General features: G+C 46.8%; 1 protein-coding gene across 2 annotated transcripts; it reads right to left on the bottom strand.

The window, feature by feature from the left end:
* Nucleotides 1-39765: 39765 nt before the first annotated feature.
* Suv3 (Suv3 RNA helicase) lies at nucleotides 39766-143454 on the bottom strand. Of its 2 annotated transcripts, XM_077643055.1 has the most exons (14): nucleotides 142998-143454; nucleotides 142700-142777; nucleotides 142529-142636; nucleotides 142348-142462; nucleotides 141415-141583; nucleotides 121338-121449; nucleotides 112603-112772; nucleotides 110293-110344; nucleotides 109275-109588; nucleotides 91013-91222; nucleotides 60045-60224; nucleotides 54990-55138; nucleotides 50395-50534; nucleotides 39766-40425 (listed from the first exon to the last, which is right to left on the bottom strand). In XM_077643055.1, exons 1-14 carry the CDS (start codon nucleotides 143293-143295, stop codon nucleotides 40268-40270), a joined length of 2253 nt encoding a protein of 750 aa, XP_077499181.1. In that variant the 5' UTR covers nucleotides 143296-143454; the 3' UTR covers nucleotides 39766-40267. The 2 variants fall into 2 exon arrangements, with proteins under 2 accessions (XP_077499181.1, XP_077499187.1); XM_077643061.1 differs by lacking the exons at nucleotides 39766-40425; nucleotides 50395-50534 and having other exon boundaries at nucleotides 55132-55239; nucleotides 142998-143452.
* Between the last annotated feature and the right edge of the window lie 725 nt (nucleotides 143455-144179).

The following is a 144179-nucleotide window of genomic DNA, read 5'->3' as shown; positions in this document are numbered from 1 at the left end:
TGTATTTCTTTAGATGACAGTGATACCGATTGGTTGCTTACGCAAGGCTGTCGTTCTATGTGAATGAGGGATGCTTCCAGTATTTCGCGTTGTTTTTGATCTGAGCTTACAAAAATGACCCTGGTCTGATTAAATGTCGGAGAACATTTATCCTTACATCGTTTGCAATGTGCCGCCAAGTGTCCCGGACCTGATAATGCCTCGACAGCCAGCTTGTGCTCCATAAGCCGAACATTGATACAACGGCCAGTTTGGCCGATGTAGCAATTCCCGCATGACAGGGGAATTCTGTATACCACATTAGTCCTGCAGGCCACAATTGGCCTTTGATGTTTTATCGGGCAAAGGGGCTTCTTCAGAATTGAGGCACTTGCACTTGCACAGGAGATTCCGAGTTCGCTTGTAAAATGTTTGTTAGCGAGCCTCTTCGATAGCTAGGAAGTATTTTCACTGGGCACGGTTATTTTATCACGTCGGTATAAGAGTTTGAGTCGGGCTGGCTTGATTTTTTTTTTATAACACTGCATACATCCCGCTCCCGTTCTTGCTATCACGCAGCAAAGACATGCTCATGCAGCGTTCACCATGCTAAGATCTTCGACAAGTGTGCTCATAAATCTGCGTGAAACGGAGCGAACTTAGGCCTTTTACGGAATAATTAGAAAGGCGCTTGATCGTCACCTGTCGTGTCGGGCCCGTGCACACGTATCCCAGCGACGTTCTTTTCTTTCAAGTGCGCTCAGCGCCCTGGTCTTTTGGTTTGCGTTGCTGCTCATGATGCAACATTCCTCAGCGTGCTGATTCATGATATGCTCGTCACTGTAGCATTGGGCAAGATACCTTCGTTTGAATGCGAAAATTACTCATGAAGGATCGCACCTCCTATGCGGGACAAACGCAAAGACCAAAAGTAAGCGTCACCACGCAAACACGATAATGTTAAAAATCACAATAAGACTACTACAATTTTAAGTAAGCATTTATATATATATATATATATATATATATATATATATATATATATATATATATATATATATATATATATATATCTTACTAATTTATACTGTCGACCTGCTGAGAGATAGTCATATGTCGCTCTTTTTGTTCACCAGATGGCGTTAGGCTGTCGCAGCCTTGCTCTGATGCAACCAAACATCCTTAAGACGCTCTCACTGCACGGACTTTTTTGTTATTTTTTGCCACCCTTTTTTGCCGAGAAAGAAACTGCATGCGTGTCACCAATTAAAAAAAATAAACCAACTGTGCTGTAAATTCATCTGAATGTTGCGGACAGCTGATCGAAAAGTGAGGCTCGATCGCTACTCACGAAGATAAACACAGCCTCTCCTTTCCGTTTCATATAAAATACAACTTCCCGAGGATCAGGCTCCGGTTCTAAAAGCGACCTCAAAGTAGTTCGACCTGGGAAGATTTTCTAATTTTGAGGAAGTCACAGGGAAGCACCATCTTCGATAATAGACGTGAGATAAGCGCTATCCAAATAATTTTGTGCCTCAGCTGTTTTTAACATAACTCTAAAGATACTGACTGCGTGTTGCTGAACTCCATCCATCCTCTTCGGCGATCGCCACTTTTTGAAGGTTAGCGACCGATGGCTATAGGCAGGATCCAATCGATCGGAAATCGCATCAGTACGGCTTTTTTCTTATATGCGGATGCACCCTTGTTGATCTCCACGGCGCCACCGTTAACGATGTCTCTGCGTTTATAGGATAAGTGCTTGCTTGAAACGAAGTCCCATATATTGCGTGTTTTCTCGAGCAGCCTGTCCGTGCAGGGAATGTAATTTTTCCACCTTTTGAGGAGCGAAGGCCATTGCGGCCATTCTTATCACTTTAGCCGCTAGTGCAACCGCGCATTAAGCAGGTCGTTATACTTCTTCAATGTCAGCTCATCGTAGAGGTTAAAGCATTCCACAACGCTCAAACGCTTGGAAGTTCAAAAAGAATTTAACACTTCCTGACAGGAAGCGACAGCATGAGCAGTAGTGCTTAAGCTTGCTGTTCATGACACCTTTCAAACTTCTCCTTGATGGATACCAAACAGCGAAGGAGAACAACTAACCGTTACTGAAAAGCCACGAATGGGATGACATATTAAGGAAATAAAACCCGGGTGCACGGCAATATTTCTACCGCCATATCCAACTAAATGTACACTGTCGCCCGCAGAACCGTTTGAGAGCAGGTAGGCTAGAAACGCCGATTGGTCGATGGGATGTTTTTTTCACCTCGCCCTCGTTCTCAGCCGGATGTTAGGGTGCCTCGAGGCACCCTATCGGATGTGGGGTCGCCGCGCCTCTCTCGGCCTGTCCCTAGGGGATCGCTAGGTCCGGCCGTCCGCCGCGCGTGCGTGGTCCGCGGGCATTCCCTTCGTGAGCCTAGGCGGCGGCGCGTGTTTCGGGAGCTGTCCAGGCATGGCTTTTTTTGCGTGGTGCGCTCTTCGGCGACAGCCAGCTGAAATTTCTGTACAGTTCTCACTTCCACGACACTACGACGACCCACATGAGGCGCTGACCCGATGGAAATCACATAAAGGTACGCATTTTATCCCAAATTTCGCTTCATGAAGTGCTGTACTGCTTACATGCCTTGCGCATTCCAGGACCTCGTTTTGCTGCTGCAGGAGCGAGCACGTGGCTGGTGTCGTGCTGGTGTTGAAAATTTTGCCACGACATTACGACGACCCACATAAGGCGCGATTTGAGGACAGCCGGCGTCGCCAGCTGAACCGCCGTCTGATAGCCACGCTGAAGCGCTTTTGTCGGGCGTGCGCATTCTCAACCCCGAGGTAAGGGTTGAACAACGTTTTCGCAAGTTTTCTCGTGCAGAACTCACCAAATTGCGGCGCTTGTAGCGTAACTTTTTTTTGCAGCATCGTTTCCTGGATGCTTCTGGCAAGCCGATGCTGTCCTTATTTGCCGCGGACATCTAGATACCACTTGTCGAGAGACCGGGGCATCGACCAGATGTCAAAGATTATCGTCGCGGCCCTCGTCAAGATCTACGGACCAGGGATCGCGTCGGCTTCAAGGGCAAGTCCAGGAGAGGTGTACGTCGTGCACCGGTGTCGTTGGTGCGGAGCAAAAGGGCACAAGACGGACCACTGCTGGGCCTACTGCTCACCGCTCCGCCACGCCGCTACAGGTCGATTAACGCTGCCGGGGCGGCAGTGAGCTAGTTGTTCGGTGTGGTTCTGTCGCAGTCAGTCATTCTTGTCAGCGCCATGACAGACAAGCACCAGCATAAGAGCTTGTGAGACACCGATCTGGAAATGATCAGAACGATCTGGTGTTGAAACATTTCGCGACGCAGCAGCAGCAGCACGTGTTACCTGTCCCTTGTGGCCGTCAGAGGCTCATGCCCGGTTGTTTCCGATGTGATGTCTTGGTTGTATTTCATTTAATCGGTGCAATTTCTGCATTAATACTGCAGCGACAATTGTAGACGAGCCACTATGCTGGCGAAGCACCTTCGTGCGAGCGACGCACCTTCGGGCGAGCGGGCCGTGTTGACCGCCAGCACGTCTCGAGTTACTCAGCGCAGCGGTGTGCGCTTCGCACCTTCACGTGCGCTCCGAGGCCTGCGCTTTTATTTGGATATAAATAAAGCACTTGTGATACGCCTGCCATGCCGGCTGGTCGTCCCTCCTCGTGGTCCATGCGAGGCAGCACGCTGAATGCCCTTGTTTTTCTTCTCTTGGCCGCCCCGCACCAAAGCGGGTCTGTTCAAACTTCGAAAGCGAACACGATCTCGTTTATTGCAATCCATCCGCCGAATGTCACGCAATATCTTCTTTAGCTCCAGTCCTAAAAATGCACGACAGAGAACGACAGCAAACTGAAGTTATCTGGTCATAAGTGTCCTGCCATTACAGGTACCGTGTTCTGCGGTGCAGAGGCGTTAAAACACGATGCAACTTGCGACGCGAGAGCTTAACTTCAAAAATTCTTTTCTCGCTTTAAACAAAAATTCCCTCCATAAAAATTTCTAAAATGAAAGACAATCATTTGTGCTACGTAACTCGTTATTGTTTTCATTTTTACTTGGACCATCTCAGGGTGAAATTAACGAGTGTTCTTCGCTCAAAACGGACTTTTGCAACTAGTATTTTTTTTTTTACTTCGATGTACGCAGTTTCATCACCTGTAAAAATTGTTATATATGCTAGACATCTAGGGAAACAAAACGGCTATTTCCGAATTTCCGAGAGCAACTTGATATTTAAAGCAAAAAACGACAAAAATGGTACATTTTCATAGTTTTTTTTTGTTTTTTAAATATATTTGTGCCGTATAAAGCTGCATGCTTCGCATTAAATCGACAGCCAGAATCTGCGTTAATGGCAATGAAAAAAGTTGTGAAGTGTTTTGTAAAAATTTGAATTTTTAATTAGTTATTGAGCAGTGCCTTGTTTCTCGCCTTTTCAAACTGCCCTCACCTCACGAATAAATTTTTTTTCGGGAAAAATATTTCAGGCTTTTATTACGCACATTAGGATAAATTTGCATGAATTTTTTTAAACAAATTGGAGATGGTCGAGCGCAACGTCTGGGGCGCTTGGCGTGGAGTGACCCTAATAACAGAGACTTTTACCATCTGCAATGCGACATAAAACTTGTGTAAAAGTGGTACGCCAACTGGCTAATGTCATTAAACGTTAATAGAACAACTCTAATATCATTTCATCGTCGGCAATCGTATCCTGCTCCTTACTACACGCTTCGCAGTTCCACGATATCCCACGCATCTTCATATAAATTTTTAGAAATCAGCCTAACACAGGATTTCTCTTGGACCACCCACATAATGAGCATAACCAGCGAAGCTAACCGTGTTCTTGGTTATCTACAACGTAACTTGCGTTTGGCACCTGCTTCCGTAAAACTTTCCGCCTATTTAACTCTTGTCGGTCCTGAACATGAATATTCATGTTCAACTTGGGACCCCCAACGAATTAACCTTACCAAAACCCTTGAGTCACTCCAAAGCCGCGCGATAAGATTCGTATATTCCAATCATACGAGCGTAACAGCATTGAAAACAAAAGCTGCAGAGCGTCATCGTCTGCAGAGCGCGCCGTCGCGCGGTGCGGGTCCCTCGGACTCCTCTTGCGGCGCAGCGTACACCTTCAAGCGTGGACAACCTGGAAGCGCACGAGTGGGGAAGTCATCCAGCACTCGCAGCGTGTCCCCGGATGTCCACCGTGTTCTCTGCGGACGAGGTCACCACCTTCGAGACTGCCCTGGCACCTCTGCCTTTGCACCAGACCAAGAACGCCACTGTCAGTTCCCTGCGCTTGTGCCCTCGTCACGTCGGCCGCTCTCGTCGCTTTCGCGTCCCTGTGCTGTGCCTTACGTATTTGAAGACGTTGCTCTACTCGGCCAGTATGTTAATGCCCTATAACTGACACGGGGACTACTGTCAGTGTATTAGACAATCCGCGGTCAGCGCGCGCCAGTTACTTCCCGCGACCGCTGAAACCGAGCTTTTTAACTTTCAGCGGTGCCTTGGTCAATCAACTCGGACGTGTCGTCGTGAATGTGCGTGCTTTCGGCACGGCCTTCTTAGCCGAGTTTGTAGTCACCAACAGCCCATTTTGGCCGGTGGTCCTCGGGTGCGGCTGGTGCCAGCAAGCGGGGTCGCTGTCGACTTTGAGACCCCGCGATAGCGGGCGTACCGACCTCCCTGTAGCCAAGGCTGGATTAGTCGGTTTTTTCACGTCGGTGCCGGCCTATATGCCTACCCTTGGTGTCGGCGGCTAACCGTGCCTCCGCATTTCTGCGCGATGTCCTCCCGAAGTTTCGACGTCACATCCCGCTGTCTGACGTGTGCAATGTCGACAGCTTCTGACGTGACCCTACCACCGGGAGCGGCAACTTGGGTACGGGCTCAGCTGGGCGTCCAGGAAACCGCCGATCTGCCCCTGTATTAACGCGACAGCGCTAAGGAGCTTTTGTCGCAGGAAAGCCGGTGTCGTCGGCGTCGGCGTCTTTGGTCGTGAGCGAAAAATGGCGCATCTCGATGGACACCTGAACCGCGCCGTAAGGAAAGGGATTTTAACGCGACAGCGTTAAGGATTGATTGATTGATGGATGGATTGATGGATCGATTGACTGATTGATTGATTGATTTATCGTCGATCGATTGATTGATTGATCAATCGATTTTTCCTTCCCTTACGGCGCGATCCGGGTGTCCAGAGAGAAATGTGAGACAGGCGTCATTTCCTTTCCTTAAAAGCAATTGTTAATTTCATTTTTGACCCGCCGCGGTGGCTCAGTGGTTAGGGCGCTCGGCTGCTGATCCGGAGTTCCCGGGCTCGAACCCGACCGCGGCGGCTGCATTTTTACGGAGGAAAAACGCTAAGGCGCCCGTGTTCTGTGCGATGTCAGTGCACTTTAAAGATCCCCAGGTGGTCGAAATTATTCCGGAGCCCTCCACTACGGCACCTCCTTCCTCTCTTCTTTCACTCCCTCCCTTATCCCTTCCCTTACGGCACGGTTCAGGTGTCCAAAGATATTTGAAACAGATACTGCGCCATTTCCTCCCCCCCCCCCCCAAAAAAAACAATTATTTCATTTTCCTTCCCTTACGGCCCGGTTCGGGTGCCCACCGAGATGTGTGAGGCAGGCGTCGTTTCCTTAAATTCTCCAACTGGCCACGCGTCGCGCCGAACAGGCGATGACGTTCCGTGTACTCCTCGGCAACGCTGCGACACGCTGTCGCGACTCACTCTTGAAGACGAAGCTAAAGCGTCCACCAATTTTTAACCGCCCCTTTATTATCCGGAGAACCACAAGGTTCTGTACTTGGGCCTCTTCTTTTTCTTATCTGTTTAAATGACCTGTCCTTGGATTGCTCTGTACAATGGCGGTTCTTCGCCGATGACTGCATCGTGTACCAGAACATCGAATCTGTACAAGATCAGACTGTTCTATGTGATTACCTCTCTGCAATTAACAGTTGGTGCCAATCCTGGCGTATGAACCTAAATGTCTGAAAATTTGCCCATATGATGGTCACAAGAAAGAAAAAAACAGTTAATATACACTTACAAAATTAACAATGCAGATATCAAACGGGTTGACTACTTCAAATATCTTGGCGTTATAATTTACTCCAAATTAACGTGGAACGCACAAGTTGATTATGTTGCTTCGGCGTCCCTAAAAAGCTGTGGTTATTGAAGCACCGCATGAGGCACTGCACTAGTGCGACAAAACTTTCAGCATTCAAGACACTCGTTAGGCCAATGCTTGATTACGCTGGCACTGTTTAGGACCCTCATACTGTGAAAAACATTAAACACATTGAAGAGTGCAAAAGAAAGCGCTTAGATTCATTTACAACGCTTACCATACAACCTTTGTCCATAAAGTTCCGATACTGAGTCCATTTAAGAAAATGCGTTTAACACTGAAATCATTTGTACAGCACCCCATCGAAATAGTCTCCCTTGCAGTCTGTACACTGCTTCCAACGCTTCTTGAGGTCTTGGAAACAAGTTGGAAAACGCTTCTTTTGGCAGGGCTGTCAGCTCATTTGTCGTGGCGGCTTGAATGGCCTCCTGCGCTCCCCATCCAGCGACCTTTTAGGGCTCTCTTCACACGAGGAAACAGGAAAAAATCGCATGAACAGAGGTCGCGAGTGTGGCGGATGGGGAAGTACATACAGTGATGCTGTGCTTGGCGAGAAACTTTGTCACGCTAAGAGCAGTGTGTGGCCTTGCGTTATCGTGGAGAAGGCTCCATTGTCCAGATGCCCATAAGTCGGGGTGACGGCGTCGCAGTGCATCACACATGTGTTGAAGCACGCGGATATAAAACGCCTGATTCACCGTCTGCCCTTGTGGGACGAACTCGTGGTGTATGACACCTCTGGCATCGAAAAAAACTATCAGCGTTGTCTTTGTTTCGGTCTTCTGTCGCCGCACCTTTCTCGACGCCGGAGAGCTTGTGGACCGCCATTCGGCGCTCTGCCTCTTTGAGGATCGTATTGAAAACACCATGTTCCGTCTTCAGCAATGATGTTGTCGACGAATGCAGCATCCTTCTCTGCCTCGGAGAGCAAATCAGCGCTCACTGATGCCGGCGTGTCCTTCTGGTCATGTGTGAGGGAGTGCGGCACAAGTCGCATTCAGCTTTCGTTTCCCCAAGTCCTCGCACAAAATTTGGTGGCATGTTGTCTTACTAATGTCGAGAGCATCTGATAGCATGCGGACTGTAATGGTGCGGTCTTGCTGTATGATTTCCCTTATCCGAGCCACGTTGTTTTCGTTCCGTGAGATTGAAGGGCACCCCTGTTCGAGGTGGACGCCCATCTCTCCACATTCACTCACAGTAGAATGCGCAGACGACTAGTGACAACGTATTTTTCTACATGCAGTGCCATCTGGCGGCTTCCACAGCAATTGACATAAATAGCTCAGATTAGCCCGAAAAGACGGCCCTGCACGTACTTACCAACATTTGTTTTGGGGAATCATTTCTAGAGAAGAAACTAAATCAGCCTCGAAATTTACGCACAAAGGTTGTAAAAGTATCTGTTTCAGACCTGAGAACACGAGCTGGGCTCCTGTCGCTAGAAATGCGTTGTAAACTACACCGCCTACAAATGATGTACAATATTGTCAACAAACATGTCAAAATCAATTTTCATACTTACATGCATTTTAACCAATCCAGGAAAACGAGAGGCAAGCACAGCAAGACAATTGTAATGCCGCAGGTTAAAAATAACGCCTACCGTTCATCATTCTTTCCTCGAACCATAGCCGAGTGGAACGCCTTACCTTATGAGATTGCTGACATGCCCTCTGTTGAATCTTTTGTAACGGCCGCGTCACCTTATCTATGATGCAGCAAGTATTTCTTTACAATGGCTCTTGCTTTGCCGCCCGCCTTTCGAAGTGTATTCCTTCTTTCTATTTTTCTATTTGTTGATTGTGCACATTCCGTCGTGGCTGATTGTCAATCGCACGTTTTCTCTCCTTGCTGCTGTTAAACTCAACTTGGCAGTTGTTCAAGAACAATGTATCCACTCCTGCTTTGACTGCCAAGAGGCAGTTGGCAGTATTGATAAATAAAAAAATGTGCTCTTCGAACCCGTCCGGTGTGCAGCGACCGCCCACGAGACGACCTCAACACAGAGCCTTTTATCGGTGACGAAAGGAAAAGCTCACGTGCTCGTACTTAACTTCGGTGGTCACCCTCTCGTTCTGCGTCACGGGTCACTCCTGGGCATGCCGCACGTTTTGTGCCCAGGCTCACCGGTTGCCTCACTGCAGCCTGCGGCTCCGATGCCTTCCCCCCATCACCAGAAGCCCTACCGTGGGAGTCCTTCAATTTTGGCTCCAATCCGACCTCCGCGGAGCTCGCCGCACTGAAGGCCCTACTGCAACAACACCGCGATTGTCTCGCTCTTCGTGCCGAAGAACTCGGGTGTACTCCTGGACAAAACCTAGTTGTGTCGCCCCAGCCGAACGGCGGGTTATCCAGCAGTACGTGGCTGACATGCTAGACCAGAGCATCATTTCCCCTTCGTGCAGCCCGTGGTCCTCTCCCGTCGTCCTTGTGCGGAAGAAGGATGGGGCGCTCCGTTTTTGCGTGGATTACCGCAAACTCAACGTCGTCACCCGTCTCGACGTCTATCCGCTACAACGCCTTGACGACGCACTCAACCGACTGAGGGGCTCCCAATACTTCTCCACCCTGGCCATCATTTCGGGCTACTGGCAGGTACCACTTCATCCCGAAGACGCGGAAAAAACGGCTTTTGTGACCCCCGACGGCCTCTACCAGTTTAACCGAATGCCCTTCGGCCTCTCCAATGCCCCAGCCACGTTTCAGCGCCTTATGGACCGCGTGTTGGGCCACATGAAGTGGACCATGGCGCTGGTATACTTAAACAATGTGATTGTCTACGCGGCCACTTTTCAAGACGATCAGCGGCGCCTCGCGCTTCTTGTCGAGGCACTTACAGCCGCGGGGCTTACACCCACTTCGCCTTTCCGACTGGCCGGGCTAGACCGTTGGGGTCAGTTTCCCAAGACATGCGCCGGCAACAGGTATGTCCTGGTTGCCATCGACCAGTTCTCCAAGCAGCCCTACCCGTCCCCGACACATCATCCTGTCACGCCGTCTTGTTTGTGGAGCGGCATCTCGTTTTCCAGCACGACGTGCCGGGACGTATCATCACGGACCGTGCGAGCTGCTTCATGTCGCGAGAATTTGCGACAGCCCTCCGCTCTTTTGGAATTCGGCACTCTACCCCGTCCGTCAACCACCTCCAGTGTAACGAACTCATGGCACGTGTCAACCGTACCCTGACTGATGTACGTACTTGCGGCCTATATATACGCAGCTCCTACACACACAAACTAGGACCGCTTTGTTTCTGCCGCAACTTTCGCCGTCAACACCCACTTCTGCTGAACGGGCCCGTGAGCCCGTAACAATTTATGAAATAAATTATATCATTTCTCGGATCCGGTCTCTGATCGAGCATGACTCCTCTCTCGGTGTGCCGACTAAAGAGGCCTGTCTTCTTTCCAGGTACGGTGGTTATGAAAAATGCAGTTATTTTGCGTGGAATGTTGTGGAGGATGGGAGAGTAACGCCGGGGATATTTAAAGAAAACAAGGCAACAGATTGTTTTATTATTTGTGATGATGCGTAAGGCATTATCACAGATGGATTACCACGTGTTTTCTCCCACAACCGCTAAATCATTTATAATTCAATTTCTTTCTCGTGCTGTTTGCGTTTAAACAGTCGTACTATGACTGCGACGTCAGCATGTGCTTAGAGGTCACGTGAGGCATGAAAAAAGCTGCAATATAATCGCTGCTTCTACCAGGGGGAGGAAAACGCCAGCCACTTCCTACCCGGCTAATTGAAAAAACCTTCGCTGTAGCCGTAACTCCGTATGCCATCCGTTGTGAACGTAACTGAAAGAACTGGCGCTAGCGTTTCTAGTAAAGGACAAGATCTAAGAGCGAGAAGGGTCTGAAAGGAGAAATGGCCTCTCGCTCTCTCTCTCTCTCTCTCTCTCTCTCTCTCTCTCTATCCCTTTTGAATTTCTGACCTGCGCAGCTGCTGCAACCGCCACGCATCTTTTCCGTGTGTTTCGCGAACTCTGTCAGTAGCGCGTTACTTCGAGCGCTGTCGCCTGCTTTGCGGCGCCGGTCACAGACACATTGGCGTCGTGCTCCTTCATGCGTTAGTGATGTCGGTGCTGCGACAACTACGGTGGTGTTTCGTTTTGTGCTAGTGACCCTCGAAACTGCGAAGAGTACAGCGAGACCCGCACGGATACGACAAGAACCGCAACCTCCGCTCGCTTTCTCGGGAGCCACCGCTCATTTCGGCGCCGTGGATCATGAACCATGATTTAGTCTCTCCTGTTGACGAAGCAGTCATCGGGTTTGGTCCGCAATTCGGCATATCGTAGGAACCAATTATGCAATTGTATGTTAACTGAATTTTATTGGTGTCTCGTATATCAGCATGGACAGTGAAGGCCATTGCGTGATAGTGGTTTGCTTTCACGCGTGTAAGTAAACACTAAACAATTTTTTTTGCAATTACCTACGATTGTAAGATATGTCATGCATGCATTAAATTGCTTACACTCATTGTGCACAGAGTGCGTGAAAATTATTGCGTGAAAACTGTACTGCGTGAATTATGCACGAAATGATGTACTTGAAAATGTCAGTTGCGCCGTTTGAGGTAACACCTGTGGTGCGTCAGCACACATTACCTGTATTGTACGGATTGTTGTAACTTAGAAATGTAGTGTATTTTGAGCAATATCTCTGTTTCACTAAAAGTAACGGGAAGGATATATGTGTCAATACCGCCATCGAAAACATGTTCTCTGTTCTTCGCACATTGGTCCAGCGCTGCGGTTACCATTGCTGACCAGCAGCGCAACTATTTTTAACATGCCACAACAGCAAAGAATGGGTGTACGAAAACCCATGTAAAGCGCGGCGCGCGACCGCGCGCAGCAAGCAGACGACGATACAACCACCCACCTCCCCTAGTGGGCCCTACTGTGGACCAGTCCGCGCGCGAAGCAGATGTCGTGCGAACACCCCCCGCGCCCGCGTGTTTCGGTCGTCCGTTGTCATGGAGACAACTCGTACACCACTCGATATGAACGTAACTGAAGGAGGAATTGGCACTACTGTCTGCAATTCGTGGCTTTAGCACTGCAGTGAATGAATTAAAACGAGGAAGCAGCGATTATATTGCATTTTTTCATGCCTCACGTGACCTATAAGTAGACGTTGGCGTCACAGTCATCGTTAAACTGTTGACACCGAAATATATGACAGAAAAATTCTATTGTAATTTTTAGCGATCGTAGGCGAACACCATGCCGTGATTCATGTATGGCGATGTCCTCCGCATCGTTGTAAAGAAGTCATGCCACCAAAATTAGGTGTCTATACCCAACAAACACAAAACCTCCTCAAAATCTCCCAGAAATATCCCATCAGGACATTTGATATGTCCCCAGGAGGTTCTCATTTTTCCTGGAGACGTCCAAAAAACGTTCCCACAACTAGCCGTGTCCAAAAAGCTGTACGTCCCAGGGACTGCCCCAAAAGGTTAATGCTAGATAGATTTCTCGTCTCTGATTCAATAAAATTATTTTTTTTCTTTTTCATGCAGACTTCAGACATCTAAGCGCACAAATGTGCCAAATTTCAGGCATATGCGTACGTTACAGGTGCTGTAATACATCTGTCAACTCGCGTGAATGCTTGCTGGCTAGGCCATTCAGACTTACCTGTTTACATGAAATGTGCTTTAACAAGGTGAAAATTTGGGCTGGTTGGTGCATGATCTTGTGACGGGAGCAGAGCAGCACGAGACAAAGAGAGAGGCGGGACACGACGCTGAATAACAACCAGATTTTTAATGCACGTTCGTCGAATATATACATCTCGCTCGTATAAGAAGGAAAAGAAAGAAGCATGAAAAACGCATACTTCATGCGTCAGCATACTTTCGATAGCGTTTCGTGACAGCGAAATTGATTATTTGCGTGCGTTGTCCTAATCTTTTACCATGCGTACATCTTATTCGTTTGTCATGCTTCTTTCCTTTCCTTATTGCACGAGCGAGATGTATATATTCGATCGAACGTGGATTAAAAATCTGGTTGTTAGTCACCGTTGATTCCCGCCTCTCTCTTTATTTCGTGCTGCGCTGCTCCCGCCACATGAATATGAAATGTGCTAGAATTTTACACACAAAGGAAATATTAATTCAAAAAGTCGCCCAATCCCGCCCATATAACAGGAAATAGCAGCGCAATACAGATGTAATTTGTTTATTAGATGTGCTCTTCGCATTTAAATGAATACAAACAGGAGACGCATATGTATGCACCATTTAACGCACAATGTACGGAGCACTACGACACCAGCAAATAATAATGGCCAAAATTTTCTCTAGCTCTGAGAAATCTGAACAAAAATGGAGCAATAAAAACATAATACAGGCTGAAAGTTCATACATTCTAAAGGGTACAAAAGCATATATGCACACGCAAAAGCAAACGCATGTAAAGAGCAACCTGGGTGCCAAAAGAAAAGACGATATGAACGTACGATACAGATACGCGGTTTCAGGTTACAGATATTCTGCAGGGTGAAACCTCCCTCTCGCTTTGCCTCTCGCACGAGCTTCGGAGTAATCATGAGCGTGTTATCAAAACCGGAAAAAAAAATAATTATACGAGGCGAAAATAAAAAACGAGCATAAACCACATACCTTGACGACGTTCCCAACCGAAACCCGGGGATGAAATAAAATGCTGCAACTATATATATGAGTTCAACGCAGCCTTCTGTCCTGCGCCTTCTCACGGCACAGCGAACGCTCAAACATACGCGTTACATCCTCGTTACACCCCCGTTTTATTTTTTTGTGACTAAGTGTGAAGATAAGACTGCTTGGAGCCGGATGGAAAGGGGGGACGTCTTGAGGTAGGAGCCCTGGCTCGCCGCACCCATGGTACAGCAGACCACGCGTGCGGCACAATTCGGTGTGGGAGGCGAGGTCAAGGTGATCAAGGCACAAGTAATCCGGTGGGGGTGGGTTGGGAGTCAGCGACGCGAACACAACGCAAACTATACCGCTGCGACAGGACGGCAATGTAGGAAGAGCAGGTTAATCCATGGGCACATGCAGCAAGAGTCTGGTGGGCTTCCGAAGATCTATCCCGCCTATGACCGCAGTGGACGCCACGCTGCCACCAACAACACGCCACAGTCGTCGGAGGCGCTGAGGGATGCAGAGTGCGCGCTAGGAGTCGCCCATTGCCTTGAAATCCGCTGCCGCGAACGACGCCTGTAAGAGCGCCATTATGGTGTAGGGCCGTGAAGCTGTACAAAAGACTTGCGATGCGCCGCGCGCCGCTGCACCGGTTCCAAAAGGAACTATGTGGGCACGCCGAGGTGCGCGGGAAAGCTGCCATGAATCCGCAGCTACGAAGTTCACGACAGCCCAGTGGTGAGAGCAAGAGCTGCTGCGCGCTGGGGCTTACGCGCGAGCGGCTACGGGCTGCGCGAATACGTGTGCGCAAGATGGCTTCCTTCCAGCGAGGAAGCCGGGCGAGCGACGGGAGGCCTATTACTGCGCCTCTGCTAGACAGCGGCGCAACGAGGACTGCTGGTAGTTGGAGATGCCTGCAGAGACCGCCGCATCGTGCTGAAGTTGCAAACACTATTGAAGACGGGCACGTTGGTGACCGCCGCTCCCGGCGATGCGATGAAAAGGCAGACCGCCGTCGCCTGCCTGCCTGCAGCATGGAGCCGACGGCCCACGAGAGAGATGCGGGGTGAACTGCGCTTCCTTCGGCTGTTCGAACAAAACTGTCTGATCTCTCAAGACGGCGAGTGCAAGCGCAAAACCTTCTCTCCCCGTAGCTTTTGGCGCGCGCGAGAGAGAAAAGGGAGCGAGGGGTCAATTTGTATTTTTTGTTGAAAAGCATTGGTCCCAAAAACGTTCTCCCAGTTACCTTTCTGGGACCAAAATGCTATGATTTGTTTTTGTTTCTGCTTAACACCCTCGTAAAAATGTTTCTAGGAAATTTGTGGGCGCACTTCCCTTTTGCTTGTGTTTCTATGTCCTGCCTCTACGGCCTGGAAATGTTCGATAAATGTTGTACTGGGACAGGGACATTCCATCCTTTCTGGGCGCTCCTGGGGAGGTACGTTGTTTGCTGGGTACTCCTTTATTGACCATTAAGCGTAAATTACATAGGCTGTAAATATAAGTAAAGTAGCCTACCTAAAAGAAAACACATAATCCCGTTTTACGAGGTTCAGTGAACTTTCTACATATGATGTGATCTCGTCTTCCGCACACGCTTAATAAGTTTAAACTGCACTTGTTATCAAAGAATTCGTTACATGCCACGCTCAGTTATGTAAAAGGCTGTTTTACTCAGTTATCAGTATAGCCCCCATTCAGAAAAAAATGTGGATACCGCCCCCTCCCCTTTTCAGGGCCTCCACTAGAGACGGGAAGGCTCGGGCAAAAAAATAATTCTAAAAAAACCTTTTTTTTCCCCAAGGCATGGAAAGCGAGAAGAATAATCAGTCTGGTGCTGAACCGCAGAAATCTTGGAAAATTTATGAGCTGAACAATAAAACCGTGATAAACGGCTGCGCCAAAAGAAAAATAGAGTCACAGCGTGCCCTTCTCCATTTATTGCGATCAGTTTTCGTTGACAACGGCAATGCAAGGTTAGCCGCGACACTGCGTCATAAGAGAGCCTTAAATTACTGATACACTTTAATATGCTGGAATGCTGTTTTCTTGTATTTTACATGATCTTTGATTATACTTCGCTTCTGAAATTACTTCTGAAACACACGAGGGAAACAACACATAACACCTGATGAAGCAGCCTCAATGAGCAGACAAAAAGTATGGTGGGGCAGCCAGAAAAAGGATGTAAACCAATATGCCCCTGCCTGTGCCACTCAATGAGCAGACAGAAAGACTGAAAACAGCTGGGTACACGACACCACTGTTTGTTTCGGTAGCCGAGAAAGTGCTTAAAAGATCACTTAAAGCAAGGGGCCAAGGCAAAGCAAAAGAAGAGACCAGTGGTAACTCTATACATTCATGCACTTTCGCATAAACTGAAAAAAAAAAAGTTGCTGAAGGGCTGTCAGGATACTGTGGGCGGCATTGCTGGCGCCGAAATTATAATTAATCGGACCAACTCCCCCCCCCCCCCCCCCCCCCCCCCACTGCACTCTCCGTAAGTGTTGGAGGGGGAGGAGCGACAAACCTCTTCACCCCGCGCGCGGAAGACAAACTTCGTGACGTAGTGCCAACCTTTGAAGTGTGCCGCCCCCTTCCGTCTTTTATTCCCCCCCCCCCCCCCCCCCCGCCGTGCTGCGCCATCCCGGGCATGCGTTAGACGCCATTTTTGATGCATGAATGGACGTTTCTGCATCAAAACGAGAGGAGAAAGTGTAGAAAGGTGAGGGAAGGTGCTGATACTCGACGAAGTTTGAGGGGATTTAGCGATAGGGGCCACGCCTGATTAATCGCTGACCGGAGGCAGTTCCGTAACCTTACTTGAAAAAGGTCATTAACAAAACATTCCAGACCCGAGTCTAACAGAAGACCGTCAGTTGATCAGGCGCGAGAAAATCAGTAAACACACTACGAACAAACGCATTATTATAGGGAAGGAAACGCAAGGGTAATTACGCAACAATGCTACACGACTGAACAAATACTATACAAAACATTAGGACGAAAAACGTAGCCAGCGACGAGACAAAGAAAAATTACAGGATTGCACTTAAGTCTAAGAGCGCAAATGCGAAAGCCTTTCCCTGTCCTCATTCTACCTTAATTTTTCGTTTTCTGTTCTTTTCTGTAATTTTTTTAATACGCGACAGCGTATACAGCTCGTTGGGTCGAAAAGCCGTCGGCGTCGTAGCAGTAGTAGTAGTTGCAGTAGTTGTCGGCACCTGGTCGGAAATATTCCTTCCTTCACGGCGCGGTCCGGGTGTCCACCGATATATGTGAGACAGGCCTCATTTCCTTTCCTTAAACCAAATTTTCATTTCATTTTCGTTCCCTTACAGCGCGGTTCGGGTGTACACCTAGATATGTGAGACAGGCCTCATTTCCTTTCCTTAAGCCAAATTTTCACTTCATTTTCCTTCCCTTACACCGCGGTTCTGATGTACACCCACATGTGAGACAGGCGTCATTTCCTTTCCTTAAATTGTCCAACGGACAAAGCGTCGCGCCCGATGTCGTTCCGTGGACCCCTTGGCAACGCTGCGACACGCTATCGCGTCCCACTTTTAAAAACAAAGCTTAAGCGTCCTCGAATCTTTTTTATTTTTTATTTATTTTTGTTACTTTGTTTTTATTTCTGGTTTATTTCATTGCATATACGTTGCTTAAGAACTGTTGCTTAATCAACTTTTACATTATTGTTTTACCCCACACCTTATGATTGACAGTTCGTGCGGAAGTTTCGTCTACAACTTCCGTCCACCGCTTCCGTGCACGCCACTCGTGAGCCAAGAAAGGCTTTCACCTTGAAAGAGTTCAGGAGAGTGGGGAGAAACGGTGGCTTAGCTGCGGGGTAGCAAGGTCCGGTCGCAAAGAGCGCCGTGCTGCGGATGCTCGTTGCGGGACTGATGGGGTGTTACGGATATGGGCGAATTTCGGCCACTTGTCTCCTGGGCCGCCGTCACCGCGCTTCTACGCGTTAGACCCACGCCTAGGTTCGCTTGCCGACCACTTCCCTGGCTGACCTCACTCACGTCCGCGCGCACCGATTTCTCCAGGCCAGCTCCCCGGCCCGCGGTTTTCCCGCCGCCGCGTCCTCGTGGAAAACAAAGAAACAAAAAAACACTTTCTGGCGTCTCGCGCAATAAAAAAAAACAGAGAAATGGCTAAGGAACGCGAAAGAAAGCCTCAATTCTAACGAGGAGCGTATGCAAACGGTGCCGTGGCGTTCAACCCGAAGCGGCTGGCCGCCACCGTTGAGTCGCGTGTGTGCTTCCGACCGGCTGACGTTGTACAAGTGCCCCCTACCAGGCGACAATAAGGGGAGGTGCTGAATGGCCTTCAGTGACCTTTCGCTCCCACTGTCCACGCGGGAGGTCAAAATCCGCCTTTTTCACGACGCGACTGCGCATGCGCCCATCCCCTGGCGGCGGTGTCGCGAAACACATTGGAAGGGTCGCTCGCTCCACTCGAGACCGGTCGTGGAAGTGTAAACAAACCGGCTTCCTACACGGGGTGCGTTGCTGCAGCCGTCGGGCGTTCAGCGCGACGCATTTGGCGATACCTACGAAATGTGTTGCATACGGCAGCAATGCCCAATATGTAAAGAGAAGTAAACACGGATTTTTTCGCTTTCCGAGCGCTTCCCGGGACAGCCTTCGACGCGAAGCGTGGATAAAAGCAGTTCGCCGGCTCGACGATCGTGCCGCCCTTGGGCACCGTCAAGCGCGTCAAGACTGTGCGGGAATTACTTTGTGACAGGTACGGATGAGGCACTGCGTTTAAATGCGTGTGCAGTCTATCGCGGAGTGTTATATTCATGGGCAGGAAGGCCTCGAATGTCACCGCGGCACCCAGACTTCGTTCCGACGCTTTTTGCTTTCTCAAGCAAGAAGGCCCAATGGGCAAGTGCTGTGAGCCGCTTTCAACGCGCGATGGAGCGGGTAACGAAAAAGAAGCTACGAGAGCATTCACGCATGGTGCTAAAATTTTGTCATAATCTCCTATGGAAATTTCCTTGTTTATGCCACTACACCGTGGCCAATCCCCCCGTGTGGGCATGTGCCATGTATTAAGAGGCAGAAGAAGAAGAAGGTGCGTTATGCGTGTGTTTGAATCATATCCATGATGAAGAGCTCTGCGTGATATCGCCGGAATGGATTAATGTGCGCCTCTCGCGCTCGTCTTTATGGACGCGCATGCTTGTTTAACCTATGCAGCGGTGTGTTGTGGGAAAACACAGTGAAATGCTAGCAGAGCTGCTTTGTTGCGAGTACGCTTGTGCATTTATAGCTCGTGTAGCTATTCTGCAGCGCTTGAGCACAACGATTGCTTGTGAAAACTGTTGTCCCCAGTCGTTTTCTGTACTACGGCGTGCACGATGTAGTATCCACCTTTCATGAATGGCAGGCATATACAGCGGAAAATGCCAACCTCACTGATCGGGGATATTTCATTGAACATTATGTTCCGCATGTAGCCTTCATCTCTGAAGCGGCGGCCCTTGCTAGCTGGTGTTCGCATCGCATGCCGGATGATCGGCGATACTGAAGAATTTGCTTTTCAGTGGGCACTACAGCCTGCCTCGGACTTCGCACCAAGCCATCAGTCAACCCTAGAAATCCTCCAGGTACCAGGTGCTGCCCAGGACACGCTATCGTTGACAGATTCCAACAAAACGTGCTCCGCAGCGGCACTCATTCCGGCCGGGTTGGGCGCGCAGTACCCTACCAGTGAGCTTCCAGCGTTGTACGCGAGGTGGCAGCACAGGAAAATGAAAAAGGCGGATTATCGCCGCCGCGCCGGGACACGTTCCCGAAGTACAGAGGCGGCCTTTGGTGGGGGAGTTGCTCAATGCAACTGGGGGGAGGGGGGGGGGGGGGGTGCACTGCGCAAGTGAGCACACGTCTGCAACCCACTGGTCGTTTTATACTCAGTTCCAACCCTCAGTGCCTTTTTCATCATCTTGCAGACAATGACCTGTTTGAAAGCAATTTATCGACATTTGTGGGCTTGACCACACAGTAACAGCACTGAAAACAAACACAAATATATACAGGAATCTGGATAGTATTGGCAACAAACATGAACACAAGTGGGAATTAGCAAAATTATAGTCACAGCATTAACCAGCATACACTGATTTTTTCATTTACCCTAAACGCCCTACTGAACTTTGCACAGGAAAGGAGAGTAACACCCATTAAACACTATGAGTTATGGACAATAAGTAAACTCTGGAAGAACAAATGTCAAAAACAGAAAGAAGTAAAACAACTACAACGGCATACACAAAACATACAAAGTTACATACAAAAACACAAAACTATATCAGAATAAGCGACCATCTTAACCTACGAAGACACGAGAATTGAAAAGCAACACATGCAACAAAAAAGACTATATGTATGCAAGGTCACAGATGCCCATTTTCCATAAAAAAATGTTCACAAGTATGTTATAAAATCATTAGAGTTGGTGTGTTCTGCAATTAACCTTGGAAAAACCCAACCTATGGAAGCTACTTCGATCACAAACTCTATAACTGCGCTATCTTTGGTTAGAAGCCACTCAATAACTTTTCTCGTGTCAATGATAATGTCTCTATGAGTACACAACAATGCCACTCCATTCAAGCGCCCTTCGCTCATTTAACAACGCATTCAAGCCCATTTCATCCTCTTGAATTCGACTAGGATGTCATTAACCCGCGTTTGTTCCCTCACCCATTCTACCCGCTTCCAGTCTCAACGTTACACCTAACATTTTTCTTTCCATGGCTCGCTGCGTTGTCCTTAACTTGAGCTGAACCCTTTTCGTTAGCCCCCACGTTTCTGCCCCATAGGTGAGTACCGGTACGATACAGCTGTTGCACAATTTTATCTTGAGGGATATTGGTAAACTGCCAATCATGATCTGAGAGAACCTGCCATATGCGCTCCACCTCATTCTTATTCTAGCTATTCCACTCTCATAATCTGGATCAGCGGTCACTACCTGCCCTAAGTAGACAGATTGTAGATGGCAGTGACTATCTAACGATTGCCGCATTTAGAGAGAGGAAACGGGACATACAAGTCGATGTCACCGACGCCGAATGGCACGACGGGGCATGGTAGAGGCTGCAGATGTCCGGCGGGAGGTGAAGTCGGCCTTTTCAGATGCTGGCAGAACGGGCAAGAGGCAACGTATTTAGCCACGCTTGAGGAAATGCCACGCCAGAAGAAATGGCTTTTCAGTCATAGGTTTTGTGAAAACCTAAGTGACCGGCCATAGCGTCATCGTGGAAGGCCTCCAAAATACGGGAGCGAAGCGAATGTTGCACCACAGGAACCCAGCGGCACAGTTAAACACTCTCTAGTTTGAACCTGTGAAGCTGCCTAAGTAGCCTGGTGTTAGGAGGGTCGGAAGCGCCCATGAGGCGGTCGATTGGGGAGCAACAATATGCGTCAGCGCACTGATGTGATAGAAGGGCATCGAAATCTTCAGAAGCAATATAGGGCGGCGATGGCGGGAGGGCGGCAATGTGCAGAACAGCTGACGACGATGCCGCATAGCAGTGGCAGGAAGAAGGTGGTGTAGAAGAGTGACACGAAGACTCCGGATGCGGGCAACGAGAAGGGGCACCGGCGTCTTGGCACATGCAACCCGACTTGTAGATGACGTTGAAAGTGTATTACTGGAGACGAAACAGCCAAGGCGTCTAGTCAATTTTTTTAAGCTTGACGACCAGCATAAAGCATGGTGATCTGTGACGACCGTGAAGTGGCGGCCGTAAAGGTAGGGGCGGAATTTATGAACTCCCCAAACGACGGCAAGACAGTCTTGCTCAGAGATGGTGTAGTTAAGCTCCGCAGGTGACAGAGTGTAGCCGGTGAACGCAATTACTTTCTCGCGAGAAGTACAACCACACTGCAGAACAGTGCCAAGGCCATGGCCGCTAGCGTCAGTGTGTAGAATTGTGGGAGTAGCATCATCGAAGAGGCCAAGGGCAGGGTCTGAGGTGAGCGCTTTTTTGAGGGTTTCAAAAGCACTTCATATTGCTCAGACCAGATAAAAGCCCTGCAAGCGGCGAGAAGCTGAAGCAGTGGCGTGGCAATGATAGCTAAATTTCTGATAAACCGACAAAAATAGGAGCACAGATCAAGGGAACTGCGTAGTTCTTTAGTCCGCCGAGGACTAGCGAAGTTCAGGACAGCGGCAAGCTTGTCAGGGTCGGGTCGCATGCCGTCTCTGCTGACGAAGTGGCCCAGGATCTTGATTTCCTTCCTGGCGAAATGCCACTTTTTTGTACTGAAATGAAGGCCAGTGTAACCAAAGTACGTGAGCATTTCATCGAGGCGAAGTGGTCACGAAAAGTCGAAGAGAATTTAACAATGTCGTCTAGGTAGCATAAGCAACTTTTCCATTTCAGGTGGTGGAGAACTGTATCAATAATGCATTCAAAAGTAACGGGAGCATTAAAGAGTCCAAACGGCATAACAGTGAATTCATAAAGCCCGTCGGGAGTAGCGAACACGTTTTTTTTTTCCTTGCCTGCTTCATGCATGGGAATCTGCTAGTAAGCAGAAGAAAAATCCAGGGTGGAGAAGTATTCAGCTCCCTAAAGAGAGTCGAGGAAGTCATCAATCCTTGCAATTGACTTTGTTGAGGGCACAGTAATCAACACAAAAGCGCGTTGACCCACCCTTCTTTACCAAGACCACCGGGGAGGACCAAGGACTGGCAGAGGGGCGAACAATGTCGCGGCGGAGCATATTACTAGCATTGTCCTCGATGACTTTCCATTCGGACAAAGAAATACTGTATGAGCGGCGGCTAACAACAGAGGTACCTTCAGAGACGATGCGGCGCTTGGCAACAGAAGTCTTTCCCAGGGTAGCGGAAGTCACATCAAAAGAGCCTTGGTGCTTAAGGAGCAAGTCCAATACCTCTTTGCGTTGTGAAGCAGGGAGGTCCGGATTGATGGTGGTGGAGAGGACAGATAAACGTTAGCTAAAGGGGGCGGCTGTGAGGAGGGCGCTGTAAGCACGACGAGAAGACCTGGTGAATGTCCAACACGCATGAAAAAAAAGGCTCCTTTGGGCAGCACAAGGAGTTCACGGGAGGTGTTCAAGGCAGACGATGGCTGACCCATTTTCGAACCGAACAAGACTAGAAAGAAAGGCAAGTCCCCTGGTTAGGTGCCGATCAGAAGGCGTGATGAGCACATCCCCATTAACAATTGCATCAGAAGTAACCGTGATGAGTTCTTGACACCCTCCGGGCAAAACCAAAACAGCAACGGCAATGAGGCGACGGCACGGTTCAGGAACATCACAGGACGGGTCACTCTCGGTCATATGGACGATGCGGTCGTGGCAAGAAATAAAAGCACTTGTGGAAGACAAGAAATTCCAGCCAAAATGAGAAGGTGAGCGCAAGGAGAGAGACAGCAAGTTGTACATGGTGACGGATGCCTTCAAAAGAAACCGGCACAGTGCACTTTGCTGACAGGCGAATGGCGACGTCGCTAGCTCCACGCAGGGTGGGTCCTCGTACGGTGTTTTCACCTTCCGCAGGCGAGAACACAAGTCAGCGTGAATTACAGCAACAGCAGCACGCGTGTCAATCAAAGCCTCAGTTCGTAAACATTCAAACCACACAAAAATCATAGCGGACGAGCATTCTGGAGGAATTCGTCTGTGCCCGAAGCATGCAGCTTTCCCTCTAAAAACTGCACCAGCTAGTTTTCCGAGCGGAGATCAGCCGCCAGAGAAGCTGGCCGAAGCGGAGAGGAATAGTGGCGGTACAATGAAGGGGACCGGTCTCTGGTGGGCCAATAACCACGAGGAGCAGTGTAGAACTGTCGGGAGGCGAAGAAGAACGCCGCGAAGTGTCTGAAGGAACGGCGTTGGTAGGAAGGAGAACTACGACTGGTTTCGAAGGCTTCATAGCCGTGACATTCACCTTGGAGGCACCGGCAATAGAAGCAAGAAATATGGCCCCTGAAGCCACAACAGTAACAAATCAGGCGGCTTGGGCGCCAGGGCAAGTAGAATGGTGGCGTAGGGGCTGGCGGTGCCAAAGCTCTTTCACGGACACGTGGGGGCGCTGGCACTGGAGGCAAACCAGACCGATGGCAGGGCAGCGACCAGGGCGTACGTGGGTTTAGGATGAGAGCAGGAGGTCTGGCGTCAGAGGGCAGGTCATCAAGGCCAACTCTTCTTTCATGATGCTTCGAAGGCCAGGACGAGCAGATGACGGTGCAAGAGTCGCAAGCCCGCTGAGGCACAAAGAACCGTGGGCGAGAAGCTCCTCACAAATGAGCACACAAATTAATGCGCACAGGTCGGAGTCAGCGGGCAAAAGGGAGGCAGGACAAACAGCAAGTACATCCTCAATGTAGGAAGTATAGGAATCAGTAGGGCGCTGAATGCGGTCGTCAAGCTTCTTCTTCGCTACTTCAGACCAAACAGCCAGCAAACAAAAATCTGTCGTAACTGCTGCTTGAAACTTAAGACAGTCCGAAATATCCGTCGCGCGATTAAGGAACGATGTGCGTGCGACGTCAGTCAGATAGAAGGACACATTCAGGAGCTTGAGGGAGTCGTCCCATCGGTTTAAAGAACTCACGCAGTCATAGTGGTCAAGCCAGTCGTCGGCGTCGGCGCCACGGAGGCCAGCAGACATCCGAGGGTTGCGTTGACGGATGCTCACAGTCCAAGTGTATCAAAGTGGGGGCAGCACAGGCCGAGCGGGAGGAACCCGGGCCGTCAAAGCTCTCCTCTTGGGACATGACAGAGGGAGCACACAAGCGGCGACGGGAACGCAGCTCCAGGGAGAAGCAGGGAAAGATGCAACGGAGGTACCAAGGCGCACCTCTATCATATTTAAAGGTGCGGACTTCGCCGACCAGGTTTATTCCAACCCGCAGCTTAAGACGTGCCCCAAAGCGTATAGCCCAAGTTTGGTTTGGTTTATGGGAGTTTAACGTCCCAAAGCGACTCAAGCTATGAGAGACGCCGTAGTGAAGGGCTCCGGAAATTTCGACCACCTGGGGTTCTTTAACGTGCACTGACATCGCACAGTACACGGGCCTCTAGAATTTCGCCTCCATCGAAATTCGACCGCTGCGGCTGGGATCGAACCCGCATCTTTCGGGCCAGCAGCCGAGCGCCGTAACCACTCAGCAACCGCGGCGGCTCGTACAGCCCATGTGATGACGATCAGTATACACAGATGAGAAAGATGAAGTGGCATATACATAAATGAAAAGGATGAAGCCACTGTCAGTGCTCACAATATTTATGCTTCTCGTGTTATGCAAGTGTTCATTCAAAATAAATACAAATATGGAAAGAAAAGATTTTGCTGGCCGTGGCATCTGCAATCATTAGCCTGAAGCACCGAGCTGCAGCCAGCAGAAATAAAAGGGACTGCGAGAAGATATGTAGAAGAAAATATAGGGGGGGGGGGGGAGAAAGGACAGTGTATAGGGAATTATAAAATATAGTACACTGGAGCACCGGCACGCTGGAGCACCGGCACGCTGGAGCACCGGAGTACGCTGGAGGGCACGGCACGCGCCTGAGGGACAGCATGGCTGAAAAGCTTCTGCTCGTTTTGCAGGTCGTATCGTGGTTTTCGGATGCAACGATCACTTGGGATGGATTGCCATTCTGCCTGTCAAGTCATCTGGACAACGACATGCTATCGGATGCGACAACATGCAAACCACGTGGGCCGTCATTCCTACTTGGCCGCATGGGGCGGATTTACGGCGGATTCACGATTCGCCGACAAGCTTCTTTCGAGAATTACGTCATCAGCGGAACTTCTACAAAGGCAGCACCTCGACTCCCACGGCCTCAGAGGGCATGGCACGCGCCTGAGGGACAGCATGGCTGAAAAGCTTCTGCTCGTTTTGCAGGTTGGTTTGTGGTCTAATTCTCTTTCCTATCGCAGTGACGATAGATTTCTCATAGTTCTGCCGTGCCCTCGCAGGTGTCGCGCCATTTTGGTTGACTGCTGGTCAGTGATGCTGTTGTTGTTGACATTGGGAGATATCAAGGAGAATCCAGGGCCCCCGACGGAAGAGTATTTGAAGACCACCCTAAAAAACCAGGCAGAAACTGACCGAAAACTTAATTCAATTCAAGATCAAATTGGTGTTCTCTCAGCAAGGACAGAAAAGCTGTCAGATTACCTAGTGGTAATCCAGGAGATGACCACAAAAATAGATAAGCTCGAGGATACTGTCAGGCAACAGGCCAAAAAATTAGTTGAGTTTGAAAACCGTGGGCGGCGCAACAACCTTTTAGTGTTTGGTGTCCCTGAAGAGGCGAGCGAAACAGAGTCAGATCTCAGGGCAGCTGTTGCAGATAACATTTTTAAAAAAGAGCTAGGTGTCCATGTCACCACAATAGAAAGAATTCACCGCATTGGAAGGAAGAAGTCAGAAAAACATAGACCTATCATAATGAAATTCCATGACAGCAGGGAAAAGGATAGCATTCTCAAGAATTGCAAGAAACTTAAGAGAAAATCTGTTCACGTCAGCAATGATTATGCAAAAGAAACTGCAGACGTTCGAAAGAAATTATGGGAATCTGCCATTGTAGAAAGGGACAAGCAAAAGGTGTCTCTGGTTCATGGTAGGCTTAAGACTGATGACCGTCTATATGCCTGGGATCCCAGTCGGAACGAGTGTGTTCTTTGCCAAGAACGCCGTGATAAGGGCTGCCATAGCAATCGCAAAGTGTCAGGGGAAGCTTGCGATGACAAGGAGGGCATGCCTTCCAGCAGTGCAAATACAGCACAGCTCAGAATCGTTTCGCTAAATGCCCGCAGTATTCTTAACAAGGTTTCTGAATTAGAATGTCTGTTGCTATCTGAGCGACCGCTCATCGTTTGCATTACAGAAACATGGCTCAAAAGTCCTATTTCTTGCGACTGCATTATCCCTCCTGGTTACACAATGTGCAGGTGGGATCGGCACTCTCGTGGTGGTGGTGTGGCCATTATTGTCAAATCATCGCTGACAGCCTGTACGGTTACGTGTGACATGTCGGAATCTGTGTGGTGTAAAATTATGTTTTCTGGCATGTCGTACCTCATAGGAGTCGTTTATAGGCCGCCAACTACTTCACCTGATTTTCTAGGTGTGTTAAATACGTTTCTTTGCTCACGTGTAAATAGGAACACCCGGCTAATAATGACTGGCGATTTTAACTTGCCACATATTGATTGGGAACTTATTTCGCCTGGAAATACAGAAATTTCTAATGCGGAAAAATTATTGGATATCACATTTTTTCATAATTTAAGGCAAATAGTGAAGGAAAACACGCGTATAACGTCTCAATCGCAGTCATTGCTTGACTTGGTGTTCCTTTCCCATAAAGTAGGCGATTATGAAATGGCAGTCACAGATGGTATATCCGATCACAAAATGATTTTGCTGAATGTGCTTACTTGTACACCACCACCTACAAAACCTGCTGTACGTGTTGAAATCAAAAACTACGCTAAGGCCGATGATACATCTATTCCAGATTATTTAGAAAAGTGTCTCGACAAATTTGAAAATGTCTCCTAGGTCGAAACAGTTGAAGAGTTGTGGCAGAGCTTTAAAACCATTATTAAAGTCTGCATAGATCAGTTTGTTCCAACCCGACTCAAGAAAACGAAGTGGAGTAATCCATGGATAATGAGGGATATTGTTCACGCGAAATGCAAATTAAAAAGGCTGCGCAGAGGAAAAGCAGATCCTAGGGACATACAGACAGTACGTCAGATAATAAAAGCTTTGTTACTCAGTTCGAAGCAAACATTTTTAACCGCACTCTAAGTGACTTTCTTAAGACTTCCCCAGAAAAATTTTGGCATTATTTAGACCACAGAAAGGAAACAATAAAGAAAATGACAGTAGGAAATGTTCTAGTAGAAGAAAAATGTGTTATCGCTGATGGATTCAATAAGCATTTTCAAGCAGTATTCACGCGAAGTGATCGACCATTTCCGGTAGATGATGGGGCATCTTTCAGCGCAAGTTATATGGGCGCTATCAACTTTACTCAGAGAGGCGTATTCCAGCAGTTGCTACAGTTAGATGACAAGAAGGCTACAGGGCCAGACGGGATACCTACTGGCTTTTTGAAAAGGTGTGCCGAGTGGATATCATTTTATTTGGTAATTATTTTTCAGAAATCACTAGGCACCCATTCCGTACCACAGGACTGGCGTTGTGCTGTAGTTATCCCCATATTTAAAAGTGGCAATCGTACTCTAATGAACAACTACCATCCTGTATCCCTTACGTCAGTTTGCTACAAGGTTATCGAACACGTCATAGCGAAAAATATCATTATTTTCCTAGAATCAAATGGCCTCCTTTGCGCATGCCAGCATGGGTTCCGACGGGGACTTTCCACAGTGGCACAGCTCATTGAGACATTACACGATTTTTCCAAAACTATAGACAATCGTGAAAAGATGGATGTTATATGCGTTGATTTTGACAAAGCCTTCGATAAGGTTCCCCATCGTAAATTACTTTTGAAACTGTACAAAGCTGGTATAAATGGCGACGTTCGAAAATGGAATGAAGACTAGTTAACTAATCGCAAGCAGGCAGTTCGCGTTGATGGTTCAGAGTCTGGTTTTCTAGATGCATACTCAGGAGTACTACAGGGGTCCGTGTTAGGGCCAGCACTTTTTCTGCTTTACATCAATGATGTAGTAACCGCTTTAGATAGTTCTGCTAAAATAAAACTCTTTGCAGATGACTGCTTGATTTTTGCACCGGTAACTTGTTCAGAGGATCAGATTAAACTCAACCGAAACCTTCAGGCGTTTGGGAGTTGGTGTGATAAGCGGGAAATGCGAATTAATTTTGATAAGGCCACATACACGCATATCACTGCAAAAAAGAATATTGCTACTTTTCAGTACGATACTCAAGGCTACAATCTAGTTAATGTTTCTTGTTTCAAATATCTTGGTGTTTCTATTTCGCATGATTTAAAATGGCACAATTATGTAGAAAAAGTGTGCTCAGTGGCACAGAAGAAACTGGGTTTTTTAAGAGCAAAACTGGGGAGGGCAACAAAAGATGTTGAACTGCTGGCTTACAGATGTCTTAGTCGACCATCCCTAGAATATGGTTTTAGTAGCATGGGCGCCCCATCAAAAGGTAATGTGGGCCAAAATAGAGAAGGTGCAACGCCGGGCGGCGCGCTTTATTTGTTCGAAATATAGAAGGACAGACTCAGTTTCGGCGATGTTAAAGTCTTGCGGTCTTGAATTATTGGAAGATCGGTGCAAGAAGCAGAGACTAAAAACGTTATTTCAAATAATTCACGGCGAACTAAAAATTAATAAAGATTTGTACTTAAAACCTCCAGGCAGACCGAGCTCCCGCTTAAATCATAGTGAAGCAATTCGACCGTACTTGTCCCGAACCAATGCCTTTCGTTGTTCGTTCTTCCCAGAGGCAATAGAGCTGTGGAACAAGCTGCCTGCAGAAATTGTTCACAGTTTTGATACCGCATTGTTTGCAAATGCAATCAAGGTCTCTTAATAAAATCTGTACCATATGGATATTGCATAGTTTTTTTTGTGTGTGTGCATGCGGCAGATGGCTGAACATTTGAATACGTGTCTTATAGTCTGTATATCCTATGCTGTGTTGTATCCGTAGGCCACTGTGTTGTATGTACATATTTCTTTTTGTATCTGGCTGCTTATTCTTGTATGAACGTGTTATGTGTAACATCCCTCCATGTAATGGCCCTCAACTGAGGGTTGACAGTATTCCTGAATAAATGAATAAATAATATAGTACACTGGAGCACCATGCCTGCCGCTATTTTAAATACCATGGAAGGATGAGCTCTGCCGGTGTCCATGGGATGTTTGCGTAGGCCCCGTGCACATTGTAAATCAAGCTTTGGAATGCAGCTGTCCATGGCATCCACTGTCCATGACATAGGGACAAAAGCTTGTGTCCTATCCTTTCCTGCCTGTGCTGCTTTTCCAAAACAGCTGTTCCCAAGTATAGTTAACTAGCCAGATACAGAAGAGGGTCTATGTGAAGCTCATTTTGCTTGTATTTTTCTTCTCTTGCATTTAAGGTGACTCCTAGCAGTGCAGGGCAACGTTTTTAGATAAGGACAGCTAGAAAACTTGCCTCCCGGGAATCGGCCCCACTTCCATTGCCGCTTTCATCACAAAGAGATGCGAGCACCATCTCTAGGGTTTTGACAGTACCAAGTTAGTTTTCTTTGTTTTATAAAACGCTACCTAAAAACCTTTTTAGATAAGGGCAGTCGGGTGCAGAGCGGACCCAAAACGGGTGCCGCCTAGGCGGTGGCGCAGCGGTCGCTTTGGGTTGGGCGCGTCGTCTGCTACTTCCAGCTTGAGAAGCGTCAGCAGACGGTGACTCGCGTGCGTACAGAAACGTAAGTTGCGCCTTCGTCTCTTTTGTATTAATGAAACAAGATGGCTTTGTAGCATTTATAACCATAACCTTAGCCGGGCACGTTGAAGACGCGCTGGCAAACAGCTCACCGCATGCGTATTAGATACACATTCAAGTAAAGCTACCGTGCTCCCAGTATCGACCACTTTACTTATAAAAAATGCCTCAACCACCAAGATGATTAATATTTTCATCAAGACTCATTAAAACAGGGAATTTGGCTGAAGAAAAAATTAAAAGTGCGTATGCAGCAAGAAAAAAGAAAGAAAAATCATTTAGTGTCTTCCTAAGATTTTGCCAGGTTTTATTTACAGGCACTCAACTTTTAGTGACCTAATCAATAGAGGGAAGTTTACAGTCCACTTTGCACAACTGCATATTACAACCGGGAGAAACCCACACCGCGATGGGGTAAGCGGCACGTCGCGTTTCTCTGATTTTTCCCGCGTGGAACCGCGGAAAGAAGGGCTTCAAGTTTCAGCCGAGATCTACAGCCAAAAGCTCAACTCCGAGCATCCTGGCCTCTCGTACCACAGGCATAGAGTGCGAACTCTGCAATACGTGGACGAGCGCGGCTTGAAGCAGCCGTGCCCAGCGCAGGCGATGCGAGGCGCAAGCCAGCGTAGACCAGTTGTAGAGCAAACTCTCCACGTGGCCAAGCGTAGCCAATGGCCGTAGCGGCGACGAAGATAAAACCAAGAAAACCGTCGCCGCTACTCGAGCCCGGTCATAGCCTCCTATATTTTGGCCCGGCTGTGAGAAAACTAATGTGGTACTGTCAAAACCCTAGAGATGGCACTCGCATCTCTTTGAGATGAAAGCGGCAACGGAAGTGGGGCCGATTGCCGGGGCAAGTTTTCCGTCTGTCCTTATCTAAAAACGTTGGTGTAGAGTAAGGGCACACATGTCTCTGTGTAAAGGAGAGAGAAGGAAAGGCTCCCTCCTCGCTTATATCAAAGAACTTCTGCTCCCTGAAAAGGCAAAATGGGGGTGAGGAGGAAGTGGTGAGCTCGCTTCCATGAAGGCGGTGCCTGCTTGAGCCACCAGTTTTGGCACCTAACAAAAACGTAGAAGTAAGGGGGTGCCTTGCTCGCCGCTGACAGCGCCTGTTGCGCAGGAGCCTAGGAAATTCCACGAGCTGAAAAAGCTCCCTCGAAGAGAGGGGAGAAGAGGATTCATATAACTTATGTGGGGAAGGGGGGCAATGGCACTTTTGAGACAAGAAAAGGACATCTTGGAAGGGAAGAGAAAATAGACCAGTTGCAACAGTAATGCACGAAACGCTGGTAATTAATATTATAGATAATGAAACCTTTGCTGGAAATTTGTGATGATTCTTGCTTTGATTGTTGCTCATGGACACTGTATAGTATTTTCTTGTATTTTTTACTCCTTCACCCCCCTCCCCCCTCTGTAATGCCAGACAATGGCACTGTGGGTAAATAAATGCACAAAACAGATTGTGCTTGTCGATATAACACAGATGGTGCCTTAACTGTGTTCGGAATTTTGTTTTCCCTTGAGATGCCTATATATGCATGTACTCCGGAATAAAATTTCAGTTGACAGTTTGTGCATCCGTGTTATTGTTGTTTCTCTCTTGTGTTTAAGTGTTCTCAAAAGCACAATAATGAGACCCAATTATGACAAAAATCCATAGATCAAAAAATCCGAGAAATAAACCCTTTGTGGGACAATGGGATACATACCAGGTGTGACGCAAAAGAAACGAGACTAAGTGTATAGCTTGAAAAAAGAGTGGAGTTAGCAACAACTGTTCTGCTGATGTCATCCCACACACCTCATTTATTCATGCGGCCAGTTTCGACGGAACCAATCACGCCAGTTGGGAGTGCTGCACGATTGAGTGAACACGTGCAACTGTATTCTGCCGGAAAAATGTCTGATGTAAAAACCAAAGAGCGAATCAACATCAAGTTTCTTGTGAAACTTAAGAAATCAACCACGGAAACATTTCAAATCTTAACCGAGGCTTATAGAGATGAAACTTTGTCTTGTGTACGTGTGTTTGAATGGCATAAGCGGTTTTCAGGGCGAAGGGACCGTGCGGAAGATGACGAAGGTGCTGGGCACCTAAGGTCAGCGATTACAAACCAAAACATTGCCAAAGTTCGTGATGTGATCCGTGGTGACCAAAGATGAAGTGTTCGTGCAGTGGCGGAGTTGGTTAACTTGAATAGGGAAGCTGTTCGACGCATTTGAACGGACGAATTACATATGAGGAGGATTTGTGAGAAGGTTCTTCCAAAAGTTCTGCCCGATGACCAAAAACAGTGCCGTAAAGACGTGTGTGTGTGTGGACATGCTAGAACGCATTGCAAACGAGCCAAATTTGTTGGAATTTGTTGCAACATGTGATGAGACATGGATATTTACCTATGACCCAGAAAGTAAGCGACAGTCAATGCTGTGGAAGTCTCCAGGATCCCCAAGACCCAAAAAAGCACGCATGTCAAAATGAAAACTCAAGGCAATGTTAATTGTATTTTTCGACATTAATGGAATTGTAATGATTGAGTGGGTTCCCAGTGGTCAGACTGTTAATGAACACTACCAAATTCAAGTACTAAAAAGACTTCATGAAAAAATTAGGAAAAAAAGGTCACAGTTGTGGAGTGATGGATGGCTGTTGCACCAGGACAATGCACCCACTAACATGGACCTATCTGTCAAGCAGTTTCTGACCAGCAAAAAACATTACTCTGATGGGGCATCCTCCTTATTCACCTGATTTGGCTCCATGCGACTTTTTTTATTTCCTAAAGTTAAATCTTGCTTAAAGGGAACCCACTTCACCTCAGTTGAAGAGGCTCAGACAAAAACGGAGAATCTCCTGAAGGGCCTTCCAAAAACCTCGTTCCAGAACTGTTACCAGCAATGGCAGCACCGAATGCAGAAGTGTGTGAATGCTGAAGGCAACTACTTTGTAGGTGATAACGTCACAGGGAACTGATTCTGTAAGCACAATAATTTATTGGACCAGTCTCGTTTTTGTTTTGTCACACCTCGTATGTCCCACTTTGTTTCCCATACTAAAGGGCTCGCAACAGGCAGTGGGATGCAGCAGTCCCAATTATGCTGCGCTCACCACTCTTAAGGTTTCAATTATTTGTTTAAAAATGATTTCAGCCACGTTCACTAGATGAGGTAGCAAGTCAAGACTTAGAAACTTCCTTCTTTTTTTCGAGCGCGTTGCAAGTTTTTTACTATATTTGATCTGGCAAAAATAAAAACAAAATGCCCGGTGAATGATCCCTTTTTTCTGCACAGAGAGGAACAACCGTAGATCACAACGTGTACTTGTTCCGAAGATTTGAGATGACAAGTAATAACAGGAAAGCATCCTTTTTTTTTTTACCATGCTGAAATAGTTGAACATGTAATGACTGAATATTGAGTGCTAATTCTCAAACATCATATGTAAAGTTTGTTCTTGGGTGCCAAATCATCAATAGCCAAACATTCAGAACCGCCAGCAGCAAGAAGCCCTTCCGAATGAACATGCAGGGTAAAAAAAATGGACAAATATAGTTGGCGTCAAGGTTGAAGTTCAGCTCATCAGCAAAGAACACAACCCCGTGAAAGTCGAACAAAGGCGTAGACGCCGTTGGTGTTCCATGACAGGAGAAATAGTTTGGTTTGGTTTCATGAGGTTTAACGTCCCAAAGCAGCTCGGGCTATGAGGGATGCCTTAGTAGAGGGCTCCGGAAATTTCGACCACCTGGGGTTCTTTAACGTGCACTGACATCGCATAGCACGTGGACCTCCAGAATTTCGCCTCCATCGAAATGTGACCGCCACGGCCAGGATCGAACCTACGTCTTTCGGGTCAGCAGTCGAACACTATAACCACTGAGCCACCGCAGGAGCTTGAAGGTAGAAGTAGTGCGAACAAGTTCAACAACCAGCAAACCAGTGCGAACAAGTTCATGAAGTGGTAAGATGAAACTACTGACTCAGTAAAGAAACCCATGTAGGTTAATGGGACAAATGTGTCTCATTTTCTTTATCCTCATTTAGAGCCAACGGGACAAATACCGTATAAACGCGTGTAAGAGCCGCACCCCGTATTCCCAAAGGAAATATTTGAAAAAAAAAAAATCCGTGTAAGGGCCGCACCCAAACTTTCCAGGAAACACGCAAGAATAGCCTTCGAAATACATGCGCACAGGAGCTTCGAGGTGCCGCCCATGGATGGCGCCTGAGGCCGCGGGTCATCATCATCATCTTTTCTTCTGCCGCGAGCTTCTGCTACTGTACTTCCGCTATCCGTATCGGCATCGGTATCGCCAGGTCTAACTTTGTTCTGTTCTGGCTGTCAAAGCATGCGTTTTTTGGTGGTTGTGTTAGCGTGGTCGCTCGGCATAGTTGTTGCTCTCGTGCGCTGTCGTTCTTCACTTTTTCATGAACTGCCTTCGAGCATTGTCACTGTTGCACGATGGGCAAGCACCTCAACAGCTACACGGCGGGCTTTAAACTGAAAGTAGTGGAGTTCGCTCTCGAACACGGCAAGCGTGCCGCGGGCAGAAAATTTGACGTGGACGAGAAGTGTGTCCGACGGTGGTGCGGACAAAGGGATGCGTTGAAGAATACCAGCTCCAAAAAGCGCGCTTTCCGAGGCAAGCCATGCAAATTTCCTGAGCTAGAAGAAGAGCTGCTATGCTATTCAATGGAAATGCGGAACAACGGCTATGCGTTGACAACGGACATGCTGCGCGTGAGGGCACAAGCCTTGGCGCGTGCTAAAAGCATACAGCACGAGGACTTCAAGGCTAGTGCCGGCTGGGCACGACGATTTCTGAAGAGGAAGGGCCTATCATTTCGGCGAAGGACCACGCTGTGCCAGCGGCTGCCCCCCCGACTACACCGACAAGGTGCTCAGCTTTCAGAAGTATGTCATCGGTCTGCGTCGTGAGCACAACTATATATTTTCGCAGATAGCGAACGCCGACCCGACCCCCGTGTGGTTCGACTGTCCCGAGAGCTGCACAGTTGAACTGAAAGGAAAGAAGAGTTTTCGTGCGGACAACCGGCGCGGAGCGCCAACCGCGTACCGTTATGCTGTGCGTCACCGCGGACGGGCGGAAGCTGCCCCCCTATGTCATCCTGAAAAGAAAAACGATTCCTAAAGGTGTTTTCCCCAAGGGAATTGTAGTTCGCGCCCAAGAAAAGGGCTGGATGGACGATGAGCTTGTGCTCGACTGGGTAAAAAGCGTTTGGGAGAAGCGCCCAGGCGCCATGCTGGCCCGACGATCGCTCCTCGTCTTGGACAGCTTCTGCGGTCACTTGACGGGTAGGGTTAAGGAACGCCTGCGCGGTATCCGCACAGACATGGCCGTGATACCGGGCGGCCTCACCGGCATGCTGCAACCCCTGGATGTAAGCGTCAATCGGCCTTTTAAGGTTGAATTTCGAAGGCAGTATTCGGAATGGATGGCCAATGGCAATCACGACGAGACGCCGACAGGGCGGCTTAAGAGGGCACCGCTCGTGACTGTGCTTGGATGGATTTTGTCCGCGTGGAATTCCGTGTCGACCGACATTGTAACCCGGAGTTTCAAAGTGACCGGAATTTCAAACAGTTTAGATGGGACCGAAGACGACTTTCTGTGGGCTGAACATTTACCTGAACACAGCACCAGCTCGGAGTCTGAAGACTCCGTGAGTGATGCCTGAACGGTAAATAAATGCCGCGCATTCCAGATTGGTTTGCTTTCACTTGAAAAAAAAAAAAATTTTTTTCGAAAATCGCGTGTATGGGCCGCACCCCGAAATTTGCCCCCCGAATCTGGGGAAAAAAGTGCGGCCCTTACACGCGTTTATACGGTATTTCCCACTTTTTTCCACTTAACTACTCGTATTTAAACTGTGAAATTTGTTGAGAACAGTTTCTGTGCACCTCATCTGCTTGTACAAGCAAAAATTTTTCATCAATTTTGCAAAAAATATATGCTGTCCTACAAAAGGTTAAGAGGTAAAAGGTAAAAAAAAGAAAGCATGGCGACATATAGTAACAGCTTTTATTAGCTGCTTCTGGAAGGCGCCACCATCCATAAGCACCCGGAAAGTGGCTACTGGGTTTGGTCGCTTTTTGAAGTGGATTTTCCCCAACTGGTATGACCTAAAAGCTCTAACCGTTACCCGGTGGTGCCATTTGCAAGCACTGCTGCCAGATAAACAGCAATAAATGAGCTAAAATCATGAAAAGTGCCGGTCAGACATTTTAAACCAAGAAAATGGTGCAGTATGGGAAGGAAGAACTGGGAAGTCCGAAAAAAACTCTTGGCTGTTGAAAATCTAGTTGTATGTACCGTTATACGCTTCTTTCTAGTATTTTTCAAATGTTTCCAATAGTTCCGAAAAAAACCTTGATGAAGCCAAAACCGAAACAGCATGAGAGAAGAAATTCAATTATAAATTATTTGGCGGTCGTAGACGAATACCTCACCATGATCCATGTATTCTAATGTATAACGCATTATTTGAAAGATGAAAACACGCAAATAAAATTAGGCGTCTATAGTGGTTTAAGACTAATACGTGCTATGAACACGAAAGCATGCGCCTCATCGTGGGCTACTAGTTAAGTATATTTGTTTAATAGTACTAGTCAGTAACCAGTACAAATGTCTCACCCTATAAGCCATTGGCCTAAAGGCCACTGGGTGTCTATGTATGCATTGGGTCCTCTGTTGACTCTCTTATGGTTGGTATGGCAGCTGTGCTGATGACATCATTGGAGTTTTCGGACTCTCATCAGGACAACAATGCCAGGTTTCGCTGCTGATGAGCCATAGAAGCAAGCATAGAAGCATAGCACTTGGGTGGTGTGCTTTCCACTGCATAATCAGCATTGCCAGCGACCGCTTAATGTCGCATATTTAAACCTTCATTGTTTTGTTGTTGTTTTGCTGTCCACTAAAGAAAGGCAAAATCAACTTTTACATCAAACCCAACATTGGTCAGTAAACAACGCTTTTGCAGCATAAGGGGCACATCGGGGACGCTGAAACATAGCACATGATGCCGCGCGAGCCTCACACAGGAGCTATGCTATTGTAACAATTGGCGGCGTGAAAATACAAGACAAGCATCACTAAACAGCAAAACATTCTGAACAGCTTTTCATGCATCTGTATAGAAATGATCACTGCAGATGAGGACGTGTTTTGACGGCTCCCACGCTGCGCTGCCCAGGTTAATCTGTGCACTGCAACAATCTACCTTTTTCGCCAAAGCGGATAATAATGCTCCAACGGAAAATGCTCACACCGTCCTTTCTGCAACAATTCATGCAGCCCACAGATGCACTAGTGTTAGGCATCACTCAGTGGCTCGGTCAGAAAACGCCAACTGCGCCATGGCAAAATTGGCTAGCGATGTAGCAGTGCAGGAAGACAACTAGGTGAAAAATGTGCGCAACACTACAGAATAGCACAACAGTTCACACACAGGCGCAATTTGCTACGCCGATGCACTCCAGAATGGCGATGCGACTGAGAGGCTGCTGGGGGCACGCACCGTGTGGCTACTTGAAAAATGCCCATTGATGTCAAGGGAAGCGAGAAAACTATACTCCGTTTCATACATCAGGTGCAACGCTGCGAAAGGCACAGAAGTAGTCCGCATGGGAAAATAAAGGGAGGCATATTACTCCGTGCTTGCTCTGTGACAAAGTGGCCAACGGCTTGAGAAAGCGACAGTGTGTCGTCAGCAATAAGAGTGCATTTAATCAAGCTCACGACAAATGTGTTCTTTAGTAAGGCTGCAGGCAAAGCATTTACTATGTTTCGCTCACTACAAGGAACGCACTACTTTTTGGTCGCGGAAGCAGGCAGCGCAAGCAAGAATGCTAGCTTTGACAGCTTGCACCTGATGTACGAAACGGGCTATAATTGATCGCTGCATCCTCTTTGGGACATGAGGTGCAATGTTCAGAAGAGAAGAAAAATACACGCTCCGCACAGCGGAAACTTGCATGCCAAGAGAGAGAGTATCATTTTACTGGTGTCTCCCTCATCTGCTGTTTTGTGCTGAACAAATGGTTAGGCAGCCGTGCACCATATTCCACTGATCAGCTAGTACTGCGTAATATGATGACAAGTACATAAAAATGACAGCAGGTCCACTCTACTTAAGCCCGCTGATGCAGAAATGCATTGTGGCGCAACGTTTAGAGATATGCTGCGCTACTTTCCTTTATCTTAGCCTTGAGAACGTTTTCCATGCTGATGCCACCTGCACAGTGCTGGTAATAAGTTCAGGAACGCGACCTTGCCGTTTACAACATTTTTCTTGCAGCCCAACGCCGCTGCCACGCATATAGCTATGCTACAGCATCGTAACTGCAATTCATTATTTCCTTCGGTAGCGATGGGCTGCATCATCATTATACAATTTTTCAACTTCCAAGAAAGTAACCCCACTAAAATTATTCTGAAGAAAATAACTGAAATGCGTTTTTTTAAACTTGCCCTACAACTTTTGCATTAAAAATTGCACTCTAAATTTAAGATAAAAATTCATTATTTATCTTTGTTACAAAAGGCAAATTATGAATGTTTCAAAAATATTCTGACTTGGTCAAGATTGCCTATCACCTTGTATTAGTCTAATTTTCACACAACCCATTGTCAATTTTTCAAGCTTGGCGGAGGTTAGCTGAAACGCTGCTTACAAACTGTAGCTGTCTGAAGCACCTATCTTGTGAGATTTCAGATTATCTCATTTTTACTTTGTTACAAATAATTAGAGGTACAGATTTTTTAACTGACCAGACTTTCTCGTTAATTCTTAAGCAGGACAGCTGGCACCTCTGCACACTTGAGTGGTAGAGTGTATGCGGCGTTATTTATTAACGAAAAGTTGACCATTCCTGCATATTGCTTGCGTGCAGTGCAAAATCCAAGAAATTGTGCTTTTAGTTGTATCATCCAGTTGTTGTACAAGCGTCTTCCTCATTGTTATCATTGATTTGAAGCTCTCCAAAGTGCACGTCAATGACCATGCCGGCCATTTTCAAACGCCAGAGAGAAATTTCTTCCTTACCTCTTGTTTGTTCCTTTTGCAGCCTCGAGAAAAAAAACTGTCTGGATCACACCAGGTGCAACCGTCAACACACAACCACGAATTTAATGTGAATTTTTACACCAATGATTTTACCTAGGCTGACTCCAGAAGCACCATTAACTGAGGCATCCCCTCTGGGTTGTGAAAATTGCCAACGGGACGATGTGGACTGCATCTGCGTGTCGAAGGCATTTCAAACTCTCTGCAGTGCTCCATCGACCCGGATGACATTTGAACCGAATGCCACTGGAAAACTGCGTAGCAGCACAAAACCAGCAGTCAAGTCGAATGACATTTGGTTTGAGGAATTTGAAAGCCCATGCAGCATGTATTACTTTTTTATAGTGTAATTCAGCAGAGCTTGTTTATGTGGTGCACAAGAAGAAATATAAAATGAAAGGCAATTTACTAAATTTATTTTAGAATTCTATGAAAAAAAAAAGTGCAGACTGGTTCCTATGACAGCTTCTGCTCTCATGCAGCAATGGACAAACAAGAAAAATCATTTTCTTGTAATTTTTCTGCAGTGCTTAGAACAACAGTGCCGCCTCCAAATAGAGCCGTAAGCTGTCTGTAGAAAGAGGGTGACAGCCCAAGAAGCAAAGGGGTACAATGAGTCAAACTGTTCCATTGTCTTCAAGACACGCCTTCTGCATTTGGAGCCGCACTACCAAGTGTTGAGCAAAAAAGAACTGTTTCCTAAGAGTTCAGCTTTCAAGTCCACATGATGATGCTTCACTTGAGTCCTTGGAAGAGAGGTCACTCACACACACAACATAGAAAGCTGAGCTTTTGTGGTGACCCTACACAGGCAAGGATTGGCACACTAAGCACAGCAGCACCAAGAGGGGACTGAAGGCACATCACCAGCATTGCCTAAGCAATCAGCAAGGATGCTACTTGGGCTTCTTGCTGCGGCGATCCTTGGGGCTAGTACGTTGCCATTCACGTTGTAGCTCCAAGAGCTGCTCCTTGGTGAGCAGGCCTTGCGCAAGCAGCCGGTCAGCCAGCTTGCCTTGTAGCTTGGGGGCCGAGGTAGGCCTGTCGTCTCGCTCTGCAAGAAGCAGTCACCCCCATTTCACATTCATCATCCGTTCCAGCGCAATATGTGTCGTACCGTGGGGAAGTAGCCAAAGCAGAAATGTCTACAATGTTTTCTGCAGGCTGCCATTGCGGTGTGTGTGTAGCACAAAGAAACAGACACGTAAAGGTGCAGTCGCAATGTAATCAGTCAGAGGCAAATGGTGACAAAAGGCAATGAAATGGTGCACCTTCCTGCCTTAAGCACTCACGTGTGGCCCAACTGGCTAGCTAGCCAGATAACTGCCAACGGATTACAGCGTGATAGACGCTTCAGAGGTTACTGGAAGTCTGCTCTTGCACTATCTACCACTAGCTTGAGAAAGCGGCCACTAGCGCGAGAGAGCTGGGTAAATGGCACGCAGTTCGAATTTTCGTAAACGGAACCGACTTGCATGTGAATTAACGACTTTTTATGCGTATAGGTCAACCTCTAATTTCAGTTGGTTCTTTCTGTAAAAAAACAGACTGATACATGGCAATTCATGGTGCACTCTGTACGTGCCTGTTGCAAGGCACAATCCCAAGTTGTGTACCATGTCTAACTGGTATACATGTGAGGATCTAGCTGACCCATAAATACACACCCACAATCCAAAGTGCAGTGCAGCAGAAAGTGAAAAAGTGCAAATTATGAGTCCTCTCAAAAATATTCATAGTTCAGGGCTTTTTATGCGTGACTAGATATCAATTTTTTTGTCGATCAAAGAATTTGTGCCTTGATTTTATAGGTACAGCAGCCCCTCTATAGTAAATTGCTTGGACCAGCAAAAATATTTACTATATCAGCTGGTGGTGATGGCATGGCTCTTGAGATGTTGTCCGGTAAATTAGCTGCTTACTAACAAATATGGTCGGTTTAGAAAAGAAACATTCAGAAATACCTTCCACCCTGCTCTTATCATTCATTATATGCTAATTTTTTGTTTTCAGCTTCACATTTTCAGATGTTGCATTTTTTGATTTCATTCTTGTAGAAGTTGCACGATTATGATGCGAGGAGGAGGGGATTGATTTCATATGAAAACCAATCCTTTTCATGAACACTGCATCATGTTCAGAGACCTTAGTACCATTTAGGAGGCAATGGTTAAGAAATGTGTGAAACAAAAGAGTGCAGCAAAACCACACATGCAGTGCCCTCGTGGCTCCGCTTCTTGCCTCTGCTGCTTCGTCTTTCGTGCTGCAACGAATGTTCACCCCCTTTTCTTCTTACCCTACTCCTCACTGCCTTGCCTTCCTCAGCAGCCTGCACTGCCTTTTTTCCATGTTCATAACCGGGTTTTCTCTCTTTTTTTTTTCTTTCGCGCACTCCAAGCGATTTGCCTCACAGCCCCAAGACCTTTGTAAAATTGGCTTCTTCTTGCGGCTTTACGAGTGGGATGCTGAGCTCTGTTTTATTGTTTTAGAGTGCAGCTCTTAAAGAGACACAGGAGAAATTGAAGTTGGCTTGTACTGATAGAATACCAGCTCCTAATCGCAAAAACATCACTCTCACTGCACACAAAGCTCTTGTAAGGTAGAAAAGAGCAAAAACCAAAACACAGGTATCACCGCCACAACAGAATTTCGGAAGCAAAATATGACGAAATTAAGTATGATTAAGTAAGTAATGTATGATGATGAAATACCCGAAAAACACCACGGATCTCTTGAGGCTGACAAACACAAGGTTGGAGTCTTGAAGTAAGTTTTGTTCTGAAACCGCTAGTGCACTTTTGTCACACAAAGACGACCAAAAAAAGACAACCTGAATGTTCGAAGCCAAGGAAAACTACATTTGGTGACCAGTTCTGTTTCAGTATGTTTTGGTGCTTTGCAGCATTTGCGGCTGCGTGCTTTGCATGCCCGCATGGTTTCGTTTTTGACGTGCCTCGATTTACGAGTGCAGAGCAACAGAGAAATCCAAGTGCCCCTCTAAGTGCTTGAAGTTCATGCTTCAGCACACACCTGTGATGCTTTTTTTTTTGGCTTCTACCACAGTTTGCCCTGCGCTATCGAGCAGCGCGTGCTATTTCAGGCCTCCATGCGCACCACTCACAGCCAAGGTACTATGCGGACTTATGCGGATATACTTTGATCGACAGCAATCTTTGGCAATTCACTGCCATGCTACCACGAATTCTTTCAGTAGCAATGCTAACATGATTACTCGTGAGGGAAGCATTAAGCCGGTAAATGAGTACGAGGATTTATTATCACAGCCACTATTAAGATAGCACCTCTACCATTCAATGACATAGCCACTACCAGGTTTTAAACATTGCTTTTGTGCACCTTGTAGTCACGCTTTGGAGAAGGCAGACGAAGACGCCTATGGCTAGCTAATGTTGCACGAGCCTCCACATCAGCAAACACACCACTCAGTGTGTTAGCTTTGTGAACATACCAAGACGACGGGCTGCATAACCACTGCTACGAGTACTATTACAGAATTTCAATAAAATTGTGCGCGCCAGTCTCTGCTCATCAGTCACGCCGGTGGCTCGAAGATGACAGTTGCAGCAATGGTAGCTTGGCTTGCTGCCGACACTGCCGGCTCCTCAGAACTTGGACATTCTTGGTATCTAGTCAGTCCCGCCAGCTCAGCCCTCAAAAGTATTGCATGCTCTGTGGGGGTGAGGTCACTTAAGTACCGACTGGAGTTTTTTACGATAACTTCGTTGTCGGGATCGGGATCCATCTTAACGCTGGTGTAAACATAAACCAACGGTTTTAGATAAGGATAGTTGGAAAAATTGCCTATAACTGGCCCCCAGGAATCGGCCCCACTTCCGTTGCTGCTTTCATCCCAAAAAGACGCGAGCACCATCTCTAGGGTTTTGACAGTACCACGTTAGTTTTCTTTGTTTTATCCAACGTTATCTAAAAACGTTAAGCAACATTTTTAGATAAGGGCAGTTGGAAAACTACGGACACAAAACGGTTGCCGCCTAGGCGGTGGCGCTGCGGTCGCTTTGGGATGGGCGCGTCGTCTGCTACTTACACCTTGAGGAGTGCCAGCAGACGGTGACTCGCGTGCATACAGAAACGTATTGATAATGAATACAAACGTAAGTTGCACCTTCGTCTCTTTTGTGTTAATGAAACAAAACGGTTTAGTAGCATTTGGAACCATAACCTTAGCTGGGCACGTTGAAGACGCGTTGGCAAACAGCTTATCACATGCGTATTAGATACACATTCAAAAAGTAATACCCCTGTCACACGGGCACTTTCGATCCTCATTGAGCTCGATCTGCATCGAGATTTTCGAGCACGCTCGAAACATCCGGTGCTACACGGGCATTTTCAATGCTCATTGAGAAGTTTCCCTCATGTGTGTTAGGTGGCGCCAAATGTTCCGCCGACAGCCATAACATGGCGATGTCCGGCAACACTGTGCAGTCGGGGGCAGCGGCCGCCAAATCCGTAGCCAAATCGGTACATTGCGTATCTGCGCCAGGTTTTTGTGGCGCACCTCTGCTGCTGTGCGATGCAACCCAAGGGCCCGCAACGCCTCCGCGATTTCTGCATAGACTGCGGCGTTTCTCTTCTGGCGCCGCAAATCATTTAGGCGGTCCTGCCAGCAGTCGATGAGAGCAGCTGTCTCGCGCTCGCTCCACAGTTTCCGCGCCGACGAGCAGGAGGACTCCATCTTTGTTTACACTGACGGCGAAGCTTGGAGCGTGGTGTAGAGATTATTTTCAAATGTTTGCATATAAGCAGGCATAGTACCTGAAAAATGTTCTGTATTACATTTTAATCAATTACAACAACAACAATTGTGGTTTGGTTTTGTTAACTAGTGTTTATTTTTATAGCTTCATGAGAGCGAGTGTTTTCTCGATTGTGCTTGGAACCTCAAACACTCTTGAGGAATCGGCATCGAGTCAAGCAGGATCGAGCTCGATTGCGCTTGAAAGTGGCCGTGTGACAACCGTCGATCTGCATTGAGTTCGATGAGCATTGACTCAATGAGGATCAAAAGTGCCCGTGTGACAGGGGTATAAAGCTACCATGCTCCCAGTATTGATCATTTTACTTATAGAAAATGCCTCAACCACCAGGACTACCATATTTTCATCATGACTCATTAAAACAGGGAAAGTGGCTGAAGAAAAAATTAAAAGTGCGTATGCCGCAAGAAAAAAAAAGAAAAATCATTTAGTGTCTTCTTAAGCTTTTGCCAGGTCTTATTTACAGGCACTCAACTTTTAGTGATCTAATCAATACAGGGAAGTTTACAGTCCACTTTGCACAACCGCATATTACAACCGGGAGAAACCCACACCGCGAGGGGGTAAGCGGCACGTCATGTTTCTCTGATTTTCCCGCGTGGAACCGCGGAAAGAAGGGCTTCAAGTTTCAGCCGAGATCTACAGCCAAAAGCTCGACCCCGCGCATCCTGGCATCTCGTACCGCAGGCATAGAGTGCGAACTCTGCAATACGTGGACGAGCGCGGCTTGAAGCAGCCGCACCCGGAGCACAAGATGCGAGGCGCGAGCCAGCGTAGACCAGTTATGCAGCAAATTCTCCACGTGACCAAGCACAGCCAATGGGCGTAGTTGGTGGCTAAGATAAAATCAAGAAAACTAACGTGGTACTGTCAAAACCCTACAGATGGCGCTCGTGTCTCTTTGAGATGAAACTGGCAACAGAAGTGGGGCCGATTCCCGGGGGCAAGTTTTCCAACTGTCTTTATATAAAAACGTTGACATAAACAAAGCGACGGTATAGATAGACGATGTCTTAAATGTTTGCCCGATGGTAACTTTAATTTTAGCAGCTGCTAGGCCACACCACCCATCGTCAGCAATCACGGAGTCTGCGTTTATGTTAGTTCATGTCACTTTTCGGGTATTACATCATCAGAGAGTGCCTAGTTTGAATCAAAGCTGTGAGAAAAACTTCCTCAACTTGGAATCCAACACTCTTAGCAATAAATGCGTCTTTTGGACAAGCAGCAAAAAAGCCACGAAAATGCCAAACCATCGAACAATCCTACCATAAAATTTCATAGAGTTGTCCTCAGTGTCTCTTTAAGCACCTGTTTCTGCATTGAGCGGTGTCGCAATTGTCCGTCGGCGTAATTCCAAGTGAACGAGGAGCATGAAAGACGGGGACAGCGAAGAGAGTGGAAAAAGGAAAGCGGAGGAGGAGGGTACTGCGGCAGTGTGAAAACAGGTTCCACGGCGCCAGAGTAGCTCGCGCCACCATCCATGAGGCTAAGTGATGGGACTGCTGTGCGTACTGTCCAAGACAAAACCCAGAGCCACCTCCATTCGACATACGTGTTCGCAGCAGCTCCACTCAAAAATCACATTACTGAGAAGCGTAATTGTCGGCCATTTTTTTTTATCCATTTGCCTCCGAATGTTGGCTTTGCGATTATGACGTTACAGGTCTGTTGCTCTGAGGTGTCCTAGACTGCGCATGTGCCGCGATATCATCATTCCGTAGGAATTATGTCACCATGGCCAAACCACTTCTTTATTAAAGAGTTTTTACAAAAAAGAAAAAAATGTACAGTTGTGCATTTCGACTTCCATAGACAACTGTTTTTTTTTTTTGTTTTATGGGAGTTTAGCCTGAGATGCTTTGGGACGTTAAACCCCCATAAAACCAAAAAAAAAGAACAGTTGTCTATGGAAGCTGTAAAGGGTCCCAATTCATACTCTTTTTTTAGTGAACAAAGGGAAGCAACTGTTCTTTGCAGTGAAAATTAAAAGCCATTTTTGATGATCCACAAAGATAATTTATTTACAATTATCTGTATTTGCATTTTGCAAGTCAACATACTTGAAGACATACATGCAATATGTAAATCATCCACATAAATCGAATACACAATGGGCTTAGGTATTACAGGGGCTACTGAGCTCGTTTCAATTGTAAAACATGCAGTATTTAGGATACAACCCTGTAAAACACGAGATTCTGCTAGATGACGCTTTTTGGAAGTGTTGAGCCCAACCACACATGAAATGTGTGAATACCTATACCCGTTTCAAACATCAAGTGCAACACTGTGAAAGCTACGGAAGTAGTCTGCAAAAAAAAAAAAAATAAAGAGAGGTGTATCACTCCGCACTGTTCTGTGGCCGTGTGCTCTAATGCGTTGCTCCGGAGAGTCGACAGGCAACTAGGGGTGCGTGGGTTCAAATCCCACATGGTGAAACTTTTTTTCGCACATTTCTTTTTTCATCGCAAGTTGCATTTCGCGTGACTAGAATGAGAAATCTCGTTTTGTTCAGAATCGCTTGAATATTACGCCGTGTTCTGAAATGAACTGCATGCATCTCTTCCATTTGATGCATACCGCGTTAATGTGAGCTGTCCGAAATTCGTTGTCAATGAGCTCGCATCGGCTTTTGGTCAGCAGTGGCGATTTTCTTCCCGATTCTGCAGCATTGCGACTATGCTTTTTAGATGCAAGCGAGAGATTTGTGTGAAAAGATGACGTTCATTCGTTGGGTTGAATTAATTAGCTTGTTTTATTCTCTGACTACTCTTGAAGCTCAACTGTCGCAGCACTAAAGTACAATTTAAATGCCTTCAATTCATGTAGAAGCTGCACATTTTTCTACTCTGTACAACCGCATAATCAAATCATCTGTTGCAACTCCCACACCAACCACACTAACACTGTTATGTCTCGGCTCATGCTACTTCATTTCAACATGTTTCTGTTCACACCACATAAGGCTGGAATGCTGTGGCCTGCTCTTTCACCCGGCTTTGCTTACTGACCGCTTGTCCTTCAAACTGGTCCCTGCAGGAACCGTTTCAGTAAATGATGAGCCGCCGAGCTCCTACTTGGTACACCGTTTGAGAGCTTGCCCCTAAAGTATTGTCAGTTAGGGCAGTTGAGGTTAAATAAATATTAAAATAAAATGGCCTAATAAAATGCTCATTTTTTTACTTAACACAGCAAACCAATACAATCCTATCAGCATAACGTGTCCATTAGGCATTCTCCTGATGACCGATTTCAAGCGTTAACAAAGCAGATCTACAGAACAGTTTCGTTTTGGTTAACTTCGACGTTATGCACAGGCTATCTCAGTATGCCTAAATTCATTCACTGCATATATAGCTAGACATCAATTACGAGCCCATATGTGTCAGCATTTCCTTTGTGTTTGTCTGCTAACTTGTGTCTAGTGAAGCAATGTAGAGGCTTCCATTATGTGATGTGGTTACAATACTAGATGCTTACGTTTACACATGTGACTTTAGTGTGTGTGCGTGTGTCATTTGATCCTTATCCTCATCTGAAATGGCCAGCGAGATATGTTACAGGGCTAGCATTCACAGCATTTATAAGAGTGCCTCCTTCTCCTGTATAATGAGAATAAATTACACACACAGTTCTGTCATCCTGAACGGAGTCAGGTTACAGCTGCAGTGATTTTCTTACATTGACGGCAGTGAAACACATAGAAAAGCACAAACCTGTACTCAATACTAGTTTAATCATAGAGTTGCTGTTTTCCTGAAATTAGTTACATGAGTAGTTTTCACGTAGGGTCCTAAAAAGGATTATCATTTTGGTGCATCAATGTGTAAGAGGAGGCCACAGAACATGACGTTTGTCTGCCTAATTACATGGAGCCATTCTAGCATGGTTCAAATTGACATAGACTCCCTGTATGAAGCAGCAAAGTAGGTGTAGCCCAGGCAAAGATCTTCAAGCAATTTAGGTTAATGACAAAGTTATTTTAACATAAGGTACGCCTAAAGTGAACTTTGGCAGTTTGAAAACCAAACTGGCAATGGAATAAGCTTTACTTTGCTGAAGGTGTTGCTAATAAGCAATAGCCCATTCCAAAATCTTATATATAACAAGTTGTGCAGACAATGCTCACTTTGGGAACCAGAATCACTGTTACGATTCCTCATTTCTTTTCTAGTCAGAAATAAGTCTTAAACATCACTCTAAAGCTACATAAGAGGACATACGCATGTGCCCCATACATACTTGGATGCTGATTTTTTATTTCACTGTATTTTGTGACATCGTAGCTTTCATCCTGTAAATATATTTCTACAAATTCTGCTTGAGATAACCACTGCTCAAGGTCAATGTACCCTGTTTCCCTGAGTATACCTATACCAAGTATTCTTTCCCGGCCTCAACAATGAGCTGTCCAGGAGCTGTAAGCCAGTTTACCAACTCCTACAACATGTTATGTTTATAATACTGAAGGTGGCATGTATGGCCTTTTACTCAGTACTAAGCAACTACTTTGTTTTCCATTCACAAGGGCATTTTTAGAATTCTTTAGAGCTGCACAGACAACATGCCAGCTTGTTTCAGCACATGTCAACATTGGATGGCTCTTAGCACAACTCTCCCGGCTTGCTGCACTGCTGCCACTGCAATATGAGCTCAGAAATGACTGCTATAACAAAACTGGTGGCCTGCTGTCACTGTGCAAAAAACAAAGCCGTGGATTTCAGCGCAGTGATACATAGCTTGACCCTTTAAATGGTTACAACACTGTGCTATTTCTATTTTGGGTTTTCTAATAGACTAAAACCATGACAGGAAGAAATCTGTAATGTTGCACAGTCACTCTTCTATGAAATGCAGAACTGCTGCAGTTACAACTGATCCTGCATATTTCAAATTAATGGGAATGTCATAATTTTCTCGTGTATTTGGATTCATATTTGACAGCAATGTGCTAAAATATGGAATTTTTAATAAGCAAGCATAATTCACACACACTTCTTATGTCAATGAATAAATAAGTGTCTTTTGCAAATTACACTTAAGTGGGGAGACAAAGACGCCTGTTTACATAACAGTGACAACCAATGTTTATAGATGACAACTACTGTTGATGGGTTAATGAAAGAGCTGCAAAAGATTGCAGTGTGTTAGAAGAACTGATGATTTAATCTGTACCTGATGTTAACTATTTGAGAAATCAATGTAAATTTCCCAGTTGTAATAACAAACAATTGAACATGTACTGCTAACCTAGCTCATTCTAGTTCCGTGTTCTTGGCTCCATGAATTCGTGATATTAATTGCGCCGTCGTTCTGAAATCGTTATTGCATGTTTGGGGATAGCGTAACTTTCAATGGGGGGAACTCTTCAGATATCGAGGACAAAAATCCAAGACCGTAGTGAGAACGGTTGCATATATGGCGGTTTTTAGAGGATACTAGGCGACTAGCGATCGAATGCGTTGTACATGATTGCGGTGTGATGCCTTTTTTTTTCACTTCCTGGAATAGGAATAGGGCTAATGTTAATCGTTTCCCGTGACGCTGTTTGAAATAAAGCTCACCTGCAGTGTTGCAAAGTTTGTTCTGAATTCGTTCGTGGACGTCAGGGTCAGCTATGCCAAGGTCCATGGCTATCACAGCCAATTCCCGTTTTACCTTGGACGAAAAATCTCACCGCTAAACATTTCTCGATGTCTCAAGTGAGCCACAATCAATGTGGGTATTTCTACTGCAAGATATCTTCAAGTTTTGCTACGACACGTACCACCACATGGGTGGGCGCAACAATAAAAATGCTGGAATTGTCAGCTCGGTCGCATGCAACAAACTTGATCGTACAGCACCTCTCCCGCCGTGCACCGGTCGCAAGGACGTGTCCGCATGTGCCTAAAAACGCGCACCTCTTCTGCCAAAGCCAAAATTCTCCAGTCAATCTCTGAGACTCTAGCCAACGGTGCTCGCTCCCAACCTGCTAAGCTGCAGCATACACTTGTCCTCCACTAATCAACTGTTGGGGATCCCTTGGAAAACACTGCAATACAGGGCAACCACAATGGGTGCGCTGCCTTTGTTAATTACTGAAAGAGGTGTACACACATGCTATGGGGAAGCTGGTGCTACTCCAAGCAGCCTGCCCAAGCTGCCGCGAGTCAATCTATACCCACAAACATCCCACTTAGGTGACCACTATGGATAAAGGCCAGCATTCGGCAGCCCACCTGCTTCTTCGGCAGCACTGTCCATGCCGGCACGCAGCAGCTGTGTGATGTTGAGCACGCCCTTCTGGATGATCAGGTCCAGCTCCTGCTGCATGGCTCGCACAGCCTCAGCATCCGGAAAGAGGTCGGGGAAGCGGTAGCTGCCAGCAAACCAGAAGGCACAGTTAGCACCTCACTCGGCTCTCTTGCCACCTGGGCCAGTTGATATTTGTCGCTACAAGCTGCCCAGAACATCGTTACAATTATGCTTGCAAACTAAAAACCAATTACAAATCAGTGTCACCTCCCTCAAAGTGTTGGCCCTATTCTCAATAGCATGGCTGGAAACTGTCAACTGAAAGCCTGTGTAAAGGGACACTGAGGAGAAATTGAAGTTGGCTTGTATCGATAGAATACCAGCTCCTGAACACAAAAACGCCGCTCTTACTGAAAACAAAGCTCTTGTAAGGTAGAAAATAGCAAGAACCAAAATACAGGTATCGCCACCACAGGCCAATCTCGCAAGTACAAGCGTGGTGACGCCATAGGACAAGAGACGCCACCTTGGAGGAATTTTCCATCCTACATGGTTTCGCGAATCTATGAGGCTGACAAAGGTAGGTTGCGCAGAACAATTATTGAAGTAAGTTTTGTTTTAAAACCAATAGTGCACTTTTATCACACAAGGAAGGCAGGCAAAAGACAACCTGAATGTTGGAAGCAAAGAAAACCGATGCTTGGCGGCGCCACAGGCGGCCAGGGGAGTTTCGATTTGTTATGGCGCTTCGTGTCTATGAGGTTTGCGTGCCCCGTGGTTTTGTTTTTGACGCGCCTCGATTTACAAGAGCCGAGCAGCAGAGGAACTCCAAGTGCCGCTTCAAGTGCTAGTTAACCTTTGAAGGAGCCTCTTAAGGCTTGCCAGATGATCGCCACGGTCGATGGAAAGCTATGATGGCACGATGGTCGGTGATCGTACCAGGCAGCACTTGTGTCTTCGCACGCTTGCCTGGCGAAACATTTCCGGCTGTGCCAGTCAACTTCAAACTACTTAACGGAAATCGTTTATTAGGGACAGGAGACAAGGTACAAGGCAGTTCAGAAAAATTGCTGGTGGCCTAGTTCTGTTAGGCCAGGATATACCTAGCGAAAGCGCGGAGATTTCTGCATCAGAAAAGTGCATTCACTATATGCGCCTTTATTGACGGCTGTAATATGAGCCGTTGTGGCGGGGTGGCAGCGTCTCTGCCTCAAACGCCTAAGGCCCTGGTTCGATTCCTAGCCTCGGCACAGGACTTCTTTTCTTTTATTCAATGAGTGGGCGGGGGGTTTCAGTGGCTCCCATGGATGCCGCCGCCAAATACGTTGGTTAGCGGTTAAGCGCAGGCTCTGTTAAGGCGCGTTTACGCTGCGGTGAGGCGCGCGCGCTGCACGGCGACGTCACGTCGGTCAAAGCGAGACCCTCTATACTCCCAACTGCGCTTGACCGCCGACGCGTTCAGCGGCTTCGGCGCACTCTGACCGCACTGGCGGGGAGACTTGGAGCATGTCTCTATTTCACGCCGATTGCGCCAGCCGCCGCCGGCCCGGCCAGACTGATTTGGCTCCGCGGCGATGTGCGCGTTGTATTCAATAGCTGCGGCAGTTGGGCGGAGCTGTTCTTTTCGAGCTCAGCTAAGTTAATCCATTCACAGTACATATCTGAAGGTACATGCAAGTGGGCGAGAGAACCAGATCCAGTGGACACGTTGGATCTAGCGGAAGCCATAGAAGCGTCGTGCACCGGCTTTACTTTCAAGACGCCGGCTTTAAACGCGACCGCCCCTGAGCATCCATTTGTTTTTTGTGGCAAAAAATAAATAAATAACTTGGCCCTTGCAACCGTGGGAGACATCGACGCCGCCTGCTGCGCCGTGCAACCGCGCCGTTCAAGGAATCACAATCCGTTGGCCCCAAAGCCCCGGCCAGCCTCCGATGGGCGCAAGGCGCCGACCTTGTCCTGGCCGCTCGCGACTCCCCGCAGTGGGGTTATGATATTTAGTTTGCAACAGCTGCTCACTGAGGAAGGGGAAAATGACCCGCAGGCGCCTAACCTAACCGTGCTCCCTCACAAGCATCACACGCTCTGTGGGGCTGAGGTCGCTGAAATGCAGGCCGGAGTTTTTGCGAGAACTACGTCGTCGTGTTCGGGAACAGGATCCATCGTAACGCTGGCAAGACGCCGGTGCAAACGTAAACGAAGCGACGGTAGCGACCGCCGATAGATGCCTTCAACATGCGGCGGCGGTAGCTTTCATTTCGGCAGCTGCTAGACCGCACCGCTAGCCGCCAGAAATCACGGAGTCTCCGTTTACGTCACGTTTCACGTCACTCCGTTCTGTGGCGTCATAAGAGTTCTCCGTGTCGTCATAAGAGTTCTCGAGTTTGAATCGGAGCGGCGGAAAAAGTTTTTCAACTTCGAATCCAAATTTCTTTGAAATAAATGCATCTTTCGCTCCCGGACAAGCGGCAACAAAGCCATGAAATGCCGAACTATCAGATATTGCTAAATAATAAAATTTGTTAGGGTTCTCCTCAGTGTCCCTTTAAAGCCCAAGTCACCACTTGCCGATGTTACCCACCGTGCTGACATGGTGCCCCCTTTTTTAGCTTGCAGTACAGAAAATGTTACCTGCCTTGAGCTGCAGAGGAAGACGGGCATCTGTCTTCAAGCTAATACTACAGCAAACTGCGACTCGGTGCATTATCATGACGGCATCTAACAACACACACAAATGAAATGATTACCAACTCCCAGGTTTCACCCCATGTTTGGCACTGTTTGCAAATGATTCCTCAAACAACATGAAAAAGAAGCGAAGTTAAAAGCCACACTTCGGATGCCTATGTAACCTTGTTAGAGAAATCTGTTCATTATAATAATCGCACCCCTCTAAGCCCTCCAATAAAATAAGATTAGCATCTCAACTGAAACAAAGCCTTTACTCCGGACGGGTATAGTTAGTGGAAGAAGCCAATAATTTCTTTTTAACCGTGCCCCTGACAGGATATGCAACTTACAGCTGACCCGATGTTATCAAACACAACAGCGCATGGAGTTGGACGGTTTGGGAGTGATGCAAGAAATCAGTGAGTGCAGAGTGTCAGATGCCTCTTCGACTGGCTCAGTGTCACTGCCCGACGTGCATGCTCATCCTGCCACTAATTTCCTTCTATGTTCTCGCTGTGCATTTTCTGATGCGTCACGCATAACAATTTAGGCACCATGCACTAGGCGTCGCTACAAACTTCGTTTAATTGGAACGTTCGTCGGAGTCCAACAACACCGTTTATTGGTGCCCCAGGGCAGCAAAGCGCACAGGGAGGCATGTTCTGGCACGCACTAAAATTAGGAGCACCATGCATGCTCACGAAGCCAAGGCTTCTTTTCCCGCTAGCCAATGTCACACGCATGGCCACTCCTTCCTCCACTTACTCAACACACCGCCAGATAATACCACTAACACAGCTACGACTCGAGGATGTGGCTTTCACTTCAAAGAAGGATAACGCTTGCTGTCAGCACCACCTGTTTTTATTCTATGGCGTTAAGGCATATCATGGCATTTGAACAGTTGAGCAGTGCTAGCGTGAGTTTATGACTGAAGGAAACCACCCTGCGTTGCTGTGCACGTTTGTAATTGAGACGTGTGTGTGACGCAATGGTGTGATGTGGTGCACCGCGGCGTGATGTACAAAGTGTTGTGGTGACATGGTGTGCCACTACCGACGGTCGCACCACTGGATACAAAACGAGGAGCGTGAGCACGGACCGGCCAGTAAGCGTCCTGTTCCTGGACTAGTGAAGTCTTCTAAATTAAACATCTCTTTTCCCTATAGTAAAAAGCTGTCACAGTGACAACGAGGGCAAAGAATGTCACATTATTAGCTGGATTGCGCAACCAGGTAGCATCAGGAGTTACAGCCGTTGACAGATAAGGGCAGCCAAGAATGCAGCAGTATTTCATAGCTAGTGAGGTGCCTCAAGACAGGAAAAGAGCCGTATTCCTGCAGCCTATGTACACGCTCCTGCAGAGACTGCTTGCGCCTATAAGGCCATTGCTCAGCAGATGCCTCGAACTTCTGACTGAGCGCCTCAAATTTCTGACTGGGTGCCTCGAATTTCTGGCTGAGCACTACTCACCCCATCTGTCTGTCAACATTTAAAGGTACCATTTCTAGTGCCGACCGCAAAAACCTTAGGAATCAGTAAAAGAATTTGCAGCAGCGCTGCAATAACTTGTGCGACTGAAACAGCTAACAACATCGACAATATTGCAATGCACAGAAGGCTGCTAGAAGAGCCACACTTGATGTTGAAAAAAACCTGTGACAATAGTGACAAGCATGGAAAGCACAGAAGAGATAACTGGTAGGAAGAGCGCCGCAGCGGTGAACAGCATGACTGAAGGGCCTGGATGGCCACATTGTTGCCATTGCGGTGGACTGCATCATGAAGAAGTCTGCAAATGCGTAGGTTTGCACTGTTTCAAGTGTCGACAATGACGACACATTGCTCAGATATGCAGAAGCAAGGAACCTGTCGGTAGCAAGAAAAGCAACTCTGAGCTTGGACTCACCTTAGCCAGAGGTAGAGGTCCAGCACGTCAAAAACAGCTTCCAGATGGACCAAATCCATGATGGACTTAGGGATAGCCAAGGGCCAGCCAATGTTGCGCCCAAGCCACTGGCAGGTCAGCAACTCATTGCGGCTGTATTGCCGCGCAAACTGCAAAGAGTCACACTTTTCTTCACTGTGCTTCAAGGAAGATTGTTGCGCCCAAGCCACTGGCAGGTCAGCAACTCATTGCGGCTGTATTGCCGCGCAAACTGCAAAGAGTCACACTTTTCTTCACTGTGCTTCAAGGAAGATTCCTCTTAGCAACTTAGCAGCTTGCTAAAATGTAAGCCGACGACATAGTCTTGTTAGCGGACAAGAGAGATCCGCAGAGACTAATGGACACCTGTGGGGCTGACAAGCATGGGTTACGTTTCAGCTGGGAAAGCTCGGGAGTGATGTCATTTAACCCTTATAAGAAACAAGCTGTCGCGTGCCTCACATGCTTGCAAATGGTAAAATTGTACTGAGACTGACTAGAAATTGAATGATATCACTTTTAAGCTGTTTGGACCCCTTGTTTTCTAGAAAAAGGGGGTACACATTTTTACCATTGACTTCGTAAAAAGATCTTACTTCAGTCTTATCAACGCAAAAACACCTGCAATAAAATTGAAAATTGCCTCAAGAAGTGTAGAGAGGCAGACGACTGATAAAAACCCTCGGAAGCTCAACAATTTTTCATTTTATTTTTCCTGCCAAAATGAGCCGCGCCAAACTCACACACGCGTTTGTAACAACACAAAAACACAAAGGAGACCAATTAGCAAAAGAGAAAAATACAATGAGCATTTTGTCTGATTGTTCCGTAGTATTAAGCACACAAAACTAAGATACGTAGGTAGGTGCACCATTCTCCATTGGCTGGCACTTGGAGGAAGTGGGACGTGAGTCCCGATGTCCAACGAAGGGTTAACGAGAAATAGGCCATTCAAGGAAAAGGCAGAAGGAATGCAGCAGTAATGAAACAGAGGGCTGCAATAAATGGGAAACAGTGTGCCGAATATGGAAAGGGATATAGGTTTGCTAGTGCAGTACTGTGTGTGCAGGCAAATATCCAATCAGGGCTATGAGTGAAGCTGTACGGAGAGATGTGAGTTGGGCAGGTTTCAAAGTCTGACATGCACTAAGTAAAATATGCTTAGAGGAAAGGCTTAGGAACAAACGAGAGCAAATGGCGTATTTGCTCACCACAAAGTACATTCCACTCAAATCCACTCAAAGCGGAAGCACTGAGCATATCAAAAGGAAGGTCAAAGAAGCAGAGGCAGCTAAATGGGTAGACAGAATGAAAGCAAAGCAGTCTACCACACTAGCAAAGGAGAAAGTGTCAAGTTCTACGGCAAGGCAATGCTTTGTTCTTCGAGGCTGAAGCAGGTTGTTGATGAGCAAAAACTCCCCTCCCATTCCAGATTGCTCCAAAGTGCTTCCTGCCAAAATCGTCATAAGCTCCCTCAATATCCAGAAACACCAACCGTACCGATCACTCTAGAGCTAACTGAAATCTGTTCTGGAGCTCTCCCAAGATTTTATTTCTTTCCCACCACGTTTTCATCTCCCTCTTGATCACCTCCATTGCTAACCATGCAATACTGAAGTTGCAGTGGCAGGTGTGTAGGATTTCAACCTAGCTTTTCTCCCATGCCCTTATATAACAAATGTCATTTTATTTTGATGCTATTCTTCATCCGTCTTTTCGTGCACAGTGTTTCACAATGTGCTACCAACTGGCCCAACACTCTATGTTACTGAATTTTTAACATCGTTAGCTCTTACTACTTACGTTTGTCAAGGACGCATCTGTCTGCTTCATTATGAAGGTCAAATTGACCAAAACAGTTACCACGTGACCACACTACATCACAGAGCAACAGTGGGCGCGTAGCGCCTCAATTGATACCTATGCTTTCGATCTGTTATACATGTAACAGTGTGAGCTAGACAGGCAGAGCAGAATGGTGGGTCTAAAAATTAACATGCAGAAAACCAAAGTAATGTTCAACAGTCTATCAAGGGAACAGCAGTTTACAATTGGTAGCGAGGTGCTGGAAGTTGTAAAGCAATGTCTACCTAGGGCAGGTAGTGACTGCTAATCTGGATCATGACAGGGAAATAACTAGAAGTATAAGAATGTGGTGAAGCGCATATGGCAGGTTGTCTCAGATCATGAATGGCAGTTTACCAGTATCCCTCAAGAGGCAAGTATACAACAGCTGTATCTTACCGGTACTCACCTACGGGGCAGAAACGTGCAGGCTAACGAAAAGGGTTCGGCTTAAGTTAAGGACAATGCAGCGAGCTATGAAAAGAAAAATGATAGATGTAACGTTAAGAGACCGGAAGCGGGCAGAGTGGGTGAGGGAGCAAGCACGGGCTAATGACATCCTAGTTGAAATCAAGAGTAAGAAATGGGCTTGGGCAGGGCATGTAATGCGAAGGCAAGATAACGGGTGGTCCTTAAGGGTAACGGAGTGGATTCTAGGAGAAGGCAAGCGTTGCAGGGGGCGGCAGAAAGTTAGGTGGGTGGATGAGACAAAGTTTGCAGGCATACGGTGGGCACAGCTGGCAAAGGACAGGGTTAACTGGAAAGACATGGGAAAGGCCTTTGCCCTGCAGTGGGCAAGTCAGGATGATAACGACGATGATGATGATGATAGCGGCGATCGAAGTGGAACCCCCTCCTGCAAGACCACCATTTGCATAAAATTTGGGGGCCACCCGTTTGACACAGAATGTTCAAAGTGGTGTCAAATGACTTGGCATATTACTGAGGATAAGATTACTATTTAAAAGAAAGCCAGAAATAAGTGTGGGATTTGTACCGACGACTTTCCGCCCCTAAGCTGTGCATTCCGAGGGCCTTCAGACGGTCATTACAGCGAAACCGTTTGTCGCAGCATATTTTGGATGGTGTCAAACGACTCTCTGTGCTGTGATGCACATGTTTATATAATTTATTAACTGATACAACGAGGAAATGTACCGGATATAGCGACGGTGGCTGTAAATCACAATAGTAGTGCAAAATCCATGAGGTAAATGGCGCTGCTTGCGTCTTAGAAGGGATGCTTCCGGAAAGGAAACATCCGCGGATGCTTGGATTTCGTCTTCTCCGTGTTTGCTGAGCACACCGATGTAAACACTTGAAGCTCCCGTAGCTAACGCTCTTAAGTCGAACTGGCGGAGAATTTTTTTGGAATTGCCTTACTTTTTATCACCTTTTCCATTACATCAGCTAGAAGTGCTTTGCTCTGCAATCCAAGTTGACTGATTAGCTCAACAGGGACACCATCAGTAATGTTCTACAGTAATGTTTGTTTTCCTGTGCATTTCTGAGAAAACTGCCCCATGTTACTGCCTGCACTTTTCGAATTACTTCATTTTTTCTTTTTCTGTGCCATTGGGCCAATGACTATTGACTTCCATTATATTTTGGCAAATATCGACTGGCACTAAGCTCAAATGACAAGATAGTGTTCAAATGTCCAGACATACTAACAATGTTTCCCACTGAATTTGTTTTCTTACTGCTTCTCTGGCCGACATAAGCAAATTAGTGCCTAAAATCCATGCATGCTAAAACCCCCAAGTTTCCTTTACCAATTTTATTTTGGAACTCCACGTTTCTTACTCACGTACTGTCAAACAAAACAATCGTCATAGCGTTCTAATGTTCACAAATAAAAATAATCAGAAATAAAGCACCATGTAAATTGTCAGGCATTCAAGGTAGCCATGGTGCACACTAAAGCAATGCACCGCAACAGCTGTCATCGCAATTTCCACAGATGTCTTTGGTCTTCACGGCTTTTCTTGTGGCATGTAGCAGGCATACAGGAGCTAGCTGCTCCGCGAACTTTACCAAAGCATCTAGGCAGGCTGTCAAAACTTCCAAGCGACCACCACCGCCTACCCATCGATAGCTCCGGTAAAGGAAAAGGTGAGAGTTGTTCAGAACCGCAGCTTCTATTTTGCCCTAGCCTCAGGAACACGGAAGGGGACCACTCCACTTTTCCCCTCTCCCCTTCAGCCACCCTACCAAAGTTATTTCAATATTGCAAGGTAGCAAAGTAACACACAGAATAAATGTTTCAGAATAAAACTGCCAACATGAACACATATATGCACGTCAATACAAAGGAAAAAGGCATAAGCTGACATTTGTGGGGCTCATCGCCCCCTTAGGTTTAGCTTCCCCGTGATGGCATATCCTTAACTATCCTATGTCACAGCAACACTAGCGCCACGGACAGCATGGCTGTTGTGGACACTGGAGAAAAAAGTTTATTACTCTTCAGCTGGAGGTCACGTTTGAATGTTTCAGCGTGGCTCCACTCTCCGCCAGCGAAGCAAAGCCATGCAAGAAATATTTTCCTGACAGGTCTTGGAGCATCCCCCTTGCCCTATCTAGATTATATTGGGACTAAAAAGAAACAGGAAAAATGTGAACCAGCCGTACAGTTGGATACAACCCAAGCCAGCAGTGAAGGTCTGTCCACATTCAGGACCACCGCACCGTATTCCTTCGCAACAAAACATAGCCCGCCTTCTCGCTACTCATGAAATTATTACCTCAGAGATTTTGATGCCGCTGGCTTGCTTGATATAGCCAAACTTAAAAGAGCTGACTTTGTTTACAGTTTTGATTGGTCAGCGGAGTAATACAAGACGCCGTAGGCTCGGCTTATTGTTATCAAATGCTTTTTTTTTAAGCTCAGCGAACATTTGCTCGTAACCCTGCTGGTGAGTTGAAAGACTTCAGCATAATTTATTGCTAGCTGGTGTTATTTTAGCAGCAGCAATAAGTGCCTTTTTGTGTCAGCCTGTGTTGCTTTGTTCCCAGGAGCAAGGCTCGCCGTGGTCAGCTTGCGCTCGGAAGCACTCGTGATCACGGGGTGGGGTTGATGGTTTGAACTGTGAGCCGTGAATAAGTGGAGCACGTAATTATTCCCCTATCAAACCCCCCCCATTTCCCCCCAAAAATGGCCCAGGAGGAGCAAGAAAGGAAATGGCCAACCTTGAGGAACATGCTGCACACAAATGGCATCTTCTGGTTGATGGGAGAACAGCAGAAGACGTATCGTGCACGAAGCGGCAGTGGCACATGCTGAATCATGTCGGCCAGGAACTTGAATCCCTCAAGGTTGCACATAAAGTAGGATGAGGAATCAACTTTGCAGAGACTGACAAAAATGTCCTGGAAAACCAGAAAGATCAAACCAAAATCAAAGCATGCCCTGCTTCACAAAAGGACAATCTGCCCCTGCAAAGAGATATCAGACCTAGCAGCTGGCTTGCAAAATATGCTGAGGACATATTTCTTCATAACAACATTCAGCTGGTTCACTAACAATAACTCAGTCAAACAGCCAAATGAGACTTCTGGCACAGAGCAGAAGAATGTGAAAGCATGCCAACTGCTTCTTTTCGTGGGCGCATTCCATGAAAAAGCATAATGCATTTGTTATTTAGGGTGAAAGTATTTCATATTCAAGAGTATTCAATTAGCTCTGCATATATGTTAGCTGATTCACAATCAAAAACTGTATAATATTCGTACACCTCCAGGCCAAATGCTTAAATCCCTAATGGGACAGCGCCATGACAAAAGCTATACTTGATGTCACATTTTTGAAGCCGGATGCGAGGGCTCCCCCTTCAGTTGGTCACCGTCTGCGAGCACTTGCGCATGTGCGTCAGACAGTGAAGCAGACGAAGCTGCGTCCAATGTAACTACTGACTGAAAAGACTTCCAGTAGTCCTTGCAAAAACACGTGACTTCCAGCACATTTCTGTCATTGCAGCTCGCATAGCGAGGACCTCCCTCATATGCTTTCTACTTGAATGACATGCAAACAGAAATTTATTATTTATTTATTTATTTATTTATTTATTTATTTATTTATTTATTTAACAATACTGCCAACCCTCGTGCGAGGGTCCTTACAAAGAGGGTATGAAAACTTCATAAAAAAATAGCATTATTCACAAGTACTGAATACATCAGCATGAAATGGTAAATTCAGTCAAGCATCAAATGGCACTTTCAAGCAAATGGTTATCCAGAGACTGTTCGAATTTATGCAGATCACTCTCACATTTCACATTCCACATTTCAATTACATGGGGGAAGAAGGAATGTCTGAAAGTTACACTACAAGCGCAGTACGGCTGAATTATCTGACTATGATTTGTTCTACAACTCCATTTGCCTGGTGCTTGTATGTATATTTCCATCTGAATATTTATCTGTCCTTGGAGCATCTGCAATAATAAATTCAGCAGATTTTTTTGTCTACGTGTTTCTAATAAACCCAGGTTACAGGAAGAGAGCATATCTGCAACTGAGTCTGTCCTTCGATATCGGCAGCAAATAAAGCGTACTGCGTACTTCTGAGCTCTTTCTAATTGTTTCTTTAAATAATTCTGATTAGTGTTCCATACTACTGACGCATACTCACAAGATTGCCCTCACAAAAGCTTTATATGCAATTAGTCTTGCATCATGTGTAGCATGCTCCAATTTTTTTCAAAAAACATAACCTCTGGTATGCTTTAGGACATACCACTTCTATATGTGTGCCCCAATTTAAATTTTGTGTTACTGTCATTCCTAGATATTTAAACTGAGTTACGCTTACCAAACACTTGTCACCAATGAAATATGGGAACAAAAGAAAAGACTTCTTTGTTGTAATGTGCATGTACGTTGATTTTGAATAATTTATTTCCATGTTCCATTTTTTGCGCCATTCGCTTAATGCCTGTAAAGAGTTGTTAATTCTAAGCTGGTCATCCTTGTTTCTTACTGTAGAATAAATTAAACAGTCATCTGCGAATAGCTTTAGTCGTACATCTGGTTCCATGGCAGCAGAGATATCATTAATATACACCAAAAATAACAACGGTCCCTGAACAGAGCCCTGCGGAACTCCTGAAAGCACTGCTAGTGAGCCGGCCACATGACCATCCATTTTGACCACCTGGGTACGATCAGTTAAGGAGACTTTAATCCATTTTACAATATTCACATTAATTCCAGCGCTTTCCAGTTTAAAAACTAATTTATTGTGCGGCACTTTATCAAAAGCTTTGGCAAAATCCACAGCAATTATGTCAATCTGCTGCTTCACATCAATCATCATTGCCAAATCATTAATTGTCTCTACGAGTTGTGTAGTGGTGGAAAGGCCTGCTCTGAATCCGTGTTGGTGAGGGTAAAGTATACAGCTTGTTTCTAGGTGATGAATGATGTGCTTCGCTATAATATGTTCCATAAGTTTACAAGAAATCAATCTAAGAGATATTGGGCGGTAGTTATTGACAAGTGTTCAGTTGTCCCCTTTAAACACTGGAATTACTAGTGCATCACGCCAATCTTGTGGTACAGAATGGGTGTGCATGGATTTTTGAAAAAAAATTTTAGGCTATCGCGACCCCCACTCGGCATATCTTTGGAGAAACTGGATTGTTATGTTATCTGGTCCACTGGCCTTTATAGCATCCAAATTGAGGAGCTGCTGAAATACGCCCTCCTGCGAAATTATGACGTCATTCATTTGACTAGGCAACAAGCATTCTGAACTAAGGTCTACGTCGTCTTAGGTTGAGGAGAATACGCTCCTTTCTTATCAGTACCTGATTTTCCTGCTTAATCTCCTGTATTCTCTCCTTCCTATCACTAGCGGCTAAATGTTTCATCAAAGAACTTTTTTTTAGCTTCTTCCAGTGGTTTTCGAATTCTACTTTCAGTGCCGCGTTGTGCCCGGTTGCGGTGCATTTCAGTGCACAAGCCCGAGTGAAATGGCGTTGTGCTGCTCGCGATTGCTCAAGGAAAAAAATGACATCAGCCGCAGAAACAAGCGGATCCACAACATCGCCCTTAAGGACTTTGTTCCGACAAAGCACACCGTCCTCGGTGAAGGACTGCACATTTCGTGGTACCTAAACTAGTGTGCATACTTAAAACTTCTTGCGAGTTCATCAGGAGGCTGATAATATTGCTTAATTCGCTTATCATTGTGCGTCATTTCACACGCTCATCTTTCCATTTTATGGCCCACTGTATGTGTTCTATTCACATCTGTTGGCGCGCGGATTACGCCCATTCGAGCTTTAATTTCTAAATCTCAGTGTGGGTTTCCGCAAAAAACGTTCGCATCGCAGACGTTAATTTTTTATTTTTGCTAGTAAATACGCGTGCTTCTGAGGTGGCGCAAAATAGAAAACATGTTGATTTTCATAGCGTATACACCAGTTTCTCTCCCATGTTCCTCTCCAGAGCTCTGGTGTGGTAGCTTTAACGGTGTTGTACCATCGTCTATATAGGGGTGATAAGGGATGGTAATCTTTAGAGCGATTAAGGCGTTCGTTCGACCGTCGCAAGAGCGCACAACTCTACCGCGATTCCGAGATCTAATGACTGAGCCGGAGTTCCCAGGTTCAAACCCGACCGCGGCGGCTGCGTTTCGATGATGGCGAAACGCTAAGGCGCCCGTGTGCTGTGCGATGTCAGTGTACGTTAAAGAACCCCAGGTGGTAGAAATTATTCCTCCACTTTACGGCACCTCTTTCTTCCTTTCTTATTTAACTCCCTCCTTTATCCCTTCCCTTAGGCACGGTCCAGGTGGCAGAGATGTGAGACAGATAGTGCGCCATTTAATTTCCCCAAAACCACGGTGCTCGGCTGCTGACCCGAAAGACGCAAGTTCAATCCCGGCCGCGGTGGCCGAATTTCGATGGAGGCGAAATTCTAGAGGCCCGTGTACATACTGTGCGACGTCAGTACACGTTAAAGAACCCCAGGTGGTAGAAATTTCTGGAGCCCTTCACTGCGGCGTCCCTCATAGCCTGAGTCGCTTTGGGACGTTCAACCCCCATAAACCATAAGCAACTACTGCTCGCATGAGGCAAACGAAATTGTCTCTCCTCTGCAAGCCCATCTAGTTGTAGACAATGACTTCAGCATTAGTCCAATGCCAAATATTTGGCAAACACACTCGATGACAGAGTAATGCACTGCACTATAGCCATAACGCTGTATGCAATCTACAGAGTACCAAAGAAGTCAAAAGACCCGGTTTTCTGCTCAAGATAAACACCATCAACAAGCACTAGGTTTAAGCAGTGCACGCAGTATTAGACACAGAGCGTCTTGTTGTCACGCTCTTTGCATTTAGCTCGGACGCCTAAAACATGACCAGACTTCTGATAAAATTCATAATGCCTATTATTCTCTGTTTAGTACCTAAAACACACTTTTAAGTGCCTAGTTATTTATTTATTTATTTTACCTTCAGGGCCATGCAGGCATTGCAGATGGGAGTGGGCAGAAAAATTAACAGAAAACAACGTTTAAAAAATGAGTACATAAATGATTAATACCAAATATGCAATGTCAGCACTATTGATTAATGCTAACATTGCATATTTGTTAGCACTATTGATTACATAACCTATATGAAGCCTCCAAGTTCGATGTAATGTGAATGTTAGGTATTCATAACAATTGATGCTTTCAAGTGCAATGTCATTCAGACAGAATACGGGAGACGGATTAGCAGTACGGGATACACGCATGACCTTGCATTTGTTAAAGTTCAGTACCATTAGTCATTGAATGAACCAATTAACTACAGTCGTAAGGTTGCGCTGTAGGATGTTAATATCATTGATGGCTGCACTGTAGGATGTTAATATCACTGATTGTATTTTTGGCGCCTAAATTTTTGATGCCTAACAATCCGGCTTCTCCTCATAACTATGCAGTGAAAAATCAAGCTTGTTAGAAAAATGTGGGCAACAACAAATGAGTGCACTTATACAGTTGAGCCTACTTATCACAAACGTGACAGTCACACGGATTGTATTTGTTTTACCCAAAGTTCGTAGTAAGTGAACTAGCCCTATAACAGCCAAAAAATACAAAGTAAGACAAAAGTGGCATTTAAGTCTTTAAAGAGTCCATTGTGCACACCTGCATCTTCAAAGCAGACCCTACCAAGCGTCTTTTTAAGCTCTCCATTGCAGTCCCATGCTCCTGGCCGAAAACCGTTATGGTAAATGAAACTGAAAATTGTTTGTTGGGGAAAGAAAATGGCGCACTATCTGTCTCACATCTCGGCGGACACCTGAACCGCGTTGTAAGGGAAGGGATAAAGGAGTGGACGAGCCGCTTTAGGGACGCGATAACACCAATAGCAATTAAGGCATTCATGGCAACAGGCGGTAAGTTGCCATCCTCGACTAGATCGCCAACAAAGCTGTAAGGATGCAGCAATGAAGCTAATGCAGCACATATGCACGCAGAACATAGAGTATGTGTCACCGTTGTTGCTCGAGCAACACATTGGGCTCCAAATAAAGTGACATCTGGCCACAACTACTAGGTTCATGAAACTATAGTTGCACAGAAGTAGACCTGCGTAGACCTAGAAATAAGTTGGGAACTTGCATTTTAACCGAAGACTATCGGCAACTCTCTTTTTTCAGTTGACTGCATGCTGCCAGCACATGACAGCAGTGCAGAAGGTGGAGGTTCGATTGGGCAAGTGACGCACGCCATGCGACCGGGTAGGCCAGCAAGGCATAACTTGTCAAATCACTGTCACGTGTTGGTCACTGGCCATGTGCAGTAGTTTTGCTTTCAACTATGCCCTGTCTCGTGCTTACCACACTTCTGCTTCCCCTTTAGAAGCTTTGCCAAGCAAGTACACATACACGCACCGATTGACCTTGCTGCCTTTCGGGGCACATTTGGCCAGCAGTTAATTGCAGTTTCAATACCACCTTTCTTTACTGTTTTTTCTGACCTCAACACTTATTTTGGGAGGAATCACTAAACTTAGGAGTTGCATTGGCAGGAAGTGCCCTTTTCTCGACTGCGGGGGCAAGTTTACAGCACCTCCATGCTGGTTGTTCATTTTATGTAAGACGCAGTGCCATAGCACAAATGTATATTTTGACGGTAGCTCTACCCTCGTTTGTAATAATGAAACATTCATTATAACTGCGGCCATTATAAGTGGGCTTCACTGTACCACCTTTGTTCCAGTATATGCAGAAATGCCAATTAGCTATTTCACATTTTTTCTAACATTAGGCACGCCACGTTTTAATTATATGTGAATGCAATGCAAGCTGGTGATGCCAACGACAGGCATTCAAGCCTTGCACTTTTTGTCTCAACGATACAGAGCATAAAGGTGTGTCAACAATTTAGGCACAACTGTGCAACCATTACACATAAAGCACTCTCATCAAATTGGCACCTTCCAAACCAGTAAAAAATAGGCCTATCACTGTTCCTTTTTTCACAGATCAAGAGCGGGTTCTTTGGTTCAGGCTATACCATTTCAGAAGATTACCCGGCCAATACTCGCCTTGCCCAAACAAGTATGATTCAATTTGAGGATAAATCGTTCAAGCTTCGCCATCAATAACACCACGTACATAATTAAAACCATACTGAGCAAAAGGTAATCCCACATCACCCATGTTGCCCACAGTGCCATGACAACACTGCAGTAAACCATAACCCTATTCTGTAAATTTTCTATACACTAGTATCAGAAACATTTTACAGAGTGCAACACTCTTAATAACCTTGTGGACACTATGGAATATGACGTCATTCTGCTACCTGAAATGCAATTAGACTCATCTATTAATAACACGGAACTCCAGGATGCTTACTCATAATCTGTTATTTTTTATTACAACCATGTAAATCAGCATGGAGCCGGTGTCCTTGTTGGTGCTAAATGTCACCTGGAGTGCTCTGCTGTCGAACTGAAGTCACCATCAGAAATTTTATTTTTGCCATGCAACACTTCATACCCAGCGGTAATCATTAGTGCATGATACCGTGTGCCAGATGCTGACTGTCATTTTGTTGCTCAATTCCATGAAGTTCAGCGCTCGAATCATCACACCCGAACATACCCATCCTTTTATTTGGTGGTTTCAATCTTCTATCTACAACCTGGTCTAACCTGGCTATCACTATATCAAAAAATAACACTGAAAGCATTTTTGCTTACACTTACACAACCTTAAATTTATCGCACCTTGTTTCTGCCCTTAAAGGAGAGCCATTATTCTAAACACTTTAGACCTCGTGCTAACATCTCATCCCGATAATTTTTCACCGCTTGCGCACCTGCCTCGCCTCGGTGACCACGAATCATTCACACCACATAGCAGTCTCGACTTCTGTGTCCAAAAAACACAAAAACCTAGCATGAAAAAACGTGATTACGAAAGTATCAACAACGAGCTTACTGCCTTTATTAATTTGTTGCGCACAGACTTTTCTAAATGTTCTGTTGAATTAGACTGGTCGCTTTTAAAAATTACAACAAACCGAAACATACATCCCTTCAATTGAAGTTATCGAACAGTCACCATCACCATGGTTCAACTCATCTCTCAAACACCTGCGCAACAAGACTGTACAGAGCAGCTAAGCTCATTAATAGCACCTCCGCACAGCAGAAGTATGTTACCCCTGAAAAAATGTTTCAACTCACTTTCAGCCAAAGTTAAACGTGTTTTCTTCTCATCTACTGTACCTGAAGTGCGTCACTCTAACCCTAAAATATCCTGGAGTATTATTAATCCGAAAAGTTCAAAACCATTAACTTTGTGTGAAAAGAACAACTGCCCTGTTCATGACAATGAAATTGCTGAATTGTTAAACTCTACTTTCTGTACAGTATTCACTAAATAACCAGATGAAGCAAGCCATACCCGATACCAGTACTCCCACTATGCCAGACATTACACCTGAACCTTATGGTATCATGACACTTATCAATTCTCTAAAGCATAGATGGAATAATTATAAAATACTAAAAAAAACAAAAATAGCTCAAGCGTCATTTTGTCTCTAAAATTCAGCAGTTTCTTTCATCGGGAGTGGTGCCGACGAATCGTCTTCATGTCAAAATTACAGTCCCATATCGATCATCAGAGTCGCTTCAAAGTTAAATCTACTTGAGCATCATTAAATTCTGGACTCCAATCAACTTCTTCCATCCTAGTCAGCGTGCCTTTCTAAAAGGACCATCTTCCATTATTTATTAACGACCCAAGTTCCTCTCTTCGTCAACTTCGAAAAGGCATTTGATAAAGTTCAGTTTTGATTTGGCTACGTTCCTTCCTCACAGAGAGCAATTCGTCCACAACGTGTTCATCGTAAATGCCCCACATCATCTCCGGAGTGCCCCAAAGTACCATCCTCGGACCCTTACTTTTCCTAATTTACAGTGACGGCCTGTCAAATAACATCTCTTCTAACATTCATTCATTTGCAGATGACTACGTAACCTAATGTAATCTATCGAGTGCACACCACATTGAATCATGGTGCAATAGGTGGCTAATGACATCAACACTAACAAAACACCATTAGTATCTTTCTGCCGAAGGCACTCTCATCCCTCTGCTCGCCTCTCCCCTCTGTTCCCTTGTACAAATCTAGGCATAAACTCACGACCTCTCTTCAACAGATCCCATATCTGCAGTCACTAACGACGGCAATCGATGCCTTGGCTTTCTTCACCATCATTTAAAACTAGCTTCCCCCTCGACAAAACATACTAGCTATTTAACTCGCATTCAACCAAAACCAGAATACGCTGCGCAATCTGAGACCCGCATCAGCCATACCTTCCTAACACTCTTGAATCGATACGGAACCGAGCTGCACAGTTTAATCACTCCGAATATGGCTGATGATGATGAATTTGGCCAAACAGCGCCATGAAACAAGTTATATTTGTCTATACAAGGTTCGGTCACAGACCCATTTTCCAAGCATTTCACCCCATATAAGCCGAGCACCAGGCCAGGGGCAGTCTGGTAGCCACTGTAACACCAGTGGGTAGCCGACGGCACTGGGGACTGAACACCACACCTCCCGCAAGCGAGGCAGATGCTCAGACCACTAGGCCACCACTGCCGTGTTGATTATTGCTACTACACTAGAGTATCCAACCCGCACTAACAAGTTGACCTTCCTGCTCTCGTTCTTCCAACATAAAATTTCAAGACTTGGTCTGTTCCACAAATTTTATCATTCACACAGTTCTGTTTAGTGCACATAAAGACGACACAAAGGACGATGAAGATGTTTTGTGCCGTCTTTTTGTACGTTAAAAAGAACTCTGAGAATAAACCAACCAGCCTCACAACATATTTTATCATTCACAACTTTCCAGCTCCATCATCGTTTCCTCCCATTGGACTTGGCAATGTACTAGCCACAACAAAAATGTTTACCCGCTGCATGACCGTACTACTGCACATCTCTACTCGTTTTTTATCCTGACTGTGAAATAGTGGAATGATCTTCCCACTCAAAACTACAACATTTCAAAATTCCATCAAAAAGAGCATCTACTGATGTATAATGCTATAGCTCATTTAACACTCTGTACCTGGGGCCATTGAGGTGTACTTTCAGATAATATTTTGAAAGAATCCGAAAGCAACAGTCAACATGCGATTTGAAAGCGAGATTAATTTTTAGCAATGTTATGCAGCCCACACGGAATGCATTACTACATCAAAGTGCCCGTTGGTTTAATACTCAATGTTACACCATTTAAAAACACTGCAATAACACCACACGTGCCACAAAATGCAACCTTCCTTATAGCTTGTATCTTGTATCTTTACCTTCTTCCTGTTTGAAATGTCACAGAGGTGGAAAACTCAGTTTATCCTTTTCAGGCACTCTGTACACAACTGTGTACACTGTGTGTTTCATCACTTTTTAAAACCAATGCACACTGTTACATACTTAGCCATACTTGGCGCATTCAGCAGCCTGTCTGCCAACCCATTAAGATTTCAACGCCATCTAAAAATTCTGAGAAAAATTACGCGACAAAAATAAGGAATGGCTGCATACAGAGGAGCTCAAGCCGGTAAGCTGGTTTTAAAATTAGGCAGCGGTGCGCATGCTCGTCACTCCTCTCTAGCCCAGCTGTGGTCAAGTCAAGGCAGCATCTAGCGCAGGCACTGCAGCATCGAAGCACCTCTCATCTCTAACAGCGTATGTCCCGCAACGCGACCATTCTCGCTACATACCTGTGACAGCTTGACTGTGCACTATATCGGCCTGTGCCATTACTTTGAGCTAGCGTGCCATAATTAGAGGGTTAGGTCGACCCTTCTTCAAAAAAATTGACACAGGTTCGTCGCAATTCTGCCGAACCTTAATGCAGAGCTCAAGCAGCTTTTCTGCAATTGTTTCTGCAATTCTTTACACATATCTTTCTGCAATTTTTACTTTTATGTATGTTGTTTTCATTTTATTTTTGGTTCTTATATTTTCGTGGTTTTATTTTTTATTATTTTATTTTTATTTTACTTTGCGCTCCACTGCCTCCCAAGGCCGTTTTGCATACCGACATGACATTGAAGAACGGGGAGCAGTAGAGCTTTCTCTCTAAAAAACGACCATCCTAAAATGGGGGTCGACCTATACCCGGAGCCAACCTATTTGTGACGAGAGGAGGGTAGACGCAGCCCGTGCGGGTGCCCGCTCCTGGCGGGACACATGCATCAAAAAAGTCGTTAATTCACCGCTGAAGTAAACTAGTAGTGCGCCCTTCACCCGGCTCGTTCGCACTGGCAATCGCTTCCTCGGACGAGCGGTATGTAGCACAAGAAGAAACTTCCGATAATCCCCAGTGCATGCATCGCGCCAGAATCCGAAACTACAGGACCATTTCGGTTCGCCACTAGTCAGTCGGGACGCACGCAAGTGTGGAGGCAGGGTGGAATGCTGCTTTTTCGGTTTTCTAAAGCATTCTAAAACATTTACTGTTTGGAATTGCACGCGTCGCGATGCTATCATACGAGAAACTACAAAACAAAATGCGGCAGCGGGCCAAAGCACAGAACACGAGAAGGTATGCATCGACTTATATTTGGAGTCAACTTTCTTTTTGGCCAGCAAGGGTTACGAGCTGGATGTTCGACATATATGCGGCAATAGACGGTAATCGCGAAGTTCATCCAGTAAAAGTAGCTCGTTCCTACAAAGAAATTTTTTGCTTGCGTCCCATTTTCCTGCTGTGGTTGGTTAATTCAAAAACCTGGATAATTCGAATATTGTTCACAGCTCCAACGGTTTCTCATTAACAAGGTTTTACTGTACACAGCTGGGTTGCTTTTCTTGGTACGTGCCCAAATCCATTTTCAAGTGTATTGCAGAAATAAGAAATATGTACAGTGTGCAAACTTCACAAGTTTTTGTGAAAACTGACAGCGAAGAAATACACAAGTTTGTAAGCATGCATATTTTCATGGGTGCTGTACCGCTGCCTTGACTTATTGGAAGGCAAATGTGAATGTGGAAATGGTTTCTAAGGCCATGACAGCGAAATGTTTTTTCAAATTGCGAAATAATTTGCATGCTGCTCTCGGTGAGCCACCCAGCTGCATTGAGCGGATACGGAAAGTGCATCCACTACTGGAAGCTATACGGGCTCGTTGTTGCGAGCTTGGCATGGAGGAAGAAACGTCAAATGACACCCTCCAAAGGCAAGCTGTTCATCAAGCAGTATACATGTGAGGAAAACCCACTCCAAGAGGGATGAAGGTGTTTGCTCTGTGCGTAAAGAGTGGACTTTTGTACGATTTTGTGGTATACCAGGCCCGGAACACCATACTAGAAGATCTGAAAAAGACACATGGTCTTCGCTCTGGTGCTATGCCGCGCCTCGCTAAGAGGATAAAAAAAAGAGCTATAATTACCAGGTACACTTCAATAATTATTTCACTTCAATCCCCCTTTTGCAGCAGTTAAGGAATGATGGCATTCTGGCCACTGCAACAATTTGAAAGAACAGGTTGTCGAACTGCCTGCTTACATGTGCCCTGGCGATGGAAAAAAAAAGAGAAAAAGACCTCCAGGTTATTCTGATGAGAGGGCAAATGAAAATGAGATTGTCGTCATGTCTTAGAAGGGCACAGTTGCATCCAACTTCGTCAGCGTGGGGCAGGAAAGCGATATTCGAAGCAGGGATAAAGAGAAAATATCTCTGTCAGCCAGCCAGAATTAATAAACAAGTAAACCATTCGTGGGCAGAGTTGATATGCTACACTTTTTGTTGAGCCTATACCATACTAAGATTCAATCCAAGAAGTGGACTCCAAGAGTGACTCTTCATTTTGTGATTGCAGCTGTCTAATGAGTGGCTCGAGTACCTGCAAGAAAACAAAGACAAGCCAAAATTGAAACTCTCGGATCTCAAGTCCTTTCGTCTCCACATCATGCAGGCACTCATGAATTGAGGCTGTACTACCTAAAAAGAAAAGAGGGAGGCCCTCTCTAGCAGCAGATGCGCGTGAACGCCCACAGACCAAGAATGAACAAGCCATATACTGACACGCTCTTTGACAGCATTGGTCAGTGGCCGCGACCACGCTTGAAAAATGCACAGGAAGGTATGGTGTACGGTTTTTGGGCTTTAACATCCCAAAGCGACTCAGGCTATGTGGGACGCCGTAGTGGAGGGCTCCGGAAATTTCGACCAACTGGGGTTTTTTAACATGCACTGACATCGCCCAGTATATGAGCCTCTAGAATTTCGCCTCTCCATCGAAATCTGACCGCCGCGGCCGGGATCGAACCCACGTCTTTCGGGTCAGCAGTTGAGCGCCATAACTACTGAGCCACCACAGCGGCTTTTGCACAGGACGGTATTCTGCATGACGTGTGGTGTGCCTCTTTGTCCCACAAAGGACTGGAACTGCTTCTATGCATTCCGCACACTCTGCACCATGTACTGAAGCACTGCATGGGCCGGGCTTATCCATTGTTGCAGGCAGAAGTACACTTGGGGAGCAGCAGCACGGATGAAATAGAGCCATGGAGAAAAAAATTACACTTTTTTTACTTATTTTTAGCGCCTTTCTTCACATGAGAAAAATTACAAGTAATGCTGACTGTTTTTAGAATGTTGCCCGAAAAATCTCAGAAACTAAAGAATCAGAGAGCTAAACTCTTGCCAGTGGTTTATTAATAAACAACTGCTATTATTTTTTTCCTGACGCGAAATGACAGAAAGCTCATTTGTAGACCCGACTTCAACCAGTATCACTCACGTGATGCACTGCGTCCAAGTAATTTCGGATGCGCAAACCTCGCCGCATTTAACGGTACAAGAGAAGAAATAATTTTTTCATTAATTTATTTTTACCCTCAGTGTCGTACAGGCATTGCAGAGTGGAGTGGACAGAAATAAATGTACAGCAAACAATATGAAAAAGAACCAGTAAATAAATGATTAATCCTACATATACAATGTTAGCTATAAAATAGACAATAAATTCATTAGTGCATAACATACAATTCATTAATGCATAACATACAAGTCACAAAGAAAATGTGCAAAATCCAGCAGCGGGCTGCAGTACAGCAGCGTTTATAATGGAGCTTTATAACTCCCGACTCATGGCTCATTTCTACGAGTGCACTCACCTACTAGAGAACACAGCACTGCTGACTTTGCTGTTTTACCTATCAGCAGCACATGCTATCAGATCTGCCAGAAGACGCTCCGCATCTGCTCAGTTTTGCATTACCGCTAACAACTGGACATCTGAAGTCTCATAAAAACTGCTGGAGAAGGGCTTTCATTCGATTGCTGGATGGGCAGCTGTCTGTTCAGACTTTCTCCGACCGCCTGCCTTCGCCTTCCAAAAACACATCTCTACGCTAGAACCACCACCACTGGAGAAGAGCATATTTGTTTAGTGCACTTTGGGTCTTCAAACACACACTACAGGCGCTTTTATTACTTTTCGTCTCCATAGGAACTTGCCCAGTGCGGCCATGATTCAACCTGCGAAATCGTGCTCATTAAAAAAAAAAAGAAAATTTAATGTCACTGCTATGGCTTTGAGTACGTTTTAATATTTAGGCATCGCTGGCAGTAAAAATTTACTCATTAAAAATATAGACATAAGGCAAATTTTATTCTCGGAACCATCGGAAGTTCGGGGCTGTTCACAGACAAGAACGCAGTTCAAAAAGCTGAGCGGGCTGAACCTGCCTTATATTCTTTTTTGTATTTATCAAAGCATTTTTTTTTTTTGTGAGATTGCGGTTTGAGCACCTTTGCCAGCCACCTCTTTACTAGTGTAGCAGGAGACAACTTGCACTCCTTAAACAATTTACGTCTTCAGCTGCCTCATGTTGAGACTGGTGGGATGGGCCCAGGCTCAGTAAAATGGTAATGTAGAAGGACAGCGCCTGGCCCACGCTTGAAGCTGTGGGCATGAGCCAGGCTCGGGCTTTGTGTCTCGGGCCTCAGCATGTGGCCCATGCAGTGCTATATTATGCACACAATTCTGTACAAGTTTGTAATTAATAAACTATGATTTTTGAATAGAAATTTCACACATATGAGCCCTTTATGAGTCATTCTGTTAATTCATGGCACCAAAAAATTTTTTTCTTCAAAAACGAAAACTGCCGTCTGTAAAGAATGCCAAAATTTATATACGAGAAAAAATTATTTTTTCAGCCTCATTATGGGCTTCAAAAAAGTCCCTGTGCAGTCAAATACTACACCAAAGCTCTCAATGCTTGCATGCCCATCTGGTAGCAGCGGTTTTTACAGTAAGATAAAAGTGGCCACGATTCAGCACCACACAGATATTGATGAAGAGTTTTAGGAAGCAAATTTTAGCCTGACTTTTGGCCCTTTTGAAATTTTTGATTCATCGAATCGTGGTTTAATATACATAGCACATGGCCTCAAAACATATTAATTACCTACATGCACAATGTTCAGAGAATCACACAGCATTTCAACAACTGAATCGGCAATGTGCAACTTACCTGCAGCAAGAAGCCACGATCGCAAAAAGTTTCGTTGAGGTTTCTCCTAGGCTAATTCCTTTCTTCGCTTGTTCCAAAATGCAGCTCCTGCAGACCTGCTGAGTGCCATGACAGCACTAGTCTATCATAAAAGAGTTTATATGCGGAACAGAAACTTGCAGATGTCTAAAAATAGCAGGATGCCAAACTTTCGGCACACCAAAAGATTCTCACCCCGCCACCGCACACAGAGACATCAACCTACAACCATGACCCAGCAACATATGAGCAGCTTCGTAAATTTTTGCCCTTTCGCATGATTAGTACAGCAACGGCATCAAGCATGAAGGAAAGCAGCAGGTGTGGACATGTTCTGTGCCACATGTCATTTCCAGGTGACGCATTTAAAGCAGTAATTAAACACACATGTGGCATTGCACCCTGTTTCATATCTAAGCTCAACATGTGCACAGAAAAAGAAGCTACTCATGTGCCCCAGCTTGCAACGCAGAGGAGCCAGGAGAGCCCACCTCATGCCTCCAGAGAGCAAAACTTGCACGACTGCACCAGTTAATCCGTCCCCAGAAGACTGACTACCTTTCTGTGAAGTCCTGAAGGCCAAGCCTGTTATACCAGAGACAACTCGCAGCCGCCACACTACTAACGATTGTTGCTTCATTGACAGCATATGTTTGGCTGGGTGCACAATGCTCAGAGCTGGTTGTTTCCTTTTGAGAGTTGCACACAAAGCTACAAAGCGTAATAATGAGAGTGCACGGCCGCTTTGTGTGTCCAGGAAAATACTTGTGCTGGTTCGTTAGAGCCCAGCCTCACAGGAAGGAACTGCTGTGAATGGCCTCAGAGACTGACCAATGACCTATGTAGGCGCAGCCCTTTAGTTTGGAATCCACTGCAAGAAGTCTCTTAGGGCACTCTACTCAGCAGCAACCTTCTGGGAGTTGCACACAAAGACAAGCCTCTGCCCTCGTGCTATTGTGCCAAGCTGTAAATGAGCCTGTAAATAAGCACTACTTCATTTTTTGCCTTCCTCCAGCCACCTAATGCTATACTAGAGAGGGGCGTCATTGGCCAACTGTTGGATGTGTAAACTCGTTGACCTTGTCGCTGTTGTCTTCAGTGCAGAATCTGCCTTCTTCAATAGATGTGGCGCCTTGTGGGGACTGCACGAAAACTGATGGAAAACAAATGCGCGTGTGCTATGCAGGCACGATCCGGTACCACGAGGTGCCAACTGTGCCTGCAAAGTGGCAAGTGTGTGCTTGACATCTGCTGCCATTTGTCACTTGCTTCTGTCTCTAATACGAACTGTGCATGCACAGTGGAAACTGGAAGTTTATTTTCAAACAGTGGAGCTTGAGGAGGGGCAGGAGGTCTATAGTTTCGGACTCCGGTGTGCAGACACGGGTGCGTACGAGCTCCAGCTATTTTTCCTATTTTTACCAACTTTTCCCTTTCCGCTGAATTTTATTGTGTCTCCCGAAGTTCATGAAGGTGCCCGGCACCTGCCCAGCCCATTTTCGGGACCGGCACTCCGTTTTTGTGACCTACTTGGGCACTTGTTTCCACCAATCCCAGCGCCAGCCTCGCCAAGCCTACCGCCGCTGGCGATAGGCTCCGCTTCGCAGCCGGGCCCAGTGCTTCGCCAAGCATGGACATTCGTACCGCGGAGGGGGAGGATCTAGCCCCTGAAGAGTATATACCCACGGACTGGACCTACGCAGCCCACTGCTACAAACACAGCTCCGCCGCTTCATCATCTTCGAAACGCACTCCCAAGCCACCGCTGACGGCGTCGCCTTCTGCGCCCCAACAGCCACCTCCCTCCTCGTCAAGTAAGCTGCCTCACCGCGCTCCGTCACTGCCACGCCTCCCTCTTGAAGACTTTAAAGTCATCACTCGCCCTCATGGGGGCCTCAATCTGCGTGCCTGGAGCGAGAACGCTCTTCGCAGAGCAATCACCTCAAGCCTTGATTTGACCTACTCCGACACCGCAGAGGACCCGATACGCCCGAGGTATCATTCACCACCAATACGTGGATGAGACGCAGGAGGAAATCATGCAGTACTGATACCCCAGACTCCAGAACACTGCATTCTCTACGCCCGCCGTTTAGGCAAGACCCAATATAGTGTCATCACTTTCGCAGGGACGAAGGTCCTCCGCCATGTCTCCTACGGTGGCAGTGCTGTGCGCTGCTACATCTTCAAGAACAAGGTGGAAGCCTACCTTAAATGTCTAACTGTCACAAAACGGATCACCGAGAAGACGTTTGCCTGTCTCCCAAGCTCTCCAAGTGTCCTTACTGCGGAGCTCGCGACCCTGACCAGGCCCATGAATGCACCCCCAATTGTGTAGTTTGTTCTGGTCCTCACCAGACTGGTTCCTCCAAGTGTAAACGCCGCTACAAAGTGCCTCCTGTTGTACTGCAACGCCACCTACACGCTGCGAACTCAGACAGTGCCTCCACCTCCCATCGTTCCCGATCCTGAACCCGTCGCCAAGGGGCTGAGAACACCTCGGCCAAAATGGATTCTGACCGCTCCTCCTCCTCTTTCTGGCGCTCCAGCCGGAGTCGCTCACAGTCCTTCCTACCCCTGGACTCCAGGTTGTCTCCTAGCCGAGAGTCCTCCACAAAAAATCAGATGAGCTGGGCAGTCGCGGCTTCTCCCTGTCAGCAGTCTCAGTCTCGCGATTCAGAGCTGCAAGCCCTGCGCGACGAGATAACAGCCCTCAAAGCTAGCAACTATAGACTACAACAAGAAAACGCTTCTTTAAAGCATCCACCCTTTGCACCCGATCCACCCATCTCAAACAAATCCTACTCTACCCCTTCAACCTGTTCCCACCACCTCGCCTCAGGTGCCCGCATCTACTCCGCCGCAACCAAAAGGTACTACCTCAAGTCCTCCCTCTAAGTGGAAATCTACCTCTCACTCAGAATGATACGTTAATTTTGTCAACCTCGAGGAATTTGAGGCTCGCCTAGAAGACAAATTAGAGGCTAAAATTGATGCTAAGCTTGAAGCGAAATTTGCTGAGTTCTCCCGACAAATCCAACAGCAAATGCACCAGTTCTAACAACAAATACAGCAGCAAATCCAACAACAACTTAACAGCCTCATGCAACGATTCCAAACACGCGTCACAGGTCTTGAAGCTAGGGTAGACGCATCAGTCGCCCTCCTCACGACACGGGTTAAACCATACGATCGCTTGCCTCCCGCTACAGCCCCCAAACACATCTTAGCTTCAACCACACTTCACCATGGCGCCCCGCCACCTACTTAACATGTGGCAATGGAACTGCAGGAGGTTTCGCCGCAAGCGAGGCAACCTGCAGCAGTACGTTAGTTAGTTAGTTAGTTATATTGATTTTAATGGCGCAAAAGCAACTTAGGCTATGATGCGCCAAACACACGGTTAGAGCTTTTGTTAAAGGTTACGCTTTTTATATCTAAAGTTTGTATAAAACATTGGCTTCTCTGAGAAATTTAAAAATGTTAGAAAAATCAACCAGTGCTTGATCTCCTAAAAGTAACATGGGGTGTAGAGGGATGTATTCATTGTACAATGTTGTGAAATATTTTTTCCTCAGTTGTTCCAGTTTTATGCATACAATTAAAATGTGGTTTACCGTGAGTTCATCGCCACACATTTCGCAGAGGGGTTTGCCTTTTTTTGTCAGTAAGAAGTTGTGAGTAAGGTGTGTGTGTCCAATGCGTAGTCGACACAAAATAACTTCTATGAAACGCTCCTGATGTGTACATGATCTCCATTCTCCCAAAACAGGTTTTATAGAATGTAGTTTGTTGTTTGTTTGTTCGTCCCATGCAATCTGCCACTTATTCCTGAGTTTACTGTGCAGTAATTTAGAAAAATCCCTCTGTGGTATGTTAACTTGTTTAACATGGCCAATTCTAGCTTGTGCTGCGCAAGCATCTGCTCTCTCATTACCTGAAATTCCAACATGGCTAGGGACCCAGCAGAATATAATGTTATGTTTTTGCTTTGTAATTTTAACTATGTTATGTATGATTTTTCCTATTATGGGTTCAGCAGCGTTTGTAGAATGCAGCGCTTTTAGCATACTGAGTGAATCGGTGTAAATGATGCTATTTTTTATGTTTTGTTTTACTATTTGTTCTACAGCTACAAAGATGGCATAACACTCCGCAGTAAATACCGATGCATACTGTGGCAATCGTATCATTTTTTCATTTGTTCCTTGAATTACTGCACTTCCGACATGACTTTCTGTTTTTGAGCCATCAGTGTAAAATTCGGTGTAAGTGTCATATTTTTCTTGTAGTGCAAAGAACTCTTGTAGTATGTGCTCGTGTGGTATTTTCTCTTTGTTTAAGTGTGTCAATGTGAAGTCACACACTGAAGGAAGGCTGTACCATGGTGGTAGATATTCATGTCTTTGTGCAATATTAGGTAGGGCGTCCAGCACTGCTAAGTCTTCACATTTATCTTCAAAGCGCATTATTAGTGGCCTGATAAAATGTGGTTTATTATTGAATAATCTCCTAGATGGGCACTTGGTAACAATGGGATAGCAGAGATGTTTAGGGAGAGAACGGGTTTTTAGGATGTACGTGCATGTTAGTGTGACTCTTCTATCCTCTAGTGTGGGCTCATTAGCTTCAACGTAAAGACTCTTTACCGGGGATGTTCTATAAGCTCCAGTTGATAGGCGCAAACCAAGATTATGAACAGGGTCCAGTCGTTTCAAGTAGGATGTTCTTGCCGAACCATATACCACACACCCGTAGTCCAGCTTGGAGCGCACCAAAGAGCGATATATTTGCAATAGGCATGCTCTATCGGACCCCCCCCGTTTTCGCGAGAGTACCTTTAATACATTGAGGGCTTGGGATGCTTTCTTTTTCAGGTTGTTAATGTGTGACAGAAATGTAAGTTTCTTGTCAAAAGTGACGCCTAAAAATTTATGTTCCTGTTTGACTGGCAGTGTGGTTTGATTCAAGCACAGATTGGGATCGACCTGTAGGCCTCGTCGTAATGAGAATAAAACAGCTACTGTTTTTTGAGGGGAGAACTTGAATCCATTTTTCTCTGCCCAAGCAGCCAGTTTATTTAGTGTGATTTGTATTTGTCTCTCGCACGACAGTATGTTGGAAGAAGTGTATGCTATCTGTATGTCATCTACATAAACTGAATACATTACGGACTTAGGTATTACTTTGGCCAAGGAATTCATTTTTACTATAAAGAGTGTCGTACTTAAAATGCATCCCTGGGGTACGTCATTCTCTTGGGCGAATGTCGTTGATAGAGTTGCTCCCAGACGGACTCTGAATGTGCGGTTAGTCAGGAAGTCGTTCAAGCAGTTCAGCATCCTGCCGCGGATCCCTAGATCTGCTAGGTCATGGAGGATGCCGAACTTCCACGCGGTATCATATGCCTTCTCCAAATCGAAGAAGACACCGATACAGTGCTGTTTGTGGATGAACGCCTCTCGGATGGTGTTTTCTAGGCGGACAAGGTGATCAGTGGTCGAGCATGCTTTCTTAAATCCACATTGATGTAAATCTAAGAGTCGGCGAGATGCAAGTGTGAAGGTCAGTCTAGTGTTTATTATGCTTTCGAAAGATTTAGCGATGCAGCTGGTGAGGGCTATCGGTCTGTAATTGTTAGGACTTGTTGGTTGTTTTCCGGGTTTCAGAAAAGGTACTATTATTGCTTTCTTCCACTCCTCAGGTATATTTCCAGTTGTCCATATTTTGTTAAAGAATTTCAACAATGCCTGCACGGCAGCCTCAGAGAGATGGGCGAGCATAGCGTAATGCACATTATCTGGGCCTGGTGCTGTCTTTTTACCAGAAGATATAGCCCTGTTCAATTCCTGGAGTGTGATGGGTTGATTGTAGTCCTCGTGCATACCTGCTGCAAATGGAAGTTTTTGTTTTTTTGCTATTGTTTTGTACTTCTGGAACGTGTTTGTGTAATTGGACGAACTGGAAACTTCAGCAAAATACTCACCCAGTATGTTGGCGTGTTCTTCTAATGATGTTTGTGTCCCGGGTGTAGTCAACAGAGGAAGTGTGAAAGGGGTATGGTCACTACTGAATCTTCGAACGTTTTCCCACATTTTTTTTGAGGTTATTGAGCTGTTTATAGAGGACACATATTTCTGCCACGAGGATTTCTCGGCATTTCTCCGAACGAATCGCGCTCTGGCCTTGGCCCTCTTAAAGGCAATCAAGTTCTCCGCTGTGGGATACCGACGCAGAGAGCCCCAAGCTTTATTTTGTTGTTTTTTTGCCAATGTGCATTCTTGTGTCCACCATACTTTATGTTTTTTGTGTACGAGTCCTGTTGTTTGTGGTATGGCTAGTGTAGCGGCCGATATTATGCATGTAGTAAATTTTCCATTAATTTCGTCTATGCTGAGATCTTCACAAAATTCTTTTTCTAGTGTGGCACTTGCTGTAAAAAGTGACCAGTCGGCGAGGTGAAGTTTCCAGCGCCGTGGTCTTGTGGGGATGACTGCAGTAGACGATGAGAGGCTGATGATAATAGGTAGGTGATCACTTCCCAGAGGGTCATTTAAAACATCCCATTTAAAATCTGTAAAAAGCGATGGTGATGCGAAAGCTAAATCGAGAAAGCTCATTTTTGCCGAGCTTGGGCAACAATAAGTTGCTTTTCCTGTATTAACAGCAGTACGTCTAAAATTCGGAGATCCCCCGATATCATTGCCCTCCGGGAAACTCATGGCCCAGTGAAACAACCTGGCTATAAACCATACTTCCCCCTAGATGTCACCGCTCCCGACACCGCTATTTTGATTCAACGCAACCTGCCGGCCGTCCAACACTCCTTAGACGACGTTGGCGTAGACAGCGTCTTGCTCGAACTCCTCCCTCGTAAAAGGGGCGACCAAAGCCTCTTCATTCTTAACCTTTATAGCTCCCCAAAAGACAGAAGACGCGACTTCACCCCCCTTTCTTTCCCATGTCAACAAGCTCGCGCACCATTCAGGTCTCCTCATTGTAGGAGATTTCAATACCCACCACCCCGCATGGGATTACGGCGCCGCCAACCGGAAGGGTAACTATCTGTGGTTACGGGCACAGGAACTGGGCTTGACCCTTGTTACTGACCCTCACACTCCCACTTGTGTAGGAAACAGCGTGTCTGTTGACACTTCACCTGATCTAACATTCTGCAAAAACGAGCGGATCGATCGGTGGCTCAACACTGGAAATACCCTTGGCAGTGACCACTATATCCTCGCGAACACCCTCAACACGTCCCCATACTGTCGGAAAGGCCGCCCGAGCCTAATCACAGATTGGGACAAGTTTCGTTCCCTATGTGCTCAGAACGCCCCTACCCGGATTAATAACCTGGACGAGTGGATCTCCAATCTCCAGGCAGATGTCTGTGCTACTACTCAGGAATCACCTGCCACGACTGATCAATCCAGCACAGACAGCCGTCTCCTCCACCTATGGCAGGCCCACGAAAGCATGCAAAACCGCTGGAAAACACACCGCCACAATAGAATGCTTCGGCGTCGAATAGCTCAGATAGACAAACAGATTGGGGCGTACACTCTCTCATTGGCGACCCAGCAATGGGATCAAGTTTGTGACATGTGTGGCCAGCTCGGGCTAAGCCGCACCTGGCACCTTCTCCGATACCTTTTAGACCGGGACGGTTGCAAAACATCCCGAGACAGCGTTTCCCGCATAGTCCGTCAACACCCCGGCTCAGACCAGGATCTTCTCGATGAACTTCGTGTCCGGTACCTCAATACTACTTCCCCGAACCCTCTGCCCCCCTACATGGGTGGTGCCAACCCTGCCCTCGATGCGGAGATTTCAGAGGCTGAGGTAAGATTCACTCTCACTAAGCTCCACCCTAACTCTGCCCCGGGACCAGATGGCATTTCCAATAAAACTCTTCGTAATTTAGATGACTTGTCCATTGAGGCTCTCACTGCCTTCATGAATGATTGCTGGAGAGAGGGTGAAATCCCTGCAGCATGGAAACATGCACACGTGACTTTCTTACCGAAGCCAGGCAAACGACTAGCTCTCGAACACCTCCACCCCATCTCCCTCACTTCCTGTGCTGAGAAACTGATGGAGCACGTCATTCTCAACCGTCTTAATCATTATGCTGAAGATAATGATCCCCTACCTCGCACCATGATTGGCTTCCGCTCAAATCTCTTTACGCAAGACATTATGCTCCAGCTCTCTCGAGAGATACTGTGCCCCTCTACCAGAGCGGGCACAAAGGCTATTCTAGGGCTTGATTTAACTAAAGCATTTGACAATGTCTCGACGGAGCTATTCTCGCTAACCTCTCCCTACTAAATCCTGGTCACCGTACCTACGAGTATATACGCACCTTCCTCTCTGGTCGTACAGCTGAAATTAGCTTTGGCTCTCTCCTCTTTGACCCTATAACCTTAGGTAGCAATGGCACCCCCCAAGGATCTGTTCTCTCCCCCTTTATTTTCAATGTTGCCTTGCTCACGCTACCTTCAAAATTAGACACCATCACCCAGCTGTTCCATACCTTATACGCAGACGACATCACCCTCTGGGTTTCAACAGGCGACGATGCTGAGGTTGAATCCGCACTTCAACAAGCTGTGGACGTCATTGAGCGCCACATAGCCGGAGCCAACCTCTCGTGCTCACCTCAGAAGTCCGAGCTGCTGCTCATTCGAGGCCAACCCGGCCTCCACGGCCATCCTCCAATCTGCATTACTGCTAGTGGCCAACCCATACGCGAAGTATCCATCATTAGGGTATTGGGGCTTCTCATCCAGAGCAATCGGAGAAACACCAACACTCTGGCTAAACTCACAGTCTCTGTCTCACAGACCATTCGTCTAATTCGTCGCATTGCTAATAAACATAGAGGCATGCGAGAGGCTGACCTCCGACGTCTTGTTCAGGCGTTTGTTATCAGTCGCCTCACATATACCCTCCCTTACCTCTACCTTAGCTGCCAGGAACGGGACCGCGTTGACTGCCTTATTAGACAGGCATACAAGGCGGCTCTCCATCTCCCCCACCGGACCCCCACATATAAACTACTGGCACTAGGGGTCTACAACACTGTGACGAAGCTCTCGGAAGCTCATTCTCACCGCTCAGTACGAGCGTCTCACCCATACCTCCACGGGATGTCACATACTCGACAAGCCTGGAATAAGCTTCGAAACGACCATCGCCGACAAGGCCCAGCTTCCATCCCATATCCACAGCAACCTTATTGTTACCTTTCTCCCGAAAAACATGCACCCTGAGTATCATATCGCTCGCCGCAAGGACAGGGCTAAGTGTCTGCATAAAAAGTAGTTAACAGATCAGGCAGCGGTCTACGTCGATGCCGCCGAATACTATGATCGCGATGCTTTTTGCTCGCAGTTGTAAACTACTATGGATGGCCGTTGGTTGCGTGCTCCATTCCCGTCAGATCGTGTGAAGAGGCCGAGGAGGCGGCCATAGCCTTGGCGATGGTCTCCACGTCTGCAGAAACCACCTTCAGCGATTCTAAATCTGCAATTCGTAATTTCGCCAAAGGCCGGGTCTCCCCTGTCACCCTATCTCTCCTCCGCTCCACCAAGGACCAACTCCGCCCGATCCAATTGATCCGGGTACCTGTGCACTGATCCCATCCGGGGAACGAGGCGGCCCACAATCATGCCCGAGGATTCGTCGACCGGGATGTGTTGTCGCCCGTCCTGCGGACGGCGAGAGATCGTATGGTTACATTTCATGACATAACCATGCACTACCGTTTAGGTAGACTTCTATATCCCCCCGCACATATTTCCCTCACCAAACCCCAAGAGGTTGCATGGAGGCAACTCCAAACGAGCACCTTCCCCAACCCCGCAATATATGCCCGCATATACCTGGGGTCTACTCTCCCTCCTGTCAACTATGTGAGCAACATGCCACTCTATCCCACATACTATGGGCTTGCCCTCAGGACTCCCCTCCGCGAGGTTTGCAGCTCTCGAATCCAGACCAGTGGGATGCCGCGTTGCTCAGTTCTGACTCGGACACACAGATCCAGGTTGTGACAAGGGCCCTAGAAGTCGCCGAATGCCACGGGCTCATGGCCACTTGATGGGGCTATAACCCCACACCAACTGCTACCTTGATCGACAAAAATAACGTTTATCCTCCTCCTTGAGGAGGGGCACACATGCATAGAGTAGTCATGTGAAAAGGGCGGATCCTGTATAGGAATGACACTTACGCTTCCTTCCCCAGGCCGGCTGCAGTTTCTCGAAATGCCCTTCTAGTTGCTTTGTCTTACTGCCAGCTGCTGGCATACACCATGAGTCAATTTTGCTGCATATCAGCATTGCACAAGTGTGCCATATTAGGATTGTTGGTGCACATTCTACTTAAAACAGCACGAATGCAAGACAGAAAAATGCAGACACCACAGGCACATTTCAGTCTGAACCCCTTGGACAAACGAGGCCATTATCTTCGAGACATATTTTAATAAAAACTCCATGTTTTGCAACTGGCTCCAGTGATAGTGTACACTTCAGTGTGCAGCTCTGAATGAATGATGGAGGCAGAAGCACGTGGACAGGAAGAGAGAAGGGGCCAAGTGAGAGAGAGACTGATCCGGCGGCAACGATTTCACCAGTTGTGGGGTCGCCTGGAGCCTTTGGCGCAGTTTACGCTGTCTCGTACGCCTTGAGTGTGCCAAGACTCAAGCAGGAGTCTTTTTGTTGCTTGCAGTACCTTATAAGCCGATTTTGTGCTCGAAATATTATGAATGTTCGGCAAGTGCACTCCACTTTCTCGTGAAGTTCCTCTGCAAGTCTCGCAAAGTTGCTCATGCAAGCTTCGCTCTAAAGAAGAAGACAAGTGCAGGCTTGCTTCTTGTTCTTGTCTTGCAGGAAATGGGAGAAAAGAAGACAAATTTTGTGCCCCCCCCCCCCCCCCCCCCCCCCATTGCTTATTTGGGGGGCCTTTGCCCCCTCTGTAACGTGGTCATACAAAACGAGTGACAAAATGAAGTCCATGAGTTTGCATATGACTAGCAACTAAAAATAACATGATGGGTAGAAAAACATCATTAATTCGGACTTCAAGAGACCAGAATAAATGCCCAAATTATCTGAAAGTCAAATTATCAAATTCCATTCACCCACCGAGAAAAAAAATTAAGTTGTTGGAAATGTGAAAATGCTGTGAAGCCTCGTGAAGAGGCTCCATTGCACAAACACCAAACAGGACCCGCTGTGGTGGCTCAGTGGTTATGGTGCTCAGGTATTGGGCCGGAGTAACCGGGTTCAAACCCTACCACGGCGGCCGCGTTTAGACGGAGGCGAAACACAAAAGGCGCCCATGTGCTGTGCAATGTCAGTGCACGTTAAACATTTCCAGGTGGTCGAAATTATTTTCATTCCGAAGGCCTCCACTATGGCACCTTTCTTCTTTCACTCCCTCTTTTATCCCTTCCCTTGCGTCCTCCAATGTCCACCAAGATGCCCACCAAGATGCCAGACAATTACTGCGCCATTTCCTTTCCTCAAAAACCAATTTTTTCATTACAAGCACAGTTTTGGTGCAATGGAAGAACACGAACATAATTGAAAGCAACCTATATTAGCAATGGAAGGCCTCTGAAAAGAAAACAAATGACCAGCAGTGCTCCAGCAGGTGTCCAAAAGCAACCTGCAGCTAGGTTCAGACGGCTGGCAAACTGCAGTGAATAGTCGTCACCACCACGGGCTGGCGGTGAAGCTCAGAAACAAACTATGCGACCAGGCTATTTTTAGAGCGAAAGCTCCACTACTTGAAATACAACTCAAAGTTTCATCTGGCTTTGCGCGTTTGACCTGGAAGCCCGAACAAGGTCAAACCAAGCACACACCCTCAGACTGTGACTATGACTATGTGCCTTGCTGCGTATAGCCATGATGTGCCTGTATGGTATGGTCATAACTAATGACTAGCAACCACGTGACCGATGACCAGTGGTCACTTGACCCTTGACCTTGACCTTTAGAGCTGATATCATCGCCCGATTCAAGTGACGTCATGCAATGACGTAGCAATGCCGTAGCACCATTCTTCGCTATAAATACCGGCTGCTTTGCTTTCGCTAGTCTACTAGGCTCAGCCGAGTTGAATCTCGGCCACTTTCTGGCCTAGCGACAGGGGCTCTCCCACCATCATCACGCCTTCCATCACACGCAAGTCAGAGATGCACGGGCTACACTGCAACATGCAAAAGGCAAGATTTTTACATGATCACTTGCCATGTTGTTGACACCTCAACTCGATTCTCCTTCTGGAGCCCCACAAAAAATTCTGTACGTGGACTTCACTACATCAAGATGGCGGAGGTCACACTGGTAGAAATGCCAAGGCTACAGGAAGAGTGCCATAGGTGTTGGTGTTAAGTATGAAACCAAACAAAAAGAACACATGCTTTCGCACTGTGACTGTTCAAAACAAGTGGTTGGACATCTCGTTTTCATGAAGTACAGTGTGTGGTTGCAGAATTTTGTATGAGGTCCAAGCAATGCAGCCTCTGAATGTGGCCAGTCCACGTGATAAACAGTGCAAAAGAACCTTTGTACTGTTTTCCCGAACTTTATAAGGGGCCATGGCAGCTGAGTGGTACATACTCTGCTTATTGCATTTAATTCCCAACACGTCAAATTACTATTCCCTGTAGATATTCGGTGCGGTAGATATCTTTTAAAAGAATTTTTTCACTTCTTTTGCTAAGAGGTTGCTGGTCCGGCAACCTTTGATTGCTGATATCCCAATGGCATACCCACCCCGCTTTGTCTGCTGCACGCTGTTCACTGCGTTGAGGTGCCTGCAAGCATGCTGTAGATGGCACTTGCTCAAAAAGTAATTTTTTTTAGCTTAACGAAATACATGCAATGCATTTTTTGTTTTCTTTTCCAAAGCATTCAGCATAGTATGAGAGCTTAATAAACCATGGGAAAGTGGACTTGTTCGTAACACCCGTCTTCTAATTGTTAAAGATACAGAAATTGATGGGCCCCTTGTGCATTAATATTTACACTTACAAGCATGCTATTCGTATGTTATGGTAGTAGTCTCTTTAGCAGTGAAGTGCTCTTGCATGTGAAAAGTGGCACGTGCCATGTCTGCCTTCACTAATGTGAGCCGTGAAGAGCGCTGCAGTGGCATGAAGGGCGTGGCCATGGCATTCCAACGCCGACTACCAAGTTTTTGTGCGCTGTTTGTCGGCTCAATAATTCACAAGGTTGCACTTGAATAAAGACTGCAGCACGAAAGGAGCACACAAAACTGCCGCATGCGAAGGCTAGCTTCCCGCTGCATGCATGCTCGAGCAGCTATGTGTGTTAGTCAAACATACATTCTTTGCGGCTGGTAGGACCGTTTTGCAAAACAACGCCACTGGCAAAACTCAACACGACTCTACTGTTTCATGGCCCGCATTGATGAACAGCTGCCACCATCTTTATTTCGCTCCGGCGCCATGCGACTGCTCTGGCTCCCGAGGCTACTGGTTGCTTTTTTCTGCTGCTAATAATGCATGTATTCGCAAATTGAGTACTTCAACATAGTAGTACACCATTTATTCGCAAATTCAGTGCTTCAACACAATTGGTACACCATTTCACATTTACTGTGCATGTGCAAAGTTCCCTATGAATACGCCGATTAGGATGACTGCAGCCCCGCACTGTTGTTTACGTCAGTGCACACAAAATAGTAGTGCTCTTTTGCATGGCGTAAAACACAAGCTGGGCTCTCTCCTTATCTTATATACTATCTTCTCTTGCTCACAAATTGTAGTTTTACTCGTATGGAAAACACTTCGCACAGAACCAGCACTTCCCGCTAATTGTATCTGCTTCCTCCGATGCCAGTAATACTTCATGTTAAATCGCTTTATCAAAAAAAAAAAAACGTTTGGCAACCATTTAAATGAATTAAAACAGCCAAATTTGTTGTCAACGGTCGACGGAGGCGACATACTGCCACTGCCTTCAGCACATGCTCTGCAGACCGAGTCGCATCGGCACTTCTCCCTTATTGTACACGTGTTCTGCGATGTAGCCAGCACTACACTTGAAAGCCATTTGCATGCGCTGAAACTTGTGAATTCACTCTTCACTGTCGCCAAAATCGCACACACAAATCCTGCAGACTCGCTAGGCCTCGTCATGAGAGGGGCCAGCAGTCTGCCGCCGTCTGAAATTCAAGAATCTGGCAAAAGTGCATCGCTGATTAGTGTTAAAGGGTGAAGACATGAAATGCAGCCACTCGTTTCACTTTTTTTTCGGATAAGGCAGACACAAGCACAGTTTTGTAGCGAAAGCTACATTGGCCACGAACGCGCAGTTTCGCCGTGCTCGCACTCCCACCATGGTCGCAACCGCGCCACGTGACCAACCACGTGACTGGTAACGTGACCAACCGCATGACGAACCATGTGACAACATCTAGCCATACAACCAGACTAACCTGGACTTGCAAGTCCAGATTAATCCAGGCTGACCAAGCTATGCCTTAGCTTTCACTGCGTATATCCTGGCATAGCCGAGCTAAGCCACTGCTAATTTTTTTCAGATCATCGCCTCACCGGGCATGAAGCTTTCACTCAGTCGCACAAGCCACAGCAACAGCGGCAAGCGACGAGTGGCACCGTCACGTGACACCAGCGTGCGGTTTCTACCCGTGTCGCTTCACCCGCCACTCGGTTCTATACGAAGGCACTGTACAAAAGCCCATCTTAGCTAATGCATGTAAGTTGTGTGCATCACCGTGGCTAGCATGAGGTTTCGCTCTAAGCTACAGGCGCGAACAACGGCAGTCCTCGCCGCTCCGGCATTGTTGCGTCACTCTCTTTTTTGCACACGCGGAGCTCATTCTTTTACACTACTACGATACGCGGTCACTGGTCACACTGGCACCGTCATCAGTCCAGTGTGAAATACCGGTCCGTCAGCCATGGCATCTGCATATCGACCAGCCCACCGACCGTTGATCAGCATCGCACGTGCCTCATGCAACCGCACCCTAATTATACTGACAAAAACCCACATTACTGTTATCGCTTTTGAACAGCAACATATTCACTAGTCACTCATATACGAGGGACTACTGCTACTTCGATGGCCCACGAAAATACAGGAGACAAGAGACATTGTTGCCCACATTGCAGCAGCGACAGCATTGTGGAAACTAACTCTACCTTAATTTTAATGAGAGAATATTCTATTTATAGCGTACTGGTAACAGGATTAGACATCTTATGAGGCAGTGGTTAGTTCCAAACAGCCATATATCTTTTTGTTTGTTTTTGTTGTTGTAACCACCACTCAACTCTGCAATGCCCCAGGACTTAAGGGTAAAATAAATGCATAAATCAACCATCCCTTGTACCTTCAATACAAAGCAGGTTAGCTATAGCAATGCCTAGCAAGTGGTACACTGCCAGCTCACTGGCAGGGCCTCCAATGTGGCTCAGTAATGGTGCTCAGCTATTGACCCGACAGACGCGGGTTCAATCCCAGCTGCGGCGGTCGCATTTTGATGGGGGCAAAATGCTAGAGGCCCAAGTACTGTGCGATGTCAGTACACATTAAACCCCAGGCAGTCGAAATTACTTGGAGCCCTCCACTAAGGCGTTCCCCCATAGCCCGAGTCACTTTGCGACGTTAAACCCTGTAAACCAAACATAAACCATAAGCCAACCAGCTCGCTGGCAGGTGGCAGGTCGCTGCAAGCATGTCACTAGCATGGATGCAATGTATTCTGGCCTACAAATAAGCTTATCTATTGCCACTTCTTATACACCAAATTATGGATATATCGAACTATTTCATGATCCCCTTCAAGTCAGATATAGCTGAGTTCAAGCATTCACACACCCCTAATTAGCAGATATTTCAGTGACGAAAGCTCTAATTCTCCTCTGTGCTTTGGAGATTTCCCAGCACATAACCCAAAATGCAACAAATGTGTGTAAACCATGTTTTCTGGCCTAAACACCGTTTGAAAAAAAAAAGATCCTTGACACAATTTCTACCGCACGTGGATGCAAGTACACGCACTCCACATTTAAGGCAGGATGAACGTACCACCAGGTTGGCCAGCGTAGCATGGGGCAGGTGGTAAGCAAAGAGCTCAATCTGCTCAGCTGTTGGGTGCAGGCCTGCCGCTTCAATCTGCTCCACCGGTGCCGCCAAAATCTGTTTAAGTGCAGGAAGGTCTTGCGACTTCATTGTGGTGACTCGGCCAACCTCAAAGCGGCTTCCAAAACGGCCTGCTCGGCCTGCAATCTGCAGAGCCTGCAATGGACAGGAAAAAGAGGGAAAACAGATGTTACATCTCAACGGAAGAAGCTGCTACACTGTGCACACTTTCTAAGTTGCATTCTGTGTTTTGCAGTAACAGCACAAATGCTTCTGGAGACCAAATTCTTGAGCCGCCGGGATGGCTCAGTGGTTACAGCACTCGGCTGCTGACGCAAAAGACGCGAGTTCGATGCCGGCCGCAGCGGTCAAATTTCGATGGAGGCGAAATTCTAGAGGCCCGTGTACAGTGCGATGTCAGCGCACGTTAAAGAACCCCAGGTGGTCGAAATTTCCGGAGCCCTTCACAACAGCGCCCCCATAGCCTGAGTTGCTTTGGGACATTAAACCCCTGTAAATCAAACCAAACCAGACCACATTCTTGCTAATCATAAAGGCAGCATGGGCAGCCTTGAGGCTGGCATTAGCCGAGGTGACTTGCAATTCTTAAGAGTTTGTTATTAAAAGTGCAACAGGGCACATGCCAAGAGGCGATCAAGTGTTACAAGGGCTGAACTGTAGTAAGAAAAAGAAAAGAATTCAAAATTCAAAGGAACCCAGCAATGCAAATCAAGCACTTAGTATCTGTTCATTACACAGTGCGGGGCCCACTGAGAGCGCTAAAATTTCACATAACATTTTAATCTTTTCATTGTCAAAGCATACCACTGATTTCCTGCAGCAGATATGGGGTGCCAAAGGCAACCGACCGCAGCTATGGTGACTGGCTGAGCTTGCAGCTATTCCATGATAAAGTTGAATGGCACAAAGGAACGAACACAGGAAGACACAGAGACAAAAAGAGCGCAGAAAGAGGCAGAAAAAGGCGCTCTTTGTGTCTCTGTGTCTTCCTGTGTTCGTTCCCTTGCGCCACTCAACTTTATGATGAACCAACTAGCCCAACAGCAAGTACTTCTGCAACGCTATTCCATGATTTTCTCTACCTTTCCAAACACACTGCCAGAACACTGAAATGCAACAAAATATATTTAAATCATGGCTTATCTGAATCATTACAACGAAATGAATGGCACACCCCTTTGCATCATCGTTGGCCTCGCCCCTCCGAAGCTCCAGCTGTGTGCCTGCCTTAGCAGCTGGCAGCCACTGCAGTGTCTCTGCCCCAGACACTGCTCACTAACTGTTATGTTCTGCTGAGTTGCCCATCAAAACAGCTAGGCAAACTTTTTTAAATGCGCCAAATCCAGAAACCAAAACCGAGTCAAATTTTGCTGTAATGAAAATTTCATCCATCGATGTTACTTTTGCGAAAGCAGTGAGAATGAAAGGTGCCCAGTAACGCCTAGAAAACCTATGTCAATCAAACATGAGACACATCCACTCATGAGAGCCTTCTCTGTTTGCAGTGTGATGTGATTTATTCCTTCCCCAGCGCTACTTTCTTATCAACTGCCAAGAATATGAAGAGATTGGCAGAAGACTTCAACCCAGAATACGATGACAGCAATAAGATCATAAAGCCCGTCGTCAAGGATGCGCCTCTGCTACAGTGAACAGTGCAGCATTACGTTGGGCTAGCTGGCACTAGCTTTCTCAATTCATTATTACAAGCAGGAAACGACAATACTAGCCGTTTTGCATCTAGAGCGCGTCTACCATTTCGCTACCACTAAAGATTTAGAATGCTACAGTGGTGTAAAATATATTCTAGGTCCCATACATTCTAGCCAGTTTACCACAGCAAAAGGAGCAGCGATGGCGTAGAGGTAGAGCATCCGCCTCGCGTGCAAGAGGACCGGGGCCCGAATCCTGGTGTCGAGCAATTCCCCACCGGGTTGAAAAAAAAAAAAACCTGCGTGTCGATGGAATTGCATAACCAGGCCTGGAGTGCGGCCTGATCTCGATGACCAGAACCGACAACACACTCCCTCACCAGAACAGGATTTGGCCACCCTGGTGCAGTACTTGGCCACAACCTTCTACGAGCAAACCAATTAACCATCGGCCCTCAGTCCCCAGTGGCTGCGGAGCAACTGCCCACAGCGGTGGTCAGACCTGTGACGCAGTGGAGGGTGCTAAGAATTTCTGGCTCCGGACAGCCCGCCATTGGAATCTGAACCTGGCAACGTTTAACGCTAGAACTTTATCTAGTGAGGCTAGCCTAGCAGTGCTGTTCGAGGAACTAGCGGGAATTAAATAGGATGTCACAGGGCTCAGTGAAGTTAGGAGGACAGGTGAGGCATATAGAGTACTAAAGGACGGGCACATACTGTGCTATTGCAGATTAGCAGATAGACGAGAACTAGGTGTGGGATTCCTCATTAATCAGGACATAGCGGGCAACGTAGAAGAGCTCTATAGTATTAACGAAGGGGTGGCAGCTATCGTAAATAGGCTTAATAAGAGATAAAAGCTGAAGGTGGTGCAGGCCTACGCGCCTACATCCAGCCATGATGACCAGACCGTTGAAAGTTTCTATGAAGACGTGGAATCGGCAGTGAATAAAGTAAAATCACACTACGCCGTACTGATGGCTGACTTCAATGTGAAGGTGGGCAAGAAGCAGCTGGCATCCATGTGGTAGGCGACTATGGGATAGGTTCTAGGAATAGCAGGGGAGAGTTATTAGCAGAGTTTGCAGATAGAAATAATTTACGGATCATGAATAGCTTCATCTGCAAGCAAGAGAAGAGGAAGTAGACATGGAAGAGCCCCAATGGTGAAACTAAAAATGAAATCGACTTAACACTATGCGCCCACCCTAGTATCGTGCAGGATGTGGAGATCCTCGGAAAGGTGCGTTGCAGCGACCACAGAATGGTAAGGTCTCGAATTAGCTTAGACTTGAAGAGAGAACGGAAGAAGCTAGTGAAAAGAAAGTCCATTAACGATTTAGCAATAAGGAGGAAAGTACAGGAATTCAGGATATCGCTGCAAAACTGATATTCGGCTTTAACTGAGGAAGACGATCTTGATGTTCATACAATGAACGATAATCTGACAGCCATCACTACGAAGTGCGCAGTAGATGTAGGCGGTAGGACAGTTAGACAGGATACCGGAAAGCTATCTCAGGTGACGAAAGGTCTGATTAAGAAACGTCAAAGCACGAGAGCGTCTAACCCTACCAACAGAATAGAACTGACCGAGATATCGAAGTTAATAAATAAGCGCAAGGTAGCCAACATAAGGAAGTTTAATATGGAGAGAATCGAGCATGCTCTAAAGAACGGAGGTAGCCTAAAAGCGGTGAAGAGGAAACCAGGCGTAGGTAAAAACCAGATGTATGCATTAAGAGACAAGCAGGGCAATGTCATTAGGGCAATATAGATAAGATTGTTAAAGTAGCCGAAAAGTTCTACACAAATCTGTTGAGTAGCCAATGTAATCAGAACGTTAATGAGAGAGGCAGTAGCGCACTCCGATGGGACATCCCGCCAGTAACGAAAGAGGAAGTAAAGAAAGCCTTAGGAGCAATGGAAAGGGAAAAAGCAGCTGGGGAGGATCAGGTAACAGCAGATCTGTTGAAGGATGGAGGGCAGATCGTGCTAGAAAAACTAGCCACCCTGTATACGCAATGCCTTATGACGTCGACCGTACCAGAAGCTTGGAAGAATGCAAACATTATGTTAATTTATAAGAAAGGAGACGTGAAGGACTTTAAAGATTACAGACCGGTCAGCTTACTATCTGTTGCCTACAAGGTATTTACTAAGGTAATCGCTAATACAGTCAGGGAAACTTTAGAACTTAATCAACCAAATGATCAGGCAGGCTTGCGTAAAGGATATTCCGCAATAGATCACATTCACACTATCAATCAAGTGATAGAGAAATGTGCAGAATATAACCAACCTCTATATATAGCCTTCATTGATTACGAGAAAGCATTCGACTCAGTGGAAACCTCAGCAATCATACAGGCATTGCGGAATCAAGGTGTAGAAGAGCCTTATGTCAAAATACTGGAAGATATATATAGCAACTTCACAGCTACCACAGTCCTCCATAAAGCCAGCAATAAAATTCCAAATAAGGAAGGGCAGCAGGCAAGGAGACACGATCTTGCCAATGCTATTCACCTCCTGTTTACAGGAGGCATTCCGAGGCCTGAATTGGGAACAGTTGGGAATAAGAGTAAATGGAGAATACCTAAATATTCTGCGATTTGCTGATGACATTGCCTTGCTGAGTCACTCAGGAGGTGAACTGCAAATCATGATCAATGAGTTAGACAGGCAGAGAAGAACGGTGGGTCTAAAAATTAACAAGCAGAAAACCAAAGTAATGTTCAACAGTCTAGCAAAGGAACAGCAGTTCACAATTGGAAGAGGGGGACTGGAATTGGTAAGGAAAAGTGCCTACTTAGGGCAGGCAGTGGCAGCTGATCCGGATCATGAGAGGGAAATAACTAGAAGGATAAATAAGAATGGGGTGGAACATGTATGGCAGGTTCTCTCAGATAATGAATGGCAGTTTACCAATCTCCCTGAAGAGAAAAGTGTACAACAGCTGTATCTCACTGGCACTCACCTACGGGGCAGAAACGTAGAGGCTAACGAAAAGAGTTCAGCTTAAGTTAAGGACAACGCAGCGAGCCATGGAAAGAAAAATGATAGCTGTAACGTTAAGAGACCAGAAGCGGGCAGAGTGGGTGAGGGAACAAACGCGGGTTAATGACATCCTAGTCGAAATCAAGAGGAGGGAATGGGCTTGGGCAGGGCATGTAATGCGAAGGCAAGATAACCGCTGGTCGTTAAGGGTAACGGAGTGGATTCCAAGAGAAAGTAAGCGTAGCAGGGGGCAGCAGAAGGTTAGGTGGGCGGATGAGATTAAGAAGTTTGCAGGCAAAGGGTGGATGCAGCTGGCAAAGGACAACAGGGTTAATTGAAGAGACATGGAAGAGGCCCTTGCCCTGCAGTAGGTGTAGTAAGGCTGATGATGATGATGACTTTACCACAGATGATGTGTGACTACTAGAAAACAAGGCTGTCCCGTCGGTGCTTGAGACAGAAGCCCACTATTCACATTTACTTGCTATTGTTGAGGCACAGTAGTTTCCCTCATTGTACCCAAACAATGTTCTAAGTGAAAGCTCGTTAATTCGAACCTCGGTAATTCGAATTTTCGGATAATTCGAACTGCTCTGCTTGGTCTGGCCAAGCTCCATAGAGATCTGTGTATAAAAAAGCCCGTTAATTCGAAAGCGACTCGGTTCTGCTGCGGATAATTCGAACTACGCGCCGCCTCGTCTGGGCGGCTTGGCACACAGCGCATGGCCAAAAAAAAAAAAAGCGCCTCCGCACACTTAGAGGCTGCGCACCTGCTAAACGGGGACAGAAGATGGAACCAGATAAAACCGTGGAAAAGTGGGTAAAGCATCAATGGCGCCACCACCGGCGCGGCGGCCGGCCACGTGGTAGGGTAGGGGTTGGTGAACGCGGTGGCGGCTGCCTACCCTCTTTTCCGCGCAGCCTCCGAAACCCGGAACTACCATATTTACTCGCATAATGAACCCCCCCCCCCCCCCTTTTGTCGGCCAGAATTTACTTTGTTTTCCAGCCTAGCGAGTTCCTCGGTTTTCGCTGCCGTCCGCAGCGCAGACCTTGGCAGCGCGCCAAGATGCTGCCCGCCGCCGACATCACCGCTTGTTTGTTTATCTTTTGAGGAGATCTCTAGCCGGGGGGGGGGGGGGGGGGGGGGGGGGGGGGGCGCAGCGTGGATCTTGTCAGCGCGCCAAGCTGCTGCCGCCGCCGACAACATCATTTGTTTTATATATATATATATATATATATATATATATATATATATATTGAGGAGAGCTCCTGCAGAGGTGTGGGGGAGAGAGGAAGGAGGCGAGGGGGGAGGGGCAGACTTGGCAGAGCGCCAAGACGCTGTGCACTGTTGCGGTGTTCCCCTGCACAAGGAGGCAGTTACCGAGCTGCGCTCCCCCCCAATAACCACTTTAGCACTGTAAGCTAAAGCTCAAACATTCGCATTAGACACTCGACACTGTCCTGTTTTTAACCTCGCAGTAAGAAACGCGCGCCTAACCTTCAGGGCCGGTGTCCAGCACGTTCGCGTTATCTCGCCGCCGGCTAGCACAAAATTGCCGGATCTCGTCAAACTGAACGACGCTAAACACTTAGCGGCACGAACGCGTCTGACCGCGTGCGTTTGTTGATGAGGGAAGGACGAACGGAGATATATGAAATCTCGACCCTTCCAAAAAAACTGTTTGAATTTTTTTTTTCCCGCGTAATGAACCCTCCCCTCAAACTGATGTCAACTTTTCTGGAAAAAAACTGGCTCCATTACGCGAGTAAATACGGTAAACACTCGTTAATTCGACCCCTGTTAATTCGGAAATACTGATAAGTACTGTCGGCGCGGCCCCAGCCAATGCCCATGAAAGGCTATGACTTCGGACGGGCGCTACAAATTACGTGCGAAAAACTTTTTCTTTCCTTTGCGAGTGTCGTCCATCCTCCCACCCATATCAGCCGCGATCATGACAGCGGCTTTTAGCATGGTCCGCTGCAAAAGGCGTTTGCTGCTATCGCGCGCTCCAATCATTGAGTGGCAGTGGACGGCGTCCGCCCAATCGCCACGAACGTAGGGAAAACGAGGCTTGCACAACCGGACAAGCGCTGGCACTCTGCCAAGTTCGCTCCCCCCCCACCTATGACAGAACTAACGTCAAAATGCCGCTGCGCAGCATCTTGGCGCATTGCCAAGAAATGCGTTGTGGACACTGACGGTGCGAAAAGGAGGGAAGCATTAACCACTGACGCTTTTTTTTTTCTTTCAAATTCTTAGGGGTGGGTTCATTATGCGAGTTGGTTCATTATGCGAGTGGGTTCGTTAAGCAAGTAAATGCTGTACGTATACCGTAATGCAAATGGTTCTTGTCAGTTTTTTCGATGCCATTCGATAATTCGGACATCGGATAATTCGAACTTTTTCCCGGTCCCGTGAAGTTCGATTTAAGGGGCTTTTACGTAATTACTTTTCTGCTGTATTCACAGCATAACCATTCTTAAGCATTGTGTACATTCATAAACGGTGCTTGAAAACAACTGTAGAAATAAAGTTTTCTGCACAGAACTGGAGCAAATAAATCCAGTCAAATAAAACTTTACATGCTGATACCGACTAATCTATTTGTTAAATTTTTCATTATATCGTGGTGTAGATTTGCTCTAAAAAGTAAAGCTTATCATAACAGTTTGGGCAGATTACAAACTTCTGCGTTTCTCGGTTGGCATTTAGGTGGATTTGGCTCATTTGGGAAAGAAGCATTCAATAGACCGATTGCACCATGCCACTGTTGGCACGGTGCACTCCGGTACTTGTAGTTCTCCAGCAGTCCCCACACACCTTGAGTGTCATCGGACCGCATTTCCTCAAGTTTTCCTCCAGTTTTTATTTAGATTTACCCGTTGCGTTTCTGGGTGCTATAATAACAACCCAGGGGACAAAGGCATCGGACTTTTCCAAAGAGGAAAAGCTACGGCAAAGCTGGACAGAGCGGCAGATAAGTGAGCCTTTTACAGTGTATGCCGCCTTTTCCCAAGTAAATTAGGTGTATCGCAGTAGTTTCTTGTATTAGTGTGTGAAACCAGTACATAGACATGCCTAAAATTGCCATGTTATCTGTGCATTGCCTCACCTATCTGTGCTCCCTCAGGAGTGGCTCAGCCGCTGCTTCTGTAGCGATCTTACGTGGCGAGTTCTTTTGTTGGATCCTTTTTTCCTTTATTGATGCATTTGATTACAAGTTTCAGTGTTGTATGCCTATGTACGGTTCTTTGCAAGATGCAGACGGTGTGCCAGTACAGCTTGCCATATCTGACTTGTACTGTTTCTTAACCGTTGTGTCCACTGCAACTTCACCCTCGTTTTTTGTGAAGATGTTAGCTGCTACATGAACGTGGCCAATTTCGCTGCAGCTATTCAGCTGCATGTGGAAACTGTAAATGCCTCAGCAGATGAAGTGTTATCGTAAAAAAAAAAATTGCTCAATAAGTTAGCTTGTGTCATCCTGAAGAAACCATGTACCTGTAATGATTAACATTAATCCATATAACAAATGACCTTTACCATAGCCCCATATTCCAAGTACATAGCCTCAGAAAAAAAATTCAGGCAGTATAATACAGTCGATCTGTCCATGTTTACTACATCAAAGCAATAATGCTAGAAATTTTTACTCTCAAATTTGTGCAAACACAGGGTGCGCAGTACCCACTTCGAAGCAAAGAAAACGTGCATGGTCCATGTGCCCAGAATTTTTCCCCTGATGTTGCGAAAGGTGAAAAAATTGGCTGTTGTTTAGCTCTGGTTAAACCTGGAGTGACGCAATAGCTACAGCTGGCCGAGTGGAACTCGCTAAGTCAAACTGCAAAGTCAGTCTTTCGCTGCTCTGTTTCGCTGGGCGTTCGTTCTTCATCTTCATCCCTGGACGTGGATTCACTCTCTTCCCCCCCTCCTGTCCACTCCTCCCCCACTCGGTTTCGCTGGCGCGCCGTGCCACCGGCAGCTGCTCCGCACAACATGACCAACCATGTGACCAGCCATGGCGCCGCCATGCTGAAGGCTCGAAATGCTAGCGTAATGTAGGCGCGCGGCGCACACGCCAGCTGCATGCTCTGACGTCACTCCACGCATGCGCACAACTGACAAGGCAGGTGGCGTCTGCTCCCTCCGCCGTAGGCGCAGCGGCGACCACACCAGCTGCGGGCTATATTGTCACTCCGCGCATGCGCACAGCTGGCAGAGCGGTGGTGCCATGACTAAGCACGCAGCCAAGCTGACCTCGCGAAGCGGCTGGAGTAGTGTAGCTCTCGCTACAAAAGAGGCAACAGCTGACCATGAATAAAGGTAAAATAAGCACAAATAATCAAGAAAAATAGCATGTCGTACTTATATCTGTTTTATTTTCATTTATTTTAGATTGCCTAACGCAGAAGACAGGGCTGTGTGTGGGTTGTGCCAGTGCCAAATGTATCGAGAGAGAATGCTCCGCTAACTTGCTTGCTCCATGCGAAATAATATAAAATTTCATGATACAAAGCCTCAGTTGCAGCTGTGCAGTACATTACAAGTGCTCCGAAAATTATAACATTGCTGAAAACATAACCTTCGGCCAACCAGCATAGCCCAGAAACTTAACAATGCCACCCGAGCCAAAGGAAGCAGTGTCTGCCATTGCTAGCAGCAGCTGTGATGGCCATGAGGCCTGAGGTGAATTCATTCTTGGAGCACTCATTACAGCAGCCAGCACAAACAAGTGCCACTACGAGCTCATCAGGTGGGTTGCTAGCCAAAAACATCATGAAAGAAGGTAAAACAGGTGGCTAAGCTAAAGCGGCAGTTGGAGCAGTGTTGGCAGGACCACAATGAAGCAAAAAAATTACGCGATCATCTTCAGCAGAAGAATAGACGCCCGAGGCTCCCGCTCTTATCAGTGCAGAAAAAAGTCAGCAAGGCTCAAGCAACACAGAATGTGTAAATCACAAATCCTAGACGCATTCTGGTAATTTCTAGAACCAGCTGCCAAATGAAAAACTGAAAATGAGGATAGCAGCTTCCTACTGCCCTTAAAGACACAGCTCGTGCTTGTCCTCACAAGGCTGCAGCTTGGTCTTGACACGCCTTGACCTTGTGCACAGGTATGCTATCAACATTCACAGTTTAAAAGATTTTGCACAAGAGTTAATACAGTCAAAACTCGATTTAACGAAACCCGATTTAACGAAGGTATCCTAATTCCCCCTCAGACGCCCATAGGGTTCAATGCTTTGACTAACCCGAAATAACGAAACCGATTCCGTGATCTGTCCCGATTTAACGAACTTTTTTCCGAGAAATAAAGGTGAAAAAGTGTTAATTTTTGGTCTATTTTGTAGACAGCACCCCAAAATTTATTGATTACGAGTCAGCGGTAACAGCGCGAAGCATCTTCATCCCGTCACTTTTTTCAAACTGCGCGGCGCAAAACGAGTTTTAATTTTGAGTCGAGCTCACGAGATGGCGCCAGCAGTAAAAAAGTTTCGTGCCACATTTCATAGATGGCGCTGTTGCAGTTCGCGTGTTTTTTTTGTGTGTGTTTGTGTGCTGTGCTCTGTGTTCGCTCTTGTGCGGATTTCCCCGTGCCTTTGAACGCACGTCTTTGTCAAGCTCAGCTTGTTAGGCCTCCATCAGTCTAGCCTTGCTATCGTGAACGCGGACGTGGTGTGTGCGAGCAAGCGCGCCGCTAACCCTCCTGACTAGCAGATGGAGCCCTGCAAGAAACGAAAAAGGCTTACAACGAAAAAGGCATACAAGCGTCGAGTCGTCGACAGAGTTCTCCTCAACCTGGAGCTGAAGCGCGAGACGAAAATAGATATTTTTATGGCGGTTGAGATGGTGGCGGCGGCTTGGAGAGCATTGAGGCCGTCGATAATGACATGTCAACTGCTTCAGGGCTGCCGGTTTCGGTACACTAGGCCCTGAAACTGCCGAAGCTGGTCCGGACTGCGCGAGCGCCGTGCACGAGGATGAAGATGCCTGGGAACACCTTCGCTCAGTGGATGAAGTGCCCACAGGCATAAGTTTCTCAGACTACGTGAACGCCGACGCAAACGCAGTCACAACGGAAGTTTTGACTGATGCCGATATGTTGCGGCTTGTAGGAAGCGTGGAGGGAGTTACGGCTGAAGACGCTGCCGACGACCCTGCAGGTGCCGAAGCTCCCGTGCCGACACCAGGTCAGGTGATGGATGCTCTCGATCTGATGCGACATTTTGCCGGCGCACACGAGGGGACGGAAGACGCGCTGGACGCACTTCAGAAATACGAGAAATCGGTGCGGCCGTTGCTCACAAAGCGCACGCAGGCAAAGATCACCGACTTCTTTGGCGGAAAATAAATTTGTAGTCCCCTCGGGCCTTTCTTGTCGAGTAAGAATTTTTGTTGTTTCTTTTCATACGCGCTAGCGGCGCCGGTCGTGGTGTTGGCGCTACCCACTCGAAAGTAGCGCGGGGGGTCATGACGATGACCATACGGACCCCCAAAGATAGCGCTAGTTGTATGATTACCAACTTTGGCGCCAATTTGTCATTAGCTGTGTGGCTTGCCGTCCCGTCGGCGGTATTTAGGGAAGATTGTTGCGCCGCTAGCCGAACCGTCCTTTGGGTCGGTGCTACCGGCGTGAATTCGTCACGCGCGAGTACGACGAAAAGTGAAAATGGTACGTGCTAACCGATACGACCGCGATAAGCTGGTACGGTTTATGCGGATGCAAAATGCATTATGTTCAATGGGTGCTCAGTCGGGGACTTGACTTTACTACTTTTAAAACGAAAGTACTGTTTAAGCGGGTACGTTTTAACGAGGTTTTACTGTAATCGAATGTACTGAATTATGTGCCCAAGAAATGCCTCATTCAATTTACCGAAGTTCTCGATTTAACGAAATAATTCACGGCTCCCCTCAACTTCGTTAAATCGAGTTTTAACTGTAGCAGTGACTCATGAACAAATGAGTTTCCACGTCGACCTGTTCATGACGATGTGCCATGAATAATGGGCTACACAGAAACCACAGTGCTAAGTGAAACACGCAGAGCCCAAAGCCACAGAGTACGTGCGCAACAGTATGTGCACTGGTACTGCTCGACTATGTAGAGCTTGTTAAAGGGACTAAGAAATATTGCTTACTGAGGTTAAGCACATACTCCACCGCAAGATTTTTTTTGAGCTACTAATAAATGACATTCCTCCTCCTCTCCCCCTTCAACTCATACACTAAACAACAGGTTGGGACTGGGCCCACAAGTGCATCACCCACCATCATGCTCGACCGCCTTCCACCGCTGTTATTGCAAGTGCATCGTGGGGCCGGCGTGACTTCTGCAAGTGACCACTGGTTCAAACCCTACAAGTGTGCCCTGTGTACAAACAGCTGTTCAACACCAACGATGGCAGCATGACTCGTCAGCAAGCTCATGGGACACACCCGATGCCAGCGGTGCATGGGCACCATTCATCCTCCCTTTCAGTCCAGCTGGGGAGAGGGCTGCAAAACAGACTGTCCCTCTACCGGAAGTGTAGCAATGACATCATGCTTTCAGCGAATGGCAGTGCTCACCACATCACCATAGTCGTGATGTATACATTTTAGAGAAAACCACCAATATGCGGTGATCAATCGGCGTGTGAATTTTGAAAATTACAATTTTTTTTAATTCATAATAAATCCCCTGCTCAGCTCCAGGGACTTTTAGTGTGAATGCCCAAAAGCTTGCTTTCTAAGGACAAATCAAGTTCGCCAGCTATTTTCACAGCCAATTCTAGGCTAGCCCCTTTAAGAACAATGCCACACTGCTCTTTGTAATGGCGTACACAGCATGCTCTCTACTACCTAAGCAATATCTGCTACTCAACACCTGGCTTGTCAAAAGCACTGCTGGAATACATGCGTCATGATCAACATACATGCACAAATGCCTGCCTACTCCATATGCTGCTCGCAGTGCCCCTGATAGCAGTACAACATGGTTCCAGGTGCATACCACTGTCAAACACATCAGAATGGAGGAAAGAAAGAACTCAGGAAAGGCGGTTACGCCACATTTCTTAAAACCGGCTCCCCCCTGCTCCCCTCCTACTTGGCCGCCGTCTCAGCGCGCTTGCACATGCACAACAGACAATGCAGCAGATAATGCTGCGCCTAGCATTACTACTGGCTGCACCATCGGCCAAAGACTCCCAGCAGTCCTTGCGAAAGCGCGTGACTTCCGGCACACTTTTTGCGTGCGGCACAAATAGTGAAGGCCTCTCCTGAGTTTTCCGTCCTCCATGCACATCAGTGACAATGCAAGTTGTTGAATGACACATGAGTCACGTAAATCTCGCAAGTACTTTTCTTCCATTTGCAGTTGTCTCATTACTTGTACAAAACAAAGGATGCCATTTGCTCCCACAGTCTTCAGAAACTAAGAACTTTCCTCCTGTTATGTTATCTAGCCCATGGTATTGAAATCCGCTCGTTCAAGGGTCTTGTCCTTGTACCACGAATTCGTTTGACAGCAACTGCCAAGGATGGCTTTCTCAGTTTGCTAGTGGTCCTGGTGTTCCATCAACAGCAAGTTACAGTGATGCACATTTTGAAAACACACATTCATTACTAGGTTTGGTGTGTCGAAGACTACTGTGTCAAGGATCTGGCTAAAATGACTGGACTTTCTAAACAACGAGCTTCACATGGTACGTCAGCATCTATTCTTTCTCTTCATTGCTTCCTTACCACTAAATCTCAACAAGCTTTGCACAAAATGATGCCCTGCTCATACAGAGAATACATACAGAAAAAAGTTGCAACCGCTGCTGACGCAGTCTGCTCATACAGAGAAAAATTCGCGATCGGTAACTCTGCGGCGCAAAACGCACGGTTAGCTATCTCGACTCAGCGATGTACGGACAACGAATCGCCGCTCACTGCTCGCGGTGCGCACCACACGATTAGCGACCTCGACAATGTGTGGGCAGAGCACCGCCACTAGCTGCTTGCGCACCGCATGATAAGCGATCGCAACTCAGCGTTGTACGGGCAAAGCATCACCACTCACTGCTCGCGGAGCACACCGCACGATTAGCGATCGCAACTCGGCGATGTACAGGCCGCGCACCGCCACTCACTGCTCGCGGTGGGGCACCGCACGATTAGCAATCACGACTCGGCGATGTATGGGCCACACACCGCCTCTCACTGCTCGCGGTGCGGCACCACACAATTAGCGATCGCGACGACTTGGCGATGTACGGGCCGCGCACCACCGCTCACTGCTCGCTGTGCACACCGCACGATTAGCAACCGTGACTCGGCGATGTACGGGCAGTGCATCGCCGCTCACTGCTCGCGGTGCGCACCGCACGATTAGCAATCGTGACTCAGCGATGTACGGGCCGTGCACCGCCACTCACTGCTCGCGGTGCGCACCGCATGATTAGCGACTTCGAGATGTACGGGCCGCACACCGCCACTCACTGCTCGCGGTGCGCACCACACGGTTCGGATCGCGACTCGGCGATGTACGACCGCACACCTCCACTCACTGCTCACGGTGCGCACCGAACAATTAGCGATCGCGACTCGGAGATGCATGGCTGGAATTCCACCGCATTCAAAGTGTGGAGAAACTTGCTAGCGGTAACAATAGTTCCCAGAACACCAAGGGCCAAGAGCTGCCTGTGAAATTTTAATGATTTCCTGGATATTCTTGGACAAAAACCTTGAATGTTGGAAAAGTGCAAGGTACTCTAATGAAAACATTTAAGGTAATGGTCCATTTTCCATGGCTCGCATCGAGCAGTTAAGACTGCTATAGAAAGCCAATGGGAACACTTTTGACGATAGCAAAAACGTGATGGGAGATCCGCGGATAAATTGACTGTTATAGTGAAATCTTACAATATATGAAAAAACTGCGTTCATAAACGCTTTTCCGTTCAAAAATGCTTTTGTCCAGAATTAGCTATGAAATGGTTGAGAACGAGAGACGGCAAGCCTTTTTCTCATGCTGAACATGTTTGGTATGCTGCACGTGTATTATTATTTCTGGCCGGCTTTTGTTGTAATTTACTAAGCATGCAATGTTAGTAGTAAAGTTCGCGCAAACGAATTGATATTTTTTTTTGCCAGTAAAGCCCTCCGCTGTTTAGGTAATGCAAAAAATTATTTGGGAGACTGACATCAACAGACGTGTTATGCAGACGCACGTACGGCAAGGTCAGTGACAGCCTGAGGGTTCCGACCTGTGATGCCCGTCTCATTTTCCGAAGTTACTTTACTGCATGCAAATAATGTCTAAAAAAATAGTCGAAATATTTGCTTGCATATAAATGAGTATTTGCAAATGAGTGATGGCTCTGCAAATGAATTGTTTTTGGATGCACGTGCACTGTATTGGCATTACAATAATGTAAATATACCAACTGCTTATCTCAAAGGAGGTGACTAACCAAACAAGGGCATTTTTTCTGTTAGCCATAAGCGAGCAGCTGGCAGGCACATTTAGTGCGTTTTAGTTTTTCTCTTAAACCTTGCATATCGCTTTAAGGGCACTTTATTCTATGTCCAAATAAAGATTATTTTCATTATTATTCATCAAAAAACATAACAAAATCCTAACTATTTGGCCAACAAAATTGCATGCACCGAACTGCTCAGCCATCCAACAAAATTAAGTATTTTGCGAAACTGACCATACCAAAAGAAAAACGTATTTATCTAGAATTCCACATCGTAAATGATCTTGTCATTTACTTGCGACACGCATTTGACCACTATGGTAATGGCGTTTTCGTTAGCAATACACTCCACAGAGTGGACATGATCCACAATCAGTTCTCCTTTTTCAAGTTTGTGCTGTGTAAAAAAACTGCACTGTCCACTATTTCTTTCAACCCACATTTCAGAGTGTACATTTTCCTAATCCTCTGAAGCCTGTCAGCATTCAAGCACAAGCGAAAAAGCACATGACTTCGCAAACAGATATGCAGGCAGGCCAACATGTGCAAAGCATGTGCAAAGCATGTGCAGAGCTGGCCCCTTTCAAGAGCAAGCGCACGCTACTTGCAAAGCTACTCAATGGGAGGAGTGACCGGGGTGATCGGCATGCCCGGTCAATTATGCGGAGAGTCGGCCAGACAGGGCGCTTTTCACTGGTGCCTGAAGCACCCCCCTGCAAAGCTGCGGTCCCTTATACAGTTGAACCTCTATGTAACGAACCTCTATGTAACGAATTCCTGGATTTTACGAAATTTTTCAATTCCCCAGCACATCCCCCATTGAAGCCCATGTATAGGCGACCTCCATGTAACGAACTCGTTGCGGCAGTTGACCTTGATGTAACGAATCCGTGGCTCTGATCATCGAGCTGTATCTTGTAATGTTTTGCCCGAAATTTGACCGGGCAGTGCGCAACTTTAATGAATATTGTTTAAGTAAGTTTTTATATTAAAAGGTAAAGTAGACCGCGAGCAGAACGCTTGCAATCGCAGCAAACAAGCAGACCTCAGTGATGATGATGATGTTGAGCGCCGCTATCGCCGCTCCGTGGCAAGCGTAGCAACTTTTAAGCTTTCATTTTGTAGCTTGACACTAGGTGGCACTACTATGACAAATTTTTCGTGGTGTTGCGGCGCAGTTATGGTAAGCCTTCTTCGTCAGCGTGTTGACGTGTGTGTGTTGGTGTGTGTTTACGGTGTCGGTTCGTTACGATGAGTTCTGCTGTGAGGAAACGCAAAGTTTTGTTGCTTGAAGATAAGCTCTCGATTTTGAATGCGGTTACCGCCGGCGAAAAAAAGAAGGATGTCGCTGCCCGCTTCAATATACCAGCCAGCTCCCTGTCAACCATTCTTGCTGCAGAACAAAGCATCCGCAGTGCGATGGAGTCGGGCACAAGCGCCCAGAAGAAAAGACTGAAGACGTCGACGTATGCTGATGTGGACAACGCCGTGTTTGCATGGTTTTTGGACAGACGAGCACAAAACGTGCCCATAAGTGGCGCGATTTTGCAGCAGAAAGCCATAGATTTTGCTTGTATCCTGGGCCACGACGACTTCAAAGCGAGTAACAGCTGGCTACAAGGATTTAAAAGCCGGCACGGTGTCGTCGGAAAAGTGGTATCTGGCGAGTCTGCCTCCGCAGACAGCGATGCTGCTGCCTCGTGGGTGGCCAAGAAGCTTCCCGGCATTTTCAGCCACTATGAAGCTGCCGACATTTATAATGCTGATGAGACGGCCCTGTTTTTTTAAATGTTACCGAGCCGCACGTTCTCACTGAAAGGAGAAGACTGCCGCGGTGGAAAGCAAATTAAACTCCGCGTGACGGTTTTGCTTTGCGCCAACACTGATGCCAGCGACAAGCGAATCCTGTTTGTTATTTTCCGCAATGCCCGATCCGGATGTTTTAAAGGAACAGGGCGGATGCCAGTAAAATATGTGGCAAACTCCAAAGCTTAGATGTCGCGGGCAATTTTTTACGACTGGCTGAAGGAGCTCAACCAAGATGTCAAGCGACAAGTTCGCAGCATTTGTTTGCTGCTTGACAACTGCTCCGCGCACCATGTGGAAGGCCTACAGCTTTCTAAGGTCGAGCTGCAGCATTTGCCACCTAACTGCACTTCTCTGGTACAGCCCTTAGACAAATGGGTTATTAACAGCTTTAAATGCTGTTACCGGCGTCGATTGATACAGAAGATGCTCCTGGACATCCGCCTTGAATGGCCAACAAAAGTGGATATCTACCAAGCAATCGAAATGCTTGCTGCGTCGTGGCAAGAGGTCGGATCACAAGTGATCACCAATTGCTTCGCCAAGGCTCAGGTAAATAAGGCCATTCAAGCTACAGTCACTGAAGACGAACCTTCAAGCCCACCCGAGGTCGCAGAAGCGTGGGATGAACTACGCATGAACGGTGGGGTGCCCGACGGTGTCGAGCTGTGCAACTTTTTGTTCGTGGACAACGGCGCCGTGGCTACGGAAGAGATGACTGATGCGGCACTTGTCGAAACCGTTAAAGATAGCCTTGAAGGTGACGGTTCGTCAGAGCCTGATACGTTTTGTGCTGTTCCCACCGCGAGGGAACTGATGGACGCGGTGGACGTTCTGCGCCATTTCGTCGGCTCGCAGGACGATGAAGCAGCCATGGATGCCTTAGTTTCCTTGGAGCGCCGAGTAGTGGCTTCGATCGGGCAAAAACAGCAAGCGAAAATTACGCAGTTTTTCTCTATTAAATAAATTCTTTGAATGGCGAGTTCACTTGAATTGATATCTGTCGAATTTTTATTTTGTTTTGGCATAATCCTTACCAGTCTTAACCCAAAACTGCATGTAACGAAAACCTGGATATAACGAAAAATTGCGAACTTTTTTCAATTTCGTTATATCCAGGTTTGACTGTATATTGAATACCTGGAAATAAAATGCCCCTGAAGCTAGAGGTCATGCTTCAACACCCAGTAGTTCACAGTTGGTACTCTACACTACGGACAAGCACAAAACTATGACAGCACTTACTGAAGGACATATGCTGTAGGTACCTGAGAGGAGGATATGGTGTCGAGCTGTCGCTCACCACGCTCGTTGAGGCTGGGCTTGACAAGGGAGTGGAAGATGACGCGGCCAATGCTCAGGTTGAGGCCCATGCCAATGGCGTCTGTGGCCACTAGCACCTTGCATGGGTGGGCAGGGTCATTGAACTTCTGCGCTTGGGCCAGCTTGGTGCCCGGGGGCAGGCCACCATATATGACAGCACACTCCAGTCCTTGCCGCTCAATCTGCAGGCTCACTTGGTAGATGTCACTTTTGCTGAAGCACACGACACAGTCCCCTGGCTGTATCTTCTCCAGACTCTCTAAAGAAGAAAAAAAAAGGCACGCACTGCTACACAAAATCATAATCAGCACTTGATCAGAGGAGTTGCGATATGGACAAAACAAAAAAAGACCCCGAACAAGGTACCAACTAACTGAAAGAATCTTACGGGCGAGTATGTACCTAATGAAGACAAAAATATTACAAGTAATCTTTTACACTTTCACATAAGAACACTCGTTTTCACATCACTTGTGCATACAGCCATTTCTTGCCAATATAGCTTTTGCTGCCACATTTTTCTGGCCCCCCCCCACTTCGTAACCACTGTGTTTGATGACGAAAGAAGAAGGCGCCGACCAAAAGAAAAGATGGGATGACGTTTCGGCTCCCCCACGGGAGCCTTGTTCACAATCTACAGTGTTTGCCGTTGATGCCTGTGACCACAGGCCTTCCTGAAGCCCTACCACTCACACAGCGGCAAAATGAATTAATTTGCCCAGAGACCCCATTTCTGCCACCATTGGCTGTGCTACGGATTCCACAATGGCGAGCAATGAAGTGAACATGGCATGGCTTGCATAAGCTGTACACACTACGCTAGCTACATTTGCTGCCCCTTCTACTTGCTTCAAAGATGTTTGCTTTTTAGCAATATTTGTTTTCTCAAAATGAAACATCTGTTTTATTGTCACTAATCAACAGTGTGGAGCTCAAAATGTATCCACTCACAGGAACACTCACCAAGTGCTCTGTTTTCCACCACTAGCTGTGTCAGGCGCTTGTACTTCCGGACCTGCAAATTGAGGGTGAAGAAGGAAGGTTTAACAAAACCATGGAAAAAATTTACGTAAAAATAAATTTTCCGAGGATGTAGTGCAGTCCAAGCTAGTACATAAGAAGCCCTTAGGACCGACCTTCTCTCATTGGGCTGCTGGACTTGTGTCATGCAACCAAATGAGAGCATCGCCAACTTGGACAACAAGATGCATCTTTTGCTACTGACTCCTGCAGGAATGAAGACAAAAAGCTGGGTTTTGTTAAAAGAGGAATGCCGTTCTCATATGAAACTTTCCGAGCACCACTGACAAGTCTCTTTCAGATGGCTGCCACCCCGACGACAAACCACTTGGCACCAAAGTCCTCTGCAAAATCATTTAAAGGAGATGTGGATGGGCAACCGTGGTTTGTCAATTGATGTACCGTGACTATATGCCTTGACCAGACACTGGGCCATCCATCCCGCACACCACCATACTTTTGCTTCTCAAACAAATGCACATAATAAAAAATTGACTGCCAATGAAGTCCACAAAATAGTTCAAATATCAACAAACAATCTAAAAATTAAGAACTTTGAGGTCTTCTTAACCACAATCTTAAAGAAGAAATTGCGAGAGCATTTAGGTTGCCTGTTCTGGAGTCTACAATGAGTGTGTAATGTTGTTCTTGAGAGTTTTCTGCCAAAACTCAAGCTGGAACAGGTTCCATTTCCCTTACATGGTATGCACGAGTCATCGCCTTCTAGAATGTTGAAGTACCTATTAGTATGTGGGATTTTACTAATTCAACCCACTAATCAACCTTAAATCTATTTTCCAATGTGGGCCTATTGTGGGGTTCCACCTGCCATAGTGGGCAGGTTACTCACAATCCATTGGCCAGGTTGCCACCTGCCACAATGTGCAGGCTGTGATGATGTCACAAAGTCATGTGACCTCTCTCGACCAATCAGGACTGCTCCTCAGAGCAGGTCATGATGGTATCACAAGGGCACGTTTTATGGGTTTTACTGTCCCAAAGCGACTCAGGCGCTAGCGACTTGGTCCAAAAAGGCGAAAAGCTAAACGCTTTAAGTGGTACACACTTCGGGTGGAGCTATAAATGCATCTATAAAGCAAGAGTATGGAGCTATTAGCAAAGCTAGCACGGCTACTTTCTATACAACGTCGCTCACTCCCCGATGTTATTTATCTTTACCAGCGTTATCGCCAGCCGCTATTCATCACGTAAATATTGAAAACACAGACGCAATTATCTAAAAACAAGAACTGGCAGTTATTTTATAACCGCCACCAGTTACGATCGCTGGAGCGTTGCAAGAAATGCATAAGAAATAGCAACGAGTTATCACTGCCGCTGAATACATGGGACCTAATGGAAACCAAGCACAAAAACGGGAACATGATTCACACATGCACACACCTGAACATACGCGCACTTCACGCACAAGAAACGAAACAGTTGCACAATATGTCATCAACCACTGTGTAACCCACGCCGTATCGAATCACTGGCGAACAAACAATGCGAGCGCTGCCTTGTGAACAGCAGTGGTTTCCTGACTGCGCAGAGTGATGGTGCAGCAAACGAAATGCCAGAGTGATCGTTGGCATCCAGCACATAAATCACCTTGGGATATGGGTGAATGGCACTAAAGACAGATTACAAGTGCTACGAGCGCACTCTGGCTGGCTTCGCCCATGGGCAGACGCAATCAGCAAAGGCAGCCATTTCGGTAAAAGTACAAGCGTACCGTAAGCACAAAGGAACATCTTTTCTTGTTCCTTTTTTTTTTCCCCCATGAGTGCCACAGTGTCATGCCTTTGTGGTAACTCTATTGGCAGCAGAAGTCCTCTGAGGGGCAAAAGCCGCTCCGTTCTTGAGTTGTATCAGACTTTAGTACTGCGACGCTAAACCCAGGGGAACAGGCCATTAACAGCTGTCACTGCAAAAATACATTGAACAGCAGTGTCGATGCTACTTGTAATGCAATACATAGTACTGCACTGTGCGAATGGGTTTGGATGATGGCTAAAAGATCACAGTAGCAGATTTGCCTGTGCTGATTTTTGCGAGAAACTTTCAATTCGGGGCAGTGACGTGCCCATCCCCTTGCCAACACTCTTTACTGCGACAGAACTACCATAACCCCATGCACCAGTCAATGAATGTTGCCGAATGGCGCAATAACAAGAGAAGGATGCAATTCCACGGTCTTGTTTACAAATCAGATTTTTCCATCAAATGTGACAGCAGGACATGCCAACCTACCTCCAGTTCTTCCCCGAGGGAGGTCAGAAGAGTGCGCACAAGGCCCACGGCCGCTGCCTCCCCACACAGGTGAATCTCCTTGGCTGCGAGCCCCAACAGGGCTCGGGTCCAGGCCCAACCCCGCTGCGGGTCACGCATCATCTGGATCTCATCGATAACAGCCACGTCATCTGCAAGGACAGCAGCTTCTTGAACTACCGCAACAGGAAAACAAACCCCTTTTATGTACACACAACACAGTTATCCCCAGTGTGGGACTTCCCTGCACTGCACTTTTATGGTGCCTAGGGCCACACATCTAATAGATCTCTGGTTGACATTTGCTGACTGAGTAATTGCTGCTACAAAGAGAACTCGCACAAGTTCAGTCCCACCTTCAATGTTCAATGAGTTGGCTGCAGGCTCACCCCTGCCTCTGACAACTTTTTCTGGCGATGGAGCGGAAGTTAAGGAGCCGAAATCGCCCTCTCCTCTTACACATTGGAATGACACAGATACTGTAGCCTTCCCTCCATTGCCCAGACGCTGAATGTAATCCAAAAAAGGTCATACGCTGCATTTTCAACCAGTCAGCTGCCTTCCCAGCAGTGCTAACTATGAAGACTTAGGAAAAAGAAGTAGTTTTCCTTTGTAACCATTCGGTGGGTGCGCTCTATTGGATCTTAATCACAATTCCTCTGTTGTCTGAGGTGACTCCCTAAACCATTGGACCAGTGTTCGCCACATACATTCTAGATAACTCCCAAGAGAAACGCAGTTCTGCAAGCATGCACACGGCCTTGCAAACTGGGAAGTTCTCCCAATGGTAACATGAAGCAATGGGGCACTTCAAAAGGCAAGGAAAAATGGCTCCCCAAACAGGCTTTACATGTCTGACATGTTCCTTCTAGCCGTCTCTTCCAGCAACTGGCCGAATGCCAAGGCTAAAAATCCACAGTGCCACAACCTGAGGCGAACTGCATGGATCAGTTGCGGTGGTCAACTATGGCTGTACTGTACACAAGCACCACAGAGGGCAAACGCACACACACACTGACAGCATGTCTGTAAGGGTCTTGTTCCATCTACATGTTAGTCATCCTGTGAGGGTTAGTGCCACTGTGGAGCAGAATCTCCTCAGAAAATGCAGTTCCTCTGTCTGTGATAAGAACTTCAGGCATGCGGTATCACAGGATGATTTGAAGAACAATTGATGGTGTCCCACCGCTCAAAAGGGCTGCTATTTCCAAGTAGCACTGGTAATCTGCAGCTACTACAATCTGCGTGTTTGGAAGGGTTACAATCAGTATGGGCCACGGTGCTAGATGTACCTTAGGCGGTACGATGGCACATCTCCATCGTGCAGCTGCCACAGAGAACACTTAAATGAAGTTCCCAGCAAACCGAGAGATGGAGTCATACAAATGTGGAGCTTGCTGCATCCACTCACATTGCTCTTTAGCCGCGCAATGCTGTCCTCAGCCGTTTGTTTTGCTCACTCACAAGTATTTTAGTGCTCATTTTCAATGCAGTGAAAATAATGAAGTGAAATGTAGAGAAAAGGAGAAGAGTGAGAAAAAATATATCAACCAATCAATTTATTCCAGTTTTCTTTACAAAAAACTGAGGGCAGCAAGAAAAAAAAAACAGTCTTCACGACACCTTGAAAACCACCGCCACCCGTACAAAGCGGCAGTTTTGTAGCAACTAAAATGCTTACGTAAGCCCAACAGAAATTCATGACACTTGGAGAAACAAGACACAATATACAAAAGCAAGACTTCTTTGAGATCACAAGTAGTATTAGGACACAGAACATGTATGGCTGTATGCATCATTTACAGTTCTATACACATTTGCAGATATTGAAGGAACTAACAGCCTACAAATGCATTCCGAATAGCAGATACAGACATACAATGTTACATTTCATAAAATAACGTGTTCAAATATTTAGGCAGCATATATTTCAGAGTAGAAAAGCCATAGTTCTGCATCGTCGTAGTGCCACAGTGCTGGAAAAAAAATGTGTCATTTTCAGCGGTTATTCTTTTATAAAAGGTCACAAACTTGTAGTTGAACATTGTTTATAGGTATTATTTTGTAATGCCGGCATATAGGACGTGTTGATGCATCATATGGCATTTCAGCAATTATGCAAAGTACTCTTTTCCGTAAAGTTTGAAGCTTCTGAATGTTGGATGAGGTAGTTTTCATCCAGACACGGAAGCAATAATACTGCTGCAAATCTTTGTAGTGTTTGTTTGTCTGTTGATTCTTCAAAGATGCTAGCACGCCGCTTTATCGCTTTGTTTGCAATGCAAGACGGGACCAGATTTATCTCCATTGATCGCATCCAGGCGGAGCTGATTCTATGTTGTTCCAGAACATTGTAACTTTGCACGCTTTATCTCGAAAGTTCGCTATCAGCTTTAAATTGAGCACGGCCGAGAGCGGCGGGCATTTTGTTTGACGATCGCCGAGCACGCTTGTTGCTACACAGCCGCCGAGTGACTCTGTCCATTGCAGGCGCAAGTCAGCCCACATAAAGAGTTTTGTTCGCTGTCTTTTCGCTGTCTTTTCTGCTCTCCGGATTGCAGTCACCACTTCGTGACATCTAATGGAGGTGCGGGGTAGCCGTTTATGTTCCGAACACCCCCTTCAAGGGTGTTCAAGGACGAGCCCCCAGTTAACCTTAACAGCCGACGTCTCCAGAGGGAGCAGCCCAAGTTCGGGACCCTGCCAGACCGCACCCGACAACGAAAAGACGCTGCTATGAGCACCACAACCTCGCCAAAGATGTCGACCCCGATCATACTGCAGCAGCCGCGGGTGCCGCCAACTTTCCATGGATCCTTAGGCGAAGACCCCGAAGAATGGTAGGACCAATTGGCATGCCTGGCATCACTCAAATATTCGGATGATGCCACGAAAATTGGACACATTTTTCTCACTGGAAGCCTCAGCACGTACGTGGTATGAAAACCACCAGTCGTCCCTAACGACATGGGGGCTATTCAAGACAGAACTTTTCAAGGTATTCACCAGTGTCATGAGGAAAGAAAGAGCCGATTCATCCTCGAGTCCAGGATCCAGCTTCCGAACGAGCCCGTCCGCGGTTACGTCGAAGAGATGAAGCACCTCTTTCGCCACACCAACCCCGAGATGACCGAGGAAAAGAAAGTTCAGTTTTTAATGCGCGGCGAAAAAGAACAACTCTTTGGCAGCCTCGTCCGCCAGCCACCAAAAAATTGGCAGTGGCTTAGCTCGGCTATGCCAGAATATTCGTAGCGAAAGCTAAGGCGTAGCTTGGTTAGCCTTGGTTAATCTTGATTACAAGTCTAGGTTAGTCTGGTTGTCTGGCTAGTTGTCACGTGGTTCGTCACGCAGTTGGTCACGTGGTGAGGTGCAAGCACGGTGGGAATGCGAGCACGGTGGGGATGCGAGCACGGCGAATCTGCGACTTCGTGGCCAATATAGCTTTCGCTACAAAACCATTGAGGAATTTATGCAAGAAGCCTGCACCATCGAGAAGACCCTCAACATCAGGACTCGGCAGTACAACCGCCCTGATGTGCAATTTGTGCAATTTGTGCGGACACAATGACCACCATCAGCGACAACTTGCGGGAAGTTATCCGCGAAATCGTCCACGAGGAGCTAACACGACCGCTGCCAACTTCCCCACAGCATCAAGCAGCGACCCTCATGGATGTGGTGCGAGAAATGCAACAGGTATTTGGCACCGCAACTTCAACGACCACACAAGCGCAGGCCATGACTTACACCACCGCGGTGCGCAGCCAAAGGTGTTCTCCCACTCAGCACCAGCAGCCGTACACACCGCCTCAAAGATCACAATCACCCGCCCCTTCCCCAACTCGGCTGCACCATCATCATCATCATCAGCAGCAGCAGCAGCAGCAGCAGCAGCAGCAGCAGCAGCAGCAGCAGCAGCAGCAGCAGCAGCAGCAGCCGTGGCGGCGGCGGCGGCGGCAGCGGCGCCAGCAGCAGCCTGCCTACACCCACTGCAGGACAAAGGCCTCTCCCATGTCTCTCCAATTAACCCTGTCCTTTGCCAGCTGCATCCACCCTTTGCCTGCAAACTTCTTAATCTCATCCAACCACCTATCCTTCTTCCCTCCCTACAACGCTTACTTTCTCTTGGAATCCACTCAGTTACCCTTAAGGACCAGCAGTTATCTCGTCTTCGCATTACATGCCCTGCCCAAGCCCAATTCTTTCTCTTGATTTCGACTACAGTGGAAAATGGCCAAAGTGGTCCTCATTCCCAAACCAGGAAAGAAGCCACAAATAGAAAATCTACGGCCCATATATTTATTATCCTGCGTAGGCAAACTCATGGAACACGTCGCCCAAACTAGAATACCGAATTATATGGAAGAAAACAGGCTGTAAACAGACGATATGTATGGTTTCCACCCTAACCTCAGCACACAGGATGTCATGCTGCTACTAAAGAACGACATCATTGACTCTAAAACCAAAGATGCGAAGGTCATCCTAGGGCTTGACCTAAAAAAGGCCTTTGACTATGTTAAGCACGCAGCGGTACTAGAAGGGCTCAGCCGGGCTGGGGTAGAACAGAAGACCTACCGCTACATAAAGTACTTCCTCACAAATAGGACAGTAAGTATAAATTTTCAGGAAACCCAATCATATGAAATACAACTGGGAAGCAAAGGTACCCCACAAGGGGCAGTGCTGTCACCCCTCCTCTTCAACATGGCCATGAGAGAAGTTCCCGATGAGCTTTCAAAAGCATAGAAAACCCAAATTTAAAATCCAGTATGTATGCAGACGACATTAACCTCTGCATAAATCAGGGCAGCGACGCGGAGATAGAACAAACTCTTCAGGCAGCAGCCGATATTATAGCAAACTACGCAGCAGAAAAAGGGCTCGAATGCTTGCCGGAAAAATCTGAGATTTTCACATACAACAAGAAACTGAGGAACAAGCCCCCTTCGAATTTCCAAATCCTAGTAGAGGACAGACAGGTAACCCAAGTGTAAACAATCAGAATCCTAGGCCTACACACGCAGTCGAATGGGCAGAACACAATCACCATCAGGAAGCTGGAGGAATATACGATGCAGACCCTCAATCTAATCAAAAGGGTAACAAGTCAGAGAGAGGGCCTAAAAGAGAAAAACCTACTCAGGCTAAAACAGTTCTTCATAATCAGCAGAATCAGCTACATCACAGCGTACTTAAATTTAAAAGCAACAGAGAGAAACAAGATTGACACCCTCATAAGGAAATGCATCAAGAAAGCATTAGGGCTACACCTATGCACATCTTTGGAGAAACCCCTAGTGCTCGGGATGCACGATACTTTGGCAGAACTGGGAGAGGCAGTAAAGACATCACTAAGCTAAGCATAACACATGCAGGCTGAGCCATTCTAGCCAAAATCGGACTCAAAGCAGACAAAGGCATAGAAGAAAAGGAGGAAATTAACAAGTAGAACAGGAGCCGCATTAGGCCCTTTCCCAAAAAACATGCACCCAGAATTCCAGCCGAAGCACTGGAACGCATATACGGCGAAAAACCAAAAGTAAAGGTTGCCTACATAGACGCAGCAGAAGACAGAAATAAAAAATACACGACAGCCGTGGTGGTGGACAGCCAGGGCCACAGCCACCACCATAAGGGGGGCAAATATATAAACAGCAGAGGAGGTTGCGATCACGCTGGCTTGTGTCGGATCATATGCCGAATATATTACAAGCGATAGTAAAACTGCAATCCAAAATTTCGTTAGAGGGAGGGTCTTTCCTTTCACAGCCAAAATTTTAAGACAAAGAAAATTGGACTGGCCAATTAACATAATTTGGACCCCCGTGCCTTGATGTGAGACAGATACTGCACCATTTCCTCTCCTTTCACATTAAAAAAAAAAAAATCAGTGTTGCTTGGAATTTTTCTCTGATTAGAAAAATGCAGCTACAGTAGAATCTTGGTGAAACGAACCTGGCTTGATACGAATTTCGCGATGATACCTATTCGCAAAATTCCCCGGACAGAGTGCATTGTGTACGATGTGCGGAATTTCAGATGTTCCGAACTCTCTCCCTTGCCTCTACGGATGATAAAAACGCGCGAGTCACGACCGCACCCTCGAGCACGAAGCGCTGCCCACACATCATCGATGTGTACACAGGGTACAATCGCTAATCGCGCGGTACACACCGCGAGTACCGAGCTGTGGTCACACAGCAGGGAATAAATCCCTTCAGCTGTAAACAGATCTGTGTGAATGCACTTTCACGCTTCTGCATGCGAATTTTGCTTGTTTGGATTACGAATTTTTTCACGACCCCGTGAGATTCGTATCACCGAGAATCTACTGTATAGCAGAACCCAAAAATAAGTGCCGAGTAATTTTTTTTTCTCTGCTGCTAGAATGCGCCGCGCACTTCACCCTGCAATAATTAATCAAAAGCAGTACATAGCCATTCTCTGTGTGTACGGGCCTGGGCCCGGCACAGGCCTGCAACTGCAAACCCGGGCCCGGCCCTGGACCAGCAAAAAAGCCCATTTTGTGGCCCGTGCAGTGCTCTGCATCCTAAAACCACATGGATGTGCACTACTAGCTGAGACATGCAAAAGTGCTCAAGAGATCTTTAGACCTCACAGAGAGGAAATCGGCAGGTTTTTGAAGGAGAAAAATAAGCCAATTGCTGGGTTGTCTTATGAGCAGCGACTTCATTCCCTTGCATTTCTCACAGACATGCGATTACATGAACATCTTGAATGCAAAACCTCAGGGAAAACAAAAAATCATAACAAAAATCAGCAAGGAAATTTGTGCACTTCAGGTAAAATCACAGCTGTGGAATTTATAATAAACTGCACATCTCCAACCAAAATTTTAACTTTAACCCAACGTTTCGAAGCCGACTTGGCTCCTTTATCAGGGGTGACTGAGGGCAGTAGCTAGCGTCTTTTAAGTATGGAGGGGAGGAGGGGGGGGGGGGGGGGAGTGTGAAAAGAACAGCTGTGTCGCGAATGGCGCGGGGGAGGGGGGGGGGGGGGGGGGGGGGGGGTTGGCTGTTAGTCACGCTGGCGCACTGCAGGGAGGTACTGAATGACGACTTTTTTTCGTTGCGTTGAAAAACATAGTCCCTGGGCAAATCTGTCAAAACGTTTAGTTTTCACAGCTGTGGAAGCAGGAGATAAGAGCGAATAAGCTGGACCACTTTCCAACTCTGAAGTTACTAAGGCACGCTGACAAGAATAATGCGATGTTTTCGCAGATTAGCTCCACAATCTCGAGGAAGAATTTTAAATACGGCTTCAAGATACAAACAGCCTCTCCAAACAGTTCAAAATTTTCTCTTTACCCTTTGCTGTGCGAGTCGATGCACAGCATATATAGCCACATAACAGCACAGCACATAGCAAGCACATTTTTTGTGGAAAACCTGTTTTCCCCTCTGTCTCGACACGGCAGGCCATGACCACCATCATGCATCGGGGAGGACAGCACTAGCTGGACAAGGGGTAAGCTCCCTTGTGGAGGAAGTGGAACCAGCGACACAAGCCTAGACGGCTACATCTAGACGGCTACACTGCACTCCGTGGAGCCAGAGAAAGTTTCTTCGGGATCCGGCCAGCGTTGCAAGCAGTTGTGGTCGCATACTCTCGTCACCTCCCGCAGCAGGCGCACAGGAAGATCCCACACACTGCCGCTGGACTTCCCGTTCCGGGCGGCAAAACAATCACAGCAAATGCATACTCTCGTCACCTCCACCGAAAAATGCCCAGTCATGGCACTGCCCCAAGAATGCGGCGCGCATGGAAGACCCGCTGTCATTCTCAGCGCGTGCATATGTTAGGCACCGATACCACTGAAGCTGCGCCCCTGCCCAACCGGTAAGTCGGAAGCCCTTCTTACGAAGCCTTATACTTCCGAGGAATGCCTCGCTTGATGTTTAGTAGCTAGCTGGCTTGCTCTGTGCATTATCTGTAAGTTGTAATAAACAGCATATGAGTGTACACGATTTGTTGTCCCTCCCTTTGTTCTGATCGAGCACGATCCCCTCCGCGGTTAGCGGGCGAAAATGCAACACCTGCAGGATGGGAGTGTGGGGCGCAAGACTGCCCCCAGGCCACCATAACTTGTGAAAGTACTTACATTTTCTTAACTGAAAGTGAACAAGTATGCTCTGCGTTCAAAGGTGACAGACCTCAGAGCTGCCATGCGAATCATTTCCACACAAGACCGAACACCGAATACTGCTTCCCGTCATTGCTCAGCGCTGTCAAACCCCAAGCCAGCAACATGCTTAGAAATGAACGTCAATTCCTGTGGTTCAAAAATAAAACCTCTTCTTGGTCAGGCCAGTTACCTTAGTTGTTTCTTTTGTTTAACACACTGACCTCCTCCCCAGCACTTGTTATTTTCCGGCTCCTGCCCCACAGAAGACAAAATTTTCTCAATGCAGCCCTCATAGCAATACGGATTTTTGAGACCCCTGTATACAGTGACCCAGCTAATGGAACATTGCCAGATGTGCCATACTCAAACCATGCACTCCATTTTTTTAAAGGAAGCAGGTTCACAACAAAACTAATGCAACAAAATGTGCAGTTACCCCTCCCCCCTTTTGGTAAACACTAGCTCGGATGCTCTGTAAACAAGTGTGCACCTGTCAAGGAACGAGAGCACATGTGGAAACAAGCTGTGGACTGTGCAGAGGGAATGGGCCAAACTGTGTTCTACTCACAAGGGGTGTGAACCGTAGCCATTTCAACGGTGCAAGCCACATGAGGAGCAGGCTGACCGTCAGGTAATGCATACCTGCGCTCCTCCCCTGTCACCAGGTCACATGGCGTGCCCTGAAAAAGATGTGGTCACCCTTTTTCTCGTGGTCAACATTTGCACCTCCAAGCACTGAATTATTTCAACTGTCCTCGAAAATAAATGTCCAAGCAAGAAATGCCTCTGCCCCAATCAGACACATGAAAATGTGATGACTAATACATAGAAAAGGCACTGTGACCCTGCATGTGTAGGAGAGGAGGGCTTCCAAGTCGGCTACAACAGTTAAACCCGATTATATGAGTTAGACCGAATTATTCTATGACCTCTGTAAAGCTACAATGTCAACATAAAAGAAAATGTATGGCTATATTGTACAAAAATTAGCAGTCAGACACAACAGATCCAGCTTCAGTCAATACCGGTAGATTCAAGAAGCTGGCTTTCCCTCAGCACACTTTCAAAACATGGACCTGCGGGTGCTACGTAGAACAGGCCGACCAATCATGACAGAGATTTTTCCAGACATAAGCAACGGACGCATAGCCAGTCAACCACAATATGTATTCTTGCACCAGTTCTGCCAGCGCTGTCATGCATTTCGCATGTACGGTTAGCCGTGCTGCCATCAGGAATTTTGTACGGCTTCTGTAGTCTCTGCGTATGCACATTGGCAGCTGGGAAACAAAGTAGAGTGGGCAGATAAAAAGAAATAAAAATAATATTGCCCAGCAGGGAAACAGCAAAACCTCCCCTTTTCAACCAAACTGGACATTATTAACCCTTTGTAGGACAGCAGGACAAATGTGATCAAACTTGCTTGAAGTGCTGGCAAACTGACTGCGGTGCACCTGTGTACCATATTTTTGTGTGCTGAATGCTACCTAACTATCAAACAAACCATTCAGCGCATTTTTATGTTTTGCTAATAGGCCTCCTTGATGTTCTGCGTGTTTTTACAAGCATGAGATTACAGTTTGACGAGGCCCATAACAGCAAAAAAAATTTTAATTAAAAATTTTGTTGAGTTCCTCAGCTTTTTTAATCAGTCAACTGCCTAATAATATTTTTCTAACCAAATTTCAATTCTAATGCAAGTTTATGTCCAAAAGACTAAGGTACAGATACACACCACATTTAAGGTCTTTTTTATGAAGTCATTGGTACAAATGTGGACCCCTTTTTTCTAGGAAACCAGTGGCCAAACGGCTTAAGCGCCTGTGACGTCATCAGCACCTGTGACGTCGTCCTCTGTGTTTCTTCTGTCCCTGTGCTTTAACGCGCTGTCAACAAGAATGGATCATTACCAACTAGCCCGGCAATTTGTCCTATTCAGGCTTAAGAGTGATGCCATTCAATTTCTAGAGTCATGGTAATTTTACTATTTGTATGCATGCGAAATATACATACAGCTCGCGCCTTATAGAGGGTTAAGCAAGTTGGATGAGGTGAGAAGAAATCCAAAATCACCACCACATACACGATTCCGAGAAGCCTGCTTAACACCATTTCAAAGAACAAGGCTGGCATTCGGGCTAAAGCGGAGAAAACACACCGCGCCAGACATGTGCACACTGCTGCGTATGAAGATCTTGAGACAGCTATGTACAGACGGTTCCCCAACGTTCGATCAGAGAACAATCCTGTTTCCAGCCCCATGACTGAGCAGAGGGCAAAGGACTGTGCTTTTGTTCTCGACACGACTTCCATGGTGGCTCCGGTTGGCCGCTGAGCTTTCAAGAACGCCACGAAATTGCCGTCAAGACACTGACTGGTGAGAGTCGTGCCGTGGACGTGGCACTTTGAATAAGTGGATTCATAAATTTGGGGCAACATCATAGCAAGGTACCAGCCCCACGATATCTTCAACTCAGATGAAATTGAGCTACTTCGGCAGATATATCAAAACAAAACACTGGTGTGTCGTGACAAGAAGTCCTATGGTAGGAAACTTAACCAGGACAGAATATCAGTGTTGCTCGCCACTAACATGTATGGATCAATCAAGCTTCGACCACTCGTGCTCAAAAAAAGAAAGTCTCCACAATGCCTGTAGAACATGCTCTCAGTTCTGGTGACCTACAGGTGCAATCAAAAAGCATGAATGAGCTGCAAACATTTCTGGTTACCTACAGGTGCAATCAAAAAGCATGCATGAGCTGCAAACATTTAGCCAAATGGCTGAAGTCTCAGAAAAATGGCCTGGTAGGCCAAATTCGCAACAACTGCCTCCTCGTAGACAACTGCTCTGCAGCACCAGTTTCAGAAACACTGAATTCCGCTTCCTGCTGCCGAATGCTACGTCGATGCTTCAATCCATGGGCCAGAGAATAATCCGCGCAGTGAAGGCTGGTTATAGCAAAAGTCTGATTGAGAGGTGCCTATAGAACTAGAGGACTGAAAGAGACCTAAAAATTGATCTTTTAGGAGCACTGTCAACGTTGCGTGGGTCAGGGAATGATGTCAAAAACAAAACTAAACAGAATTGCTTCCGACATTCTGATGTCTGCTTCCCTGGGGAAGAGGGAGCAAATTCTTTGCTGGGTAGGCTCGACAAAGCCGTCTCGGGTCTCGATTTGTGGAACCAATTATCTGCATTTCCTCACGCTATTTGTGAAGGGGCAGCAAGCAACTTTGGGTCCATAATCGACAACACTGAGACCAGGGGGGAGCCCAAAGGATGCAAATTGTGACAAGGATTTCGGAGAACCTGTGTGCATGTGCCTCGACGTGCTCCAAGCACTCGCTAGAATCCATCGCTATTACGTGTCAATAGAAGGTTACGCTCTCAGCTGTTCAGAGTCCACCCATAGCATTGAAAAATGTGTTCTCTCCATGCCATTAAGATGAAGAAACACAAAAATATTCACGACTCTTCCACCTGGTAATCTGTGCACAGTCAGTGGCTATCACAGAAATACATTATTTCCATCTCAATGTGATTTTCTGCTGTTATATTTACTGCTACTTTTGCATCGAATTACATGTCATATCAAACTCACAAATGTTTTTTAAACAAGAGGTCATGGCCCGCATCGTCATGGCAACGTTGTTGCAAAAAACCCATGTCATGAGTGTTTGCATGGAATGACAATAATTGAAAAGAGGACTCGTAATATGAACTGAGCATGTCTCAACCTACTTGCTTTATAAAATAATAGATTTTTTTACGTAAAGAAAAATGTCCATAAATTTCAGTCAGGATTCGAACCCACGACCCTTGGATCACCAGCCAGGCATGCTATGGACTAGGCCGCATGAGCACGTTGACTTGGCTGAGGTAAAAGCTGAGAGAGGGGGGGGGGGGGGGGGGGGTGATGTGTATGTGGTGTTGGCTGTGGGAGTTTCGGAGTGCCGGAGACGCAGGAAAGCGGACGCTTTCCTCCTTCCCCACAGCCAGAAGGTCAGCTCGAGAGCGCTGCACTGCCTCCTTCCTCAAATCTGTCACAAGCGCGCACTGCCAGGCGCTGCCGAAGCGGTCGCTGATTGGCCGAAAGTGACAACCGGTGAGTGCGCCGAGATCGGCGGGGACCGGCCGTGGCCGAGGGAGATGACAGCGAGCCGTGACAGCAAGAGGACGTCAGGTAATTACCTCCCTTCTTCCCTCTTTGTTATAGCCATCTTGCCCCGTCAGCCCCACGTTGTAATTTGAAGCTTAGTAATATGGTAATCAGTGCCGTGAACTAGGAACATGCTAATTAGTGAGATACTAATTATTTATTTATTTATTTATTTATTTATACAAATACCTCACAGGTTCCACACTTGGAACATTGTGTGAGGGGAGGGGTTACAATATTTAGCAGACAAAAGATGGTACAAAGTGGAAAGAACAAAAAATAAACAATATTAAATACATTGGACTGCAAACAATGATTACACCGTACATGAAAAAAAAAACGTAATATATTGACACAGAGGAAAAACAGCAAACAAATAGTGGCACTGCATGGACTTGACAACACATACGAAAACAATTTATGTACAATATCATGGATGCATGAAGGTGGTCAATTCGTTTTTGAAGATTAATGGGTCACGTATGGTAGCAATGCAATCCGGAAGGCCATTCCAACACTTGATAGCACGTGGCAAAGCAGAAGAATTAAACGCGAGTGTTCGGCCGAATAGACGTTGGAAGCTAAGATTATTATGTAGGCGACGTGAAGTGCGCATTGGGCGTGTAAGTGGCAGTGTGGACGCGTGACGACTGTATATTAGTTTCTGTAGTAAGCAAAGAAGTGCGATATCCCTACGTGTCTGTAAACTTGTTAGCGATAAAGATAACTTGATGCTTGTTACGCTGGAATGACGGTTGTAGTCGTGAGAAATAAAACGCGCTGCTCGGTTCTGAATTGCTTCGAGTGAATGAATTAAATAAGCCTGATGTGGTGACCAGATGGCTGATGCATATTCGAGTTGGGGACGGACAAATGTTAAGTATGCTAGCTTGAGGGTAGAAACAGAAGCGCTATGAAGATTTCTTATCAGGTAGCCAAGCGTGCGCGATGCTTTAGCAGTTATGCATTGAATATGTTCCGCCCAAGAAAGATTTGAAGTCAGATAAACGCCAAGGTATTTATAGGAAGACGTGCGGGATAGTGTGACACTGTTAAGGGAATAAGTGAATAGCGAGTTTGAATGCTTCCGGCTAACTGTCATGATTTTACATTTGTCAGTATTAAGTGTCATTTGCCATGATGTGCACCAGTTAGTTACACATTCAAGGTCCTGCTGAAGAATTGCATGGTCAGTGGTTGAGCGGATTTGGCGATAAATTATGCAGTCATCGGCGAACAGTCGGACCGATGATGTAAGATGCGATGGCAGGTCATTTATGAAAATTGAAAATAATAAGGGACCGAGAACACTTCCCTGAGGGACACCAGAAGTGATGTCACTAAGGGGTGATGAAAAGTTGTGTGTGCACAAACAGGTTTTTGTTTGGTTTTAGGGGGTTTAACGTCCCGAAGCAACTATGAAGGAGGCCGTAGTCGAGGGCACCGGACATTTCGACCACCTGGGGTTCTTTAAAGTGCACTGACATCACACAGCACACGGACATCTAGCATTTCGCCTCCATAGAAATGCGACTGCCGTGGCCGGGATCGAACCTACGTATTTTGGGTCAGCAACCAAGCACCATAACCAATCAGCCACCGTGGCGGCCCTTATGTGCACAAACTGAAGCGTGGAAGAGTTCAAGGACAAGAATATTGGAGTGTGGAAGAGCTTTCAAAGACAAGAATATGGAAATTGTGTTGAAATAAATGCAATAAATGCGTAAATGTGAACAAAGAACAGTGACTCTGTGTGAAGAGCAACCGATGAGGAGAGCCATTAACCCTGTCACGTCATAACTATAAAGGTGGAGGTCCTCCTAATTTTTGTAAGTTGAATATATGCGGGTTCCCTTGTACTTTTACAACACAAGACACAGAATGGAAGGTGCGTGCATATTAGATTTAGATGAGACGACTTATGCAAGCGTCAATTAAGTCACTGCTACTGCTCTTCTCTTTGTCACTGCCATACAAGCCCACCAGTCATACTTGATGCCAGACCATCATCATCATCAGCAGCAGCAGCAGCAGAAGCCCGACTACACCCACTGCAGGGCACATGCCTCTCCCATGTCTCTCCAATTAACCCTGTCCTTTGCCAGCTGCACCCACCGTATGCCCGCAAACTTTTTACATCTCATTCACTTACTTAACTCTCTGCTGCCCCTGCTACGCTTACCTTCTCTTGGAGTCCACTCCATTACCCTTAAGGACTAGCGGTTATCTTGCTTTCGCAGTACATGTCCTGCCCAAGGCCATTTCTTCCTCTTGATTTCGGCCAGGATGTCATTAACACGCGTTTGTTCCCTCACCCACTCTGCCCACTTCCGGTCTCTTAACGTTACACCTATCATTTTCCTTTCCATGGCTTGCTACGTTGTCCTTAACTTAACCCTTTTCGTTAGCCTGCACGCTTCTGCCCCGTAGGTGAGCACCGGTAACATACAGCTGTTGCACAGTTTTCTCTTAAGGGATATCGGTAAACTGCCATTCATGATCTGACCATGCACATGCCCATGAGTATCAATGCTTGGCTTGGACAAAGCAGTACACGCCTCTAAGCAAAAACCAAACCAAATCAATGGTGTGCCCTAGTACACTGATGATGTAATTTGAGGATAAACACCAGTCAGCACTCAGCAAACTAATCAATGGGTAACCCAGAGGGTGAAATCTGGTTAACCTGGTTAACCCAGATCATCAGCCAACAACAAGTGCTGACTTCAGCCATTAGTCCAAGACGCAGGCACACCTTGCTTAGCAGCAAACTCCCTCAGCTCTTAACAGCATTTCTAGGCTAAACTTCTCTGAAAGCTTCAGCACAGCTACAATGGAAATATACAAGATGCAAAAAAAGAGAATGAAGCCATATGCTCACAAATAATTCTCAACTGCATCCAGCCTCCATTCTGGCATGCCACATTAGCACAAGACAAATATCCTTCATAAAAATTTTCACAGTGGCATTCATGGCACATGTTCAGCCACACTTGTTAGGGCATCTGTTTCTTCTTTCGTCATTTAAAAATAGCTATAATATGGCTAGTTAAACCAGTTAAGGGGGGACACTGGTGTTAGACCTATTTTCCTTATTTTTAGTCCAATCCTAATGAAACTGTACGACGTTGCTCAGTTTTTTATACTGATTTCAAATATGAAATTGATTTTTAATTAATTCATTAGTTCCTAAGATAATTACATTTAATTAGTCATTTATTAGTACCTCTGTACAAAAAAATGGCTCAATAAAAAATAATTTTTAGCCCATGGCTACGTAGTATGGTGAGTAAAGAGTGCAATAATCAAAGCCGTTTTTCCATTTTAAACTCATTAGTAATTTTACAGCACTTAGAATAGCAGCATTCAAAGTGTCAATATCGTGCATCGATAAACTTTGCAAAATTACAAATTCTTGAAGCGTGATTGAACAATTGTGCTTCGATTATTGCATACATTATGCTTTCAGCTTCCCTTAACAAACAATATGACATGTCTATCTGCCCTAGACGTTGAGATATTGACGTACTAAGACAGCCAGGTGTCCAAAATTTTCACGGTGTTAAATCGCCTGCTCCTGAACAAATTGAGTCCCAACGAGTCCCATGCTATAGTTTTGCATCAGAATATTGCATCAGACTTTGACATAACAAAAACAAAAAAAAGAAACACCCTCATAACAGGAAATGTAACTTTCTAAAATGGTGCCTTCACTTTTCCACAGCTGCTTTAAGCAATAAACGGCCCACTACACTCCTGGATATGGGGCGGCACAGTGGCGCTGCAATCTGTGGTAAGTGCTTGTTGCTAGAATATTCGCTGTCGTGTGGGTCCCAACGCAGTTCTTTGAGCAGTGTGGAAGGGCACCTCACGTTGAAAACATGCTAGGATAAGGCACTGCTGCAGTGTAGCAGCAAGCCAGCTGGGAGCCGCTTCCTATCCCCCTCAGCGCAAGAACAGTTTGGTGTCTTATAAGGTTCTGTCAACACTTCAGCTTTCTTTGCAGCTTCTTTTCTGCAGTGTGGCAGCCTGAACCTCAGCAGTACAATGCATCATAAAGTCACAGTGTCAGTGCGTCTCGGACCAATCCTAGTGACACTGTGCAGTCAAACAGGTAAAAAATTGTAAAGTAGTTCCTTATAGCCAATTAATTCGTAACAAAATTTCCCCAGGAACTCACGCCAGAGAAGCGCAATTTAATCGGTGAAAGGACAGCAACTAGGAGAGACCTTTTACAAAGTTTTAGTGCCAGTTTTAAGCAGCCGACGATAGCGGATGCCACAAAAAACCAAGCATCAAGCGCTAGTTGGGTTGGCTTCCCCGCACAGCACTGCCAGCATGTCGCAGCGGCAAGTCAAACACCAGATAGGGTGGCTTCCCCGAATTACACAGCGGTGTCGCATGAAAAATGAAACGCCAGAACGAAAGCTACCGTCGTTTTCGCCACCTGCATGAAGGTCAACGTGAACACAGGATGGCAACTGGAAGGCTACAACCAACCGTGCCACTGATTCCTGGACGCCACTGACGGGTGCGAGAGGCGGAAATGGGTGCCGACCGCCTGGCTACCAACTGTTCATGCCACTATACCTTCCTTGGCACTGTTGGCAAGTGCAAGATAAGGCCCCTCTAATGCGAGATAAACCATGAACCATAACGTGAACGCTTGCCGCACCACCATCAGTCACTAGTGTAGCGAGAGAAAACCTGCCGCCTGTCATCCAAACAGGCACAGCTCGGTGCTCGGCAGTTCGATATATCCATTTTATGGCAAATCACATTCAATATATGAAGCAAGAATTGCATGCATTTGTTAAAAATATTTAAGAACAGTTCGGTATAGCCAATAATTCGTAATATAAATGTTTGTTATATCGAGGTTTTACTGTAGAGCACAGGGCACCCACAGCCACGCAATGGAATTCATTTGCACATGCAGACATGACAGAAAGCACCACAGTGCACCTTTACCCATGGAGTAATGTCCATTTATCTCCACTGTATCTCTTATTAATTCAAAGTGTGAACTGAGGCAAGGCATACTGTTTCATGTCACATAAGGAGAGAACATGCAATAACAATAAACAAGCCATTAGTTCCATTGGTGCCACAAACAACCAGCAGTCAGATTACAAGGGCATTTCAATTACACAATGCTGAGATGGATGAGAACCAACATGAAAGCAGAATGTTTACAAACAAAAAAGTGGCTATAAATTTGAACGGCGCAAAGGACACGAACACAGGAAATACAGGGTGGATAGAAAAAGCACTCTTTCTATTCACCCTGTACTTCCTGTGTCCGTGTCTTCTTATAACATGAACCAACTAGCCCTACAGCAAGAACTACAGAAAAGTGGCACTGTTTGTCAAGAAGACTAGACAACCCGAAACAAATACATCGTCATCATCAGCCTAACTACATCCACTACAGTACAAAGGCCTTTCCCGTATCACACCAATTAATCTTGCCCCGTCCCGCGTGCGGCTAGCTTATCCCACAAACTTCCTAATCTATTCCGCCCACTTGACTTACGGCCACCCCCTGCTATGCCTGCCCACTCTTGGAATCCACTCACTAAGGGACCATAGGTTGTCATGCTTTCACATTACGCGCCCTGCCAAATTCTCCTTCTTGATTTTGACTAGGATGTCATTAAACCACATTTATTCCGTGACCCACCCTGCCCTCTTCCTGTCCCATAAAGTTAAACCTACCATTTTCCTTTCCACAGCTCGCTGCGTGGTCTTTCCTCAGCCTACACGTATCTGCCCCATAGGTGAGTACTGGCAAGATGCAGCTGTTATATATACTTTTCTCTTGAGGATGCTGGTAAACTGTCATTCATGATCTGAAAGAACCTGTCAAATGTGCTCCAGTCCATTCTTATTCTAGTTATTTCACTCTCATGATCCGGATCAGCAGTCCTTACCTACCCTACGTAGATGTATCCCCTTACCATTTCCAGCACCTCGTTACCAACTGTAAACTGCTGTTCCCTTCTGAGACTGTTAAACGTTACTTTGGTTTTCTGCATATTAATTTTTAGGACAACCGTTCTGCTCTGCTTGTCTAAGTCATTGATCATGCTTTGCAGTTCATCTCCTGAGTGACTTAGCAAGGCAATGTCTTCAGCGAAACCTAGATTCTCTCACATCTTGGTGGTCACCCATACAGGGCCGTAAGGGAAGGAAGGAAGGTGGGAGTGAAATAAAAAAAAAGGTAGAAAGAGGTGCCGCAGTGGAAGGCTTTGGAATAATTTCAACCACCAGGGGATCTTTAATGCGCACCGACAAAGTATAGCACACGAGCGCAATTTGCGTTTTGCCTCCATGGAAACGTGGCCGCTGCGGCTGGGTTCTTCCCAATGAAGTTCTCTGGATACCTCCTGCAAAAACTCTGTGAACTGCACCCCAGATGGCGTCTCCTTGCCTAAAAACCTTCCCGATCGGTATTTTATCACTTTCCCTGCGAAGGACTATGGTTGCTTTACAACTGCTACAGATGTTTTCCAGAACCCTTACATATGCCTCTTCTACACCCTGCTTACGCAATGACTGCATAGGTTTCAACCGAGTCAAGTACTTTCTCGTAATCTATCAAGGCTATATAGTCGAGCCCACTCATAACGAACCTGACGGTCACGCTGATTGCGTTTGTTATATCCAAAGTTCGTGGTAAGGAGACTTCTCATATTATAGAGGCAAAAATCCAAAATCAATCAAAGACAGCGTTTATTTCTTTAAAGTCTGTCACCTGAGTCTGCTTTTTGAAAGCACACTCTATTACGGCATTTTCTAGCCTGTCCAGAGCGGCCACGTGCCCCTCTCCAAGGCACTTGCTGGCAACAAACTGTTCAACTGCTGTTGAAGCGCTCACTGCAACCAGCGGCAAGTCATCATCCTCTACATCTTCGTTGGAGTCTTCGCCTCTGGTTGCTCGCACTTGAAGCACTATGGCTTTGTCAGTGCATGGCTCTGCTCTCTCAGCGTCATTGTCCACACCAACGAAGTCGTTCCAAGCAACATCAGGTACGGCAGTTGCGCGTCAACGACGCGTTGCCATAAATCCATTTGTGTCAGGTCGCAAGACTGTTCGACAACTTCCTCCGTCGCGCTTGGGCCCATACACCCCGATTTAGAGAAACAATTTGCGATGCTCTCCACAGTTAGCTCAATCCAAGAGGCCTTAAGCATTCCCAAAGCGTCAAACAAAGAGATCCGAAATGGAGCGTCGGCACCTGGTCTCTCAATTGCAGCCAGCATCCGCTGGATTACGCACCACCGATAAGGCACCTTGAGCGCCGTGAGTGATGCCCATGTCCAGTGGCTGAATCTTGCACATCGCATTCAGTGGCAGAAAAAGTGTGGTCACCGCAGTCAGAGAAGGCTGCACGTGGTGCACCAAACAGTTGTCGAGCACATGTAGGACCTTCCTGTTTTCCTTTGTCATGTCACGGTTTAATTCAACCAGCCACTCGGCGAACAATTCGCACGTCATCCAAGCCTTTCTGTTGTGTCTGTTGAGGACTGGAACAAAACTCTCAAAGCACCGCAGCTTGCGAGACTTCCCGATGACAAATGCCAGCCGCCCGTCATTGCCATCCATGTTCGTGCACAACAGGACGGTCACGCGAAGCTCACTGTGCTTTCCACCAGCACACGTGTCTCCTTTAAAGGCATGGGTTTTTGACAGCAGCATCTGAGAGTGCAGTTTCATCTGCATTGTACACATCCCACTGAGTGTAGCTTGCTATTGTTGCAAATGGGTTGCAAGCCCCAAGGGTAGCGTTGGCGTGGCGGCCTGGGGCCCAGCTGGAAACATCCGAAGGTCCCGGCAAAGGATGAGTCGACTGGCAACAGAACAACTTGTTTATTCTGGCATCGCAAAAGAGCAGCCGGTCAGGGCGACCACGTTACTTGAAGGAAGAAATCGAAGTCTCCCTTTGGCGCCCGGAGCAGCTGCTTTTATACCCACGGAGTCGAGGGCAAGAAGGAACAGCTCGGGATGAGGCGCCCGATACGGCGACGCTCGGACATGTTCAGACGTGACGTGCGCGTCCGCCGGGCCGGCGCCGGTCAGACCTCCTCGCCTCCCAGTTGGGGAGCTCCTCTCCCCGGCTGCCGCGCTTTGACAAGCGTGGGCACCAACATGCACACACACACACACGCACACACGACGACACGTGGCATTGAAACCTGCCTAGACGCGCTTGGCGGGAGGCGTTACGGCAGCACTGAACGGGCCCAAAATGACCGCCACTTTGAACGAAGCCCCGGCGTCCGTTGCATCCGCGCCGGCTATACCGCGCGTCGTAGGCGAAACGTAACAGACCGCCCCGCCGGGAGAAGGAGATCCCGATGGTCAGGGGACTGCATCCGCTGTCCGGAGGGATGTCGCTCGATGATGCTCGTAATCGAAATCGGTCGTCCCTCGGCGTTGCTTGAGCGCAGCGCACAGAGAAGGCCTCGTTATCAGGTTCAGGTTCACACAGGTCACTGCAAAGTGACTTCGGGAGAGTTGCCATTTTTGTTCTCGTTCCCAGCAAGCGTTAGAACTACGCCGAAACGCAACTGCTCAGTCAGCAAGCACGAGACAACCCTCACTAAGCTCTGCCAGGCTCTTTCCCCTTTTATACTACTGCCTAGTTCCTTACAGTAGCCAAGCAGCACTCAGAACGCGTCCACAAATTGGAAAATTGCACTAGAAAGCACATAATCACTTTGAAACACTAAACAAAAGCAATATGTTAAAAATCCTGCCTCAGGAAGAAAACATCAGTAACAAACAACTTTGAGGCGGATTCCTACGTTAGGGGCTTCGACTTAAGCCATCGGCGTTACCGTTGAGACTCCCCTTTTTGTAACGCACCTCAAAGGAATATTGTTGCAAAGCGAGGCTCCAGCGCAGAAGGCGGCCATTTTTGGGAGAGATGGTCTGCAGCCATTGGAGAGGGCAGTGATCCGTCTCAATGATAAACCTCGAGCCGGCTAGGTAGCATGACAATTTCTGAACGGCCCACACGAGACACGCACACTCTTTCTCGGTGGCGCTGTACGCCTGCTCACGACAGGTCAGCTTACGACTAGCATAAAGGACGGGGTGTTCCACTTCTCCATTTTCCCATTGGCACAGTACAACGCCCATGCCTCGCTCACTAGCATCGCACTGAACAACGAACCCTTTTGTGTAGTCTGGCGATCGTAGCACAGGCTGGCTTGTTAGGGCGCTCTTTAGGGCGCTAAAAGCTCTTTCCTTTGTCTCGCTCCAGACGACTGTTTGGGGCTCTGTTTTTCTTAGAGCATCCATCAGGGGAGCCGCGATATCGGAGTACCTGGGGATGTACCTCTGATAGTAGCCGGCGACACCTAAGAACGACCGAATATCGGTCTTCGTGCGCGGTTGCGGGAAGTCTCTCACAGCGGCCACCTTTATTTCAGAGGGGCGGCGACGACCCTGTCCAATCACGTGACCGAGGTAGACAACCTCGGCCTGTGCTAATTGGCACTTGGGAGCCTTGACTGTCAAGCCCGCTTCGCGCAGGCGGGTTAGCACTGCCCGCAAGTGTGCCATATGCTCAGACCAGGATGCGGAGAATATCGCTACGTCGTCTAAATACGGTAAAGCGAATTCTTCCTGTCCCCGCAACACTTTGTCCATGAGGCTTGAAAAGCAGTATGGCGCGTTCTTCAAACCAAAACTCAAAACTTTAGGACGGAATGTTCCCATTGGTGAAATGAACGCCGCATACCTACTAGCCTCTTCTGTAAGTGGAACCTGCCAATAACCCCTGACAAGATCTAGGGTGGAAATAAACTGAGCGCTACTAACTTTCTCAAGGCGCTCCTCGATGTTAGGGATCGGATAAATTTGATCCTTAGTGATGGAATTAAGCCTGCGGTAGTCGACGCAAGGACGAGGTCCCTTGCCCGGTACCTCAACTAAAATCAAAGGGGAGGTATAATCACTCTCACCCGCCTCAATAACACCGAGCTGTAGCATTTTCTTTACCTCAGCCTCCATAATATCGCGCTGGCGGGGTGACACCCGGTACGCCTTGGATCGTACTGGCTCTGGGGAGGTAAGTTCTATATCATGAGTAAGGACAGAAGTCCTACCAGGCCTCTCAGAGAACTGACCTTGAAACTCTTGTAAGAGTTGGTGTAGTTCGGTTTTCTGCTCAGCCGACAGCGGTGCTTTAATGATTAAGTCACTAATGACCTGATCAGTGTCTTCCCTGTTCGTCACTGAGCCTATTCCCGGAAGCTCGACCGGAAGCTCTTCTAACTTTCCCGTGTCGGGCATTTCCTCTCCAGTACCTGGTGCCTTCAACGCTACAGGCTCAATTTTATTCAGTTCGGACGTGCTCTGAATATCAGCTTGCTGTGCCTCCGACCCTTTTTCATTGTTCGACAACGTCGGCCCCGCAACTACCGCCTTTGCAGCGAGCTCCCGAACTCTCGATCTGGTTAAGGCCTGAACGCTAGCCTCACCAAACAAAAGCCCCTTCTCGCGCAGGAGGTGATCGGACCTGTTCGAAAATAGGTACGGGTACTGGGGGGGCAGCATAGATGACACTACGGCCTCCATCTCAAGTGCTCCGAAAGGTCCTTCAATAAGCACTTTTGCTACGGGCAGACACAGGCTATGAGCTTCCACGGCTTGCTTGATCCATGCGCACTCGCCTGTGAACATATCGGGTTCTACGTAAGAGGGGTGAACTACATCCATTGTAGCTGCGGAATCACGAAGCACTCGGCACTCTTTCCCGTTCACGAAGAAGTCTCGCATGTAAGGCTCGAGAAGCTTCATGTTCTCGTCAGTGCTACATAATGACAAACACACGACTTTTCTTTTTGTTTCTGGACACTGCACCGAAAAGTGACCCGGCTTCTGGCACGTATAACACACGCGCGCTTGCCTCCTCTCGAACCGCTTTCTGAGTTCGGCTTCGGCTGCCGCCGTCTCCTTACGTTCGGTCGGACTGCTTTCACTCGCATCCGCACTACGTGTGTCCCCCCTTGCTCTCATGGGTGTGAACTTCGGCCTCTCCGACTCGGAGCCAAATTCACCCTTTTGACCGTCCTTAGCTCCGCGAGCCCGACGCGTCACAAACTCCTCGGCTAGCTCGGCGGCTTTAGCCACTGTACTAACGTCTGGCCTATCCAAGACCCAGTACCGCACGTTCTCAGGTAACCGACTATAAAACTGTTCTAGCCCGAAACACTGCAGAATTTTCTCGTGGTCACCAAACGCTTTCTCTTCTTTGAGCCACTCCTGCATGTTTGACATAAGCCTGTAGGCAAACTCTGTATATGACTCACTTCTGCCTTTTTCATTTTCCCGAAACTTCCGACGGAACGCCTCCGCTGACAGCCTGTACTTTTTTAGCAGACTCGATTTTACTTGGTCGAAATCCTCTGCCTCCTCTCTCTTCAAGCGAGCGACTACATCGGCCGCCTCGCCGGGTAACAAAGTGAGCAAGCGCTGTGGCCACGTTTCCCGAGAGAACCCCTGCTTCTCGCACGTTCGCTCAAAGTTAACCAGGAACAAACCAATGTCCTCTCCAAGCTTAAACGGCCGCATCAGGTCAGTCATTTTGAACGATACTCGTTCTCCTGCACCGTGTGCCTGACTACCATTACGAGCGCGTTCCATCTCTACCTCGAGACGCTTCATTTCCAAAGCGTGTTGACGGTCGCGCTCTTCTTTCTCTTTATCTTTTTGTTCTTTACGTTCGCGCTCGTCTTTCTCTTTTTGCTCTTTACGTTCGCGCTCCTCTTTTTGCTCTTTACGTTCGCGCTCCTCTTTTTGCTCTTTACGTTCGCGCTCGTCTTTCTCTTTTTGCTCCCTCTCCTCAATGGTCTCAAGGCATTCCGACAGCTCGTCATCCTCAGCCTCCAACTCAAGAATAGCCCTTAGCAGTTCTGGTTTTCTGTGTTTGTCTGAGACACCCAGACCCAACTCTCTTGCAAGCTCCAGCAATTTCGGTTTGCGCAACGACTTCAAATCCATGGCTGCTCCGAATGCTGCTTTCTCTACTGCCTACTATTGTCTTGCCGCAAACTAACCCGGCAGCAACGACAACCACAATTACCAGCTCTGTTTCTGACACTAACAAAAGCCTGGCAAAACTCAGAAGAAGAAAGTCCCGCACTCACCAAACCTCGCAGCCAAAAATTCAGCGCAGTCGTTCCGCTGCAGGCAACTAGTCATCACACAGGGCTCGTTGCACTGCTCCCGGATGGTCGTTGTGCTGCTCAGCATACAGTTGACCGCATATCTTCGCTGCTGGCCTCCGTTGTCGCGATCTCACCGCTGGCAACCAGTTGTTGCAAATGGGTTGCAAGCCCCAAGGGTAGCGTTGGCCTGGCGGCCTGGGGCCCAGCTGGAAACATCCGAAGGTCCCGGCAAAGGATGAGTCAACTGGCAACAGAACAACTTGTTTATTCTGGCATCGCAAAAGAGCAGCCGGTCAGGGCGACCACGTTACTTGAAGGAAGAAATCGAAGTCTCCCTTTGGCGTCCGGAGCAGCTGCTTTTATACCCACGGAGTCGAGGGCAAGAAGGAACGGCTCGGGATGAGGCGCCCGATACGGCGACGCTCGGACATGTTCAGACGTGACGTGCGCGTCCGCCGGGCCGGCGCCGGTCAGACCTCCTCGCCTCCCAGTTGGGGAGCTCCTCTCCGGGGAGGCTGCCGCGCTTTGACAAGCATGGGCACCAACATGCACACACACACACACACGCACACACGACGACACGTGGCATTGAAACCTGCCTGGACGCGCTTGGCGGGAGGCGTTACGGCAGCACTGAACGGGCCCAAAATGACCGCCACTTTGAACGAAGCCCCGGCGTCCGTTGCATCCGCGCCGGCTATACCGCGCGTCGTAGGCGAAACGTAACACTATCGTTAGAATGTTCTCAGAGAGGCACGCATCGATGTTCGCTGAGGCTGCTTCGCCTGCGATGGTCTTGAAAACTATTCCATGGCGAGCTTTAAACCGGTGCAGCCATCCATTGCACGGGCTGAAATCGGGAAGTCCAATAGGGAAGCAAAGCCTCTTGCCTTGAAAAGCATCAGCGGACCACTGACGGGAGTGTGGGAATGTTGCGGGACCGGGCATCAACAAACCATTTAAGCAACGCATCTTCAACATCTGCGTAGGTCGCCTTTCGAAGGCACCTTCTCTTTGTCCGGTCAGCGTTTCTGCTTGCTTTTAAAACCTTGTCCTTGTCTTTGGCAATTGTCGAAATGGTCGACTTTGACAGACCATAATTCTTCACCAAGTCGCAGTTCTTTGCTCCTTGACCAAGTTCAATAAGAATAGCTTTCTTTGTTGCGACGTCGACAGCTTTTCTTTTCACAGTCGATGTTGGACCCGAAGCACAGTCTGCCATCACACTCGGTGGAATTGCAGCCCTCGCAATCATATGACGAAAGCGTCCAATTGTCCACAAAACTCTAAACATACAGCGACAAGAGCAGCGCGGACCACGTGCACCGAGAGCGTAACACCTGTACAAAGGAGCAATGCGTCAACTGGATGCTGCCCGCTCACGGTAGCTGCACACAAGGCGGAGCACCGATTGGGGAATCGATGCATGCCATGTGATCATCTGGACAATCTAGCCATACCCCGTGACAATGCAGAAGCGCGCGTCGGCTGCTCCGATTTTATTGCTTTTTGGAGCCTTTTTTTCTTTTTTCTCGAAATGGGGAAATGGGCTGATGAGTGACGGAACGGGGGGAGGGGGGCGGTGGGAGGGGGGGTCAGCGCACTTGGCGCGCCGACGGTAAGGGCGAATTTTTCGACAGCGGGGTCGAGTTTACGGCGTCTTCGCATTCGGTCTTACCGAGTTGTGCGGCCGCGGTTCGTAATTTCTGAGATGCAGCGCCATTGCTGTAAAACATATTGTGATGATAGCTCCACCCTCATTCGTAATATCCAAGCGTTCGTTATAGCTACGGCAGTTATAAGAGGGCTCGACTGTATATATATATAAAGGACAGTAATATTCTGCACTACTCCCTATCGCCTGACTGATGGTGTGAATACGGTCGATTGTAGAGTAGACTTTCCAAAAGCCAGCCTGGTGCTTTGGTTTAATTAAAGGGGCCCTGAAACACATAATCAGTGCATTGTTTTGCCCGTTGGCTGCATAGAATTAGTTATAGAGATGCTATTAGCATCGGTCGTACCACATATACTCTTTTTTCCATTTTAATTAGCTCGCGAAAACAAATTCATGGCGCTGACGGTGTCACCATACAGTGGCGGTTTTTAGCAGTGGATATGACATCACTGGGCGGGAGTTTGATGATTGGACAAACAGTAAATATACTGCAAATTGCGTTACTAAATATAGATACGCTTCGTCAAGTTTTTGCGTTTTATATTACATCAACAAAACCAACTTGTTTGCCTTAGATAAAAGTGCTGTAAAGCAAGTAAAACAAAAATGAACCACCAGAGGCTCTGGCTACTTTTTGCATAGAAGGACTTTGCGCCTCTCTGTACACATCCTACAACCTAGCACACAACACTTATGGCTACTCTCTATGTATCCGAGAACGACTTTGCGGAATCGATCCAATTGAACCATTGCACTTTACAGGCGTTCGTTTCGGTCCCAAGGAAGGATGCAAAAATAAAAGCCATTCGTTTCACATTTAGTAGTGCGCATTGTCAGCTTGTGGATCATCACCGGGCGGTGCCGCCCGATGGCACCACGTTCCCATCAACCGCACGCACGCCTTGCTCGCCGTGACCAATCAGCGTGTTCCTAGCGGCGGGCCATGGTAGGCGGTAAGCAGTAGTAAGCAGTAGCGGTACGTATCTGGTATCTGGTATCTTGCACAGGCCGTCAATCCGTCGCAGTATCTCGCGCTCAAGTTCAGATCCAGTTCGGATCGCGTTCGGATCCATAAGTCAGGGAACGTCACTGATTACTGTTCCCTTCTGCACCGTCGACGTGACGATGAAGCGTCACTGGGTCAGCTGGGCGTTCAATTGGTTATTGTAACCATAAAAACAGTGCTACCAGCCTTGGCAAGAATGAGTTACAGCGATTAGACAACCATGGTGTGCAAACTTTCGTGATGTGCTCAGATAGGCTGTTTTGATTGGTCCCATCCTGTGTTGTCATTGGAAGCAAAATGGGAACGGGAAGCTGCGCGAAAATCGAGTTGAGGGCAGCATTTTATTTACTTATATTTTGAAATTTCTTCATTGAATAACTCCCGCTCCTATGTATCAATTCCTGTAATTCTTTTTGAGTCAGCATCTGTGTGGTATAAAGAATTCATCTGAAGTATAGCCGGCATCCGTTCAAGCAGCGTTTCGCAGCCCCTTTATGTCCAAGGTTGGCCTAATTCAATTAATGATTACTAATACTTAAAGTAAATGCCTAGTATACAATGGACAGTAAGCTAATCAGTCAAATTTTTCAAGTTCCTGACATCCCATTTTTTATGGATCAAGATAATGTTAGCATTCTTCCAAGACTCCAACATGCTCGAGGTCATGAGGCACTGTATATACAGGGTCGCAAGTATAGTTACTAGCACAATGTTCCCACCATACTTCAGCAAATCTGCAGTTATCTAACCCTCAACAGCCACTTTTCCTCTATGCATTTTTCCTCTCTGCATTCCATATAATCCTTCCTTTTCTTCTTCTTTCAAACTACAAAATTCTTCATCAAAAATACATAGCACTGTGCATTTAATGAAAGGCAAAATCCAAATTCAGCATTGGTGCAAAGACAAAATGCAAAACATGCGTGCAGTGTTTATGCAATGTGCTGCTGTCAACTCGTGACAGCAACAAGCCCACATCTGAAGATTCAAGGTAAAACAAAATGCATGTTTTTTTTTTTATTGCGAGGAAAAGTAGAAATTTGGGCCCTGCTACTCAGCACCATGGTGACCTGAAGCTACGTGGCCCTTCGCCTAGGGTTGTGATATTTTCAGCATGAAGCATCCTCCCTACCCATGAGCACCTGCAGTACAACACCCGAATGCCACGCAAGGAATTTGTCAAGTATGTTGCAAAGCCACGTGCGAGTGAGGGTAAAGTTCATTGCAGGAAGTGCACACTGGAGATAGCAGCCAAGGGTGCCATGCAGGATTTCTTGAAAACGACTGTACACACCAAATTGCATGTTCCAATCATGTGACAAATGCCACAAGGTCTCAAGAGATGTGGTTTCAACCTAACTGAAATAGCAGCCTAAATAAGACATAAAAATTACAGCAGTGTGACATTCATTGTTAACAGTGTGGAAAGAACACACGACAAAACAAAGGAACACACGCACACAAGTGCTGTGTGTTCCTTCGTTTGCTGTGTGCTGTTCTCGTGCTGTTTTGACCAAGAATCAATACCAACTCAGCCAGATCACAGCCTCAAGCAGTGCAACACCCTTGCTCAAAAGCTGCAATATGAAGTTTGTCAGAATGCCCAGAAACTCACCTTCTCATTAGTCTTCTGAAAAACCTCAACCGCAAGCATCTTCAAAGGTCCACAGTAAAGGCCAGAGTTTGCAGTCTGAAAACGTTCCAGGGCCGCATGTGTTTTGCCACTGTTGGTGGGTCCAGCATGAAAAATTATTTTCCGCTGTACAGCCCGTGCTTCAGGATACCTGGCAAATGAAAGTGGTATCAATGAACCTATATTTCAGTGATCCGTACCTTCTTGTTCTCCAGCACGTCTAGCCACTTTATTTCATGCACAGTAAACAAGCTGGAGGCCTATCTGATGCCTTGCCCACTAACCACAATAGCCACAGAACCGTTCTGTAGAACACCCAAGAAGTAAAATGTCCTCGTGGAGGCCACCTGCCTAGGGAGCCAAGGCAAGCACATTCTTCCAGAAGGGCTTGCACTGACGTCACAGCAGCGGCCATGCTGGCACTGCACAGGTCTGCTTATCATTTTATCAGATTTTCCACAGTGCACAGATCCACTTATCAAAACCTGTTCTGGGCTGCACTGCAAAAGCTATGCAGGGTTCACCATCATGACGTCCATGAAAACCACAAGTGTTCTGACACAAATGACATTTTCATGGCACGAATTAGTTCCATTCCATATGCTACCAACCGATAATCAAGTGGTTTAAAACCCCTCATAATGTGTACAAATAAAATTAAATGAGTCATTCAGTAGATCCGTAGATCTGCAGATTCAGTAGATCCGACTTCTCGCGATACATTACAGAACAGAAGCTGTACGACTACTGCACAGTTTTCATCCCATCAGCGAATGCACCTTCACACAATCTTTTTAATACAGAAAATGAAAACCCCAGATACAAGCAGCAACCTTTCGAGCATGCCGACACTCAACACAAGACAATGTAATGTTCACAGTCACGGAATGGCTCCGATGTAGTGACAAACGTTACCAGTTTGCAGGCAGCCTGAGGTCACTGATCTTCTGCAGCTCCTCCATGCATTCCAAATGCGGGAATATTTGCTTCGCATGGTGAAGAAAATAAGGGACTAAATCATCCAGGTGCCCTGCATGCGATCAATCCAATCAGGCACGCATGAACCAAAAAACTATGAGCAAATTGAAGTACGCACTTCCTCCCTGAAGAAGGTCGCTGAAGACGATGTGCAAGTCTGCAGGCAGTTGCTCGGACTCCATGCAATACCGTCGAAAGCTCACGAAAGCTTGGTGAAACAAGCGAGCTGCAAGAATGCCGCCTCCTTGAGACTACTCTGGCAAAGCAAGTCAAGCAAACAGCTCCTTACCATCCAGACCATTCTCTTCGCTCCACTTCACAACCTCTGGACGCCTGCTGAATTGGTTTAATAACTTCAGGAGGTCCTCTGAAAATCAACAAAACACACACTTCGACAACTCCTCAGGGCAAGAAATGCGATCGCGTGAACATACACGAGGACGGTGCCGGCGCGCTCCTGCTCGTCGTGTAATGCTTGCGCTGCCACACTGCCCGCCCAAATATGAGCCAACCAGCCCAACCACATGCGTTGCTTCGCGGGCGCCGCCGACACATGGCCATGCACCCGCCGAAGACGGCGCTCTCACCTTTCTTGAGCTTGGTGGTGAGCTCCTCTCCTACGTTGATATCATCCGGGTTGTTGGACAGCTTCACTGGAACCGGCATGAACAACGATGATACGCTGCTCTTGGAGCTTTTATGTCGAATGCTTATAACGAAATTAACATACTGCAATCGTCTCGGTAACGACCGAAGGTGCAATGTTTCAGGGGCCACCATGCGAAAGCGAATCTGCCACAATGTGCCGCCGAAAGTACGGGTCGTACCACGACACATGGTGCCCAGAATGGATAATTTTACCAAATGCATTTTGCTTCCTGGCATGCCCGTTACCGAATCACATGCCGTAAGAGATCGCCTGTCATTTCAAAAAAAGACCATGGTGCGAAAAACATCGCAATCGCCGCACCGCAGCAGACTCAGGACCATTCTCGCGACTATCGCGACCAAACTTTTTCCCTCCATAGGCTCCGTTTGGATTGGATTGGATGTGGAGCCGTGGAGGTCATTCCTTTACAACAGGCAATGGTGGTTTGAGACGCTATGGCGGAATCTGTCCCGCTGTGTCAACACGGCCTGTAATTTAAGACTATTCCAATTTACAAGGCGGCGTTTTGTATTTTCAAGGTTTCGACCCCCCTGGCCTTGGAAATGACTTCTTGTTCGTTCACATACTTACACTGACCTACACCACTACTATGGTGTTCTAGACACGGTGGAAGACTAGTAGTAGCAGCTCTATGGGTTCTACACACCCTACCCCTACACTGGTGTCTTCGACAGGTCGCTCCCGTTACAGTGCTCCTAGAATCTCTGTACTCCCGTGATGGTTAGGATTTGGAAGACTGGTAGCCGCTCTTAATCTGAGTGCTATAATATGCAAGCTTCGAAACAAAAATAATCATTCATAACTTTTTTTTTTTTTTTCTGTGAAGCAGTCTAAACACTCGCATGAAGGATGTTGTCACAGTCATAGAGCTACACAGTTGGTGTTTCCCTCTTTGTTATCGTTCTTGCAGTTTCGATTGTGAGCGATCCGTAATTCCGCCCTTGTTTTCGTTTCGCGCTGATTTCCTTTCGAAAGAATTAAGTGCCCTAATTGTTGGAGTCGATTTCGAGAAGCTGTTATAATATGACAGCTGCACTCGAAAAAGCTTACTTGCGCGATCATGTTCCCCGGGTTCGAACCCGACCGCGGCGGCTGCGTT

Source organism: Amblyomma americanum, chromosome 1 (genome assembly GCF_052857255.1).
Source record: "Amblyomma americanum isolate KBUSLIRL-KWMA chromosome 1, ASM5285725v1, whole genome shotgun sequence".
In the NCBI taxonomy this organism is placed as follows: Eukaryota; Metazoa; Arthropoda; class Arachnida; order Ixodida; family Ixodidae; genus Amblyomma; species Amblyomma americanum.
Note: the sequence above shows the minus strand (reverse complement) of the source record. Positions and strands in the feature narration are given on the sequence as shown.

Bases quoted from the DNA above. Each gene is read 5' to 3' on its own strand.
- Suv3 (XM_077643055.1), bottom strand. From the start codon at position 143,295: ATGCCAGGAAGCAAAATGCATTTGGTAAAATTATCCATTCTGGGCACC. The intron at 110,345-112,602 runs GTAGGTTGGCAT...CTCAATTTGCAG, and splicing joins CCCTCGGGGAAGAACTGGAG to GTCCGGAAGTACAAGCGCCT. The intron at 60,225-91,012 runs GTACGTTCATCC...CTGGTTTTCCAG, and splicing joins CTACGCTGGCCAACCTGGTG to GACATTTTTGTCAGTCTCTG.